General features: G+C 37.7%; 4 protein-coding genes and 1 non-coding gene across 12 annotated transcripts; 3 read left to right on the forward strand and 2 right to left on the reverse strand.

Annotated features, from left to right (window-relative positions):
• The first annotated feature begins 464 nt into the window (after positions 1 to 464).
• LOC104596494 (glycoside hydrolase family 2 protein) lies at positions 465 to 65,256 on the forward strand. Of its 2 annotated transcripts, XM_088895228.1 has the most exons (12): positions 465 to 556; positions 738 to 1,232; positions 2,351 to 2,489; positions 3,540 to 3,767; positions 18,246 to 18,304; positions 18,960 to 19,008; positions 21,006 to 21,236; positions 27,757 to 27,926; positions 28,022 to 28,226; positions 63,107 to 63,775; positions 63,865 to 64,092; positions 64,187 to 65,256. In XM_088895228.1, exons 2-12 carry the CDS (start codon positions 1,087 to 1,089, stop codon positions 64,982 to 64,984), a joined length of 2,922 nt encoding a protein of 973 aa, XP_088751354.1. In that variant the 5' UTR covers positions 465 to 556; positions 738 to 1,086; the 3' UTR covers positions 64,985 to 65,256. The 2 variants fall into 2 exon arrangements, with proteins under 2 accessions (XP_088751354.1, XP_010255983.1); XM_010257681.3 differs by lacking the exon at positions 465 to 556 and having other exon boundaries at positions 646 to 1,232.
• Positions 45,891 to 46,078, reverse strand: LOC148804153 (U2 spliceosomal RNA). The gene has a single exon (XR_016081502.1). It is a non-coding gene; the product is annotated as a U2 spliceosomal RNA (small nuclear RNA).
• Positions 65,257 to 68,192: 2,936 nt separating the features above from the next.
• On the reverse strand, positions 68,193 to 79,490 carry LOC104596492 (cyclin-T1-4-like). Of its 7 annotated transcripts, XM_088895231.1 has the most exons (9): positions 79,252 to 79,392; positions 79,006 to 79,090; positions 78,466 to 78,665; positions 78,122 to 78,238; positions 77,274 to 77,355; positions 76,401 to 76,535; positions 76,107 to 76,282; positions 69,530 to 69,675; positions 68,193 to 68,420 (listed from the first exon to the last, which is right to left on the reverse strand). In XM_088895231.1, exons 3-9 carry the CDS (start codon positions 78,561 to 78,563, stop codon positions 68,389 to 68,391), a joined length of 786 nt encoding a protein of 261 aa, XP_088751357.1. In that variant the 5' UTR covers positions 78,564 to 78,665; positions 79,006 to 79,090; positions 79,252 to 79,392; the 3' UTR covers positions 68,193 to 68,388. The 7 variants fall into 7 exon arrangements, 4 of the variants coding, with proteins under 4 accessions (XP_088751357.1, XP_088751356.1, XP_088751355.1 ...); XR_016080636.1 differs by lacking the exon at positions 79,006 to 79,090 and adding an exon at positions 69,933 to 72,873 and having other exon boundaries at positions 78,122 to 78,665; positions 79,252 to 79,490; XR_016080638.1 differs by lacking the exon at positions 79,006 to 79,090 and adding an exon at positions 69,933 to 74,290 and having other exon boundaries at positions 78,122 to 78,665; positions 79,252 to 79,490.
• A 21,309-nt stretch (positions 79,491 to 100,799) lies between these two features.
• Positions 100,800 to 102,594, forward strand: LOC104596491 (putative membrane-associated kinase regulator 1). Its single transcript, XM_010257677.3, has one exon. It carries the CDS (start codon positions 101,463 to 101,465, stop codon positions 102,489 to 102,491), a length of 1,029 nt encoding a protein of 342 aa, XP_010255979.1. The 5' UTR covers positions 100,800 to 101,462; the 3' UTR covers positions 102,492 to 102,594.
• Positions 102,595 to 128,905: 26,311 nt separating this feature from the next.
• On the forward strand, positions 128,906 to 130,384 carry LOC104596490 (uncharacterized). The gene has a single exon (XM_010257676.3). The coding sequence runs from the start codon at positions 129,283 to 129,285 to the stop codon at positions 130,126 to 130,128; it is 846 nt and encodes a 281-aa protein (XP_010255978.1). The 5' UTR covers positions 128,906 to 129,282; the 3' UTR covers positions 130,129 to 130,384.
• Positions 130,385 to 133,907: the final 3,523 nt, after the last annotated feature.

Raw genomic sequence — 133,907 nt, forward strand, 5'->3', positions numbered from 1 at the left:
AGATATGAGCTTGGGTTTAGGAGAGGAAAGGAGAAAGAAACCATGATAGGTTTCCTATAGCTCTATGTTGGTTGGTTTTGGGAAGTTGCCTTCTTTTATTACAATTGTGAAAATGATGGCCTTGATGACATGGCTAATGGAAATGGGTTAGAGTCCTGATGATGTGTCTCAATAGAAAGCCTGAGTTAGAGATAGGAAGAAATTAGAGAGAGTTAGGAAGAATCGGGATTTTCTCATCATAGAGTGCATCTCACACCGACCTCACAACCACATCCGACTGTATATTGGCCTATTGGGAACATTTACCCATAAATAACAATAGGAAGTATGGGAGATGTTCTCAATGTGCGGCTGAGATGCATTGTGAGGTTTTGTGCGAGGAACAGATCCGGGCTTACTAAGGAATGGGTAAGGGAGAAGAGAGAGAGAGTAAAAATGAGAAATCATAAGAGGGAGAATGGAACTGGTGTGGACATGGTATGGATGGAGAGAGAGCTATTTAACTAGAATATGAGAGAGACTTTAGAGTCGAGGCTTTTTAGGAGATGAAAATAGAGTAGGTTTAAAATCTGTTAACTAAAACATGCAAATAAATATTTGCTAGTTGCTACGCATTAAATCGTTTTTAATCAATCACTTTAGTTAGATTGTCTGCTCTTGTACATTTTCACTATTTCGATTTTCACGTCAGTGGTTCACGTTTTGCTTTGTTTTCTTAATTTTTTTTACGGTGCCAGTTCACTCACCATAGATTAAAAATCACCGTCGTTGCCGCAGACGTGAATTGGTAAGTGGTAGTGTGATAACAATCTCCTACCCGCAATTTTTGGCGGGTGCAAGAAATTGATGCGACCATGGTCGTAGTAGATGCGGATGCGGAGTCCACCTGAATTTGCAGGCAAATAGACACGTAAGCTGATTATCATACGCGTAATCACAATTATCCTGACACCACGAAAGGACACCCTGCTGTCTATTTCCTCTTCACCGGAGACCTTCACGTTTCACAGTCCGAGCTTGAGAAAATAAAACAAAGCCTACTCTTAGTCGTCTCTGGTTTAGGGTTTAAAGATAAATCCGTAATAGATGGCTGTAATCGGCAAGACGAGGCTCGATTCAGGATGGCTTGCTGCAAGATCCACAGAAGTTAATCTCACAGGAGTTCAGCTCACCACAACTCACCCACCGACAGGGCCTTCGTCGCCTTGGATGCAGGCTGCTGTTCCTGGAACGTAATTGCATTGCACCTCTCTTATTTCTCAATCGGTTTGTTTAGTTGATTTGGTCTTAATTAGGTATTTGTAGTGAAATTGAGTTCCTCCGCTGCTACTGGTGAACTTAACTTGCTTCTCAATTCAAGGCATGTTGTTTTGTGTATGTGTTTTATCAATGCGAATATGTTACCATTTACTCATCTAGTGATCTTCAATGCAATTATGAAATTAAATATGGGTGTATACTTATTTAAGAAAATTTGATGTATTTATGAAGGACAAACAAGTGAATTACCTCAGAAGCTTCAATTTAAAATGGAGAAGATCAATTCTAGTACAATGTGAAAGAATGCAGATTATAAAGAGGTTATTCTTGCAATCATATCAGAGGAGCCCAACTGATCATACATCATGTGATTATAAGCAGAAGTTGTTTGTTAGTGTGCTTTCTTTGCAACTAAAGTAATCAATTTCCTCAAGCAATCTTTGGAACTTAAAAGTTGACAGTTGTATCTATTGTTTCGGGCCCCTATTTTCAGTTGGTGCTTGTCATCTCAGCAACCTTAAATTTTGTGCAATAATCATCCCCCCTCATCAGTCATACATTTGAAAGATTGCTTTCTGAGAGGGCTCAAGTATTGGTATGATTTGATTCAAAATGAACAATAAATAGCAACCCGACTATTGACCTAGTTGGAGATATTCTATAACATGATTGCTTCAATATAAACATAAAACTTTTGCTGGTATAAATATCTAATCAAAGGCTTGGAGCATGTGATCTATTGGATTATGGTTCTATAAGCCTGAATACACGTTTTTAGCAAGTAAACATGATCTCATCTGATTGCACTCTTTGGTTAACTAAGATAATGATACCAAAGATAGACCGATAGAGTGACATGTTGGGTTTCACAATAAGCATCATGTCGGCAAGATAATAGTGTTATGAGATAGTATGGCAGCTTTCTAGAAGTACTTCTCCCATGATTAATGCTTCTGATCTCTCTTCTGTTGCATGTGCATGACTTCTGCAATAAACAAATTGCACGTAAGGAATATAATAGTTTGCTTGATACTACTTTGTTGGAGTTTATTGCTTTCTGTATCCAGACTGATGGTGATTTGATTCACAGTGTTCTAGGAACCCTGTTAAAGAACAACCTTGTGCCGGATCCATTTTATGGGTTGGAGAATGAAGCTATCATAGATATTGCTGATTCTGGGAGGGAGTATTACACATTCTGGTTTTTTACAACATTTCAGTGTAAACTGGTAAACAATCCTTTGACATGAATTGTCTTTTGGAAGTTCAATATGCCATGAAAACTTTTTTCTCTCTCTTTCTCTTTTTCTTTGTATTGTCTCTTGACCTGATGGGCCATTACTTGTTGTAATGGTAAAATCTCGGGCTGGCAAGCATGAAAATGTGGGTTTGAATCTGAGAGCGGTCACACACACACACATACACAAACACACACACACACACGCACACACACACACACAAAAAAAAAAAAAAAAAGATTAGGACCATATCCAGTCTACCCCTCCCAAGACCCCAGCTAGCTGGGACCAGCAATGGGTAATGACCTTGTCTTTTTATCTCGAACATATTATTCCCCCTTCATCTTCACAATATAGGCAAGTGCTTACTGGGGGTTATCAAATCAAGGTTGCTGCAGAGGTTCCTCATTAATTACATGTTTATGCTGGCAGCTGTCTGGATATGTTAAAGATATTAGTTAGAGATTTAACTCATTTAGAGGCTGACTATCTGGGGCTGTTGCTTGGTGCAATGGTAAAACCTTAGGCTAACAAACATGAGAACCATGGATTTGATCCTGAGTGCTGCACTTTGTGCAAAAGTGCTGAAGGTTAGGTCCATATCCAATCCACCTCCAAGACCTTGGATATGCAAGAGAAACATTGGGTAATGGGTCTTACTGTTTAGAGGTCAACTGTTTATCCCCCTAAGAAGTTGAAATTGGTATGCCAAGTTTGCATTCCAGAATCTTGCTGATATGGATACTGGATTACTGGGGCAATCAATTTTGTTTGTTTTTTCTTTTCTCCTTTTGTTTTTCTAATATCATTATCTATAGTTTCAGTTTTAGATGTTGAAGACGCAAATAAAAGCTATTTGTTATTGTTCTATTACCTTACAGAGTGTTTAGTAGGAAATTAGGTAAAAAGCTAGGTTTTGGATTTCTGAATTCTCATGACAGGGTTACAAGTGGTTATGTAGTTTGAATGGTTCTTTGTGGAGGAACTTCTTTCTTTTTAATGTGTGTATATACTGACAGGTTTCATCTTTATTTTTTGTAGTCAGGGAGTGAACATGTGGATCTCAATTTCCGTGCAATTAATTACTCTGCAGAAGTGTATTTGAATGGTCACAAAAATGTCCTGCCTAAGGGGATGTTTAGAAGACACTCCCTTGATGTTACTGATATTCTGCATCCCAATGGTCAAAATATGCTAGCGGTCCTTGTTCATCCTCCTGACCACCCTGGAAAAATTCCTCCAGAGGGGGGGCAAGGTGGTGATCATGAGGTATGCATATCCATTTTTCCAGCATGTTATGATTACTTGTAATTTGTCGCTTACACATGATTTGAAGTTAGATGTCCATTTGTAACATGGGAGATTATTACTTATGTCATGGAAAGGTTGACTATTTAAAAAATAAGAAATCTAACAGAACAGAACAGAACAGAACAGAACAGAAGTGAAAGAAGAGTAGGGAGAGAAGAAAGAAGAAGTGCGAGGGAATAAAAGAAGAATAATAGATCTGTTTGGTGGAGATTTCTAACTTATCTCTCATCTATCAGGCAGCTGGATATAAATAGATTACTAGTAAGTTTCCAATTACATCAATAAATCTGTTAAGGAAAAATAAGGACTGAAGCGTATTTATTGCTTAATAATTCAAGAGAAATGTCCAAACTACCCTGCTGTCCATAACTATGTTAGTTACATATGTTTTTAACTAAAGTAACATGAGACCACACTAACTAAACACTCCAACATAAATATTAATCTACGAAAATATATATTAATTGATGTGGACAGAAAGACAAATTACATGCAGTACCTCAAGTATACAACAATACGCACAAGAAATATCAAGCTGAAAACATCAAAATAAGTTGGATCTTTAGGGATTTCAGACCTGAACCTGAAGTAAAACTCCTCTTGGAACAGTTATGCTACAGTAACAATGGCAGCAAGCTGGCCTCCCGTGTGGACGCGCAGCGATGGAGGGATTGGAAGGTGCCAAAATGGGTCGACTCATCAAAACCCAAGCTCCCAATGCTTGAAAACCCTAGCTGGGGCTGAGCTACAGCTCAAACAAGAGAGAAAGAACCAAAAAAGACCCCTCCAGAAACAACCCCCTTCTCTTTTATAAGACTCACTGGCTTGCTGGACAAGCTAGTTAAAATATTTACACATAAGCCCCTAGAATGTTTCCCTCTCACCATCAACTCCTTAGGAACAAAACTAACGCCAAATGAACACCTAAAAGATAACTTTTGTTACTAAAAGACCCAAGAAACCGAAACCCAACAAAAATGCACCCAACTGCCCTGACCAGAAACCTGACTTATAAAATGACAAAAATACCCCTGGTCCCAAACTGTCAACAAAGCTACCCAAAGACAACAAATTGGGATCCCACTACAAAAAAAATGCAAAACAGAATTTATTCACACAATTTTTTTTCACTTTTTTTTGCCTCATCACATCATTCCCGCCGGGTTAAAAAGAGTTCGACCCCATGCGAGCAACAACTTTAGCAGCCTTGCACATGTTTCCATCTTGCTTCATAAACTTCTCTTCACTAATCCAAGAGTTCTCAACTGATGGTTTCCCTTTCCACTTGACCAAGAACCTAAAATAGGCCCCATTTCGAGTGTTGGTAACTCGAACATCTTCTACACCCTTTACTTGTTCAAACTCATTAGAACTACTGGCCCTTTGTGCTAGTCCTCGTCCATCCTTTGTTGCTGGTTCTTAATCCCCATGGTAATCAATCAAAGAGGTCTGCTACATTAAAAATGGGTGAAATGGACAAATCAGCTGGTATCTCAATTTCATATGCATTGTCACCAAAGTGTCTCAGCACTTGACACAGACCAATTTTTTTCTGCTTCAACTTATGGTAGTAGGTCCTAATGGGAAACCTCTCAGGCCACAAATAAACCATGACTAGATTGCCCTCATGAAACTCTTTCATCTGACGATGCTTATCCTTAGCTTCTTTATACCTTTAGTTGCTTTCTTCCATCTTTTGTCGTACATTCTCTTGAATCTCTCGAATGGATTTAGCTAAAACTTCAACATCATCACTCACTCGCCGCAACCCTGTTATAGGAGTTAGATCAACAACACTTTTAGGTGATCGACTGTACACAACTTCAAAATGAGTCTTCCCTATAGATCTATTAACTGAATCATTGAAGGCAAATTCAGCTTGTGGTAGGATAAGATCCCATTGCTTTAAGTAGTCTCCAACTAGGCTCCTCAACAAGTTGCCTAAGCTTTGGTTAACCACTTCAGTTTGTCGATTTGTTTGTGGGTGAAATGTACTGCTATATTGTAGGGTAGTACCCATGCGCTTCCATAAAGTTCTTCAAAAATGGCTAAGGAATCTTGTGCCACGATTTGATGTGATAGATCTTGGCAATCCATGCAACTGAACAACTTCTTTGAAAAAAAGTTAGCTACATGAGAAGCATCAGAAGTCTTTTGGCAACCAATAAAGGGGGTCATTTTAGAGAAACGATCAACCACAACAAAAATAGAGTTATTACCCCTAGCTGTTCTTAGCAACCCCAACACAAAATCCATAGTAATATCAGTCCATGGTGCTTCTGGTATGGGTAAGGGAAGATACAAACCTGTATTTTGATGCTACCCCTTAGATGTTTGGCACTTGTGACATCTATCAACATAATAGAACACATCCTTTTGTAGTTTTGGCCAAAAGTACCTTTTGGAGACCATTTCAAGTGTCTTTTTGTGACCAAAATGTCCCTTGCAATGCAAATTAGATATGAGTAATGCCCTCAAGGATCCTGATGGAATACATAACCTATTGCCCATTAATAAGTAACCATTATTCCACACAAACTTGGCTCGAATATCCTTGTCACCTGTTGTATAGCTTCTACAATAGGGCCAAAATAAGGGTCATCTTGGTATTGGTCTTTGATGGAGCTGAATCCCACAACATTAGTAGACATTGTTGACATCAAGTGAACTCTCCTACTAAGAGCATCAACTACCCGGTTTTTCTGTCCAGCCTTATGCTTCAAAACAAAATTATATTCTTGTAGAAAGTCAACCCATTTAGCATGTCTTCCTTTTATTTTCTGTTGGGAGTTAAGGTGCTTCAATGCTTCATGGTCTGAATACAACATAAACTCCCATTGGATAAGATAATGCCTCCAAAACTTCAGCGCTTGCACAATGGCATAAAACTCAACATCATAAGTGGAATACCTCCTTCTAGCATCATTGAGTTTCTCACTAAAGTAAGCAACTGGGCGACCTTCTTGGCTAAGGACAACTTCAATCCCAACATGGGATGCATCACATTCAACTTTAAAGAGCTTGTTAAAATCAGGTAAAGCCAATACCGGAGCCTTCATCATCTTCATCTTTAACTTTTGGAAGCTTTTCTCAGCTGCAGGAGTCCAAGTAAACTCACCTCCTTTCAAGCATTCAGTAATGGGTGCCACAATAGTGCTGAAATTCTTTATAAACTGACGATAAAATATTGCTAGCCCATGGAAACTACGAAATTCAGTTAAGGTCTTTGGTGTTGGCCACTCTTGAATAGCTTGAACTTTTTCTTGATCCACCTCAATACCCTTGGCTGAAACAACATACCCCAAAAACACCAACCGATCTGTCATAAAATTACACTTCTTCAAATTTATATATAGCTGATTTTGTCTCAAGACTTCTAGGATCGCTCTCAAGTTTCCTAAGTGGCTGTCATGATCTTTGTTGTGGATGAATATGTCATCAAAATAAACTACCACAAACTTCCCCATGAACGGCCTTAAAACTTGGCTCATGAATCTCATAAAGGTGCTAGGAGCATTAGACAACCCAAATGGCATAACTAGCCATTCATAAAGACCTTCCTTAGTCTTGAATGCAGTCTTCCACTCATCCCCCTCTCGGATACGAATTTGATGGTATCCACTCTTCAGATCTATCTTTAAAAGGACTTGTGAGCTGGCCAATGTGTCTAACATGTCATTAAGGTGGGGTATGGGAAGCCTGCATTTAACTGTAATCTTGTTAATGGCATGACTGTCAACACACATACGCCAACTATAGGTGTGAGCAATGTAGAGACAGTGAAATCTAGCTGTAGGGCTATTTTTGTACTTTTACTTTTCTTTTCTGTATATCTCTCTTTGTATAATATCTCTCATGTATATTAAGGGCAGATCTGTCCTTTTACAACTTAATATAAATATTTGTTTTAGGGTGTTGACTGAGACAAGTTGTCACACCCACCATTCCACTGTGTTGTCTCTCTCTCTTTCTCTTTCTCAGTTTTTGATCTGACTCTGACATGGTTTCAGAGCAGGTCACGATCTGATTTGCGAGTGACTACTTCCTCCCTAACAATATTTGGGAGGCTCTTGAGTGTTCTTAAATCCGATTTCTGAAGCTGCTTTTAATTAGAACTCGACAAACTCTGTTCCTGGACTACTGTGCCACCAGATTTCTCTTTTGGATTGGATCTCCCTCTAGAAGCATCGGATCAGGCTGAAACTTTAGATCTAGTGTCACCCAGGGCAGATTTACTATTTCCAATTGGTTTGGTTTGAATCGGATTTGATCTAGAAGGGTTTTGAGCCACTTTAGAGTTCGACAGACCCTTACAATTTCCTTTTCTGGACATTGACTGAAAGGTACTTTATTATTCTATTGTTTTGAACACTTCTCTCTGTGGTTTTTCTTGCTCTTGTGATTCAATGGCATCAGAAAGAATGGAATTTCTCCCCATCAAGTTTAATGGTACGAACTATGCACTTTGGAAATTCAATTTCCAATTTCATGTGGAGGCGAAAGGTCTCTGAGGATATTTGGATGGATCAGTAGTTAAACCTGATGATTCGGACATCAAGAGTCTTAATCAGTGGATAATTGATAATGCAAAAAATTGCATCTTGGATCTTAGGATCCATTGAAATTGATATTGCAATTCCTATGAGAGGATACAAGACTGCTTGTGAGATGTATGAGTATCTCGAAGAGTATATCAGCAATCAAACACCTCAAGACAGTACTGGATAGAGGTTGACTTCTTCTCCTATTATCAAGGGAAAGAAAGGTCCAAGAGTACTATGCTGGGTTTATTAACCTTTGGACCGAATATGAGCTTGTTCACATGGGGAATGATTATTCAGAATGTTGTGTTTATTATATGAAGGAACATTTCGATAGAAGAAAGATTATAAACTTCCTAATGCATCTCAGACCTGAATTCGAAGTTGTTAGATCAAATATCCTGAGTCGAGGAACACTTCCTGACTTGGATACTATTCTCGGTGAAATTCTGAGGGCCGAAACCAGATTTGCCACACAGACTACTCTGGATGGAAGGAAAGAGTCTAACATTGATACGATCTTTCTAGCAACAAAACCGAAAGGGAAGAATGACTTCTCTAAAATACAGTGCTATGAATGTAAGGAGTTCGGACATGTTGTTTCTCACTACAAGAAAAAGAATACATGCACCTGCCGTAAGCAGGTTGGCCATATTATCACTGAATGCCCCACTCGGCTTTAGAAAAGCAGTGGATCAAATCAGAAGAAAGGAAGCTACAAGGCTTATCAGGCAGGTGTAGATGGATCAGATGCAACATCCTCCATTACTTCTGTGACTGGGCAAATGACACCTCAGGTAGCATGTCTAAAGAATGAATTCAAAAACTCGTCCTCTATTATCTCTTCAGCCTTCTCTGCTATGGGCTTGTCTGGTAAGTCTCCTACCTACTATCCCTCACCGAACCATCTATGGTACATTGACTCAGGAGCCTCTAACTATATGACAGGGGCCACTCTTGGTCAATGTCCTAAACCCCATCTCCCCAATAAACACATTGTTACCGCTAATGGTGAGAAATTAGATATACTTGGATGTGATGGTTTATATTTATTTACTTTTAAGTCATCTCCATTTCATTTGTCCAAAATTCTATTTGTACCTAAGCTTACCACCAATTTAATTTATGTTGGCCAATTTGCAGAGGAAGGTAGCAATGTCTCATTTACTTCTGATGGTTGTTTGGTACAGGACCGACAAACTGGGGAGGTGAAGGGGAAGGGGCGTAGACTGGGAAGGTAAACTATCTTAATTTCCCAACATAAAAATGGCAACAAAATACTAAAAATGTGCCCAAAACAAAGAATCCTTAGCCACCCATTGCTTTGCTAACCCATCAGCCATTGAGTTAGCACTTATCTTCACCCAACTGTATTGCACCTCTAAGTCCTTACACAACCAATTCAATTTTTTTCTTCTCATTGTTGTAGCTCCACAAGCCACTGATATCTCCTTTCACTTGGGCCTATTTTCTTCGAAAGAAATTTGAAGTGTACTCCGTATTTCAGCACTTTCACACCTATGTTGCCACTCAGTTTGATGCCTGAAATTGTGTGCTACGATCGGATTCAGGGGGTGAGTATATTGATGGATATTTCCAAAACTACTACAACAACATGGAATTCAAACCCAAAAGTCTTGTCCAGGCAACCCACAACAAAATTGGGTTGCAGAAAGGAAAAATGGGCATATCTTGAGTGTAGTCAGAACCCTTTTATAGGATTCCCACGTACCCTCTTGGTTTTGGGTGGAGGCGGCTAGCACTGCTGTGTATCTCATAAATCATCTTCCGTCATTAGTTTTGAACAACTCATCTCCTTTTCAATCCTTCTTCCACAAATCCCCAGACCTATCCATGCTCAGAGTATTCAGATGTGCTTATTTTGTCCACCTTGCACCCCATGAATGCACGAAGTTAACTACACAAGCAACTTTGTGCACCTTTATGGGGTATAGCTCTGAACATAAAGGGTATCTCTGCTATGACCCTTTGGTTCATCGTCTTCGAATTTCTTGTAATGTAGTTTTTCTTGAAAGTGTCATTTTTTGAACATATTGTGAAGTTCCTAGCTCCTTCTGTTTCCTTGTTGCATAGTTTTGATTCTACAGGTACATCGGATACTCCATTGTCACCTCCGCAACAACTTGACACCTACTTCAGGAAGCAACGACATTCTTCAGTCTCCACCCCCCCTCTGCTCTGCCTCTAGTTGTTGATCCGATCACTCTAGCTACCTCAATAAGTGTTCAAGACCTTCCGTTTGAACCTATTGCTCCTACTTTACGCCGTTCCTCTAAAATTTCTCGTCCATCTAACCGTTATGGTTATTCACCAGACCATAGCTCTTTTTCTGCCATTTTATCTACTACAAACATTCCCAGATCTTATCAGCAGACTGTAGCAGAATCACACTGGAAAGATGTAATGGATTATGAGATTTGAGCTCTTCTAGAGAATGACACTTGGAACCTAGTCAAAGCTTCACCTGTGACATCTCTCATAGGAAGCCGATGGGTCTATTTTGTGAAACTAAAATCTGATGGAAGCCTAGACAGATACAAAGCTAGGCTTGTTGCACAGGGTTACAAACAGGAATATGGGATAGACTATGAGACTTTTTCTCCTGTAGCTAAGATGACCATTGTACAACTTTTGATGGCTGTGTCTACAGTCAAACAATGGGCAATTCATCAGATGGATGTCAAGAATGCTTTTTTCCATGGGGAATTGAAAGAGACAGTTTACATGAAGCCTCCTCCTGGATATTGTACAGATCTGCAGCTTGTTTGTCATATGAAGAAGTCACTTTATGGCCTGAAGCAAGCTCCTAGGGCCTGGTTTGAGAAGTTCAGATCTGTCATCACTGATGCTGGCTTTATTCAGAGTTCTTCTGATTATTCCTTGTTCACCTTAAGGCGGAAGCAAGGATTAACGATATTACTTCTTTATGTTGATGATATACTCATTATAGGGGATGACATAAAAGGAATTTCTAGACTACAATAGTTACTTAGTGAATCCTTCAAGATGAAGGACTTGGGACCGTTGACATATTTCTTGGGCCTTGAGGTGAGCAGAAATTCTTGAGGCTACTTTGGCAACATAAGTATGCGGTTGATCTGGTTAAACTGGCAAATCTTAGTGATTCTAAGATTGTGGACACTCCGCTAGAACTAAATTTGAAACTCAGCAAAGATGATGGGTCTCCCCTTGAAGATCCTACCCTATCGTCAGCTAGTGGGCAATTTAATCTATTTCACCATGATTCGGCCGAACATAGCTTATGTAGTTCAGATAGTAAGTCAGTTTGTGTCTTCTACGAGACAACCACATTTATCTGCAGTTCATCGGATTGTAAGATATGTACGGGGCACACTGTCACATGGGATATTCTTCTCTTCATCATCTCTCATTCATCTTATGGCCTATGCAGATGCTGATTGGGCTGGATGCCCTGACACCCAAAGGTCCACAACTGGCTGGTGTGTCTTCCTAGGCAACTCCCTAATCTCATGGAAGTGCAAGAAACAAGCTATTGTGTCCAAATCTTCCACTGAAGCTGAATACAGGGCTATGCCTTTTGTGTGTAGTGAGATCATATGGCTTTAGGCTTGTTAGAATGCTCGAGTCAGGGGTATTTTGGTCATTCTGGTGTATCTTATTGAAAGTGAAATGTCTATTGTATCTGAGTTTAAGTTATGTGTCCCATCTTCTATGAGGGACAACATTGTCTTTCTTGTAACTTAAGTTTTATGAATAAAAGTCAAGTGGGTCGGCTAGGTGAGAGGGATTTTTCATTTTTCTCTCTTTTAGTCTGGCCGAACATTCTTCTCCTTCTTTCTCTTTTCTTTCTTCTTCCTTCTTTTCTGCTTTAACCTAGAATGAACTAGGGTTTATTCACAGTTAAGCATCTTCCTGATGGTAGTGTGGAACGATTGAAAGCACGGTTGGTGGCCAAGGGCTATTCTCAGTTATATGGTGTGGACTATATGGAGACATTATCTCCTGTGGCTAAAATTGGTTCAGTTCGGGTGTTGATCTCATTGGCTACTATGTATGATTGGCCTCTCCTACAACTTGACATAAAAAATGCCTTTCTACATGGTGATCTTGTTGAGGAGGTGTATATGGAGCAACCACCAGGGTTTGTTGCTCAGGGAGAGGTTGGTAAGGTGTGCAGGCTCAAAAAGGCAATCTATGGACTGAAACAATCTCCTCGTGCATGGTTCGGCAGGTTCAGTGAAGTGGTGAAGGCCTTTGGGATGAAACAGTGTCAGGTTGATCATTCCGTATTCAGCTATAACTCAAAAGATGGAAAAATCTTGCTAGTCGTGTATGTGGATGATATTGTCATAACTGGAAGTGACAGCAATGGAATTGACAGACTGAAAAAATTCTTACAGGATCACTTCAATACGAAAGATTTGGGGAAGCTAAAGTACTTCTTAGGAATAGAAGTTGTGAGGTCAAAACAGGGGATCAACCTATGTCAGAGGAAATATGTTCTTGATCTACTTAAAGAAACAGGGTTGTTAGGTGCTAAACCAGCAGAGACTTCTATGGAACTCAATGCCAAGCTAAGTGTGGATGCAGGTGAAGAGTTTGATGATCCTGGAAGATACAAAAGGTTGGTGGGAAAGTTGAACTATCTGACCATTACCCGACCAGATATATCATTTGCTGTGAGTGTGGTGAGTCAGTTTATGCAACATCCTCGGGTTCCTCACTGGGAAGCTGTTCTGAGAATTGTTAGATACCTAAAGGGTGCTCCAGGTCGTGGCTTGTTATACCAAAAGGGAGGAACTCTTGAGATAGTAGGGTACACAGATGCTGATTGGGCTGGCTCCATATCAGACAGGAGGTCAACCATAGGGTATTGTACCTTCCTGGGTGGCAATCTTGTAACATGGAAGAGCAAGAAGCAAACAGTGGTGGCAAGAAGTAGTGCGGAAGTAGAATACAGGGCTATGGCCCATATCACATGTGAACTAGTATGGCTGAAGAACCTACTACAGGAGATGGGTTTCTCAATTGACAAACCCATGAAACTATACTGTGATAATCAAGCTGCTGTTCACATCTCATCCAATCCTGTCTTCCATAAAAGAACTAAACATATTGAGGTGGATTGTCACTTTGTGAGAGAGAAAGTGATAAGTGGGGTAATAACTACATCTCATGTGAGCTCAGGAAATCTATGGGCAGATCTCTTCACAAAGGATTGTCTCGGGGAAGAATAGATTACATTTGTAACAAGCTGGGACTATATGATATATACTCTCCAGCTTGAGGGGGAGTGTTAGAATGCTCGAGTCAGGGGTATTTTGGTCATTCTGGTGTATCTTATTGAAAGTGAAATGTCTATTGTATCTGAGTTTAAGTTATGTGTCCCATCTTCTATGAGGGACAACATTGTCTTTCTTGTAACTTAAGTTTTATGAATAAAAGTCAAGTGGGTCGGCTAGGTGAGAGGGATTTTTCATTTTTCTCTCTTCTAGTCTGGCCGAACATTCTTCTCCTTCTTTCTCTCTTCTTTCTTCTTCCTTCTTCTCTACTTTAACCTAGAATGAACTAGGGTTTATTCACAAGGCTCTTCTATTTGAAATACTAAGTGAGCCACCATTGTCTGTTCCTCTTTATGTAGACAACATCAGTGCAATCAAAATTGCATCCAATCCCGTCTTCCATGAGTGCACCAAACACATAAAAGTTGATTGCCACTTCATACGCAATCTCTTTCTTAAGGGTACCATATCTCTTCCTCATGTCTCCTCCGAGCTTCAACTGGCAGACTTGTTAACTAAAGCAATGACACGGGCTCAGCATCTATTTCTCATGGACAAACTGACGCTTATTCCTAGGCATCAGTTTGAGGGGGAATGTAGAGACAGTGAAATCTAGCTGTAGGGCTATTTTTTTACCTTTACTTTTCTTTTCTATATATCTCTCTTTGTATTATATCTCTCATGTATATTAAGGGCAGATTTGTCCTTTTACAACTTAATATAAATATTTCTTTTAGGGTGTCAACTGACACAAGTTTTCACATCCACCATTCAACTGCGTTGTCTCTCTCTCTTTTTCTTTCTCAGTTTTTCGATATGACTCTGACAAGCAAAGCTGGTACAACACATGGGCTTAAGCTCTCACGGATCAACCCCTTCTTCAACAACTCTGTTACCTGTCTTTGGAGCTCCTCATGCTCCTTAGGACTCATTCTATAAGGGGGTAGGTTAGGCAATGCTGCTCCTGGCATTAAATCTATATGATGTTGTACATCTCTTAGGGGAGAAAGGCCATCGGGTAATTCTTCAGGCATCACATCAACATACTCATGAAGTAGCTTCTTCACCAACTCTGGGACAGGTGTTTCTTTGCTAACTTCTTTTGTAACCAGCACGTAAACAACATCCAAATTCCCATATTCTTGAGCCAACTTATTTGAGGTGAAGGGAGTAGTGGTTGGCTTTGTTTCCTTATTTGGAAATGAATCAAGTTGCATTGGTTTAAGAGTTATCTTCTTATTGTCTTTCACAAAGCTGTATGTGTTCTTGTCCCCATAATGAGTAGTCTTACGGTCATATTGCCATGGGTGACCCAAGAGAATATGACATGCATCCATTGGGACATCACACCATACCGTTTCTTCAAATGTATTACCAATAGAAAAATTAACTAGGCATTTAGAAGAAACTCTTACCTCATTTCCTTTGTTGACCCACAGAATATGATATGGTCGGGGGTGTTGAACAATCTTGAGCTGTAATTTATCCACCATCTCTTGAGAAACAAGATTCTCACTACTCCCACTGTTAATAATCATGTTACACAACTTCCCACTAGCTGTACAACGTGTTCTAAAGATATTCTTTCTCAACCAGTCCCCTGGTAGTGGTTCTTGAGGTGCAATTATAGAGTGCCGTATCACTAGAGCCTCACCCTCAATATCCTCATCCAAGTTTTCTTCCTCTAAAGCATTAGCTCCAACAGCTTCAGCCACTTGCCCATCCTCAACATGGCCTATATCATCTTGTTGTTCATCAGTGACTTCATCAACCAGATGTGTTTGCCCTTCAATCATTCTCTTAGGACATTCATTTGAATGATGTCCCAACTCCATACACCTAAAAAATCTAATAGTAGGCTGCCCTTGACTGCTCTTTGTTGCATTTGAAGTCCCTTGGACTGTAGGGTGTGTTTGGTTGATCACACAACCCCTACCAGCCCGAACACTTCGACTTACTGATGAAGATGTACCTTGGACAACACTTAGCCTCCACCCTGCGCTCTGACTCAATTGAGCTTCAACCTTTAGAGCTAGCTGATATGCACCCTTTATCTTATATAGGCAATGTAGGTTGACTTGATCTTGTATTGGCAACCTCAAACCATTGATATATCTACTAACTTTTTGCTGTTCAGTTTCTAACATATTACTCCAAAGAGTTAATCTATTAAACTCTTTTGTGTACTCCGTCACACACTTTTCCCATTGCCTTAAATTCTGCACCCTTTGATAAAGAGTTTGCTCATAGTCTGGTGGTAAGAATTGGGATTTCAGCTTCTCTTTCATTCTTCCCCAGGAACTAACCTTTCTTTTCCCCTTCCTTTCTCTGTCTCTTTGGTAATTTTTCCACCAATCTAAGGATGTCCCATGCATCTTGGCTGTTACAAGCTTCACTTTTCTTTCTTCATTTATTTCTTTCCAATCAAAATAATTTTCAATACTGTTCAACCAATCTAGAAGCTCTTTAGGTTCCAACTCACCATCAAACTCGGAAATATGAAGTTGAACACCATGACCTCGATTGTATTGTAAAGCTTGCACTATTCAGTCTTTCCATCGCTGGTTGTTATTCCTTCCATGCTGATCACCTTCAGGTTGCTTAAAACTCGGAAATATGAAGTTGAACACCATGACCTCGATTGTATTGTAAAGCTTGCACTATTCAGTCTTTCCATCGCTGGTTGTTATTCCTTCCATGCTGATCACCTTCAGGTTGCTTAATGTCTTTACTTGATTCTTCACTAATAATGTCAATGAGTTGATCATCAACTCTAGGAGCTTGTCTTTTTCTTCCTAGTCCCAAATCATTTGTTACATCACCATCCTAGTAGCATTTTGAGCTACAAGTTGAGAAAGATGTTCAATCTATTCTTGCAGTCCTCTTATAGCCCCTTGGAAAACCTTTACGGTGACATGTTATGGTCTTCTACCACCCCTACCACGTCCACCCCTTGCAGCCATGATAATATAGAAAACACAAGAAGGAGATGAAGTTTGAAGCAAACCCAAGGAAATAACTTGCTCTGATACCACTTGATGTGGATAGAAAGACAAATTACATGCAGTACCTCAAGTATACAGCAATACGCACAAGAAATACCAAGCTGAAAACAGCAAAATAAGTTGGATCTTTAGGGATTTCAGACCTGAACCTGAAGTAAAACTCCTCCTGGAACAGTTCTGCTACAGTAACGATGGCAGCATGCTGGCCTCCCGTGCGGACGTGCAGCGATAGAGGGATTGGAAGGTGCCAAAATGGGTCGACTCTTCAAAACCCAAGCTCCCAATGCTTGAAAACCCTAGCTGGGGCTAAGCTACAGCTCAAACAAGAGAGAAAGAACCAAAAAAGATCCCTACAACAGCCCCCTTCTCTTCTATAAGATTCACTGGCTTGCTGGATAAGCTAGTTAAAATATTTACACATAAGCCCCTAGAATGTTTCTCTCTCACCAACAACTCCTTAGGAACAAAACTAACTTCAAATGAACACCTAAAAGATAACTTTTGTTACAAAAAGACCCAAGAGACCAAAACCCAACAAAAATGCACCCAATTGCCCCTGACAAAAAATCTGACTTATAAAATGACGAAAATACCCTGGTCCCAAACTGTCAACAAAGCTACCCAAAGACAACAATTTGGGATCCCACTACAAAAAACATGCAAAACAGAATACATTCACATATTTTTTTTCACTTTTTTTTTGCCTCATCACATCATTAATATTTTAAAAAATATAAAAGGACATGCTCTTATAGATAATTATATCATTATAAGGTGATAAATTGATGCTTATAAAGTGATTACACCATTTTAAGATGGTATCTTTGTCAACTTAGAATAAATTTAAGGGATTAAAAATATTATATATTATCCATTTTTGATATTTTAATTATAAGAACTATTTTGTTATGTTTTATCTAATACAAAAGTTATGCCTTACATAAAGACATATGACTATGCTTCCTATGCTATTATAATGCTTATCTTCTTGTAAAAGTTGTCAAGGCATCACAAAGGGGATTAGGTGCCCTTGGCTGGGCACCTCGCCTAAATGCCTCGAATTATAGCAACAAGGCACCTGTCAAGGCAACAAAAATGACAAGGTGGGTGCCTTATTATAATATAACTCATATTGTTTTTCTTACTAATATTTCTGTTAAAACATTCTATTATATACTAATATTTGTTTTAAAGTTTTACTATTGAAATTTAAAAGATCAAAGGATTTTGAGAAGAGAGAAAGAAAGAAAGAATAGAAACATAAAATGGTTTTTTCCACTCTATTGTGCATATGAAGTCCTGAAAATTGTAAATATGAAATTTATACAACTATGATCCTGTCTGATATGTAATTGTATGATTGTATCAAACCACAGATGCTCTATGACTCCTATTATGCTAACAAGTCCACAAATATAATTTCTTTTTTGTACTTTGTATATGTTCTGCTTTGTGGAACCATATATTGTGAATATGAAGTAGTATAGAGATGAACATAGGTGGTTATATGAATGTGTTGATATCTATATCCATGAATGTATTTTTGTGCATGCATACATGGATATTGTTTGATTGCTTCCTGAAATTATCTCCTTTACATGTTAGATTGGAAAGGATGTTGCTGCACAATATGTTGAGGGCTGGGACTGGATGGCTCCTATTAGGTAGAAACTCCATATTCTGGTCAGAGTATGTTTGTTTGGTTTTCCTCATTTCACTTGCTCTTATTTCCATTAAATTTGTACCCTTGAAATTCCTATATAAGATTTACTTGAATAATTGGAACTTTAATTACTTTTGATAGAATAGTTGTTAGATGACTCTTTGTAACCCACCCTTTTTAAACAGGCAGGGTGGTTGATCGTTATTGTTCTGCTCATTTTTCTCTCCTTTAGAATAATGCTTGTTATCTCGCTTTGAAAATTTAGAGGGTAAATTGCTTAAGTCCTGGAGGGAGTTTTTTTGCCACGTTTAAAACATAGGGGAGGCTAAAGCAATTGTCAGAAAACATAGGGGAGGCTAAAGCAATTTACCCTAAAACTTATCCTATATTTAAGATGTAGTGTACAAAGGTACATATCAATGTTATTAACTGCACCAGCCTGAGAATGAGTGAGTAGAAATAGGTCCTTTATGGCTGTGGCTGAAGAACTTCAAATATGGTATCTTGATGATAACACAAGATTATATATATATATATATATAGTGATCAGTATGATAAAACAAGACTATATGTGCATATTATCAGTGTGTCCTTAAGATTTTTCTTCTCTTAGATTCTTCCTACTTTAGTAGTATTTAATTTAGTATTATTTTCAGGGATAGGAATACTGGCATCTGGGATGAAGTATCATTGTCTGTTACAGGGGTAAGCTTTCATCTGGAATTCTTAATTTCCTTTAGATATTGTTATAGAATTGATAATTTTCTGATTCCTTATTTATAACAAAAGTTCCTCCTTGGGTGCAACTTGGATCGGAGTGGGTCGGGTTGAGGTAAATCCTAGCTCAATTCAATGTGTTTAACTCTGAATTTTAATCCTGAATTCCTAACCTAGTCAGGTTTTCAACTTGATGTTCCTAACCCCAATCAGAACTGATGAAGGGTTGGTCTAGTAGGTATCAGGTTGGGACCTTGGTAACTGAGTTCACACATATATGCAGAAACATACATTACGTGCATGGACATTTTGCATACACATATAATGCATGGAACTCATATAATAATATTTTACAGAGTCACCACTTGTCGTCCTTATCTTTGCTTTGGATAAATACTTTTATGTATGTGTTGGGTTTAGGGTGCTGAAGGCCTCAACCCCTAACCAAACCCAATTTATCTGTTGCAATTTTCAAACCTTGATCCTAGGCTAGCTTTCTACCCATTGCAACCAAATCTTTTTTTTTTTTTTTCCAATTGGCAGCAATACAACTTTGTGAAAAAAATATTTTTTTTTATCACTTGGAGAAGACTTAGGATACAAGAAAAATACAAATCAAAATTTAAAGTTACATGTCCATAAAAGAAAAGATATATGAAACAGAGCATGGGGCAGCTATTGCAAAGTGACCATTTTGTTTCTTGTTTGTTGTCAATTAACAGAAAATCCAGTCCTTCAGTAGATTGTATTTGTACATATTTTTCTTGAAGCATTTATTTGTTGAATTGTTCAGTATATTGCATAGATAATTGAAGAACTAAAAAGTGCCAGAAAGATATTTGTTTATTTTTTCAATTATTGTTCCCCATGTTACCGTGTATTGCCATTAGAATCTAAACATATGACACAAAGTTCTTAATTGGATAAAAAACAATATGCCTCTCAATTTAAGCTTGAACAAGATATTGAAGGAAAGAAGTTTCAGACAGGTTGAAACACTGAAGCAACAATATATATATATATATATATATATATATATATATATATATATATATATATTACATTACCGATTTATGTGCCTTGCACCCCATATTATTTCTATGTACCTCAGATTGCCAATCTGTCATCCAAATGGTTAGCTGACCTTGGAATCCGACTAAGTTGAGCTTCAGTTTTTGAAGATAATTTTGAGATTTCTGTCAGCATATTCCTGTACTTGCAGGGCCCCACAGCATTGTTCTTCACTGAAGCAATTTCAACTTTGAAATCTCCTTCAACCTGTAGTCCTTTGTATTTGAGTGACTTGACAAGCCTAGGATGGTAGGACCATGTAGCACTCTGCCCATAATTCTGCTCTAACTGATCTCAGCCCTAGTAAACCATGTATAGGTGCAATTTTACCTTGATAAAGGAACACACTAATCTTTTTAGACATGGGCTGACCAATCTCGGGTAATGGATCCCGAATCAATCTTCTAAATTCATGCCAGAGCATTAGTATGTTGACCTTGATGAGGTGGAATGGAAGAACAGGCTTAAATTAGCTGATCCCTTGTGGTTGGGATAAGATTTTGTTGAGTTGAATTTGAGCATGATCTACCTTAGATCACTAATCTGGAGTTCTTGAGTGATTGAAGGTTTTCCGGATTGAGATTAGACAACATGTCAACACAAATAACTTAATATTTTTTTTAAAACTTCTATTGCTATTATTGTTATTACTATTTTTATTTTTAAAATATTTAGTAGAACATAGATTTAGGTTTAACTACTTAGTGGGGATAATTATATGTCGTGTCTCCTGCCTCACACATCAATGGATTGACAGAACCTTCTTCTCTCACACATTCAGTTTTCATTACACAATAAAGGGTGGTATTTATAATACTACCATTTTCCTACTTAGGTGCCATAAATTATGTCATATTATTTGATAGACTATCGTTTCCTTGGTGATATATGACCATTTGGTACAATGGGTGCAGCCAGTTAAAATATCTGATCCTCACCTGGTATCGTCATTCTTTGACAATTATAAGAGGGCATATCTGCATACAACTACTGAGTTGGAAAATAGAAGTGCATGGGTTGCTGAATGTTTATTGAATATCCAAGTGACAACGGAACTGGAAGGAAGAATTTGCTTAGTTGAGCATCTACATACTCAAAACTTGTCAATTCCTCCTGGGGCACATGTTCAATATACATTTCCTCCGGTCAGTAGTATGTCATTTTTATTTTGTTTGTTGGAGTTCATAAAGTAAACCAATATGCTTCAGCTTATATACCATTGAAGATTATCGATTATCCTTACTTAGTAGGATGAATAGTTTTTTGATTGGATCTCTGTTCTATATCATTCTGATATTTATTTTATGACATTCTTGAACTCTATGAATGACTTGATTCTTTTTTTTTTTTTTATGGTAAAGTAAACATCTTGTTAAAAAAGGAAATAACAGTATAACATAATCTATGACTTTATTCTTTTCTTTATGGTAGTATAAAAAGGGAAGCCCTGTGCACGAGGGACAGATGTACGCGGCTTTACCCCTGAACTACAAGTTCAGGCAATTACTGATTTCCTTCCCCTACAGACAATGTGGGATCTATGAAACGGCATCTGACTTTATTTTGTATGTGCCTTTTAATGGGTCTCAACATGTCTGTAAGGTGGTGTATCCAAGAGTCACATAACATCATTGTTCATTGCCAATTCCTACAATAACATGTTACCTTTCTCAGTGAAAAGAATGGGAGAGATGTCTAGTCTTACCTGTAAGACCATGAAAAGGTGTACAAATTCTTTATAGTTTCTTTCCATGGGTCCCATCATCTATGCAAGGTGATGTTTCCAAGAGTTGCATAAACTCATGGTTTACTAGCAATTCCTTTGTAATAACATTTACCTTTTCTGATGTAAAGAATGAAGAAAGATGGGTGGAAGTGGATATATCCAGCCTTACCTGTTACAGTTCTAAGTGGCCACCATTAAACTGTTTATTTGCTAAAACAGGTTCATAGACAACCATTATGCAAATTGCATCAATAGCATTAATCAAGGTGCATTTTATGTCAATCTATGAGAAAGTGAAGAGACAAGAGGAAAGCCAATAGAAAGTATTTATATTAATAAAATGTGAATGGACAAGATTGTCCTTACAAAAGAATTAAAAAAGTTGTACACTAATGTATGCACCTACTAATGTACAAGAAAGAAAAGTAAACTTACATAACTACCCTCCATCTTCTCTACATTCCCCCTCAAACTGATGTTGGGGAATAAGCATCAGTTTGTCCACAAGAAAATTATGTCGGGCTTTGGTGAAAAGGTTTGCAAACTGTAGGCCCGAGGAAACATGTGGGAGAGAGATGTGATCCACGTGGAGAAGGTCATGAATGAAGTGGCAATCCACCTCAATATGTTTAGTGTGCTCATGAAATATGGGGTTGGATGCAATCTTGTTCACACTCATGTTATCAACAAATGGGGGAATGGCAGATGAGTGGTCGATGTCCATGTCATGAAGTAAAGCCTTAAGCCAAACTATTTCATTGCATACCGAGGACATTGCTCTATACTCTGCTTTAGTGGATGACTTGCAAATGGTTTGTTGTTTCTTGCATTTTCAAGAAATCAGAGAGTCACCAAGAAATATACACTAGCCAGTAGTAGAGTGACAGGTGTTAGGACAACTTGCCCAATCTGCATCTGCATAAGCTCAAATCTGAGTGGAGGAGGATGAGAAAAATAATCCATAAGACAATGTGCCCTTGGCATAACGAATAATCTGGAGAACTGCAGAAAAGTGGGGCTAACGTGGAGCAGATATAAACTGACTCACGAGCTGGGCTGCATAGGAAATGTCCGGTCAAGTCATAGTTAGGTAGATAAGACTACCTACAAGCTACCGATATAAAGTAGCATAAGGGAGGAGCTCACCCTCATCCTTACTTAGCTTGCGGTTAAGATGCAGAGGTGTATCCACTTGTTTAGAATCAGTCAAGCGAGCAAGTGTCACCAAATTAGAGGTATATTTCTGTTGGTTGGCAAAATAACCTTGAGGACATTACTGAATTTCAAGCCCAAGAAAATAGGTGATTGACCCAAGATCTTTCATTTTGAAGGAGTTGTTGAGAAGGAGCTTCAAGTTGTTAATGCCGTCTTCATCATCTCCGATGATAAGGATATCATCAACATATACCAAAAGAAGAGTCAACCCCTATGCTTGCTTGAGAGTAAAAAGGGAGTAATCTGAAGCGCTTTGCTGTAAACCAGCCTCCAACACCATTGTACGGAATGGTCAAACCACGCTCGTGGAGCTCGCTTAAGACCATATAAAGATTTCTTTAGTTTACACAACAAAAGAGGATTACCATAGTAGCCTGTAGGTGGTTTCATGTAAACTGCTTCTTGTAAATGCCCATGGAGAAAGTCATTCTTGACATCCATCTAATGAACTGTCCATTGTCTAAGAGTAGTAATGGCCAAGAGTAAATGGACTGTTGTCATTTTAGCCATTGGAGCAAAAGTTTCATCATAGTCGGTTCCATATTCTTATTTGTAGCCTTAAGCAACCAAACGGGCCTTATATCTATCTAGAGTACCATTTGATTTGAGTTTCACTGTGTAAACCCATTGACTACCAATGATGGAGGCATCTGGGGGAGGAGAGATAGGCTTCTAGGTATCATTCTTCAGTAAGGCCTGAACCTCTAAATCCATAACATCTTTCCAATGCTTAACTGCTATGGCCTGGTTGTAAGACTTGGGAATATCTGTGGATGACAAAACAACTAAGAAGGGGCTATGACTAGAAAAGAAACCATAGCGGTTAGGTGAACGAGAAATATGAGATGATCGACACAAAGGAATAGATGAAGGCAAATCCACAAGACGAGAAGAGGAACTTACAGTAGTGATGGATGAAGAGGAATAATCACTGGTGCTGGAGGTGGAGGAGGCATAGGCAATGGGTGAGCTGGATATTTCTTGGAATAAACCTGAAGTGTCCGAGATGTAGGAAGAGGATCACCTGCAGAGCCAAAATGATGTAGAATAGAAAAGATGGTGCAAGCAATTTACTAATGTGTTCAAAGAATGAAAGGTTCTCAAGAAAAATGACATTACGAGAAATGTGCAGTCTACGGACTTTGGGATCATAACGGAGAAATCCCTTGTGCTCCATACTATATCCCATGAATGAACACAACTGATTGAGCTGTTAACTTAGTGTGTTCATGGGGAGGAAGATGGACAAAATAGACACAACCAAAGACATGAAGCATGGATTGATTTGGTGGATGATGAAGCAAGGATTGATGGGGAGAAGAATTTCCAAGGATAGAAGTTGGAAGAATGTTAATGAGGTAAACAGCAGTGCTGGTCGCCTCCACCCAGAAGGTAATGGGAACATGGGAATCTTGTAACAAGGATGTCACCATAAATAGCAATGTGGTAATTCTTGCGCCTAGATACCCCATTCTGTTGAGGTGTACTTGGGCAAGATCTCTGGGACTGAATGCCATGTTGTTTGAGATAGGTTTGAAACTCACCATCCTCACCATCATAGCACTCTCCCCCTAAATCTGACCTCAAAATGCTTATAGTGCTTTTAAACTGGGTCATGACCATAGCATGAAAGTTCTTAAAAGTAGGAAAAACCTTTGATTTCCTTCAAAGAAAATAAACCCATGTGTATCGAGTACAATCATCAATAAACAACACAAAATATTTATAGCTCAAGTGTGAAATAACTGGAGATGACCACACATCACTATGAAAAGGTGTAGAAACATGTTCAATAGAAGATGGAAAAGGAAAAATATGACTTTTACTATAGCAGCAAGTTAAACAAGATTTGTCAACATTCTTAAATGAAGTAACAATCATAGGAAAACAACCAAAAGAAAATAAATAATCCAAGTTTTTAGCATGAGCGTGACCCAAACGTCTATGCCATAAGTGCCACACATTATTACAGGAGGTAGAAGAAAAACTAGAAGTAATAGATATCAAAGAAGAGTCTGGTGAAGTTCTGTTATTCTCAAATTCCAGAACAAATAGTCTTCCAAGCCTACGCCCCTTCCCCTTTAGCTCCCCAGTGTGCTGCTCCTGGATAAAACAACCCTCATGAGTAAACAAAACATTATTACCATCATCAACAAGTTGTCCAACAGAAGTAAGGCTAGTAGTCAACTTAGGCACAAAGAAGGTTTTGGGAAGATGTAAGGGTGTAGACTCAGAAGTGAACAAAAATAAATCATCACACCCACATACAGGAAGAGAGTCGCTATTAGCAGTAATAATGTGGTTGACAGAGGTGTAAGGTTTAGAAGACTGACTAAAGGAGGCCCCAGTCATGTGGTTTGAGGCCCCAAAGTCAATGATCCACATGTGTGAAGGAGAACACAAATAAGCAGACTTACCAACTAGTCCAATAGCAGAGGACATGAGCTCACGAATCTTATCTTCAGTCAAATTTCCTTGTGCATCAGGTTTGTGAGTTGATGAGGAGGAGGCAGTATCAGTAGGAGTCAGTTCATCCGAGGCTTGATAAGCCTTATGTTGTCCTTTCATGGGGGCTTGGTTAGGCAATCCACTATAATGTGTCCCTGCTATTTGCAGTAGGTGCAGAAAATTTTCTTCTTAAAGTGGGATGCCACATGTCCGAATTCCTTGCATTCATAGCATTGCATCTTCGAGAAGTCCTTCTTCCCTTTCTATTTGGTAGCCAAGAAGACAGTATCTATTCCATGTTCCTTTTTCTGATCAAGTGCAAACTGGGCGAGGAGACGTTTTTCCTCTCTTAACAACTCTCCAAGTATTATGTCAAGATCAGGTACAGGCTCTCTGTTGAGTATACTAGAGCGAAGAGTCTCATAATCAGATCTAAGATGCATAAAAAATGCATAGTCTTTCTCTTACTAAGATGTTTCTTCATAGTTTTCACACAGGAGTCTGTAGAGAGACCCCCAAAGTGAGCCAATTCATATTCAACCTAAAGGTTCACAAACCCAGCATAATATTCCTGAATCTGCTTCTCCCCTTGAATATAAGAAAAAATATCAACTTCAATCTGATATTGCCTAGACATATTCGATTGTTGATATTATCTTTCCAAGGTATTCGAACATGTCATGGGCAGATTTGAGTCCCCTCATCGGAATACTGACATCCATTGTGACAGAACCAAGAATCCATGAAACAACTTGTGCATTCTCAGTTTTCCTCTGTTTCAGTCCTTTGACATCATCAGCATTGGGTATGGGTGTGGAACCATCAATATAACCCCACATACCCTTCCCTTCAACAAAGTACTGGAAATGGAACTTCCACAGAGCATAGTTGCTCCCATCAAACTTGACAGAAATAATTTCACTCTTTTCCAGACCCATGTTGAGTAAGAACACAAAGGAAAACTAGTCGAAACAAGCAATATAAGCTGAGAACTAATCCAAGAGAGTCAAGATATAAGAGAAGAAGCCTCTTACAGTCAAAAGAGAGTGTCCAAGGTACAACAATAGATGAAATCTGAGAACACAGTCCAGAAAAGGAAAGACTGACTGCTGCCGCCCAGAAGAGATGTATATATCTCTTCTGGAATCTGAGAACACTGTGTTCGTGGAACACAGTCCACAAACAGATGTTTTTCGAGAGAGATCCAATGAAATCTCTCTTGTTGATTGCACAAAAACACAGAAAACTGGTTCCTGGAATGATCAAAACAGTCCAGAACCAATCGATGAAGAGAATAGCCCTCATACAGTTTAAAAAAAAGAGAGTAATGGATCAAAGAACAGCCCACTCTGATACCCTGTCAATCTATGAGAAAGTGAAGAGACGAGAGGAAAGCCAATAGTTCAGATCTGTTAGGGTTGATCAATCTGATTGAACCAACCCAAAGAGAGTGTTTATATTAATAAAATGTGAATGGACAAGATTGTCCTTACAAAAGAATTATAAGAGTTGTACACTAATGTACAAGAAAGAAAGGTAAAATTACAAAACTACCCTCCGTCTTCTCTACGTTTTAAGGTATTCCATTGGCATCATTTTTGATCAATATTCTTGGCTGGTTATGACAGATCTTTCACTCTCAGTGTTTTGCTTTTGTGCTGCATAGGGATCTGTATGTCACTAGTACATAAGCCTTAAAAAGTTATTTTCATTGTGTAAAATAGAAACTGTATTAGAATAATTATTGATTTCTCACTCTCTCTTGATTGGTTAAGTATACATTTAATCAATAACATAATAATAAGGAGAGGACACAAGTTGTTGCATGCCCAACATGCCATTTAGATGTTGCAGATTCTAAAAGAAAAGGGAGTTTGTCATCATATCGTATTGAACTTAACACTTCCTCTTGTATTTTCTTTTTGATAATTCTGTAAATATTTATGTTAATATATATCAGGAGGGGATAAAGTCTAGGATGAAATAATATTTTTACATTGTTCATAAGAAGCCTGTACACCATATACAAATCAACAAGAAAATTTCATCTAATTTCTCTTTTGTGGTGCCATTAGGTAAGGTCCATAGTATCATGACTGTTCTCTAGACAAATCCCTTAGGGGAGATGACTTGTTTCTTCTATTGAGATTTTAAAGAATCGTTTAGAAGGATTAGAAGATAATTAAATGTCTAGGTCATCCATATGTGCTATATTACTTCTATTGCATAAGTACACAATCCTCTGTTTCAATGGCTAACTGAGAATGAGTTGCCAGCTTTTCTTCTACAAGCCCAATCTGTGGTGGCCAAATGGCATGGGGAAACAGTCCCTGTACAACGTGGAGATCACAGTTGAAGTAAAGGGATTTGGAGAGTCTGATTCATGGAGTCATTTATTTGGATTCCGCAAAATTGAGAGCTATATAGATAATGCCACTGGTGGAAGGTATATTTCTTTTCCCAAATTCTATATTTGTGGCCTCTTTTTATTAGGTGGTAAATTTTCTCAAACATTTTTAATCAACACTTTCTGCCTTGTAGGCTTTTCAAGGTTAATGGGCATCCTGTTTTCATCCGTGGTGGTAATTGGATATTATCAGATGGATTACTACGACTATCTAAGAAACGATACAAAACAGACATCAAGTTTCACGCAGATATGAACTTCAACATGCTCCGTTGTTGGGGTGGTGGAATAGCTGAGAGGCCAGAATTCTATCATTACTGTGATATTTATGGGTTGCTGGTGAGCTTGTTAGTTTTTTAAGACTCTGCAACCTCAGGGTTTCCTTCATGAGCGTTAAGCTTTGTTGGTAGTTCTTTTCTGTCCTATGGATTTTCCACATATCTTTTTGGTTGATTCATCATACATGGGATTATATAAATATCATCATCACCATCATCGTCGTTTATGCCATATCCCAACCATATGGGGTTGGCTACATGAATCCTATTTTACCAGTTCGTTCTGTTTAATGCCATATCCATTGTTAAATTATTGGCACTTAAATCATTTCTTGTTACTTCTACTCATGTCCTTTTTGCTCTACCCCTTTCCCTTTTAGCCCCTTCAACTTGTAACTAATCACTTCTTATGGGTGCTGTTGATGGTGTTCTATGCACATGACCAAACCATGTTAGTCTACTTTCTCTGACTTTATCACTATTGGAGCTACTCCTAAGTCCTTATGAATGACTTCATTTTTTATCCTATCTTTTCTACTTTTTCCACTCATCCATCTCAGCATACACATTTCTGCCATACTCATTTTCTAGACATGTTGTTTCTTGACTATCCAACACCCTACTCCATACAACATATGCTGGCCTTAAAACTGTTTTATAGAAATTTCCTTTTAATCTAAGTGGTATTTTCCTATCACATAAGACTCCAAAAGCACTCGCCCATCATACTCTAATTCTATAGGTGTCATCCTTCTCAATCTCTCCCTTTTTATGAATTATAAGTGTGTACGTGCTTTGCATGTGGTGGCAATTCTAAATGATGATAATTATAATAATAATATATCCGAAATGTTCTATAAACTTTATTTATTTTTTATTTTTTGTTTTTTATTATTAATTAGATGCAGATTGCAAAATCCAAATCTGATTACATAAACACCTCATCCAAATATATGATAATCAGATTGAATTGTAAAGTTTCAAGTATCATTGACAGGCTATTCTGCTTGGCTCAACTTTTCTTTTGCAGTGTTTTATCTTTTTGGTGTATCTTTTTTCTTTTGTTCATTTATCAAAAAAAATGTAAGATTTAAATAGAGGGAATTGAATGAAGTGAAAAGTAGTATTTTAATTTACAATTTAAACCTTACAATTAAATAGGGACTAAATTCAAAAATGAGTATTTTAGTTAATGTTGTAAAAAATGGACCAAATCAAATGGTCAAACTATTTATCCCAGGAATCGGTCAGGTCACTAGTTCCATTTTGGCTCTGAACCGCTATTTTACAAAAAAATTGAAATGGTAAGAGAACCACTGACTTGGACGGTTTAATCGTTAAAATGTTTGACCCGGTTAACGGTTCTTGAGTTGCTTTCAAACTAATTCCAATTTTTTTATTTATTTTAAAATAGAAATTAAAAAATAAAAAAATTGAAAAAAAAACTTTCATATGTCATAATCTTGTTTGACTATTCCCAATGAGGCAAGCGATTTGGGATTTAAGAGAGATTTAGAGAGATAAGAAAGATGCAAGAAGAGGGCAAACAATGCTATGGCTGTGATGGATGAACATGGAGATAACTGCCACCAACGGTTTTGCAAGGCAAAACTATTACTACTTCTTCTTCTTCTTCTTCTACTACTACTACTACTACTACTACTACTACTACTATTACTACTTCTCCTCAAGGCAAAACGGTTCTGCAACAACAACCAGTGAACATGGTGACAATCACCTTCGGCAATTCTTCCCTCTCTTCTTCTTCTTTCTCAGCATTAACCAACCGCCTCCTCAAAGTCTCATTGGGTTGGTTACTAAAACCTTGATTTTAGTCAAAAGAAAGTTCCACAATCTCATTCATATTTTTAATAGTAGTGTAAATATAGCATTATAAACGTGTCCAATTTTTTCTTTAATTTTTTTTTTATATTTTTGTGTGTAAAAATAATTCTGATATGTTATACTTACTTTTAGTTTAATATGATAAGTGCATGATATTATACATGTGCCCAAATGCTTTTTTTTTTGCAAATTTTATGTATTTTTTTCATTTTTTGTATTTGTATAGTTTATTAATTTTTATTATTTATGACATTAAAGGTTAACACATTTAACCCAAAAGTTGAACTGTTTATTGTTAATTTTTATATTTCATTTTTGGTCAGTTTTAAATTATGTATTCTATTTTCATTAACAATAAAAATAATTCTTGTTTATTACACTTATTTTATAATTTGATTAATAAAAATATCATAAATGTGTCTAATTTTTTCTATATTTTTTGTAAATTTCTGTATTTATTTCTATTTTAAAAATTTTATTACATAACTATGACTTCATAGGTTGATCAAATTGATTCAGATGGTTGAATTGCTTAGCCGCCAATTGGATAAAGAATGGTTTTGTTTTTGAGTCAATTTTAAAATATATGGGTTTATATTGTTAAAAAAATCAACATAGATCTAAGTAGTAGCATTTATTAGTGAAAAATAAATTAAAAATATAGGATTTAATAAGAGAAAATGAGATTTAATACCTTAAGTATAAGACTTAATGAGAGGGGATTAAATGAGGTGGAAAGTAATAATTGAAGATACATTTTCAACCCTTATAATTAGAGATGTATTAAATACACAAATATGACCATTATAGTAGCCATTAAAGCTAGCACTAAAGCTATAATAAAATGACTTTTATTCCTTTTCTCAAACAAAGAAATAGAGGGTAATTTTAGTCCAAAAAAGTCTCACACTGCATTCACACTTTTATATATAGTATAGATTATTGAACCAAGGTATTGAAAACGGTCACATTGAGTTATTTCTTGGTCTCCAATCCTAAGTGTACCCTGATTTTCACTCTCATTGTTATTAAATTTACATGCCATGTATTTTCTTTTAGTCCTATTTACTTTAAAACCTCTTGTTTCTAAAGCATTTATCCATAAGCTTAATTTTGCATTTAATCCTTTGTTAGTTTTATCAATTAAAGCGATGTCATCAGCAAACAACATGCACCATGGGACCTCATGAATATGTTTAATTCATCTCATCCATGATTGGTGCAACTAAATAAGGGCTAAGTGTTGAACCCTGGTGAAGGCCCATTGTAATTATAAAATTTGATGTCACTCCCACATATGTTCTAACATTGGTTGTTGCACCATAATACATATCCTTAATTAGATCAATGAATATCATATGGAGATTTCTCCCTTCCTATTTAAACTATTCTATCAATCTTTTTAAAAGAAATATAGCTTCCATGGTTGATCTCCCTGGAGTAAAGCCAAATTGGTTTTCTGATACACTTGTTCCAAGTCATAATCCTTGTTCAATTATTCTCTCCCAAAGTTTCATAATGTGGATCATGTGCTTAATTTCTTGAAAGTTATTACAACTTTGCATATCACCTTTTTACTTAAACATAGGCACTGTACTACTATTTTTCCAATCATCAGGTATCTTGTTTTCTTTCATGATTTTATGGAAAAATTCAGTTATCCATAATAAGTCTACCTCTCCCATACCTTTTTGAATCCCCATTTGCATCCTAATGCTTTTCCCTTCATCTTATTTAGTGCTTCTTTCACTCTAGTAGTTATAATTTCATCAAGGCATATGTTATTTTTAAGACAATTTATAATTTTGTATTACTAGTCTCTCCTCCATTAGCATCCTCTACATATTGTTTGTTTAATATCTTTTAAAAATAGTGTGGAAAAATAAAGAGGAAGAGAAGAAGAAATGAAGAGGGAGAGAAAAAGAAATACTTCTGTATTGATAATGTGTTGATAAAACATGTTGAGCATACAACTTAAATAAGAAAAGATAGGAGAGACAAAACTCCTAGGATTTCTCTCAATTACACCTAGAATCTCCCTCAATTAGGGATTGATTAAATCTTTCCCTTAATCCTAGGATATGACTTTCCTAATTTTATTCAAATCTAATCTTTCCTAAATTTATTCAAATTTGTAATCAATCAAATCAAATCTTTCTAAATTTGCAGCAAATCATATCTTTCTTAATTTTCCACAAATCATATCTTGTTGACACTCCCCCTCAAGTTGGTGCAAAGATATCTATCATGCCCAACTTGCTAACTTGAAGTTCAAATGGCTGTCTCAACAAGTACTGATTGGTTGTGAGGGCTGTTTTCACTGATTTTGTATTTTCTGCCTTACTTTCTTTTGGTGACTGGTTGTGAGGAACATCATTATGGACAATTTCAAACATTAAATTAGAACCAACTAAAAGATCATCTTCACTAGTGTTGCTCTACCCCTAAAGATGGGAGTGTCTGTAGTAGGAGGTTCCTTCAAAGAATGTGACATCCATAGTTACAAACATCCTTTTCAAAACTGGATCAAAGCATTTGTAATCTCTTTGATTAGTGGGATAGCCTACAAAAATACATTTATGTGCTTTTGGATCAAGTTTTGAACGTTTAGGATCATGGTTATGAACAAAGGCCACACTTCCAAAAATTTTTAAGGGAATGTTTGTCACTAGCCGAGAGTTTGGAAAACAGTCAGTGAAAAGCTGTATGGGTGTTTTAAAATCCAAAATTCATGTAGGCAGTCTGTTAATCAAATAAGTGGCTGTTAAAACGGATTCTCCCCAAAGATACTTAGGAACATTAGTTTGAAAACTTAGGGCTCTAGCAACTTCAAAGAGATGTTTGTTTTTCTTTTCAGCCACCCCATTTTGTTGAGGTGTATTATTACATGAAATTTGGTGTACAATTCCTTTCTCAGCAAAAGAATTCCCTAACACATTGTTAAAAAATTCCTTTCCATTATCACTTCGAAAAATTTTAATCTGAGTCTGAAATTGTGTTTGAACCATGTTATAGAAAGTTTTAAACACAGTTTCAACATCTGATTTCTCTTTTAAAAGGAAAACCCAAGTGACCCTAGTATGATCATCAATAAAAGTAATGAACCAACGCTTTCCAAAAAGAGTTGTTACTCTAGAAGGACCCCAAACATCACTGTGAATCATGATAAATGGTTTTGATTTTTTATATGGTTGGGACGGAAAAACAGCACGATGATGTTTTGCTAATTCACAAGATTCACACTTAAAACATGAATGATTTTTATTCATGAATAACTTGGGAAATAGATGCTTTAAATATTGAAAGCTAGGATGTCCTAACCGATAATGCCATAACAAAACTTCACTATCACTAGAAACCGAGATAGAGCTGAAACAAGTCTGTCGGTCTTGCCTTCCAAAGGTTGATCCTTTATTAAAGAGGTAGAGGCCACCATCCAGTTTAGCACCCCCAATCATCTTCCCCGAGGTTAAATCTTGAAATTCACAACAAGAAGACCAAAAATTAACCCGACAATTATGATCAAGGGTTACTTTGCTGACAGATAAGAGATTGTATGATAGGTTAAGAACATGTAGAACATCTTTAAGATTTAGAGAAGGAGAAATAGACACAGTTCCTTTCCCAGCAACAGTAGCAAAGGAACCATCTGCAATTTTAACCTTTTGATTCCCTGCACAAGGTGTATATGAAGAGAAGAATTGTGAAGTGCCGGTCATATGATTAGTGGCACTTGAATCTAATATCCAGGAGCCATTAGATTTGGTACAAGCAATGGCTGCAGTGAAAAAATTACCTGACTGGGCTAGAGAGCAGGATGGGTTAGAGTTTCTTAACGATTGAGATTGAAACATTTTATATAAGTGCTCTATTTGTTCTCTTGTGAAAGGAAGAGACTCTGAGGATGATTGCTGCCCTGGATCCGAATTGCTTACTTGAACCGTATGGACATCTCCCCCTGACTTGTTGTCACTGTCTGATTTTTTCTTCCAACCTGCTGGTTTCCCGTGCAGTTTCCAACAGGTTTCTCGAGTATGCCATGGCTTTTTACAATGATCACACCTCGGGCCACAAGAGCGGACCCTTCATTCTCAGTTTTTGTTTCATTAACATTCTTCAACATCACTTGCCGCCGTGCTTCTTCTCTACGCACTTCTGGAAAAACTTCTCTTATAGTAGGCAAGGGCTTTCACCCTAAGATACGTCCCCGAACCTCATCGAGTTCTTTATTCAAACCAGCCAAGAAGACAAAGACCCGACCTCTTTCTATCTTCTTTTTGTACCGAGCATTGTCACTCGGACTTTCCCATTTTTCTTCTTCAAATAAATCCAACTCCTGCCAAACAGCCATCATCTCATTATAATAAGCAGTTACGTCACGCTTACCTTGCTGCATCTTCCATATTCGGGTATTCAGTTCGAACAGTTGTGAATGATTGTCCATATCTGAATAGGTTTCCCTAACAGCTTCCCACACATCACGAGCAGTCGGCAGGAGCATGAATGGTTTTCCAACCACAGGATCCATAGATTTGATCAGCTAGGCGGTAACTATAGAATTTTCAGAACGCCACTGCCTGTACTTTGGATCATCAGTGGCTTGCGGTTTTACTTCGCCATTCAAATAGCCGAGTTTCCCTTTGCCGTCGATCACCCACTGCACGGACTGAGACCACTCAAGATAATTCTTTCCATTCAATTTGTGAATGGTAATCTGAAGAGAATTCTCAGAGAGAGAGATGGCCGCTGACTGAATACCTCCCTCCAAAGATGTCACACCACTGGTAGCATCCGAAGAGGCTGAACCAGAGCGAACCATGGCGGCCTTAAAATTCATGATCGGACCCTAAAGCTCTGATACCATGTGGAAAAATAAAGAGGAAGAGAAGAAGAAATGAAGAGGGAGAGAAAAAGAAATATTTCTGTAACTTAAATAAGAAAAGATAGGAGAGACAAACTCCTAGGATCTCTCTCAATTACTCCTAGAATCTCTCTCAATTAGGGATTGATTAAATCTTTCCCTTAATCCTAGGATTTGACTTTCCTAATTTTATTCAAATCTAATCTTTCCTAAATTTATTCAAATCTGTAATCAATCAAATAAAATATTTCTAAATTTGCAGCAAATCATATATTTCTTAATTTGCCGCAAATCATATCTTGTCGACAAATAGTTTTACCATTTTTGCTTGATTTTCTCATCTTTATCAATATTCTTTGATCTTCCTCTTTAATGCACCTAACACGGTGTAAATTGTTGTCTTTCCCTTTTCTCATCTTTGCTAATTAATGGATTCATTTTCCACTTTGTTAGTGCCTAATTTATGATAAAACTCATCATATTCCCCAAATTTAACTTCATGTTCTTTTTAACTTCCTTTTTTATGATTATATGAAACAACATTACTTAAAATACTAATTTTTTCGCAAGGAAAAAACTACTGAAGACAAATCTCAAATTCTTGTTGAATAGCATTTTTCTTTTGATCAGTAATTACTACTTACAATTTAACACATTCAAATACATACTTCCTGTAAGCCATGGGACATTGAGGCTACAATCTGTAGAATCTGATGAAGCACAATAAAGAGAAGTAAGAAAAGTAGTAGCATAATTGACATGATTAGCCAGAAAAGTCTGTTGAGGAGGTGCTTGAAGTTCGGATGTTTACTTTCCCTCTTATGTCCAAGAGATGTTTCTAATGAGCTTCATTGGTGTCCAGTGTTAGGGTGGTGCAGCTTGTCCTTGGGTTTTTGGGGTTTTGTTGTATTTTCTAGCACTGGGTTTGGTGCCAGTCTTGTGGGTCCTTAAACTCTTTTTTTTTTCTACCTTTGATCATTGATATAACTTTCTGTTACTAATAAAAAAATCAGGGTTACAAAGCATTTATAATAAACTGGTCTACAAGGCAATATAAACATCTGATTGGGGAATCTTGTACCTGAGCATATGGGATAGCATTTAGGTTGTATAGTATAACATGCAGTGATAGTAAACCAATACCTGAAGTCGGGAGTGGAAGATTTTGGAAACCATCTAATTATATAGTATGGCTTGTCCCTGAGATACCTATTTTTTATGTTTAGTCTATTTTATTCATAGGTTCAGGATGCATCTACAGACCTGACTTTTGCTTTGCTGCATAACTTCATCCTTGACGTGGCTTCTTTGTTGTAGTGTTGTTCCAAAAGTAGATTAATTTATATTGTTAAGGATATGGCTTGAAGATGTAATAACTAGTGTGGGAACTCAGGAAGGGGAGATGAGAGAATTTCCAAATGAAACGGCTTTAACTAGAGGTCGACACTTAGTCCATATCTTTTTGCATTAGTTATGGATGAACTAAATAACATTTACTAGAGGAGGTTTCATAGAGTATGCTATTTTCTGAAAATATGGTATTGATTAAGATCGTTGAATGAATATCTGGAACAATGAAAAGATGCTTTAGAATCAAGAGGTTTCAAGATAAGGTTGGACTAAGACATAATACATATATTGCAATCATGGTTCAAAGTATTGATACACCCTGATACAAACAAATGTGCATATTGGGGGTTTGACCCACACACTTCCTTTTTTTTTAGTTTTTTTTTTCAAAATTTTACAGGGGGCCAGTCTTAGCAAGGCCTACCCCCTGAAAATATTAAAAAACATAAAATAATTAATATTTAGTCTATTAGGAAATACCCCAAACCAATCACATCTGATACCTTGGAACAATCATATGCATAATGGAGGAGAAATTAAGATTTGTCCATAGAATTAGAGCATGGTAGTTGAAGTGGGGATGCGCTTCTGGTGTGCTGTGTCTAGTGTATACCAATGAGACTAAATGTATAATTTTATAAGACAATTATATGGGACTGGGTGCTGGACAATCAACAAACAATATGCTAAAAAATGAGTTTAGCTGGATGTTGAGATGGATGTGGCAAGACTAGAAAGGGAAGAATCATAAATGAACACATTGGATAGGATGTAACTAGATTAGGGAAAATTGGGGTTTATGCGCATAGGATGACCAATGATTTCACACTGCAGGAGTGAAGAAATTTGTGCAAGCAGAAGGTTGCAAAAGAGCAAGCATAAGACCAAAGAAAACATGGTCTGAAGTGGTAAAAATGATCCAAGGATTTAACAATTTGATAGAAAAAATGGCTCTTGATAGAGTATAATGGCAGGATAGAATTTGGTAGTTGACCCAAATAGTAGTGATAAGGCTGAGTTGAAGAAAGAAACTAAAGTCACAATAGGGAAATAAACCTCACAAAGAACATGGCTAGCTCAAACCAACATATGCAATTGCATACTTTAGATCTTTCCATCATACCCCCTGCTCTCAAGTAAGCTCCTAATATAACTTGATGCTTTCAGCTGCTTCAGCTTGTTAGAGAATCTGTTAGAGGGTTTACAGATCTTTGGACTAACCTAAATGAGATGTTCATGGTGTTTCTAACAGAGATAATACATCCAAGGACATATTAAGTATCTTTGGTTTTTCTTCTGTGACTTAACTTCATATGGGATTAACAGTAGGACGTACAAGTTCTTTTTGAAAGTAAAAATAAAACATGTTTAAAAACAAAAGAAGTTACAAAGAATGGTGATGAAATTACCAATAGAGATAACAGCCCCACTAAAATCAACCCTACTGCAGGCACCCACATACTACCAATTGCCAAAACAAACTCAGACCCTTCATCCACCCTACCCTTACCACAATACCCCACCCTTGGCATGAACAGATAATACACAAATAACCTACCTAAATCCCAAAAGTTCAAGAACCCCAAATTACACCAAAAGGAAATCCCCACAATCGAGAAGCACCAATCCATATCCAGACCACATGTACATAGCAGCCTCACTTCATATCTTTAGTTTCTTGAGTGCAGTCTTCTTTACTTCTTTTGAATGACCTTTTGGATTTTTTCACCACCTTGTTACTTAGGCCTACACCAAACAGGCCCCCTTTTACCCTGATGAATACCTTCAAAATCTGGATCTGATGCTGATTCTTTTGACTTTAAAAATGCCTAACTGCATTAGGACCTTTGTTCACTTCCTTCATCCTCCCAGAACCAACCTCTCCCCTCTTTGACACCGAATCCTTCTTTACCTTCTCTTCCCCCTCCTCCACATTATCTCCGTCAACTCCCTCTGAGACTGCCATTTCACTGGATTGTCAAAAATAAGATCATGCACTGGATTATTCATTTTCTCTATCCCTACTCTATTCCTCCTTTTTATTATGAGTAACTGAAAGAGATTTTATTAGTCTGAAATGACCAGTAAAGTATTACAGACAGCCCTTGGGTAGAGGAGCGATTACTACCCTTCCCTGTTGATAAAAAGAAACAGACCAAGAAACATATTAGAAGCAAGCCCAATACATCTGGTTTATAGAGATTCCTTGTTTAGCCAAAGTATTAGCCAATCCATTTGCATGCCCAAGGACCCAGCTGAACCTTATGTTGCTGTTCTGTAGCAAATATTTGATCTGTCTTGATTCATTTCTAAAACCCCACACTGCATTCTCATATTCTCTTCCGCCACAAAAATGGTTCCCTTGCGGATTCTTTCCCACCTACAAAATATTAGCCTAAAATTTTACTTATTTCCACTTCCATATTTATTACTTTTTCAATATCATTCATCTTCTCAACTGGGTGAATCTCATCAATGTAAACCTCTTCCCGACTGTATACCCCACCCCTAACTCTGACTCAAGACTCCTTGGCCTCCTCAGTTCTACTCTCCTTAAGGGGATGTGTTCTGTATTTTTTCCACTTATATGCTCTAACATCATCCCATTATGAACTGTGCTGATTATAAAAAAAGTTTGTCAGTCTTTACTACTACAGGCACTTAATCATAGTTAGGGTAAGAATAGGAAAGTTTATGGAGAGAAATTTAAGTACTTATGATGTTGTGAATGGTTATGAATAGTATCTATTGGATCTTTTCTTCAATCAATTTATTTATTTCTCTTTGCACTTTATGCCCTACAATGATTTCTAAAATGCTACTATGTTTTGTGATTCCCCCCTCTCCATTTTCTGGGTATTGTTTTAGGCAGTAATAGATCCTAGTCCAATCAATGGTTACTGTGGATAAATGGCTGCACAGGGCAATGACAAAAATTCCAATACTCTAGCTACTTCTTGTCAACTAACATAAAATAGAATAACAAATCAAGAAGAAAATAAGAAGAGAAATGGAGAAAACTCCAAAATTTAACATGGTTCGGCTCGGTAGCCTACATCCACGAGAAGAGGGAATAATACCCACTATGAGAACAAGAGATACATGGCTGACTTCTCTACAGACTCGCAACAAAATATCCACTCTCACTTAACCCTAATCCCACACAAGCAATGGCTTAAATAAGCAAAAGGCCAAATTATGCTAGAATTTCACACAAGGCCCTCCTCCTCCCATAAATGCATACAAGTCCCCAAAAGTAATCAGCATTACAAATATATACCTGTAACCTCCAAAAACCCAAATACAATATATCTCTCGACACCCTCCCTCAAACTAAAGGTGGGGAAAGGTGATGCTAGCCATCCAAAGGATTTCCGACCCATTAGTCTAGTGACTAGTGTTTACAAGATAATTGCTAGTCCTATCATTGAGGATCAAAGGACAAATAGTTAATCAAATTCTAATAGCCAATGAATGTGTAGAGGAGATGAAGAGATCTAGGAGGGAAGGTTTTGTGTGCAAATTGGACTTAGAAAAGGCCTACGATATGGTGGATTGGGGTTTTTTGAAATAAGTTTTGCATCAACGGGGGTTTGGGGAGAGATGGTGCAATTGGATGCTTGGGTCTATACGATCTTGTCATTTTTCTATCCTTGTTAATGGAGTGGTAAAAGACTTCTTCCCAGCTTGCAGAGGGTTAAGGCAAGGTGATCCTCTATCATCCTTCCTTTTTACTTTAGTGGTAGATGTCTTCAGTAGACTTCTCTCTAAGGCAGACAGAGAAGATGAATTTAGGGGTTGGAGAGTGGGTAGAGACAATGTCCCACTTACTCTTCTCCAATTTGCAGATGATATCATTATTTTTTGTGAAGGAGGACACATTTGGAAAGTTGGGAGATTGAAAAATCTAATCAAGAAGTTTGAAAAAGTGTCAAATTTGAATATCAATTTGGACAAGAGTTGCATAGAAGGGATTAATATGGAGGGGATGGTCCTACATAGGATAGCAGATTGCTTAGAATGTCATATCACCCCATGGACTCTGACCTACCTAGGGCTTCCCCTAGGTGCAAACTCGAAGGAAAGTAGGTTTTGGAACCCAGTTATAGAAAGATGTAAAAAAAGATTGGCTGCTTGGAAGAGAAGTTACATCTCTTTGGGAGGTGGGATCATTCTGATAAAATCTACTCTGGCTAACCTACCCATCTACTTGAAGGGATGAGAGATCCATCATATGGATAGCCAAACCCTGCAAGTAGGTAGGGCGAAATTTCAAAAATTTCTCTCTCCCATGTGGGAATCACATTCCCTGTTTTAGAAAAGCTGCATTTTCAAGGATCAATCCTAAACCAAGAACCGGACCAGATCTGAAACCAAAAGGTAGGAGAGGGATATACCTGATACAGAGTAGCAGTAACTCCCAATGAAGGTGTTCACGCCCAAAGAAATCTCCAAAGATTGCTCCCACTGAAGATGACACAGTGTAGGGTGGAGCAGAATCAACAGTGTTCTTCCCAAGAATCGAACCCTTCAGCAAGAATTCAATGGAGGCTGTGAGCACGACTTCAGATCAGCCTTTCTTCAAAGACTGATATCAAGAACTATTCTTGATCGCTCCTACAAGAATGGAGATCGAACTAGCAATTGGCGGCAACTGGAGGAGAACGCAGGGAGAAGATGGCGCAGTCACACTATTGTTGTCTTCTCTCTGTGTGATCTAAGATCTGATGTCTGGGGCTTTGAGAGGTTCTGAATGGTTTGCCCCCTCCTCCTTTTATAGACTTAAAGAGATCAGCTCCTAATCCCATTACGAGTTTCCTGATTCAAATCCTTATTTGAATCTGGACTCTCTTTAAGTGGTAAGGATAGATGATCTTATCTACATATTAGATCAGCTCTCCTAATCTCATTAGGAGGTTTCCAGATCCAAATCTCTATTTGGATCTAGACTCTTTGAGTGGATAGGGATAACTCCCTATCCTATCCACTGATCCAAATCCCAGATCCACCCTTGCTTTAACTAATCAAATTAGACCAGTTCGAAATGGGCTTTAGGCCCAATAAGTCCATGTGCTCAGTAACCTTCCAAACTGTTGCCCAGTTGGGCTTCTTTGTATGGCGTGGGACTCAAACATTGATCTACACATCAGCCACATGGGTTCAGCCTAGCCTTTTGTTACAAGGCCTGGCCGAATACCCTATTATGGACAATGAACCCCTGAGCCCATCACCATGGGCTCTTAATGGGCCCAACACTTACACTAAGTGGTCCTTGGGCCAAGCCACCTTATAAAAACCCAGGGACTGTGGGCAGATGCAAGATTAGCCCATCAGGTATTACCCTCAATGGTCTTACACTTAACCTCTCAGCCCATAATGATCAAACACTGCCCGACAAGAGAGGACCTCTCCCTCGGCTGCAAGGAACAGTGTTGCACTCTCTACTCACATGGATCCCGGGAATTAAAAACCTTTTGCAAACATTTTGAAACCATAATATATATATGTAGTATATAAATATATTTTGCAAAAAAAATTTCAACGATTGAAATCGGCTGCTGGTAGTCTTGGTTTCTATCAGAAAGAGTGCATCCCCAATCATTACTTTTGTCCAACAAAGGGGCTGATCCTATCACTATGATCACCCACTCAGATGAATTCTCAGATTGTCCCAACATACCCAGGTTTTGACCCCCTCTAAGGATCTCACTGATTGGCATATCAAAGACAGTCCAATCCGACACCTAGTGCAGTATCATAATCAAGTCTAGGGGTCAGGTGTAACATTCCAGTTTTGCCCATCAATCTCCAAGGTCCAGGGAAATACTGGAAATATGGTCCGGTTCAGGGTTTCAAGTAAACCTACACTGCATGTACCTCGCGTCTCACCCTGGCAGTTGAGACAGGCTACCCCAACCAACTTGGCGGCACATCAGTGTCAGCCTTGGCAGGATAAATCTCCCCAGACTTATCCAACGGCTGTGAACATTCTAAACTAACACGAGTCTCATATGTGTCCAGTTTAAGGGTATTACACAGAAACATACCACAATAACATGAATCAAATATGTACTTTATTCATTTACAATAAATGTCATAATGTACATCATTCTGATTGGAGCTAAGGGCATACACTGTCTAACACTACTTTCTCTCTGTCTTTAGGATTCCACCAAGAGAAGAAAAGAAATTAGAAAAAATTATGAGGGATTTCCTTTGGGAGCCGAGAGAGACTAGAAAGGACCACTTAATAAAATGGGAGGTTGTGTGTAAAAGAAAGGAAGAAGGTGGTTTAGGTCTAGGGAATGTAAGGAAGAAGAATACAAGTCAATTAGGGAAATGGTTATGGAGATGGCCTCTTGAGAGAGAAAATTTGTGTGTTGAAGTAGTAGCAAGTATACATGGTAGATTGGGGAATGGCTGGGACGCTGGTGTATCGCGTAGGGGTACCTTGACAGCAACTTGGAAAGAAATTCATAGCCTCCTCCCTTAGTTTCTCAAGTACATCAGGTATGATGTTGGCTCAGGGAATTTAATTCGATTCTGGGAAGACACTTGGTTTGGTGACTAGCCTTTGTGTATTGCGTAGGGGTACCTTGGCAGCACCTTGGAAAGCAATTCATAGCCTCCTCCCTTAGTTTCTCAAGTACATCAGGTATGATGTTGGCTCAGGGAATTTAATTCGATTATGGGAAGACACTTGGTTTGGTGACCGGCCTTTAAAGGAGGTTTTTCCTTCTTTGTATTCTATTTCGTTGTATAAAAATAAGGTCATTTCAAATTTTTTGGTTCTTCCTTCTTTGGCTTTGAGTCTTAATTGGGATCTCGAATTTCGTAGGGATTTGAGGGATGAGGAAGCAACTTGTCTGTCAGAGCTTCCTCCTCCTTGATAGTGTTTGCTTAGAGCTTTCTTGTCTAGATAGAAGAATTTGGTTCCCTAGCTCTAAAGGTTCCTTTTCTTGTGCCTCCTTTTTTAAAGCTCTTTGTCAGTCCTCTTCCTCTTTGTCCTTTCCTTGGAAAGAAGTGTGGTTTCCGTTGATTCCCCCTAAAATTCAGGCCTTTTGTTGGGAAGTGGCTCTTGGGAAAACTAACACACTGGATTATTTGCAAAAGAAGAGGCCTTTTCTGTGTTTTCCCCAAATTGGTGCACTCTATTCAAATCTGACGGTGAATCTTGTTACCATTTACTAATTTCCTATTCATTTGCTATAGATATACGGGATTGGTTTTTCTCTTTGTTTGGGTGCAGGTGGAATATGCCAAGGGAGATAAAAATGCTGTTTGACCCATCTACCTTTGTGTTACCGAAGAAGAGGGGAAGAGTAATATGGAGGTACACTAGAGCAACAATGGTTTGGACCTTGTGTGAAGAAAGAAATGCCAGAATTTTCCAAGAGAAAGAAAGGAGCAAGCGACAAATTGTGGAGTGTGTAATGACTAGGGTTATACACTGGCTACAAACAGTGGAACTATTAAAAAATTTCACATTTGATGATATTTGGAGGAATTGGCCATTAGTGGCTTCTAGCTCAATGCAGAAGGTTAAGGCAAGGCTGGTTTGGGCTCCTCCCATTGAAGGATTTCTGAAACTAAACTTCGATGGGAGTAGTCAAGGCAACCCAGGCCCAACTAGAATAGGAGGGGTCATCAAAGACAAGGAAGGAAAATTAAGAGCACTCTTCTCAGGACCAGTGGGGAATGGAGACTCCTTAAAGGAAAAATTGTACGCAGCCCTACAAGGTGTACAGATTGCAAGAGAGTTAGGATTGGAAATTTTGGTGATAGAAGGGGACTCCGAGGTGGTGGTGGGTTGGCTAGAAAACCCAGATTCAGTGATATGGGCTTACAGAAATGAATTGAAGAAATTCAAATGGTTAACTCAGCAGATGGAGGTAACTATACAATGGGTGGGGAGGGAGGCAAATGCTTTTTCTGATTCACTAGCTAAACAAGGGGTAACTAGGGAACAGTTGTACTGGGCCCAATTGTAAATTTGTGATGTTTCTGTATCAATGAGTGAGGCTGCACCTCGCGCCTCATTTTGGGATGCTTGTAACAAATTATTTATCATTTTCTTCTAATGAAATCAATTGAATTTTATCTATACAAAAAAAGAAGGATATTGAAGCAATCTCCATGAAAATAGGTGTATTGTTGAAGCAACAACCATGAAACTTGAGATGTTGAAGGGACCTCTTAGAAACTAAAGTTGGATGTTAGAAAGCTGAATGAACTCGTGTCAAAAAGCCAAAATAGAGCCAAGTGATGATCTAGTAATCACTAAACTTAAGCTAATCAACGGAAAGCCAACACATATCATGCCAAAGAATTAAATTTAGCCATCAAAAGGCCAATCACAATCTCTAAACTGAAGAACCAACCATGTCAAACAACTAGATCATCAGAAATGCCAACAAAATTACCAAAATAGACTTGGCTAGCGGAAAGCCAACTATGCTGAACTCCATAAACCCGAGCAAACATCCATAGTTGATCAACAGAAAGCCAACTATGAACTCCATAAACCAAATTGAGGAATCGGAGTTGGCCAGTTGGAAAGCCAACTTGATAAAGTAAGTCAAAACCCCATGTCACTGAAGGAGATCAAAACTCCAAGGATTTCTTCAACAATAGCTCAAAACTGATGAGCATAATAAAGGATCATTGTTGAAACATTTCGTCAAACATCTTCCATGCAAAACATGTACGAGGTAAACAAACCAGATATTGACTAATGATGATAGATCCATCATTCACCAAAATAGTCCAAATAGTAAACCAAGACACAAACAAGATCAGATCAGAACCGATCATAACAATGGAGAACCATTGTAGAAATTTGCACCATCGAGACATTTTCTCGAACACCAAATAGTCACCTTGAGCTCCAGTATCACATGTTGATATTGATAGTCATAAATAGACCAGAGAAGTTGTAGAGCTTCTATAATACTTCTTCAAAAAATTAGATCTAGTACAACAAACACCAATGCAATTAGTAGGGATTAATTGGATTCTCAATTCCAAGTAGTTGATACTAAGGCTGCATTTGGAGACGATGCAAATATGTAGAGTGTAAAACGATTCATATAAATTGCAAAGTTGGGTTAGTTTTGCACTGACAAATTTACCTTCTTCCCAAACAGACTTTTAACTGTAATGGATGCAAACATGAATTTCAATAAAGCATATGCTTTTTTTTATCAAAAGCCCACTTGAATGCAAATTTACTTCTTTTTTTATTGATGTACTTTTACATCTTATTATCAATGTAAATATGCATTGGTCAGTCATTTGTCAATGCATAAATGCAATGTTGCCAAACACAGGAAAAAGTGAACCAGAGTAAATTTACCCTGAACTGGGATTTACACTCCATTTGCATCGTTTCCAAACGCAGCCTAAAGTTCAAATCATGAAAAAAATTGCATAATGAATTTTTCTCAAAGAGATAATTTGATTATAATCCATATGTAATGAAGTCATGAAGGCTTGATGAGTTTGAAGAGAAATGACATGAAAATATTGGTTTGCTGGTTTTGGTAGCAAGAATATTATAATTGCATTGGAAACTTACAAGGAGGAAAATTTGTGGTCCAATAAGTTCCAAGTACATTATAATCTGGAAGAAAAGTTTAGTAATTAATGTAGGAAGCTTATTTTTTGGGTAGGGAAGCGGCAGACCTGTGTGGTAATTCAATGCATGGGCAATATATGAGAATCCAATAGCAAGCTATTGTGGTGGACCCTTCCCCAAGAGAAATTAATTTAATATCATTATCAGTCCACATATCAGATATTAAACTCATAAGAACGAATACTACATTTGATCTTAGCCAAAAGGCCAAGAAAGGTATTTTTTTATGTTGGAAGCTATTCTTGTTCATTGCCAAGAGAAAGGCTATAAGGCACTTGTTGCGAAATATAGAGGGAGAAAAGAAGAAGATTTTCTTTATTGATAATTCAAAAAATATTGAGCATACACCTTAAATAAGAAAAGATAGGAAAGACAAACCCCTAGAATTTCTCTCAATCAGGGATTGACTAAATCTTTCCCTTAATCCTAGGATCTGACTTTCCTAAATTTATTCAAATCTAATCTTTCCTAAATTTATTCAAATCTCAAATCATATATTTCTTAATTTGCCGCAAATCCTGTCTTTTTTAATTTTCCGATACTCCCCCTCAAGTTGGTGCAAAGATATCTATCATGCCCAACTTGCTAACTTGAAGTTCAAACGGTTGTCTCAACAAGCCCTTAGTTAAAATATCTGCAACTTGCTGTGTGGTTGGTACAAACGGAGTGCAGATTATTCCTTCTTCAAGCTTCTCCTTTATAAAGTGTTTGTCAATCTCAACATGTTTAGTCCTGTCATGTAGAACCGGATTATAAGCAATGCTGATAGCTGCCTTGTTATCACAATACAGTTTCATAGGAAAGCTCATTGGTATCTTGAGATCTGCTAGCACCCTCTTTAGCCAAAGAACCTCACACACTCCTTGAGCCATTGATCTGAATTCAGCCTCAGCACTACTTCTAGCAACTACACTTTGCTTCTTGCTTCTCCAAGTAACTAAATTTCCCCAAAGAAATGTGCAGTACCTCGAAGTTGACCTTCTATCAGTGATCGAGCCTGCCCAGTCCGCATCTGTATACACCTCAACCCCTCTCTTCTCATTTTTCTTGAAGAAGAGTCATTTTCCTGGTGTGCCTTTTAGGTACTTAAGAATTCGATACACAACGATGTTCTTCGTACGGGGAGTGCATAAATTGACTTACCATGCTCACGGCGAAGGCAATATCAGGACGTGTATGTGACAAGTAAATCAATCTTCCTACCAGCCTTTGGTATCTTCCTGTATCTACTGGAACCCCATCTTTAACTTCTCCAAGTTTAGTATTAACTTCTATCGAAGTGTCTGAAGGTTTGCATCCACTCATTCCAGTTTCTTTCAAGAGATCTAAAATATATTTTCGTTGCGAAACCACAATGCCCTTCTTTGATCTTGCTACTTCCATTCCAAGAAAGTACCTTAGCTGGCCTAAGTCTTTAATCTCGAATTCCTTGGCTAGGCTCTGCTTTAGTCTGCTCATCTCTTCAATATCATCTCCAGTTAAGATTATGTCATCAACATAGACAATCAGAACCGAAACCTTGTCTTTGTTGGATCTTTTTGTGAAAAGAGTATGATCAGATTGTCCTTGACTATATCCTTGACTTTTAACGAACCTTGTGAATCTTTCAAACCAGGCTCTGGGAGACTGTTTAAGTCCATATAAAGATTTTTTTAGCTTGCATACCTTAGTTCCAAACTTCTCAGTGAAACCAGGTGGATATACTTCTTCTTCCAAGTCTCCATTCAAAAAGGCATTCTTCACATCCAGCTGATTCAGTGGCCAAACAAGATTAGTTGCAACAGATAAGAGTACTCGAACTGTATTTAGCTTCGCCACTAGAGAAAAGGTCTTAGAGTAGTCTACTCCATATGTGTGAGTAAAGCCTTTAGCTACTAGGCGAGCCTTGTATCTCTCCAAGGATCCATCTGAGTTGTACTTCAGAGTGAACACCCATTTACAACCAACAACTGTCTTTCCATCCGGAAGTTCCACTTTCTCCCAAGTAGCATTCTTTTCCAAAGCTCTCATCTCCTCAAAAACAGTTTCTTTCCACTCAGGAACATTTAGAGCCTCCTGGATACTGTTAGGAATGGATACATTAGACACTTGTGAAATAAAGGTACAATATGAAGGTGAAATATTTTTGTAAGATACAAAATTTGACCGAGGATGTTTTGTACAAGACCTAACACCCTTCCTCAAGCTGACTGGAAGAATTAGAATTACCTGGAGGAATATTTTCAGGGATTTTTGGAGAATTATCATGGGTTTCATGATCCAACCTTAGAATAGATTCTTGTTGATGCTGCGGAATAGTGCCTCTCCTTTTCTGTGCTAGATATTCCCTTGAATATACAAGGCCTTTATACTGTTTCACACGCATCTCTGTTGTTTCAGCTTTTTCATTTTGAGATGGCATCACCAAAGGTTGTTCATTTTCAATATTTAATTCATTTGTTTCCACTAATTTTGTATTTTCTGCCTCGCTTTCTTTCGGTGACTGGTTGTGAGGAACATCATTATGGACAAATTCAAACATTAAATCAGAACCATCTAAAAAACCATCTTCACTAGTGTTGCTCTCCCCCTGAAGATGGGAGTTGCTATAGTACGAGGTTCCTTCAAAGAATGTGACATCCATAGTTACAAACATCCTTTTCAAAACTGGATCAAAGCATTTGTACCCTCTCTAATTAGTGGGATAGCCTACAAAAATACATTTATGTGCTTTTGGATCAAGTTTTGAACGTTTAGGATCATGGTTATAAACAAAGGCCACACTTCCAAAAATATTTAAGGGAATGTTTGTCACTAGCCGAGAGTTTGGAAAACAGTCAATGAAAACCTGTATGGGTGTTTTAAAATCCAAAATCCGTGTAGGCAGTCTATTAATCAAATAAGTGGGTATTAAAACGGCTTCTCCCCAAAGATACTTAGGAACCTTAGTTTGAAAACTTAGGGCTCTAGCAACTTCAAGGAGTTGTTTGTTTTTCCTTTCAGCCACCCCATTTTGTTGAGGTGTATTATTACACGAACTTTGGTGTACAATTCCTTTCTCAGCAAAAAAATTCCCGAACGCATTGTTAAAAAATTCCTTTCCATTATTACTTCGAAAATTTTTATCTGAGTCTGAAATTGTGTTCGAACCATGTTATAGAAATTTTTGAACACAATTCCAGCATCAGATTTCTCTTTTAAAAGGAAAACTCAAGTTACCCTAGTATGATCATCAATAAAAGTAATGAACCAACGTTTTCCAGAAAGAGTTGTTACTCTAGAAGGGCCCCAAACATCACTATGAACCATGGTAAATGGTTTTGATTTTTTATATGATTGAGACTGAAAAACAACACGATGATGTTTTGCTAATTCACAAGATTCACACTTGAAAACTGAATGATTTTTATTCATGAATAACTTGGGAAATAGATTTTTTAAATATTGAAAGCTAGGATGACCTAATCGATAATGCCATAACAAAACTTCACTGTCACTAGAAACAGAGATAGAGCTGAAACAAGTCTGTCGGTCTTGCCTTCTAAAGGTAGATCCTTTATTAAAGAGGTAGAGACCACCATCCTGTTTAGCACCCCCAATCATCTTCCCCGAGGTTAAATCCTGAAATTCACAACAAAAAGACCAAAAATTAACTCGACAATTATGATCAAGGGTAAGTTTGCTGACTGATAAGAGATTGTATGATAAGTTAGGAACATGCAAAACATCTTTGAGGTTTAGAGGAGAAATAGGCACAGTTCCTTTCCCAACAACAGTAGCAAAGGAACCATATGCAATCTTAACCTTTTGATTCCTTGCACAGGGTGTATATGAAGAAAAGAATTGCGAAGTGCCGGTCATATGATCAGTGGCACCTGAATCTAGTATCCAGGAGCCATTAGATTGGGTACAAGCAATGGCTGCAGTGAAGAAATTACCTAACTGAGCTAGAGAACAGGATGGGTTAGAGTTTCTTAATGATTGAGATTGAAACATTTTATATAAGTGCTCTATTTGTTCCTTTGTGAAAGGAAGAGACTCTGAGGATGACTGCTGCCTTGGATCCGAGTTGCTTACTTGAAGTGCGCGGACATCTCCCCCTAACTTGTTGTCACTGCCTGATTTTTTCTTCCAACCCGCCGGTTTCTCGTGCAGCTTCCAGCAGGTTTCCTGAGTATGCCATGGCTCTCTACAATGATCACACCAAGGCCTCTACTTTCCTCCTCGTTTATCTCCGTCTAAGTCTACACCTCGGGCCACAAGAACAGACCCTTCATTCTTTGTTTTTGTTTCACTAACATTCTTTAACATCACTTGCCGCCGTGCTTCTTCTCTACGCACTTCTGAAAAAACCTCTCTTATAGTAGGCAAGGGCTTTCGTCCTAAGATACATCCCCAAACCTCATCGAGTTCTTTATTCAAACCAGCCAAGAAGACAAAAACCCTACCTCTTTCTATCTTCTTTTTGTACTGAGCACTGTCACTGGGACTTTCCCATTCTTCTTCAAATAAATCCAACTCCTGCCAAACAGCCATCATCTCATTATAATAGGTTGTACTTCACGTTCACCTTGCTACATTTTCCACATTCGGGTATTCAGTTCGAACAGTTGTGAATGATTGTCCAAATCTGAATAGGTTTCCCTAACAGCTTCCCACACATTGCGAGCCGTCAGCAGAAACATGAAAGGTTTTCCAACCGCCAGATCCATAGAGTTGATCAACCAGGCGGTAACCATAGAATTTTCATAACGCCACTACTTGTACTTTGGATCATCAGTGACTGGTGGTTTCACTTCGCCATTCAAGTAGCCGAGTTTCCCCTTTGCCGTCAATCACCAACCGCACGGACTGAGACCACTCAAGATAATTTTTTCCATTCAATTTGTGAATGGTAATTTGAAAGGAATTCTCAGAAAGAGAAATAGCCACAGGCTGAATACCTCCCTCCGAAGGCGTCACACCACTAGTAGCATCCGAAGATGCTGAACCTGAGCCAACCATGGCAGCCTTGAAATTCATGATCGAACCCTAAGGCTCTGATACCATGTTGCGAAATATAGAGGGAGAAAATAAGAAGATTTTCTTTATTGATAATTCAAAACATATTGAGCATACTCCTTAAATAAGAAAAGATAGGAAAGACAAACCCCTAGAATTTCTCTCAATCAGGGATTGACTAAATCTTTCCCTTAATCCTAGGATCTGACTTTCCTAAATTTATTCAAATCTAATCGTTCCTAAATTTATTCAAATCTCAAATCATATCTTTCTTAATTTGCCGCAAATCCTGTCTTTCTTAATTTGCCAACAGCACTGAATGACTAAAGCACATCCAAATCCATGTAAAAGTTGCATTTTGATGTTACACACCTGTCACGCAAACACCAAAAGTCCTAGGACTGATGGAATGCATCAAGCCAAGCTGTTTAACATTTAAGAAAGTCTTATGCCACCAAGATCCACAACTGGCGCCCCAATGGCTCTTACTCTGGTCAGCTTTCACACTGGAATAAGTAGCTCTTTCCACAATAGTTCTTACTCGGGTGGCAAGTGGCCATTTCCTTTGTGGATCACTAGTGGTTTCTGTGATTGTGATGGTTTTCAGTTTTCCCTCTACTCTACCTAGCCTTTTCATGATGGTTTTAATTCTTATTAGTAGAGAAAGAATAGAAGAAATAGGAAGAAGAAGAGAGGAGAGAGAGAAGAGAAATGGGAGAAGAGAAGACCCTTATGCCCCTAAGTACTTATAGTACATAAACAAGATAAAACTGAACTATTTTAACATAGTAAACAGAAAATAAACTAAACAGAATAACAAACTAAACTATTCCAACACTCCCCCTCAAGTTGGGACATAGATGTCAATTGTCAATCATGCCCAATTGTCACATAGTTCATTGTGCCGCATATGATGAAGACCCTTGGTGAAAATGTCTGCAAGTTGTTCTTCTAAGCTGACATAGGGAGTTCACCCCTCTCCACTCGCAAGTTTTTCCCTAATAAAATGCTTGTCCACTTCAATATGTTTTGTTCTATCATGGAGAATTAGGTTGGCTACAATGTTGATAACAGCTTTATTGTCACATAGGATTGTTGACTGCAAAACCCAATTCACCTAATAGGTTCTTTATCTACATGATTTCAACAACTTCATGAGACATAGCTTTGTATTCTTCTTTTGCACTAGACCTAGTCACCACACTTTATTTCTTACTTCTCCAAGTGACTAAGTTTCCTCCCATAAAGGTACAATACCCATTGGTAGACTTTCTGTCATCGACTGCCCTTGCCCAATCAGTATCTGTATACACTTCAACTTTCAAATGCCCATGTTTCTGGAAAAACAAACCAGCCCCTGGGAACTTCTTGACGCATCGAATGATCCTTTCTGTAGCTTCAAAGTGGGAAGTCTTAGGACTATGTATGAATTGACGAAGGACACCCACTACATGGGAAATGTCAGGTTTGGTCATAGACAAGTATAAGAATCTTTCTACAAGTCTTTGAAACTTCTTTGCATCTTTCAGAACCTCCCCCTGATTGTCACCCAGTTGATTATTAGGTTCAATGGGTGAATCAATTGGCTTCACTCCTAACTTGCCTGTGTCCTCTAACAAATCTAGTACATATTTCCTTTGAGAAATAAAGATGTCCTTTTGAGAGTGGGCAACTTCAATCCCAAGGAAATAGCATAGGGGGCCTAGATCTTTTACTTCGAACTTAGTGGCTAAGAATTTTTTCAACTTCTGTATTTCAGTCTTCCAATCTCTCGTGACCACTATGTCATCAACATACATAATTAGAGTTGTAATTTTCCCTTCGCCTTTCTTCACAAACAGAGTATGATTTGACAGACATTGTTTGAAGCCCACTTGTTGTACAACTAAGTGAAACTTACTAAACTAGGCCCGAGGTGACTGTTTCAACCCATATAATGATTATTTTAACCTGTACACCTTCTGCTCACTACCTTTGGCACAAAAACCTAAAGGTTGAGTCATGTACACCTCCTTTTCTAGGTCACCATTCAAGAATGCATTTTTAATATCCAATTGGTGAAGTTCTCAGTCAAGATTAACTGCCAGTGAGAGGAGAATTCTGATAGAGTTCATCTTAGCTACTAGGGCAAAGGTCTCTGCATAGTCTACTCCATACATTTGAGTAAATCCCTTTGCCACCAATCTGGCTTTGTACCTTTCTACAGTACCATTAGCCTTATGCTTTACAGTGAACACCCACTTGGACCCCACTGGTTCTTTTCCTTTAGGAAGATCCACCATCTCCCAAGTGCCATTTTTGTGCAAGGCATTAATTTCTTCTTTCATTGCATCTGTCCATTCAGGTTTGGATAAAGATTTTTCTACACTCGTAGAAATAGAAATTCTATCAATGGAGGAAAGGAACATTCGATATAAATGTGAGATATGATCATAAGACATAAAGTGAGAGATATGATGAATAGTAATACAAGATCTAACACCTTTTCTCTTAGCAATAGGAACATCAAGATCATTAATAATAGGAGGATCAATATCAAGAGGATCAAGTATATCAATGGGAACAAGTGCACTTGGTTGATGAGGATCTGCCTCTAGAAAGTTTGATGATGTTGGCCACATAGTTTCAGCTTCCTCGGCTCTTGAACTTTTTTGGTTCTTGTGGCGACGAAGGAAGACACGGAATGGATGAGGGTCAGGGAGAGAAGGTAATAGAGCTTGAATTTGTTTCTTCTCAACCCTACTCTCCCCTTGAGGAGAAATTGAGAAAAAATGTCGACTCCCAAAGAATGATATATCCATGGAGACATAGTGCTTACGTGAAGTAGGATCATAGCATCGGTAGCCCTTTTGAGATAGAGGGTAACTGAGAAAAACACAAGGGATAGCATGAGGATCAAGCTTACCACGAGTAGGGGACAAGTCTTGAACAAAGCAACGACATCCAAAGGCACGCATTGGAATAGAGGACAAAGGAGCCTTAGGAAATAGCAGTTGATGTGGGGCCTTATACTCTAGCAATGGAGACGGTATACTGTTAATGATATATGCAGCACACATAACAACATCCATCCAGAAGCGTTTCGGAACATGCATATGGAGTAATAATTCATGAGCAACTTTAAGAAGATAGACGATTTTTTCCCTCAGCAACACCGTTTTGTTGATGTGTCTTAGCACAAGAGCTCCAATGAAGGGAACCACATGAAGCAAAAAACTCCGTAAGATCACTATGAAAATATTCCTTTGTGTTGTCCAACTGGAAAATATGTATCTTAGTCTGGAATTCCGTAAAAATCATGCGTTGAAAATTTTTCATAATCTTTGGCACTTCATCTCTAGAACGCATAGGATAAATCCAAGTGTATCTGGAGTAGTCATAAATTAAAGTAATGAAGTACTAATGTCTAATCTCAGAAGGTAGAGTAATAGGGCCCCAAACATCAGAATAAACAATGTGAAAAGGAAATTCAGATCTTTTATTTCTTGAAGGAAAAGAACTTTTACAATGTTTACTCAATTAACATGTATGACACTATTACTCATTCAATGACAGAATTTAACTCTAGAAACATAAGCTTTAACGACTCAAAAGACGATGTTGAGTTGGGCCGATTTCTAGTTATTGGGCCCAGTTGTTTTTGTTCTTATTTTAAGTTGTTAAGTTAGGAAGTTGTTGGGCTTTAGGCTCATTAGCTTATGTTTTTTAAGTTGTGACTGTTCAGCTACTTTAGTAGCCGCCCTACTAAGGGCATTCTTGTAATCTTTCATTATTTTAAGTTAAGTATAAAATATAATGAGGGGTTGGCAGCCAGAACTAATTCAATTCTGGTTAACATCCCACTCTTCCTTTCCTCTCTTTTCTTCTCTACTGCTGAAACTCTTCATCTTCTTTTTTCTTTCTCTTCACAATGAAATCATCCTGATTTACAAACAGTGATTTCTACTTGGTATCAGAGCAAGGCCGAAGGTTCCTTGAGCTTTTTTCTCATGCAGCCCTAAATCAGCTGACTGCATGGTGATTTAAGAGGCTAATCAAAGATCTCAAGTAAGCCCAGTTTTTGGATTTTTTGGTGAAGTTGTTTTGCCCTGTAGCTGGTCTAGGGTTTCTCATCAAAATCAAGAAAAACTAGAGAAAGGGGGAGAGTCCTGTTTCTGTTGGACTCTTCAATTTTGACCTAGGAAGTGGCGCCCTAATTTTTTAGGTTTCCTTGGAGTTTTCTGTAGAGTGCGGTTCAAGTTCTGCTTGATTTGGAGGTTTATGGAGAGAGCGGCTGCCTCTTCTCTCTCTTCTCCCGTCCCGCATATTACAGTAATTTTCATCTAATCTTCTTGCATCTTACAGTAATTTCCTTTGCACCTTTTGAGAAGTATGGATGGTCACGGAGTTGAAAACAAGCCCGTGAGTGAAATGGGACCAGTGAGAGGAGGTGCTGGAGACCTTTCTGGGGCTGGGACCATTACTACAATTAAGTTGGATGGTTCAAATTACTTAGAATGGTCACAATCTGCAAAGATGGCCATTGGTGCTCGTGGGAAGTTAGGGTATATCGCTGGTGAAGAAGTGAAACCTGAAACTAACAGCTCCCGGTGGGTACAAGAACTGTATAATGATGACTTGGCTGTGTAATTTCATGCTGCCCCATATAAGTAAAAACTTTTTATGGACAAATACAACTAAGGAAATATGGGATGGGGTTGTAGAAATCTATTCACAGAGGGAGAATGTTGCTAGGACTTATCAATTGAGAAATCAAATTATTGCTATAAGGCAGAGAGATAGACCTATTGCAGTTTACTTTTCAGCCCTTAAAACCCTGTGGCAGGAGATTGACCATCTGGAGACAGTTCCTAGAAAAGTATAGGGTTTTTGAATTTCTTGTTGACCTTAATCCCAAGTATGATATTGCAAGACAGTACATTCTTTCCAGGGACAGTGTTACCCTCTCCAAGGTATATGCTTTTGTATAAGGGGAGGAGAGCAGGAGAAATGTGATGATGAAAATTTCTGGTTTTGATTAGTCGCCATGGTTAGCACTGTGAGACCTAAACAAGGTGGAGACTGGGGTGGTAGTGAAATCAAGAAGGTAAACAAAAAAAGATTTGATTTGTGACTACTGTAAGAAGCCTAAACACACAAGAGATGCTTGTTGTAAGCTTCATCCACATCTTGTGCCGAATAGACTAAAAAATAAGAAGGAAAATGCTCACATGGCAGTCACTAGTGACATTCCGGCCCCTCCTACTACAACTGCTCTGGAGTCTATTGCAGCTATTGCAGTAAGGGCCGAACTTGAGAGGTATGGGCAGTTTCTGAACCAGCGGGGTACAACCAGTTCTAGTTCAGCAATAGGTGGACAGCAAGGTACAAGTGGTTCTAGTGGAGTTCATTCTACTTCCTTTGCTCAAATAGATAATTCACATGCCACTACAAATTATGTTTCTACTTCAGGTAAGGAGGGACCCCCTTGGATTATAGATTTTGGAGCCTCATAACACATGACCCATAGCTCCACTATTTTTTCCTCTTACTAGCTCTGTTTTGGCAGAGACAGGGCCTCCGCAGCTAATGCATCTCATGTTCCTATTGCTGGGAAGGGATCTGTCAAGCTTAGTGATTCCATTTCTCTTCCCTTTGTCCTTCATGTTCCCAGATTGAGCACTAATTTGTTATCTATTAGTAGTTTGATTAAAAACCTGAACTGTTCAGTAATTTTTTCTCCTGGTCATTGTATCTTGCAAGATCTAGATTCAAAGATGACGATTGGGAGTGGTCGTGAAGTGAATGGAATCTACCTCCTGGATGTGCTTCCTTCTCATCAGACTCATCATGTCAGCAAGGACAGTAAGTCAGGGTCTGTGGGTCGGATTATGCCTTGGTATAATTGTTTAGGTCATTTTCCCTTTTCTTCTTTGAATCTATTAGTTTGTGAAGTTTGGAGTGTGAAGGTTGTCAACTTGGAAAGCATTGTAGACATTTCTTTAAAGCCATTAATAAAAGGTGTTCTTCTTTTGATGTTATTCATTCTAATGTGTGGGGACCTTATCATGTTCCTTCTATGGGTGGTTACCGATATTTTCTCTTATTTGTGGATGATTTCTCTCGATATTCTTGGGTTTACTTGATGAGATCTTGAGATGAGGTACCATCCTTGGTAAGGCAATTTCATCAGATGGTGCTAACACAGTTTGGAACACGAATAAAGGTATTTAGATCCGACAATGCCAGGGAATATTTTGAAAAACACCTTTCTTCATATCTGTCAGAATATGGTGTTGTCCATCAGAGCAATTGTTCCTACAGCCCACAATAGAATGGTGTTGCAGAAAGGAAGAATAGACACATTGTTGAGATTTTAAGAAGCATGATGATCACATCTACAGTTCCAGTTCGATTTTGGGGTGATGCAGTTCTTACAGCAGTATATTTGATTAACAATGTGCCTTCTCGTATACTTGGATTCAGCACCCCATTCAGTCTTCTTTTTCCTGAGGGGGAGATGTTTCATATTCCTCTCAGGGTGTTTGGGTGTGTTTGCTTTGCACATATCCTTGGCCCTCACCGCTCGGAACTTGACCCGAAGGCAAAGAAGTGTGTCTTCCTTGGATATGCAAAAAATCAGAAAGGTACTGCTGCTATGATCCAGTCTCTGGGAATCGGTATGTTACTATGGATGTCGCTTTTTTTGAGTCCACATACTTCTTCTCGAAGAATCATTCTCAGGGGGAGTGTTTTAGGGAAGTGAGTGAGCAGTCTATCCCTCTCCCAATTCCAGTCCCTGTGTCCACTCCTGTGTCACCTACCTTATCACCTCCCTTGTGTCCTGCTTCTCAACGTTACTCACGACAGAGACTTCACAGGGAGGTTGATTCCACTGAAGTAGAACTCACATCATTTCCTATTGGTTCCTTGGAGACTCCAGATTCAGCTAACACAGATTCAGGTATTCCTCTTGATCCCTCTACTCCCATTGATTCTACTAATCCTGTTACAGATAACCTGGACCTTCCTATTGCCCTCAGAAAAGGGAAGAAAAAGCGTATTGCTCATTGTATTTTACAGTACTTGTCCTACAGTGGACTTTCTCCTTTCTATCGTGCTTTTCTTTCCTGTCTTGACTCTGTGTCTATACCCAAGGGTGTTAGTGAGGCTCTCTCCAATCCAAACCTGAGTGGAAGGCAACTATGCAGGAAGAGATGGAAGCTTTAATTAAAAATCAAACATGAGAGATTGTGGACCTACCAAAGGGCAAGGAGACTGTTGGATGCAGATAGGTTTACACAGTAAAATATAAGGCAGATGGAAGTATAGAAAGGTACAAGGCCCGACTTGCTGCAAAAGGATACACACAGACCTATGGTACTGATTACTTAGAGACCTTTGCACCCGTTGCAAAGATGAACTTTGTTCGGATACTTCTTTCTCTTGTTGCCACATACTCTTGGCCCCTGTTTCAACTTGATGTGAAGAATGCTTTCCTAAATGGGGATCTACAAGAGGAAGTGTATATGGATCTTCCTACTGGCTTCTATAGTGATGCTGAAAAGGGAAAGGTATGTAGGCTTAAGAAGTCACTTTATGTCTTGAAACAATCACCCAGAGCATGGTTTGACAGGTTCAGGAAGGCCTTGGTTGCTTTTGGCTACACTCAGACTCAATCCAATCATACCTTGTTTGTGAAACGAAGGGGATCCTTGGTGTTAGTCCTAATTGTTTATGTGGATGATATTGTTGTCACAAGGAATGACCTAAGTGAGATTGATTGTTTGAAGAAGAATCTCCAACAAAGAATTTGAAATTAAGGATCTTGGAGAACTTAGATACTTCTTAGGCATTGAAGTTGCAAGATCAAAACATGGAATTTTTATCTCTCAGAGGAAGTATGTCTTGGATCTTCTTCAAGAAACAGGGAAGCTTGGAACAAAGGCCTTCAATACTCCTATTGATCAGAATCACAGAATTAATGCATCAGAAGGTGAGCCAGTAAAGGACATTGGGAGATATCAGAGACTTGTGGGGCGGTTGCTATACTTGTGTATGACAAGACCGGACATTTCCTATGCAGTAAGTGTGGTAAGGCAATACATGCATGCTCCACAAGTCCAGCATTGGGAGGTTGTTGACAGATGAAGATTGGGCAGGATGCCTTGATGACAGGAGATCTACTTCAGGAGTATGCACCCTTGTTGGGGGTAACCTTGTCTCTTGGAAGAGTAAGAAACAGACAGTGGTGGTAATCTGGATCCATTCCCTATTGGGAGAAATTGGTATACAGGCAGAAGAACTTATGATGTTGTACTGTGATAATCAGGCAGCAATTAACATTGCCCATAACCCAGTTCAGCATGACCGGACTAAGCACATTGAAGTGGATAGACATTTCACCAGAGAGAGGGTGACTTCTGGGGAAGTTTGTCTCCCATACATTGCTTCTGATCTGCAACTTGCTGATGTTCTTACAAAAGGTGTTGCAAGGAACAAGCTGGAGCATGATCTACGCAAGTTGGGAATGTGTGACATTTACTCCCAACTTGAGGGGGAGTGTTGAGTTGGGCCGATTTCTTGTTATTGGGCCCAATTGTTTTTGTTCTTATTTTAAGTTGTTAGGCTTTAGGCCCATTAGCTTATATTTTTTAAGTTGTGATTGTTCAGCTACTTTAGTAGCCGCCCTACTAAGGGCATTCTTGTAATCTTTCATTCTTTTAAGTTAATTATAAAATATAATGAGGGGTTGGCGGCCATAACCAATTCAATTCTGGTTAACATCCCACTCTTCCTTTCCTCTCTTTTCTTCTCTACTGTTGAAACTCTTCATCTTCTTTTTCTTTCTCTTCACAAGGAAATCATCCTGATTTACAACAGTGATTTTTCTACTACGACTATGCCATAAGTAGGCATGACTCTCACTAGACGAACTCAAAGACTCTATAGCCACAAGACCATCTTTATTCTCCAATGCGTAGAGGCCATCTACCACCCTTCCTCTACCAATTATCCTCCTCAAGGTCAAATCCTGAAACACACAAGAAGGAAAGAAGGTTAGTGAACAATTCAAAGAGTGAATGATACTACTAATGGAAAGTAAATTAATAGGCAATTTTGGAACATGCAACACATAAGAGAGGGTAAGACCAAGGGGAAGGGAGATGGTTCTTTGACCAGCTATGATGGAGAATGACACATCAGCCAGCCTCACCTTATCTCTCCCAGAGAGGAGGTTATATGCCTAAAATAACCTCCAACTTACCAGTCATGTGATTTGAAGCTCTAGAGTCAATTATCCAGGGAGAATCAGATGTATGAGATGACACATGGAATGTAGTGGCAGAGTTACTTGATGTAGATGCAAAGGAGGTAGAAGGAGTAGGGCCAGAATCCATCTGGCAAAGTGTCCTACCATATAACTCCAGATGGTCACGAAAAGAATTGATGATCTCTTCCTTAGGACCGAAACCAAAGTGACGCTCTTGAGGTACCATGGGACTAGTCTCTTGAGATGCCACATTTGTTGAGTTATACTATTTCTGATTATGTTGAGCTGGCTTCTTACTATCAGATGCTGATTTCTTACTTAATTCCTGAGCCCACTTAGGCTTCCCATGGAGATCCCAACATGTGTCTCCAGTGTGCCTAGACTTCTGACAGTGAGTGCATCAAAGTTTGTCTTTGTCATCTACCCTCTTTTGTAAATCACCCTTCTTAAAAGAGCCCCCGCCATTTGCACTTGTACTCCCCTGTACTGCCAATGCAACTGGCTCCCCCTCTACACAATTCATCACACTTCTTCTAATCTCTTCAGACTAAACTAAGGCATAAACCTCCTGGACTGAAGGTAAGTCTTTACTGCCCAAGATTTGTACTCAAATAGACTCATACATTTGGTTCATCCCCAAAAGAAAAGCAAATACTCGTTGTTGGGAGACAAGTGACTTGTAGGCCTTTGCGTCTTCATCACATTTCCAATCCACACTTTGATAATGATCCAGTTCCTTCCAAATTGATGTCAAGTCTGATTAATACATTGAGAAACTTCTCTCCCTCTGCTTGCAAGTAGAGGATTCAGCTTGCAATTGGTATATCTTTGCATAATGCCTCTACTCCAAATAGGTAGATTTTGCTTTCTCCCATTTTTCACAAGTTGTTTCATCCCACATAAATGTCTTCCTTACTTGTGGCAATATGGAAACTAAGAGCCATGACATCATCATACTATTCTCTTGGTTCCACCTGTCATGTTCAGCACCTTTAGTCTTTGGTTCCTTCACTTTACCATTAACATACTCTTATCTTCCCCCTAGTAGTATTATAGAGTTTAGTTCCCCTGGACCATTCAAGGTAATTTAGTCCATCAAAGGAAATTACAGCCATGGGGAAACTCATATCCAGCCCCCACTCATTCCGTTTTGACCTCCAGGAATCCCAAAAGTTGCAGAATTCTCAGAAGACATGTTTAGTTCACTATTCGGCCTCAACACACACCCTAAGACCCCTCCTGATACCAAAAAGCAGTCCTAGAAACACACCAGAGATACAGCCCACATGCACACACTGCAATCTGGACACAGTCTGAATACAGACCAGCTTTAATTCTCCAAAAAGGATTTTTTTTATGTTGATTTCAGTGCTGTACAGCCTTAACAGTTACAATCCACCAAACTTTCATATCATCTAAACACACCAACTACCAGGAGGGGTCATTAAACAGTGCCGTCACACCAAAAAGGTTAAAAAATAGGTCATCCATGATCTACAGGTGTTCCATTTTCAGGTACAGGATCACACGATCCATAGAAAAGAGGTTAGAACCTCACAACTTCTCTGATAGCACTCAGCAGTCTTGATTCATTGTTTTTTTTTTCCTTGGTACACAACCAAGAGAAAAGGAGAAGAATTAAATTTTGTATCAGTCGTAGGTTGCCTTTTCTTACTCCAGTCTGGAGAAGACAGCAAGATGGAGAAGAAAAGACTTGTTCGGTCTGCTCTCACACCCAGTAGAACCGCTCTGATACCATAGTAGCAGAGAAAGAATAAAAGAAATAGGAAGAAGAGGAGAGAGAGAGAAGAGAGATGGGAGAAGAGAAGAGAGTTTTTGGAGAGACTATCAGTTCTGGCAGCGCCAGAATATTTTATTATATATAGGGCGTCACTTAAAAGAAGGGAAAAAGACTCTTATGCCCCTATGGTACTTACAGTACATAAACAAGATAAAACCGAACTATTTTAACATAGTAAACAGAAAATAAACTAAACAGAATAACAAACTAAACTATTCCAACAATTCTATTCTAGGTAACCCTTCTCCCATGTGACTCCTATGATTTGAACCTGGGGTTGGGGGGTAGGCTCTGATACCAAATGTTACATATCCAACTAATATGGCACAAACCCTGGAACTAACGGGACATTTCAAGCCAATCTGTAAACCTTTAGGATAGTAACAATTAAAGAACATAGAAGAGTTTGACAAAGGGAAGAAAGAGGTCAACATAAAGTAATGATGTTCGGTTTCCTTTCATATTGTCCAAATTCTGTCATGTTTAGTTCTGTTACCTGCTGTACTCTTTCAAATAAGCTAGTAATTTGATCAAGAGACCTTTTAACTTGGTGATCAAAATACCTAAATCTTTCTAAGGAATGTCAAGGAATTAGACTGACACCCTTGAGGCCTTGATGGTAGTACAGCAGGTAACAGAACTAAACATGACAAAATTTGGACAATAGGAAAGGAAACCGAACATCATTACTTTATGTTTACCTCTTTCTTCCCATTGTCAAACTCTTCTATGTTCTTTAATTGTTACTGTTCTTTAATTATGCATAAGTTGCTCACTTATGCATCATCTTTTTTAAACTATTTATTTAGATGTTTCTCTGAGTCCTTGCCATACATCTATTATGACCTATTTACCTATAGTGCTTTCCCTAAAAATTATTACTTTTATTTTAGATAAGCATTTTTATAGCAACACTAGCTTGAAATTTTAACTTTAAGGATGGATAATTGAGGTTTACAGTTTACTATTTCTTATTTTCTATATCTCTTGTCAATTACCTTTGCAAATTTACTTAAAAGTAAATTGACATCATTTTTTTTTATCAGTGAAGTAAATTGGCATCATGTATTCTCCTGTTTTGCCTGTGAAATAAATTTTGTACTCAAAGTGGTTTTAATTTTTTATCAACGTTTGTTATAATGTTAACCCTACATGAATTAAATGGTACGCATTATACTTCTACAATTGTGTCTATAGCTGATCCAAACTTGCAGGTGTGGCAAGAATTCTGGATCACAGGAGATTGTGATGGACGAGGTATCCCTGTATCAAACCCAAATGGTCCACTGGACCATGACCTTTTCATGTTATGTTCCAGGGACACCATCAAGCTCCTGAGGAATCATCCCAGTCTTGCTCTTTGGGTTGGTGGGAATGAACAAACTCCCCCAGATGATATTAACACAGCATTGAAAAATGACCTGAAGCTTCATCCATATTTTCAAAGCTTAAGTGAAACAAGAAATGCCTTAGAAGATTTACCTATGACATCTGAAGATCCTAGTCAATATCTTGATGGTACTCGTATTTACATTCAAGGATCTATGTGGGACGGCTTTGCAGATGGAAAGGGAGATTTCACTGATGGGCCTTATGAAATTCAGAATCCTGAAGATTTCTTCAAGGACAGTTTCTACAATTATGGGTTCAACCCGGAGGTTGGTTCCGTGGGCATGCCCGTTGCAGCTACCATAAGAGCAACAATGCCTCCAGAAGGGTGGCAAATTCCATTGCTGAAAAAGCTATCTAATGGTTATACAGAAGAAATCTCAAACCCTATATGGGAATATCATAAATATATTCCCTATTCAAAGCCATCACTGGTTCATGATCAGATTGAATTGTATGGCTCCCCAAAGGATCTTGATGATTTCTGTGAAAAGGTAACAAAGAAAAGAATATTATCTCTACGTGCAGATTACACATTTGCCTCCTGTTTCCAGTTCTTATTGACTTGCATAATTATGATCAGGCACAACTTGTTAACTACATCCAATATAGAGCTTTACTGGAGGGCTGGACTTCTCGTATGTGGACCAAATACACAGGTGTTCTAATTTGGAAAACTCAGAATCCTTGGACAGGTCTGCGAGGTCAATTTTATGATCATCTCCATGACCAAACAGCAGGTTTCTATGGCTGTCGGTGTGCTGCAGAACCGATTCATGTCCAGCTCAATCTAGCAACATATTTTATAGAGGTAACTTGTATGTGGCTGCTATTTTAATAAAGTAACAGGCTCAAAACCCTTGTTAGGTTTGAAGAGTGTTAATTGTAGTTTCTTCCTTAAGCAGGTTGTGAACACCACCTCGGATGAATTATCCGATGTAGCAGTAGAAGCTTCAGTGTGGGATCTAGAAGGAACATGTCCATACTACAAGGTTACTGAGAAACTTTCAGTTCCGCCTAAGAGAACTTTACCCATAATTGAGATGAAGTATCCAAAATCCAAAAATCCTAAGCCAGTCTATTTTCTTCTTCTCAAGCTATTTAACGCATCAGACTATGGCATTCTTTCTAGGAACTTTTATTGGTTGCATCTGCCTGGTGGAGACTATAAATTGTTGGAGCCATATAGGAAAAAGAAAATACCCCTCAAGATAACATCAAAAGTCCTCATCAAGGGGTCTACTTACGAGATTCAAATGAACGTGGAGAACACGTCTAAGAAGCCAACCAACAAAAGTCTAATATACAAGAGTAATGTGGCAGATGAACAAATTGGTAATGATTATGAAATGCATATGATGGAACCATTACAAGGATGGTCAGAGGAGAGACGTGAAGTTGGATTTTTGCAGAGGATCTATAGACATTTCTCAAGGGCAGATGATGGTTTGAGAGTTGTGGAAATGAATGGGAATGACTCGGGTGTTGCTTTCTTCCTCCATTTCTCTGTCCATGCTGCACGGAAGGAAGGAAAAGAAGGGGAAGACACGAGAATTCTCCCAGTCCATTATTCTGATAACTATTTCTCATTGGTGCCAGGTGAGACTATGCCCATCACTATTTCTTTCGAGGTACCACCAGGGGTGACTCCCCGTGTCACCCTTCGAGGCTGGAATTACCATAATGAGCACTCTGTCTGTTGATTCCTTTTGGGTCATGGCCAATTGCAGTTGCAAATTTCACTAGAAAGATATCGTTTTCTTTACAAGCTAGACTATTGCTTGGGATGGTTCAAATGTTACTAGTCAGAAGAAAATTCTTCTCCTGGAGACTTCTTTTTTGTTTTAAGGATGCCATTCTGTAATGAACAATCATTAACTATTGGGAAATAAAGATATTGCTGTCAATTTGTGAGAACCTTACTTTCTCTGTATTATTTTCTGTTAATTAATAAAGATAATGGTCTGTTCATCTATGATGCGACTTTCCCTTTTCTTCTCTGTTTTTCATATTTTTTTGAGAACCCCTGCCAATTTTTTTTATCCCCGTGACCAGAGGTGAGCTACTAACGTTCAATCATCACTCCCCTACGATTACGAATGCATCTAAAATATTTTGAGTATCAAGCAACGTAAGACATTGCATATTGCATAATCGTCTTTAGTTTTAAATTTGGGTAAATTACAAGGACCCCCTTGTACTATGGGCTTAGTGATAAAGACCTTCCTATACTTTAATTTGCAATAAAGACCCCCATGAACTTTAGCCATTAGACAAAGACCCTCTCTATTAACGTTCCATCAGTTAACTTCGAAAAAGATTCTGAATCATGTATAAAATATTTTAAATGTTCGAATTACCCTAATCTAATTTATCTTTTTCTTTAATTTTTAATTTATCAAATCATCTTACTTTTATTTACACTTTGTACTATTCTTACTTGAATGTTTGCCCCGAAACCAAAGTGACGACGATGGTTTACAACGCAACATTTTGCCCCAGTTGCCATTAAACCCATTGAAATGGTAATAACCGATTGCATAGTTTTGGGCTCACAGAACAAACATCATCGTGTAAGCCTTATCCTAACTCAAAGGAATCGGCTACATCAATTTTGTGTCAAAATCCTAGGTTTGGGATACAGGACCATTAACCTGTCTAAGGCTTACAAATTAAAAAAAAAAAAAAAAGAGATGAGGACAAAAAATAGTTCCCCAATAGAGGTCTAATAGGCTAAAACTTGAAGTAACGAATTGGGTGTTGGGACTTGGAAGCACTCTCCGGTCTCCACCAGATTGAAAAAATATTCTGTATATGCAATACTACACGAATCAAATGATATATAGATCATGGCTTCAAAAATCCGAATTTCTGGATTATCAAGAAAGTACTTCTTGAATTCTGAACAAGTTGAATGGGTAAGAAAAATAACATAAATCAAAACCGATTAGCAACACGCCCAAAATCTTTTGAACTTCTTTCATTTCAACATTTGGGTATTGGAGTTAATCTAATATATAATATATCAAGATGATCTCAAGACAACCCATCTTCTTGAGATGGGTGCCACCATCTTCTTGAGACAACCCATCTTCTTGAGATGGGTGCCACCATCTTCTTGAGACAACCCATCTTTTAGACCGGTGGTGCAACAAGGACATGACCTGCAACTTTCTTGGATTTGATTGGACAGATGCCACCATTGTTGGGTCTGACGGTTTGTTTGTACATTCTGAACGTTCAAAAGGTGTCACTAGGCCTTGCTGGAGGGGTTGAAGCTGAAGCACTGTGTCTCAGTCTAAAAGTCTTGTCGCCACAAGCGTCTGGAAAACTGAAAGCCAGATGATGAGAACGGTAGCAATTTTGAGGAGAACTTCTACGAAAACCCATATGCAAGGTTCAAAGTATCGATGCAGTTACCGGCGTATTGACCAGTATTGGCGTTTTTTTTATTTTTTTCAAATCTAGTTCAAAGGGGTCAGTTTAAGGCCCGATTACCCTTTGAACCATGGCCTGATCCGAAGCACCCCCCCTAAAACACTCCGTGTAGAGACATATCGAAAAGGCCACGATACAATACATATCGACCGATACAGGCTGATACATAACAATATTTTGAACCTTGGCCAAATGTTTTCTGAACAAATAAGCCATGTCTTCTGTTGTTTGTAATGTGGTAATTTGGATAAAAGAATGGGGTTCAATGTCTGGAATGATAAAACAACAGTTATATATATATACATATGTGCGTAGAGATTTTACAACGGCAAAAAAAATAAAGTAGAGAAAATTTAGTGGGGGTATTTTAGAATTTTAACATCTTCCATCATCACACTTAACAGTCAAGGGGATATTTGTCGCACTGTAAAAGTTCAGGGGGGTCTTTCTTGCAAATTAAAATATAAGGGGGTCTTTGTCACTGAACCCATAATACAAGGGGTCCTAGGTGGGTAAATAACTTTGCCACTTTGAGGAAAAGTTATCAACACTTGAAAGGGAGAAAAATACCTCTTATAATAATGGATTTTTATGGATAAAATGATTCTTGCATTATTTACATGAAAAATAAAAAAACATGAATACATACACTTACCCGAATAAATCTTTTCTCAGAAACAATTACCTGGATAAATGCATTTACCTGGATAAATAACTTACTGAAATGTTAACGGGGCCTAAATGTTTTATCATGGAAAAATGGACTGAAATGCTGGTACGTTTTGGGGGAAAAAAAAAGGATTCGTAATACCGGAAGGAAAACCCACTGGTTACCACTTTTATAATATCGGTTGATTGGTCACAAATTTTTCCGGTATCATATCCTTTTGGCATCGTAGACGAACCCAATAAAATTACATTCAAACGGTCATCAGCTTAAGCCTTAGGGTATTTAAACATTTTCATCACTACAATCATCGTTGTTAAATTTGGAGAACGGTCCGAGTGAACATGGGAGTGGCTGGCAGGCACTCCCCTAAGAAAAATTGAAATTCAAAATAACCTTGGGCCACTTTAATGCGTGGACAAGACGAGAAAACAAACGACTTCGAAAGTAGTGTAGTTGAAGGAAATTGAATGGAAATTAGAGTGCCTTTCAGCACAAGTGCACAACTTAGAGTCCGTTTGGTTCACAGTCGAAATCAGAATTGTAATGGTCCATTCCCATAGTCTGTTTGGAATTGAGATGAACAGGAATAAGATTTCATTCCCAAGGGAATGGGAATTCCATCAGGAATGGGAATAGGATTCCGATTCCACCCAACCAAACAGTTGGAATCGAAATAACCCATTCCAATTCCAATTCCAGACCCCTATTCCCACTATTCCCACGAACCAAACAGGGCCTTAATGTAATTCAATAAACTGATTACTACTTGTGCAAGAGCCATTGTCCCACCTCTAACAGACTCCTTTGGTGTGTAACAGTTAAAGCCAGTGCAATCAATAATAATGCTTCATCTCTACATACACATTCTCATACGTAACTTTGTGAAAAAGAAAACCTATCTATTGTCATTGATTCTGAAGGTGTATAATCTTAATTTAATAAAACAATGGATGCTTATCTTACACTAATTATCATGTATTTTAAGTATAATTGTCTGTTCTAGAAAAGCTCCATTAATTGCTGGACCACATCTGCATTACAAAGAATAGACAAGTTAAAAATGATTGAACAGGCAACCTCTGAAAATTTTCTTAACAAAAATATCACTGGATGTATAGAAAGGTGAAAATATAAAGAACATTCCAGATGCAAATAGAATTTCAAGAGGACGAGAAATTATTTTTGCCATGTTGACAAAAATTTTCAATGAAGTTGTACTGTTCTCCTATAATGTCAATACCCTGTGGCTTCCAATAACCAATTTCTTAACTTTTTACTTGATTGATAACTACCCAAACAGGGATTTCCAAATAAGCAGCGAATAGGGCTCTTTATGGAGCCAATATTGAGGAGAAGATGATTCTTAACCGGAGATCAATTTGAGAAACTCATCATGGAAGGTCTGTCCAATTTTCATTTTATTTTTTTAATAAGCAAATGGGCTACACAATGGGGGTAGCCTTCCCCCAAACCCATAAAAGTCATACCCCCCCCCCACCACCACCAAAAAAAAAACCCTGGAGAAGGCAAAGATTTGATCTGGTCTTTGCTAAAACAAGCTGGAGTCTACAGCAAGTTAGTTGGCACCTTTGAAGAGCCAAAGCAATTCGGTAGACTTACAAATGTGGTGAAGCCCCTACATAGGGTAGAGAGGGAAGTTGGCAGGATAGCCTACAATGAGGTGTAGGGCACATGGCTCTGGTACTTTTTTTTTTTTGGATCAGCAAAAGGATTCCACTTATAAATTAAAAAGCATAATACAAACTGTTGGAAAATTCCAACACCCTCAGTCACATGGGTTCACAACTTTGCTCAGAACAAGTTCTTCTCGTTTGCAGTTGACAGACCTATCTCGTTTGCAGTTCTTCTCACATGGCTCTTGTACGTTATTCATACATTTAAGCTATCTAATAAAAATCCTGATTGTTACTGATCAAAGAAAGAACATATATAGACACACTCCAATACCCCAGTAAACCCATATAGTATGGTCCGTGATCATTCCAGAGAAATCTCAGACCATACAAAAATGGTAGTTAATGTAAGTAAAAGCAAGACAAAAGGTGTCGGAATATAAAAATGGTAGTTAATGCAAGTAAAAGCAAGACAAAGGGTGTCGGAATATAAACAAAAAAAATACCTTGAAGAATAGAGGGAGTAGTTTGGAACTCCTGCCACATATTTCGTTGAGAAGAAAGATCAAAATTGAGGAATTTAGCAGCAAGATATGCAGCTCCAGCTGCAATATGATGTGGCTTAAATTGAAGCCAGAGTGAACTTCTAAGCCTGCCAAAAAATACATTTCCATTGGACTCCATACATTCAATTGCATTAGAAGATCACACAGATGGAAATAAAAAGTAAAATCAATAGCCAAACCAACAGTCTGCAGCAACACTAGAAACGAACAAGCAATATCTTGTACAAGGTATTTCCACATGAACACAATCAGTATCAGTTTCAGAAAAATAAATAAATCTAAATAATGAAATACAGATTTCTTGTAAGCAAAGCAAAAACTTCTCAAGCAATCTTTTCCTTACCAACTAAAATTGCAGCAACCAGGTTGAACAATTTCCAAAGAAACCTTCTGCAGAAACGCTGGCAAAGTGCCAAAACTACAGCAAATATGTGTACCATTTGGAATAATGCATCAGCTCCAGGTGTATTCCCTCTCCAGCAAGCCGCACACAATTCATTGGGAAAGGTAACAGGATATTGCGATTCATAACAAGTACACAAACTTCATGAAATGGATGCTGGGAATCTTCTGCCCAACGATATGATATAAAGAGGCATGCCAACATGCATGCTTTCAAGCTCATTGCAATCATTATGCAGGTTACTTTTGGGGATAAATTCATATATTAAAATCTGCATTGCCATATACTGGGGAAAACCCTAAAATGCAAGTGAGTTTCACATGTTCATATATTCCAGAAAGACAAGAGCCAAAAGCAAAAACTGACTGGAACTAAAAACTGACTCATCCCAGTCACACTACGCGAATGCGATATCTCACAAGTCAGGCAAACATGAAAACCAAAACTGCAGTAATGCCCATACTTCTATTGTCCTCCTTAAAATGTAAGAGCCTTCAAAAAAATGTGCGCAATCATTTCCTTGCTTGTAGAACAACAACTAATATGTGGCAAATGGAAGGAATCCATTAATTATCCTACACCTTGGTCTCGAATCTATCCAAGGTCAAATTCCAACAACCTCACTAACTTTCAGAAACACCATATCAAAACCCAAATGAAACCAATGAAGTGGTTTCATGCACCCAAAGAGGCAATGAATGAGAAGATGGTTTACTGGCTCCATGCTTTCCAGCAAAGGAAACACATGCTGGTCATATCTTCTTTCTGGAAGAAAGTGGCTGACCATCAGGATCAAATATGCTGTACAAAAAGCAAAAAACATAAAGCTATCTTTGTGGGAACAAGGGTATGCCATACAAGGAAGCTGAGGAAACTGACCATACATGAGAGGGGTTGAATACACATGTATGACAGTGAACACATGGGTTTACAAATATAGAACTCCCCCTTAATCCAGAAGTCACTAAAAATACAAACACACATCCCTTTCAACCAGGAAAACATTACCAAAATAAATAACGTTCTGAGAGTTAACACAGCTTTTTTTTTAACAAAGCATCATTCTTAGCTGTTTGTTAGACAAACTGGGTCACTGTGTGTGTGTGTGTTTATGTGTGTGCATATTTTAGTTGGAGTAAGCACCACCTTGAAATAAATGATTAACAAAAAAACTTTGCCTTTGAAAAGACTTGCATGATGTGGTGATACCCTCAAGATAAAAGCATCTTTATTAATTGTGACGTGTAAATAATGGCCAAAGATTTTACTAAAATGAAATATAAGTAAAATAATATTATTATTTAATATATTCCAATAGTAAAGAAACCTTTTCTTTTCAAGCTTTTTAATATTTTAAATAATGTCCAAGGCTTGCAGAAGCAAATTTTATGGCCAAATGACTGAATTTCCCAAACAAGCATTTTTTATGGACCTGTATGCATAGTAATTGGCTGTCAAAACTTGTCATACTTGTACAATTAGAAGATATAAATGGTCTGTAAAAATGCACCAGTTCATTCAAGTACATCTTCAACATAACATGTCACATCAAGTGTCGGAATCAGCATGCCTATGAATTATGGGACTCAGTGAGGCTCAAAAAATGAGGTTCTTGATCTTAGAGAATATATTTTATTTTCTTGATAAACATAATTCAAATTAAGGATATCATGGGAATTATATGGCGAGAACTCAATTTATATGTCAAGGCCATACTCTAAAAGTAATACACCAACCATGGGGCTGCTTGATGTTAGAATTTAGCCTTTTAGGACAATCCCTGTGACACATTTCGAAGTTCTTCTGGTGATTACCCAGAAAAAGTACCCATGCTTCTATCTAAACATATAATGTACCTATGTACCTTCCATACGAGAGAGACAAAGGGAAAGGATATCCTTGGCTTCAAGGCATCTCTGTTCTTGATAATAAACTTTGACATTACCAGCATCATTCAAAAACACCAGCATATCCATATTGTCATAACATGGATGAGATACAGAATTAGTGTTCAATGCAAAAGCTAAAATATAAACAGAAAGAAGGCACACAATTCTAGTGTGAGAAAGCTATTATAATATTATCTATATATTTATCAAAAAAAAATAATGTTATCTATATAGCTATTCCCTATTGCCCTAAACTATTATAATATTAACCATATAGTTGTGTCCTGGCACCCTAATCTATGAGATTTAAAAGTCTGAATCTTAAACAAATAAACCACATCCATGTGCACACTTGGGTGCAATGTAGACCTAGATTAAGGAAACATAAAAGGGCAAATTGAAGAGTTCATGGAACTCTTGTAAGCAATTGACCATGTTCCATAAACATGGACATTGTACATCCATGTTAGACTAAAAAGGAAGAAAAAGACTTCATAAATGTGAACTTCCAGAAAGTCAATATGCTAACAGGTCTAAAAAAATTAATTTGAAAAAGTTGGGAAAAAAACAGCTACAGAAATAAACCTTTTTGTTGTTCTGCTTCTTAATTAAGTTATTAAAAGTGTTTTTTATGGGTTCTCAACTTCTTTTTCTTCTACTTGTAAAAAGTAGGACAACCGAAAACAACAGTGGATATTAACTAGGAATAAGATCTCCACATATACGGTCTAGTGCAGCCAACTCCATATAAGAAATGGAAATGTGATTCACATTTCCAGTTCAAGGAAAATGGGTCAGCAAAATGTCCAGTTGCATGCTTGAGATAAATCTGCAAGGCTCCAAGTGCCTGGTTGCCTTCTTGGACACCAAAATATCAAATTGAAAGAGTTGCATTCTTCCAATAAGAACTGAGTAGAATGGTGAATATTAAAACCTTCCAGTAATTCCTTCATTCCTCTAGAACTTCTTGATCCTCCCCCATACATATAAAGCTGAAAACAAGAAGAAAATAGATATATTAAAAATTTCCAACCAATAGTGTTAACCTTTGCCTGCCATGTCAATTTTCAGAAGAAAGTGAAAAACTAAAAAGAAGTCTCCTCCCCTAGTTTCAACTCTTTTTTTTCTTGTGCTTTTAAGAAAGTAGGAAAAGGATCTCAGTTATATGGTCCGGTAATATCCATGCCCTCTACATATCCTATAACCTTCTTAAACACACAAAAATTGCAGTATGCTCTTCTGCCAAGTGCCAATTTAAAGCCAAGCAGAAATGCAGAATAGCCAACAAAGTTTCAAAAACCCTTTGCAATCACTTTCTAAAATCATTCTTAAAAGAACCTGTGTCACTGGGTGGAGCTTCCACCAAAGTTCTCTTGCCCAGGTTCAAATTTCATAAAAAAAAAAAAAGCTGTAGACAGAACTTTACCATGACTTCAATATTAAGGTATAAAATTTTGAGTCAAGTTGACCTTTCCTGAAACTATTGAAAAAGGCCGCAGTACAGAGGAAACAAAAATTAAATATTTTTCAGAAAGCACTTTAAAGAATAAAGATGGAAGCTTGGAAAAGGAGAAGAGATAAGAACCTGCATAATATTACACTTATGTAAAATGCACAAACCATGGGAAAGGGACTATGTAAAACATTAAAGGAAAGTCTGTCTGTATGTAAAAATAACTTTTGAAACTAAAAATAGGCCTTATCCAGAACTAATAATGATGCATAACTGCCACTGATCTGGAGCCTCTAATTATGGGTCACTTCTTGAATGGGTTAGACCGGGTATGTTTATCTATAAAAATAATTCTATCCACCCAATCATCTCGCTGTTTCCACAAAAATAATAATAATAATAATAGTAATAGTAATAGTAATAGTAATAGTAATAGTAATAGTAATAACAACAACCAAATGGTTAGGATTGGTTAGGGCATCTTAACAATTACTTTTATTATGGACAATCCTGGGGATAACTTGTCTGGTTGAGATCACCAGACTGGTGCACTTGCTGACAGGTTACAAATTTTATACACAGCAATTTTCAAGGATTTCAGAGGACCAATCCAAAAAATAAATAAATAATGGTAATACTGATGATGCTGATGACAATAGTAGTGGTGGTGGTGGAAGTAGTAGTAGTAGTAGTAGTAGTAGCAGTAGTAGTAATTATAATTATAAAAAAAAAGTAGCAATAATATAGAAGTACGTAAATAAGAAAACCGGTCCTTAGGGTTCTGAGGTTATCACCAATAACCAGTGACCAAGTTGGTAAAAGATTTTCAAGGTAAAAGACATCCACAACATATCAGCAGTTCAACTTCAGATGTAAAACAAAACTTTCCATGGACAGCATATCAATCCGCCAGCTAAGAATATCATATAGGTGAGCACGCTATTGTTGTGAAGACCCTGCAATTAATATGCCATGCCAAAAAATCAATATGCGACACCAGAAAAACTAGGTAAACTAGTTACTTTCAGGGGAAATTAGTACTAAGCCAATAGCTCAAAAAAAGTAAGTTTGAAGATGCAAAAGGAAGAGGAAAAAAGGCACTTGCCACTGCGTACAAGTAATTGCCGTTAAAACCTCAATTTATCTGTATTTCATAATTAAAATTTGAACAAGTTGCCAAAGTTATTTTTATTATTATTATTATTATTTTTTTTTTTTTTTGAGAGTGGATTGATCACCAATGCATAATCACCCCAGCAATGATAATCCCTAATCAACATTTTGTAATAGGGTATTCATATGGCATAGAAACCATACTCTAATAAATCCCTTTCAAAATTTTAAAATTTTAACTGAAGAACCAACAGGGACACAAGCATTAGAAAAATCATTGAACCCAGATTTACGTCGCACTGAAGAGTCTTTGAGAATCAGGTGAAGTACGGCAACACTTGGAGACACAATCAGGTCAAGGTAGCGTGTGTACTTAATTCCATATTTTGGCAAAATCCCCCAAACTGAAACGTTCTCCCGTTGAACAGCTTTTTTAGTTGTTATACACTGATTTAGATTGTCCATCTACCACACAATTGATTGCTTTTAGCATAGCTAAAGTAATTGAAGAATTTTCTTCGTTTCTCTTAGAGATAAAATAACAGTGGACTTCCATTTTAAAAGCTGAACACTTAAAAGATACTAGGAAACATCATAAGAGTACTCCAAGCAGGAATTAGTAAAGTCCTAACTAAATAAAAGGCCGTTTCAACTAAATATCAATCTCCAAGAAGAAAATGCCCATTTTGGTTCATTAAAGACAAAGAACAAGAAAAGAAAAGAAAACAACTAGAGATCATGAAACCATCATGACTTGCAGAGAAAACAGAAAGTTTTCATATAAAAGAAAAGGACCATGGAAATACTATTCAAACTATCTTCCCCAATGACCAAAACATTGACAAGAAAAATTCATAGATAGCTACAGTAATGTGAAGTCTTTCAGTCTGAACCATAGAGAGGTAAAAAGAGAACCCATTTACTTGCAACACACTTAAGGACCTGAGCCACAAAAAAAAAAAGACAAAAAAAAGGACTTTTCCTCTTTTAATGATTAGACTTGTAACCATAGAAAACCTATGTCTTCTAAAAGAAGACTAAAGTCTTGAAGCTTTACAGATTTACAAGGATATCAAACAAAACAAATATACAGCCTGCCCATAGGGCAATATGCAGCCATAGATTTAAATCAGATCCAAGTAATCTATAATAACGAAAGTGGCAGAGCAATAGCAGAAAGCTTAATGTGGAAGTGGACAGAGAAAATATTATCAGAACAGTTCCAATATTGAAATGCTACATAGTAATATTATAGACTTCCAGACCGATTCAATGCTCACAGTTTCTTCTCCACATCTATGAATGACTGCAAAGCAGGATTAGAACCACATGCAACTGCCATACACATTGTCCAGACTCCAGTTCATAAGCATTCTCATAACCCATGACCTATTTTGCATGAGACTAAGCACAGCATGGAACTATAGCTCAAGAAAAATGCATTAATAGACCAACTTGACAAAATTGCTTAAATGGCCACTATCTTGGTACCCTGAGAATCATTCACCTTGGTTAAGTCAGGAAGACCTAGCCAAGATTTTAAACATTGACATGAATCATGATCAATCATGTTAAGCGAAGACAAGAAAACTTATTAGCATCTAGTGCAAGAAAAAGAGAAAGATAAAACACAAAAAAGATTTTTTGTAACAAACTTACCCTTCGCTCACCAAGTTGAGCGCCAGATTCACCAAAACAGTTTGTGAAAACCCTAATTTGTTAAGCACTGATGTAAGAGGAACATATGGATGCTGCACATCGAGCTCAAAATCTAAAGTTGTCAGTATCATTTGCTCAGCCTCAATCACCCTTTCTCGATACTGCTCAAACCAGCCCTGCTCAATAAGAGATATTAAAAAAGAGTGAGAAATGGCTGGATAGAATTTTCCTTAAGGTTCATGCTGATGAAACTAAATTATTGGAACAAAAGCACTAATGTCTTTATATACTTACAACAGGGAGCAGATAAGAAAAGGATGAAAATTCTTGCTTATAGCCAATTTCACAAGATGCTTTCAGAACATTGTTCAAAGGGCAAGGTGTCTCCTCAGACTTTGCAGCAAGGAATATAGCTGCTGTTGCAATTAACTGCACATGAAATGAGAACCACACTGATTAAAATTTATAAAATAAGCTCTAAGAAATAAAATCAAGTCAAGAACCAAGAACTATAAGAAGAGATGCGGAGAGTAGTGAAATCATCAGAAAATAAGAAAGACAAAAGACATTATTAAAATAACTAACAATTTTTATTAAATGAAGAACTAATCAATGATAAAACCTATAAGTTATAGACCAATTATTATTTATAAAAAATATGTAATGTAGAACATAGATGGAAGGAAAGGAGAAAAAAAAGAACTTTTTGTCTATAAGAAGAGATGGAAGGAAAGGGGAAAAAAGAATTATAAGAAGAGATGCAATGCCAAAAAATGATGTGGAAATATAACTTGCCAAGAAATAAAATCCCTCTTATTCATAAGAAAAAAAAAAGATGCATACATAAGTTTCCTTTTGCTGAAACATAACTTGTGAACCTAAGGAAAGAAAGAAGCATACAAACAAAGAATTTAAGCTATTAAAAAGACTTCCTAAGTTTTGAGATTTGTAGAAACCTCTCTGTAATAGAGAGGTCCAGCTAAGGACATTTTTCTTGCAATATGCAAGTAACCCTAACAAGCTTATAAAAGAGACGTTTCTTCTAGAATGAAACTTAATTAGGAAGAAAAGTCACTAGCATTATGTGTCTTGATGAACATAAAATAATATATGCCCTCAAAACACCCTTTGAGAGAAAGAGAAAAGCATAAGGAACTGGAAGCTCACAAATCTATCATGACAAGCATGAGATCGTCGAACAAAAAAGCGGTGGCAAAGGACCATTGCAGTTCCAATAGTAGTCTGTGGCCTGTAAAATACGAAAAGCAATTATCTATTTGAGTAAACATATCATACAATATTAAGAAACAAAAAGGAAAATTAAGGGGTTTTTGCAAGTATGTATGATTTCATTTTTCAAATAAAAAAGGACTACCACACGCAAAAGCAATATAATTTTGCTGAAGTGGCAGTTATTTATGTTTTTTTTAAAGATGATGATTTCATTAATTCTGAAGAGAAACAAAGGAAAGGTTCCCAATACAACCACAATGGCTGAAACAAAACAAAAAAATGAGCAACACATTAAATATTACAGAGCAAAGTTTTCATCCCAAATGATTCCTATCCCAATTACTATGGAAATGACTGAACTTAAAGCCCCAGAATAGCTGTGAATGGAGGTCTAATTCATCAGAATTATCTCAACTTTGCCGCATATTTTCTAAACTGGCATAGCCTGATTCTGAAAGGTTCTATCATTCCTCTCTTTCCAAACTGACCAGCATATTGCTCTTTGTCCATTCTCCAAATCACCTTTCCCGGAGAACTTTTGGTTAGGAAAAACAAAAGCATACATGTTGGTGAACACCCCCTCTAAAGAACTTTTGGTTGAACATAAAAGAAATACATAGGATGAAGAAAACAAAAATCAAAGCAAAGAACCTTGACTTAAACCATTCCATAAGAACTTAAGTCATGGAAAGACAAACCAGTGAAGGTTCAAAAAACCTAACCAGAGACTTTTAAGAAAATAGTTGCTTAGTTAATACATATATGCAAGATAGAAAGCTTACAGTTCTAGTCGTGTTCCAAGATTCTGAAGAAATGCACAATATGAGTATCTTAGATGTGTTTCACGTAATGAATCAATACCATCCTTTCTTGATGGGGAACATCTCTCAATCTCATCCCTAGACATAAAGACCACTTCGTTATCCAATTTCAACTGATCATTTTTACAAGCTGTAAATGTACGAGCATGCATATCAGGTAGGGCATGATATGAACTATTGCTGGTTGAAGGGTCATTGCCAATTTTGTTGGGATGCCTATAATGTCTCGTGCTGTCTTCCCAAGTAAGAGTTGAAATTTTTCTCTTCTTCATGTAAGGAGCAACACAGGGTTCATCACTGCTGACCTTATAAATGTGGTCTCTGAATTTCCTTGAGAAGTCACGATGGTTGCTATAACTGTTGTTGTAATCGTTGTTTCTATAAAATGATGATCGATGTTCATTTCGAAAATTGCCTCCTTGGCCCCGATATGTCCGTGAGAAAGACATATTCTGCTAAGCTATAGAGACCACCGTCTGAAATAGAAGCATTAACCAAGAAATTCCTGCGAACATGTTGACAATCAATGTCAATTCGATGTCATATATTTATATTGAAATTAAGAACATAAGGATGAAAATCAATATCCCATATTTCCTTCAAATTATAAAACAGAACATATATAAACAATCCAGACAACCAAAAAACAAATCAAATAAAGAAAATGGTAGGAGAGTGTGAACAGATAATGTCTTCGGAAAAGAGACTAAAAAATCACTGTTCCCGTCGAGGACAACTTACGTGACTTCAGAATAAAGGTGCCAATATTAAAAAAAAAATCATAAATTTGAGAAATTAGTAATCTACTTAATCCAGATGTAAAACGAAAAAAGAAGGGGGAATACTCAAAGCGTTCCTCCGCAGAAGAACAAAATTGACGCTTTAACAAGCAGTTAATCCATGTATCGACGAAAGACCGAGCAAAGAACCCTATACACGATTTATTCGATGATCAATCAACGAATTTTAAACATTTGTTTTGCATCTCTTCAATTGAAGAATTCAGAAAGGCAGATGAATCAGACGAAAATATATGCCTTAACAAAATGATCCACATAATAAAGCAAAAAAAAAAATCGAGAACGAAATACCCTTTTTGGCAAGAGAAGAAGGATCGGAAACTCCCCTCAGTTTCTACCTAATCTGTAAGATCTGATTTGATGAATTGAGATTGAATTTATAAGATTGGAATAGGGAAGGAACTAAGATAGGGTTTGCTCTTCTGTGATCACCTAATCGCCTATGGTAAAGATAAAAAGAGAATGGCGAAACGTTTTCCACAAGGCAACTAACCAACAAAAGAAGTCTCGTCTGAAAGGTGTGTCAACCTAAATAAATATCATCATCATCCATTGCTAATTTCAAGGTTTCTTCTTTCTCTGGTTTCTTTTTAGGTTTGTTCGCGGACCAAAAACGATTTGGGAGCGGTCCACTCACCAAATGAAGCGAACCGGAGGTGGATCGTGGATGCCGCGACAGCTTATATGTTTGACCGTTAATCTTTCACGCGTGTAGAAGTGTACTGTAGAGGGCGTGTTGTGAAATTCGGATTTAAGACCGGATCTGCGCCTCACACGCACATACCATCATGCATTGGAAACATCTTGTACTGTTATTTTTCACGAGAGATGCTCCCAATGCACGGTGGATGTGCATGTGCGGCGCTCAAGTGTGAGGAGCATATCCCGTTCTTTCGGATTTGTTCTGACTTCTGAGGGTAGGTGTTTAAAGTCTCTCAGTTCCCGATCAGAGCACGTGTCAAATTTGTTGGATTTGGTAATAAGAGAAAAGTTTAATTGTGAAAAAAAAAAAAAACTTGGGATAGTAGACCAATCTGCTTCTCACACGCACATCCTACATGCATTGGAAATATCTCCCGTACTTATAAGTTATATTTCACGGGAAATTTTCTCAATGCACAATGGATGTGCATGTGAGGAGACCAGATCTCCTCCTCACACCTGGCGCCTCACACGCACATTTTATCACACATTGAGAACATCTCTCGTACTTATTGGTTATTATTCACGGAAGATGTTCCTAATGCATGGTGGATGTGCCTGTGAGGCGCCCATTTGTGAAGAGCAGATCCCATCACGCATGTGAGGCACCCAAGTGTGAGGAGCAGATCCCGTTTTGTTTTAAAGCTTCTTGTGTATGACATGCTAGCATGTATGCGGGGTGAAAAAGTAAATATATAAATATTTTTAATTAAAAATAGGTCATTTACTAAAACCCTTTTATAGTTTCATAGATTTATGAAAACCTCCCCTATAATTTGCATTTTACTAAAACTAGTGAATGACCTCGTACTAAGTACGAAATTAATATATATATATATGAAAAAATATAAATGATTTTTATTATTGTTTATAAACTACCATTTTTTAAGATACTCATACAGTCTACGGGTCCACATAAATTGACCCTTATATGTCAAATCCATAAAATTATACTGGTCATTAAATTCAACTTGAAACGTTTATTACTTTAATTTAACCATTATTATTATTATTATTATTATTATTATTATTAATTTATTTTAGTATTTAATTTAAAATTTTTGTTATTTAATAATAATATTTACTAAAATTTTAATTATTTAAATATTTACTTAGAATATTTTTTCCAATCGAGTATAATTATTATATAATAGATTTGTTAATTCACATTTTGCATTTAAGAATAAACATTAATGATTTGGCTTAACAATTTTAATGACTATTAATAAATATTGATTCTTATTTAAGGTTTAATTATGGGGGCATGCTTTGAATAAACATTAATGATAACTGATGATTGTTATTTCATTTTTTATTATTTACTTAAATAAGTACTTGATAATTGTTATTATTATTAATTATTTCTATAAATAATTGATTGTTATTATTATTTACTTAATTCAGTAATTTTGAGTAAGTAATTATTTGATTTAATCTGAATTATTTCATTTTTTAATTATTTATAATAGACATTTAGGGTAGGCTCTTTATTTGATTTAAGAGACCTACCATGTTTTTTATCTAGGACCTCATACTAAGGGGCAACTACAATATCATTTAATTTGAAATTTACTATTTAACAATAAAAAATCAATGTCCTATTGAACAACCCGCCCCCAAAACAGTATCAATAACTTTGAAATCATTAATCTATTTATAAAATAGTAAACTTAGATGGGTGTTTATAACAATATCACCAATACTGCTTGATATTTAGAGACATATGAATGGATAAAAAGCGTTTATGACATCCATTCAAAGAGGCAAAGAAGGAAGAAAATCATTCAAAGAGCTGCTAAGAAAAACAATCCATGCCAAACAACATTTGCAGATGCATCAATCCTGTAAAGTAAGAGTTGAAAAATATATGACTACAATCAAATTATCATCATGTATGGCTACAATCAACTGATAATATAATTAGGACTCCGAAACCCATCCAACAGAGGAAACATGAAAGAAAGGAGAATAATGAGACTATCCTAAGTATGGAAGTCACCTCCAAGTTAGGTGGCAATGCTTCTTTTGGTCGGTCATGGTTATGGATTTTAAGTTTAAGCTCTCCACAATGCACGTAGACTGGCTAAAATTTATCTTTAGGAAAAGATAGGGAAACTTGTACATAACCTAATGGTATATTTGGATTATGGGAATTGGGAGATAGAAATAGAAAATGTAGGTTGAAATTATAATTTTGGGCATGTCATGTGACGAATTCAAGTCAATTAGAATACTCATAGATTTTTAGTTCATTCATTTAGTGGTAATTTAAATATTTTTTATTCCATGTCTTTATTGAGTAATATAGATTAATAATTATGAAGTCAATTACTAATAATATATTCTTAATATGTGTGTATTGATTTTGAAATCAGTAATATTAAATTATTATTATTATAAAGTAATTAATTTGTTATAATTACGATTTTTAGTTAATTCCTGAAATAATAATTGCTTTTATAATTCTTTTAGTTGCTCTAAACTCCTACCTAAGCAAGGAAAATCTGATTAAGACGGGAATGGTGCTGGATAATGTATGTGCCCTTTGTCCAATGAAACTTGAGAAGGTGCAAAGCAATTCTTCATCCATTGCAAGATATTAAATACAAATTGCATCTGGGTTGAAAATATCTTTTGCGAAGTAGGTTGTAAGCCTAGAACAATGGAAGAATTTATTAGGAGTTGGAAAGTGCAAATTGCTCTTTTTTAGCTTTTAGGATTATTTGGAGCGGAAAGAATTCAAGGGTTTTGGACAACAAATATGAGACAAAATTTTCTTTGGTGGGTGTGCAGTGCATGGCAGGGTAAATAGGATATCATCATATGATATATAGTTTTGGATAAAAGGAATTATGAATTCATAAGTGTTGTAATGTAAGTGTACATTCCCTTTCCCTTGTACAGTCCCTTTGTTTATATGAAGTGTTTGTATGGTTTTGTTTTGTTTAATGGATAAAATACTTAACCTTCTTCAATACACATACACAAACAGGTGTCAAATGCATATTTTAATATTCAAATCCAAAATAATTGGAATTGATTTGGGTGTCAAATCCACAACTAATCTGATTGTTAAAAAAGATGCATATTTCACTATTCAAATCTAAAATAATTAGATTCATGTTTTGGACTTTTGGAGTCCATTGACAACCCTAAGCAAAACTGATGCATTGTGGTCAAAATAGTCACATATCAATTGATAATAATTAGCCATAGGTCCATGGAGGTTCTGTTTGGAGACCCAAGGAGAATAAATGTCGAAATAACTGCTACAAAGGACTGCTTGTGTACAAGGTATCCTATCAAAATCATGAGCCTTTTGTTTCAATTAACCTCTCATGTTGCAATGAAGCGCTACTTAGAGCAACTTGGATGCCTTCAAAACTGGAGGCACAAAGCTTGGGCATTTTTACAATGGACAAAACTGTAAAAATTCTTCACACCTTAGGATAGCATTATACCTAGGTTGCTTGGAATGTAATAATTTCATATTGGTAGCAGTAGTTCAGACTTTCTGTCAAATAAATCAACTTGAAGACTTTAGCATGATGCCAACTATATGGATCATATCAGCTTGATTACAGTAATTTGGGTTGTGCAGAAACTAATTAAAACCCTTAAAGACTCTGGAACAAATTTCCATGGTTCTCTGCTTAAGCAGCCTATTTGTACCTCTAATTTTATCCATATATTATAATTCAATAACGATTTCTGATTTCTTGAATAATAACTTATCCATTTATCTATTTAGATTTCTACATAATTATTGAGATCATTGGTCAAATTGTTGAGCTTCTTGAAGTCTGGATGAGGACTAGAAAATCCAGATACTCCATGCAATCACTAAAGATTTTCTTGTGACATGCATGGATCAGTTCATCTTTTCTTGCCTTGTTATGTTTCTAGATTGTTTTTTCAATAAAGATTTTTGGTTTGTATCCTATTTTATCTATATGTTATAATTCAATAAAGATTTCTGATATCTTGAATGATAACATATCCATGATTCAAATATCCCATGCATCGCACAGGCCATTCGACTAGTTAAAATAAAAAACAACAAAAAAACCATTGTCCAAGTCAACGGGTCAACAATAACCACCCAGATCAATGAATCACTGACCAAGTCAACGGTTTTTGGCCCATGAATGGTTTTAGGATGAAACGGAACCGATTACTTGACCGGTTCCTAAATCAACCGGTCCAGTCCTGTTTTCAAAACCATGATTTCAAGGTGAGATTAGTGCTAACATCATATTTGCTCTATAACTTGGAAATGATATAGGGAAACTTATGAGTCAGTATTTGGAGATTTATTATATAAGTGGGTGTTTGTTTGGTATAAATTGTTGTGTTGCCGCATAAGGTTTGGATGGTGGCACATCAGTGTCATATTCACATCTAGACCTCAATGATGAAAAAATGTGTTTGGTATGGTGGAAGCTGCACACACAATATCTCGAGTTATGTCAATATGCCTATTTGAGGAAGCTAATTTATTTTAACTTCCTGATAAAACCGTGCATTTGAGAAGTTATGTGAGATGTATCAATCAATTTATATTTTGAAATACCCCCACTTTGATTTCGGGGAAAAAAACAATGAAGAAACAGCCCCATTAGCAATTTTTACAACCAAACAGTACAATAAGTTTATGGTTGCCAACAGAAACACAATGGTGGAGTGCTGTATAGACTTTTCGAGGTTGTATATATTGTATGGTAAAGATGAACAAAATTAATTTAAATAAACCTTTTTTTTTTCATGGGACTACACAAATATGGGGGTAGTGTGTTCCCTACTAGGGGTGATTATTTCAACCCGTGTCTGTTATTTTATATATGTAATTTGATATTATATTTTATAATATTTTAATATGATACCTATAATACTTATTATATATAATACACAAAATAAATTTTAAACATATATTACATGAGATGTAATATAAAATAGTAAATATACACACAAAAGATATTGGCCCAGAATCAAGCCCAGAGCGGCCCATGAATCACCTCTATACCCATCAACCCTGATAACTGTGGGATTTGATCCCATTTCCACCACAACCAACTAAACACTTGACCAACTGATAACTGTGTTTGGTTGCAATGCAAATAAATTTATACTGATGCGAAGCTGTGGCAGTGCAAATGATTTGAGTGTAAATTCTGACTTATTTGTATTTTAAATTTTAACTAATTTTGTTTGATTGCATTACAAATGAAGTAAATTAAGACATGAAACAGAATAAAGTAAAACCAAAAACAAAATTTTAGCTTATTTGCACTCCCATACATTTGTACTAGCACAAATAAAATTACACTGCAACCAAACACAGCCTTAGCAAATATTCAACCAATTTTACAATAAATACATTATAAATTTATTGTAAATACAATAATAGATATAATCCAAGAGATGCTAATTAAATATCCAATTATCAGAAGATCAAATTGAAGAGCTATACCGATTCCAAGCTGCAACTCTCTAATTAGTTCTATCTGGAATGAATTTGAAGTCGACGCACAAACCGCGACGAATCTTCTATTGTTGATACATTTGAACCACCGGGGTGCATTAGAAACCTAATAGTATAGATTGCAGAAGGCCAGAACTCAAAAGCCTTTCATGTCGCCTTGATTGGGTATCGGTTTCCCATGTTTCTATAAGCTCCAATATTGCTGCTACCGTAGCAATATTGGCTACTAGTTGTATCCATTCTCTGGTTTGGAGTATCACTACCTAATGTCTATTTGGTATCATCAGGCGGGAGATGTAAACCCATATTTTTTTAATGGAATCAGCCTTAAGGCTTTCAAGATGGGTTGCCAAATTAGTGGGGTTTCTGGCTGTTCCTTGTGTATCGATCATAACTACCCTTTACAGTGTTCCTCACACCAATCTCATAGTTAGACGGACTTGTTCATGGGCTGGGCCGGGCCAGGTTCAGGTTGGGCTTTGTCTTTATATTAATAGAATGCATTTAGGCTTGAGTTCAAACCCAACCCAATCATCAGACGTAAGTGTTGAGTCCGAATCCAACCCTCATATAAAGTTCAAAGCTCAGGCCTGAATCCAAAGTGTGACAAAAAATTTGAGTCAACGAAAACAATTTTATTTGTCTTAGAAGACTCAAAATCCAAAAATAATGAAAAAATCTCACTATGATTCGAAAAAAGAAGATAAACAAACAAAAAAAAAAGATGGACCTGGTGTTTTAGACCAGAGTCCAAGCCTGACTTAAGATAGGCTGAGTCGGACTTGCCCGTCAGACTACCCAACCCATGAACAGATCTACTCATAGTAAATGACGAGAGATATTCCTAATGTATTATTGCAAATGATGTGAAGCCGATGTGAGGAGCAGATATGGATTCAGTTGTATTGTCCTACAACGCCATCAGGGCATGAACCAAAATAAAAATGAATAAACTACATTGGGCTTAGGTTAGGGTTTAGGTTCATTGAAAAATTAACAATTTGCGAACCCAACCCAAGTTGCCCTCTTACATAACCAGTTATATCTAATTATATGGGTTTTAGTAAAGTACCAAATATGTTGGGTTAGTGAAAATCTTAAACTTTTTATAATATAACATGGGTAATGGTATAATGCAACGCTAAAAGGAGTTATCCCTCTTCCTCTTCTTTTCTTTTCTTTTGGTTTTCATGAAGATAATGTCAATAAAACCAGAAAAATGGACAAACAGCAACAGAAAAAGAACCAGGAAAAACACATACAGACCCAGACACACAAACAAAGAGAAATCAGAGGCGAAGTTAACTCAAACAGAGGAGTAAGCCCACTTTTATATAAGGAGTAAAAGTGAAATGGGACGGGTCAGGTCAGCCCGAAATATTGCCCTGCCTCGTACTCGGATAAGAAAAGATCCACATTTTAAAATGGACCTAACATGAATCTGGATTTCTGGCATGAGCGATCTGACCAAATTTTGCATAGGTATGCATCTCATCATATGTCATATATATGTACATCTCCTTTAGGATCTGACCTACAATCCATCTCAATGTATAAATGAATCAGCTGAAGATCCACCCTATGATATCCTAATTTAGAATCCAAACCCATTTCCTATCCAGATATGGATCTAGCTAGATTTGCCTGGGTTTGCTCGATCCAACTCAATTAATGCCTCAGGAAACGCCAAGTGCTTATTTTCTCAAAGGGATGCCATCTGGGCACATCTCAACTTTGATATTTGGGACTCATCGTCCACCATACATGTTTTAAGTCACATAGCGCTACCCCACATTTAAGAATTTTTATTGAGGACCACCAATGGTTGGATCAACCGAAAAGCCCAAACTGATCCGACCCAATAATAGAGTCAGAACTGATTCTATCTCTCTATCTGTGTATCCACTTAATTTGTTTTATTTTGTTTGGCGGAACCAAAGTAAAGGGCTTGTCTGGGTGTCCATATGCAGAATTTGTCTAAATTTAGGGCCACTCAAATCCTTGCCCACCTTCTACCGGCCCCAAAAGGTTGTGGTGTAGCAAGAGAGAGTGAAAGGAGTGCCTCAGACATGTCTTCTTTAGGGCTCAGTTGGGAGTGGGATAAGCCCGACATCGCACTCACCAATTTGTTTCATGTGTCAACTGCTGTTCTTCGCGACCATTCCTCGTAGGGCATATTCCACAACTAAGGTCTTCCAGCCGTGTCATGCAGCAACCGCCCTTCAGTACTACATGTCCATGATTCTTTGGAGCAATGTTTGGTTGAATGCGATCCATACCTATTATAGTGGGGTTCATGAATTTATTACTGACAGAGAATTTTATTATTGGTTTTACAGTCCGTCGAACAGTCATTTCGTTCAGCTAATCCGAATTCGATTCCTTGTGTGGGGCATGGCTCTACAGAACAGCTTTCTTGTCTACCTACACTAATAAGGGTCTCATTTTGTTTGTGAAAATAAGGAATTGGAATGTCCCATTTTGATTTCAGCTATTTGATTGGGTGGAATGGATTTCAATTCCTAACATTCTCCCATTTGAGTTAGTGATCATTCTGGCCTCCTCCCTTGGGAATGGAAATATCATTCTATTTGACCCAAAAAGAAAAAGAAAAAACAAGAATAACCATCCTCGGGAGTCCTGTATATCTTATAGAATCTGATTCTGATTTTAATTTGAATCAAATAAGCGAAGGGGTAAACGATTCTGATTTTGATTCCAATTCCAATTTCAATTAAAAACCATGGACCCTAATTTTACTTGTTTCAACTCCATTAGGGGTACTAAGTTGAATAATGAATTTAAAAAATTTACATTGCATCAGACCCTGACTTCTAAATTGGATCGATTCAAATTTTAACAAAATCGCAATTTGACTTGGTCCAAATTGTATCCCAAGACTCCATCAATCACCTTTTCTCTTAGTGGGATAATGGATCATTCATCCTTCGTTTGGATGGTTGGATTGTTGTTACATACTTGCACAGCTATAGGGTATGTAGATTATAGATATGGATTGCATCCGGTTTAGTGATGCAACTTGGGCAGCCTCCTGTTAGACTTTTGTCAAAATTTGAATGGAACAACTCAAAATAATGTAAAACATGGTTTTTAAAATTGGATCGGAACGGAAGATAGAATCAGAAAAATGGGAAATCGATCATTTAATCGGTTCTATTTTACCCCAGAATTGTCTTTTTAGCCAAAAACCGTTGATTTGGTCAGCAAATCACTGACCCGGGTGGTCGAAGCGTTCAAATCATTCAAACCGTCCAAGGGTTTTTAACCGTTTTTTTTTTTTATTTCTTTTGTCAGAGCAGACCATCCATTCGGTTCAAACGGTCGAACCATTCAACCCAAGAACCGAACCCCTAAACTGTTCGTTGTCCGGTTCAGTTTTAAAAACCTTGATGTAAAATATAAAATGTTAATTCGGATCAATCTGTGTTGCACCCCTACCCCTAGTCGGCCGGCCGGGTCGGCTCAGCTTAGTAACTCCCCAGACCAAACATTTAGAAGAGAGAGCAAATTTTAATTTTATAACATGGTTGTTGGGTTGGAAATTTCCCATAGCTTGCGCTACCCATAGATATCTAGATGGTAGCCTTGTAATCACTAATCAGTGGTCTTCACGGGAAAGCAAAAGCTCCCATTAGCGTTAGCTGTAAATTGAGCTAAGAAGCCGATTTTGTTTCCGCGTTTCTGTCATGCCAACCCAACTCGGAGTTGGTGGTCCTTACCCACATCTTTCAACAGGTTTCATGAATCCTATGCAGTTATAAAAAAAAAGGGAGCTATAAATGAAGCGTCATCTGATCAATATCTATCACCGATTTAAATATTTCATTATATATGCGTCTTTTGAGTTTTGACAGCTAACCTGTTAATTCTCCCATCTCCAGACTCCAATCTGCATCTTCTCTCTCTCTTAAACAGAGAAGACATTACGTACATCCTGACATACATATAGTACAGAAGTAGGTGCCTTATCAATTCAATTAGCCTTAGACCAGTCTAATTGAGAGATCCATCACCAGAAAAAAAAATACATGTATCTCATGGTTGGGATCATCCATCCAAAGTATTGTTTTTTGCTGCACCATCCAACGTTTTGTTTAGAAATGATTCCTGAAACGATCGATTTAGCTCATTTAATTAAGATTATATATATATATATATATATATATGTATGTAGGGACTAGTTATCCAATATATATATAGCTACTATACCAAAACCCAAGCGTTTGTCATTCTACTCTTTAAAATAAAAAAGCACAAGACTAAAACATAACATGAGCTCTACTGTCAGAAATGTTTATACGACACCTAATCATGATCATTATTTTATATCCGACCATTTGGACTCTCTCTCTCTCTATAGTTGGTGAGTTAAAAGGAAGGAGGATCATCATCATATATATTCGATCCACAGTGGTCCATGGGATTCCCAGCTGACTTGGGGCTTGAGACCACCCACGAGGCACCATGTGAAGACCTCCAAGTGTTCGACCAATTCACGTAGGCCGGTACATAACTACATATTTCCTGATTTCAACCTTTCCGCCAAATGAGTGAACGACTCAACCCAACACATCTATCTGATCAATACACATTGCGCATATGTCGCGCATATCACGGGACGGGCTGCTGGCTGGCCGCTGGCCTCGTGTCATTGGGCAGTGGTGGCCATCTCCGGCTCCTTCACCTCACAATCCGACCCTGATTCTTGCCCGACACATGCATGTGCCATGCGTCACGGTACAATATTATCATTCTTATTGCTTAAACAATCCATAAAGAAAGATGCGAGTTGAGAGAGAAGGGGAGGACTGTAGCAGTTTCCCATGCACCATCAATACTAGAGCTTTCTATGGTCTCTATTATCCATCCTTGGAAACCTTGTCGGCTACAGTACTGGGATTTTTTATTCCTTGGTTTAATTTCTTGCTAGCTTCTTTAATTATTTAACAACAAAAGTACTTCTACATCATCATGTGCTAATAATGATCATATTCTGTACCTAGCCTGGTTTCACATGATCATCCTCTCAATACATATATAATTATATATATGCTAGCTCAGTCCACAACAAGTTTATTCAGGCCGGTTTTTCACTAAAATCCCACTGTATGTGTTGCCTTTCTCCATGCATATGTAATCATTTAATTTAGTGTAGTAGCAATGTATTAGAGGATAAAAATTTATTCAGGGATATCATCTAACAACTCAAGTTTTTAAGGTATATGGAACTGTTTGGTTCGCGGGAATAGGTTTGGAATCGGAATCGGAATGGGCTATTTCGATTCCAACTATTTGGTTGGGTGAAATCAAAATCCCATTCCCATTCCTACCGGGATGGCATTCCCTATTTGAGGGAATGCCCATTTCCTGCCCCTCCTTTGGGATGAAATCGTATTTCTGATGATTCCAATTTCCATTCCCATTTCCATTTCCATTCTGTTCTAAATCAAACATGCTATGGGAATGGACCATTCCGATTCCAATTTCGAAGGATTTCGATTCCAATTCCGATTCCGATTCCGATTCTGACTACGAATCAAACGGACCCTAAGTTTTTTTAAATGGTATTAGAGCATGTTTGACCAACCCAATGGTTAAGTATTTCAGCACAAGGTATGAATTGTCTTGATGGGCTTATGCTTGTTCATGCTTAAAGCCCGATGAATGTTTGCGTGGGGGAGGGGGCTTTAGGTTGAATTAATGGTTTTTTAAGAATTTTTCTACCAAATATGAGGCCGAGGGAAACAACGTGATTTCGCTAGCGTCCAAGGCCGATAGGTTCAATCTGTAAATAGGAGAAGAGCACACGTCAGAAGCCCCAACTGTTATCCCAGGGGCGGAGACTCCAACGATCAAGTTAGCCAAGTGCTTAAGGAGGGGACAGACCAGGCAAGAGACGAGAGCTCAGAGCTTAGTCCTTAACAACCAAGAATGGTTCTTAGTGCCCTTACCTTGAGGTGAGTGCCCCCTTTTATAACTAATCTTGCCTTAGGAGTGATTGGCAGCAACTAGTGATGTGCGGCCAGAATTTGATATGGCCGACGCCACGTAGCACGATCTGAGACCACCAAGTATCCCTACATCAAGAATGACACACGTATTTAGGGTTGGTTGGTTGAATTAGTAGTTTAATCACATGAACTATGTCTCTGTAAGAGAGTTTATTAATCTTGATCACGTATTTTAATCCTTTAATTAATCATTTTTAGCAACTTTCCTATCATCTCTCCCACAACAAATGTGCTACGTTGGAAGGGTGCTCACAAGTCACAAACAAATTAAGATGAGGAAGCTACAACCTACAGTTGTGGGAAGTAAAAGCTTATTCATTAACTATTTGAGCTGCAGTACTGCTTTGTTTTCGCTGAAAAATGAGAGAAATCATGTAGCTTAAGTATGTCATAGTGTGTAAGCGAGATAATGTTTATCCTCACCATAACCCAAATTTGTGATAGACTCAGTCCCATGTATTCTACTCTATCTAGAACTCTTGTATCTTATTTTTTATCTCTTATCTCTTGTAACCTATTTATCCCTTATCCCTATTGTAATCCATATCAACATACATATATAAATACTTGAATTGGGTATCACACCATCATTGTGTGTTGAACCCATTCTTTCATATTCTTGCATTTTAGTTTCATGGTATTAGAATCTGAAATGGCTTCCAGTGGTCAGATGATGTCTCCATCTCTCTCAACAGAAATAGAGACCACAGATGCCTTTAACAATGGTCTACCAGTCTCCCTCACCTATTCAATAGTTGATATGCCCAATGTAACTCACTACCTGCCCATCAAGTTAACTGCCGACAATTATAGTATCTGGCAAGCCCAGTTTTTTCCTATCTTCAACACTCATGATTCATTATGACTTTTTGATGGAACGATGATGTGTCCCCCCAACCAAGATTCCTGATCCTAATGATCCTACGAGAAAGGTCAACAAACCGTTAACTATAACCTGGAGGCGTTTTGATCAACTCGTGTTGAGTTGGATCATCTCATCCCTCTTCGGAAGTATGATACCCCAAGTTGTTGGGCTGCCCACTACTGCAACAGTCTAGCGTGCTCTAGCCCGCATATATCTCGAGCATGAATTCTCCAACTATGTCTGCAACTCCAAACAATGAAAAAATGTGCAAGTTCTATTCATTAATATATTCAAAAAGCTAAAGGTTATGCTGATTGTCTTGCTATAGTTTCTGAACCTGTCTTCGATACAAACATGGTTCTTTATATTTTTGCTGGTCTAGGACCAGAATATGAGTCATTTGTTACTTCTCTTACTACATGGATGGATAATGATATCCTTATCGTTGAAGACCTTTAAGGCCTTCTCTTAAGCCATGAGATTTGGCTTAAGCAACATACCTTTCAGTCTGCTGCTACAGATATTGCTTCTCCGACTAATAATATGGCTTGAGTTGGTAACCAACCCCGCTCTAATAATTACAATGGTCGATGCTCCAATAACAGCAATGGTGGATGAGGATCCAACCATCATAATAACAGAGGGGGACGTGGCGATTGCGGCTCTGGTGGTTGAGGTCGCAGACAAAACATGTTTCATAGTGGTTCCAACAACAGTAACAATAATAATGGACTGATTTGTCAACTTTGCAATCGTCCTAGACACATGGTTCTCACATGCTGGAAGTGCTTTGATATCTCTTATCATGGTGAACAGATGAATAGTCCCATGCAAGCTTATCATGCCAACACCAATTCTGGTTGTTGATATGTAAATTTTGGGCCCAATATGAAATTGAATGAAAATGAGCTATTGGCCCACTAAGAAAAGGATAATAGAATTTGGGGCCCAAAAAAGATGTTGGATAGGGCCTACTACAAATCAAAGTGAATAGTAATGAGCACCTACCACGTGGAGGCTTGAATTTTGAGACAAATCCCACTGTTGAGTGGCAATTACAGAGATTTTCTTAAACTCTCAAATCTTGTTAGAGAGATCCCCTCTAATCAACTTGGTGGGACCCACATTTAAGTGGCAATTAATATGAAAGAAGGATGCCCAAGATATATTTCTTTGTAAGTGGATTTAACCCCTTGGCATGCCAACCCCATATGGTAAAGCTACACATGGTGCACAATCACCCAATTGCCATTCCAAACCCCGACCTTTAGGTGGTAGCAAAATGGCAAATCAGTGAGAAATCTTCTTAAACTCATGTGGCAGGTTTGGATTAAATTGTATTGACATTTAAAGGTTCTTAAGTGACAAAATAAAAGGAGAAATGACAGTTGGCTAATTGATATGATATGAAGAATCACTAACTGGATAATTGATATGGTATTTCCTTTTATCTTATGTGGGCCCTCTACCAAATCATAAAAAAATTGATCCTATGGCTTAACTTGTGGGGACCAATTAGATCTTAGTAAGATGTTCCCATTAATAGATTGTCGATGATTGATTAGGATTGATAAGAGAGAATCACGTTAATAGCTGGAGGATCTAGTGGGACCCATTTAATGGAGATTAATGTGCAATATTGCCTAATTGATGAGTTGGTAAGAGAAAATTAAGGTTGGATAACAAATCTCTTGAAGATCACTAATGGCATTCCCTTTTATAACGAGAACTTCAAAATTGAAATAGGGAGGGCTTTTCAAACGTAGACATCTACTATAAAATGGAGAGGAGAGCAAGGAAACTCCCCCTGAGAGAGGTGACCGAGAGGATGAAGAGAGCTGGTTCATCTATAGAAAAGAGAAGATAAAAAAAATAATAAGAGAAGGAAGGGAGAAGACAAAAGAATTTGGAAGAAGTCTACCTCATGAGCCGATGATGAACTGTTGAAGTTTCGAATTAAATGCTGCTAGCCGTGTGCATATTGAGAGATTTTCAACTGAAACCATTCTCTCCTCTTCGGCTCTCTCCAACAATTCCCAACCAGAAATTCGGCTTCTCAACTGTTGAAGCTTCAAAACTACTGCAGTCCCATGTCATGCAAATCGAAGAATTTGGTCCTTTGAGTTGCTATACTCAACGAAAGCTCCCGCCAAATTACTGCAAACAAGAAATCTTCTATTAAATTGTTGTAGTCAAGAAGATCTTCATTGAATCATTACAAGGGACCTCCTACCATTAAAGTCGTCAAGCTTTACGGGTCGTGTCCGTGACAAGCTACAAATGCAAGTTCAATCGTGTTCGTGACAAGAGAATTAGAGGGTATTCTTCAAAGAAAAAAAAAAGAGTTTGTATCCCACTTAAATTTCTGCAACAAAAAAAATTAAATTAAATTTCTTTGAATTTGTTCGCATTAAGTTTTTGTGCTCCAAATCTACGCACGAAATTTGTGTTGACACTGTTTTACAAGTTTTTTATCCAAACTGGTATCCTGATTCAGGAGCTACAAATCATATGACACCAGACATCAACAATCTGCAATCTCCGGTGGATTATAGTGGTACAGGTCAAGTACAAGTCGACAATGGTTCAGGTTTGGTTATTAGTCATGTTGTGCACTCTAATATCACACACAACAATCGTTCTTTCCATCTCAATAATTTGCTTCATGTTCCTTCTTTTTCTAAGAGTCTTTTATCTGTTTCTCAATTCACTAGAGACAATAACTTATTCTTTGAATTCCATTCTTCTCATTTTGTTGTCAAGGATTCTATCACGGGGAAGGAAGTGCTTCGTAGCCCTAATATCAATGGCCTCTATTGTTTTCCTCAATCTTTGCAAGTTCCAACCTCGGGTACCCACATGTTGTCTCCTTTTGCTTTCAGCAGTGCTTGTGTTAGTTCTTCTCAATGGCATGCTCGCCTGGGGCATATAGCTTTACAGGTAGTTTAGTAGGTTCTTACTTCAATAGGTGTTAATGCCAATAGTGATGCACATCGCTCTCTTTGTTACTCCTGTCAGCATGCGAAGAGTCATCAGTTACAGTTTTCCCTTTCTACTTTTAAATCTTCTTCTCCTCTTGAATTAGTTATGTTTGATGTATGGGGTCCTTCCCCTTATCTTTCTAATAATGGGTAACGATATTATGTCATTTTTATTGATCATTTTCCTGTTTCACATGGCTATATCCTCTTACTTACAAAAAGGATGTGTTTTCTGCCTTTCTTCATTTTTAACGCCATGCTGAAAATCTTTTTGAACACAAAATCAAATTTTTTTGGAGTGACTGGGGGAGGGGGGAGAGTTTAGGCGGCTGCCTAAGCATCTTGATGAGTGTGGTATTTCTCACTTAATTTCTTGTCCATGCACACATCAACAAAATGGTACTGCTGAATGCAAGCACCTCCATATAATAGAATCCGCCTTGGCTCTCCTCAATCATGCTTCCCTTCCAATTCGTTTTTGGGATGACATAGTTCATTGTGCTGTGTTTCCAATCAATTGCCTTCGTTCTACTGTTTTCCATGGTCTTTCCCCGTATGAGGTGTTATTTGGGCGCCCACCTGACTATTCCATGCTGCGAACCTTTGGTTGTGCTTGTTACCCTCTGTTAAGGCCCTATAATCAACACAAATTTCAATATCATTCTAACCAGTTTGTGTTCCTTGGTTACAGTGCTATGCATAAGGGATATGCTGCTACTTCCCCTCTATAGGTCAGATTGTTGTCTCACGCCATGTACAGTTTGATGAGACTCACTTCCCATATGCTACTGTCTCTCCAACAATTGATTCTTCACCACCCAATACTGGTGTTACAATCACAATTCCTACTTCTAGGACTCACACACAGTCTCACAATCTTTAGCCCCCTTCAGTAGTAAGGAACGACAACCATCTCTCATCTGGGCTCACTACCCCAGCAGCTAACCTGCCATTGGCTTCGTCTCAGCAAGGTATACCGTCCAATGATTCTGGACTCTCATCTCCAATAGCGTTTTAGCCTACCATGCCGTCCGCTGATTCTGGACTTTCATCCCCAGTAGTTGTACTAGCCGATATTGGGCCCTCTCAGTCATCTTCTAGGCCCATAGACTCTCACAATGATGAATTCCCACCTCGCAAGGTTTTGCCACTCTCTGATATTCTCCAACGGGCTGCAGTTGTCTCTCTAAAAGCCGATCCTCCCCCTCGGCCTCCCCCTCGGAACTCCTGTCACCACCTTCACGAAGCTCACCTCTTTGAAGCTGCTCCTATTGAACCCACCTCCTACATAGTCGTAAAGAAATATCCTTAATGGCAATTAGCAATGCAAGTTGAATATGATGCCTTGATGAAGAATGACACTTGGTTGTTGGTACCGGCTCCCTCTCATGTTAATATTGTGGACTTAAATGGATTCTCAAGGTGAAAAAGAACTCAGATGGCTCCCTTGCCCGCTACAAGGCCCGCTTGGTGGCCAGAGGCTTCACTCAGCAATATGGGCTTGATTACACAGACACTTTTAGTCCAGTTATAAAGCCAGTGATTATACAGACTGTTTTGTCTATTGCCATCTCAAACAATTGGCCCATTAGGCAACTAGATGTTCACAATGCTTTCCTTCATGGCGTTTTGACTAAAGATATTTACATGGCACAACCACCCAGTTTTGTTGATAGACGTCATCCCAACTATGTGTGTAAACTCCGTAAGGTTTTATATGGGCTTAAACAGGCCCCCAGAGCCTGGTTCTTTCGATTATGCTCTCACCTATTTCAGTTGGGCCTTCAAGGGTCTTCTTGTGATCCTTCTTTGTTTTTGTTTCACTCTAATAGGCTCACTCTTTATGTGCTTGTGTATGTCAATGACATCATTGTCATAGGTGACCAGCCCTCAACGGTCCAAAAACTTATTAATGATCTCTCACATAGCTTTGCTATTAAAGATCTTGGGGACCTTCATTACTTCCTGGGTATTCAATTTCAGCGCACTCCATCTGACTTGTTCCTCTCACAACACCAATACATCCTAGATCTCCTTCAGAAGGCACATCTTACCAAGGCCAAACCTATGCCCACTCCTTTGGCTTTCAACTGCAAACTCCCCAAGAATGATGGTGCTCCACTACCTGATCCAACAGACTACAAGAGTATAGTTGGGTCCCTCCAATATGCTACTATTACACGGCCTGATGTGGCCTATGCAGTTAATAAGATCTGCCATCTTAGCTCCCACCACTACTCACTAGAGTGCTGCCAAACACATCTTACGTTATCTAAAAGGGACTCTTGACTATGGCTTATGTTTGAAGCCTTCACAATCATCTCAGCTGCAAACCTATACCAACGCCGATTAGGCCGGGTGCCCGGATGATCATAGATCCACTAATGGGTTTGCTCTCTTCCTTGGAACCAACCTCATCTTATGGAGTGCCAAGAAGCAACACACCGTTGCACGTCCTAGAACGAAAGTTGAACTTCGTGCCCTTGCCACTGCAGTTACGGAAGTGATTTGGATTTAGCACCTTCTAAAAGAGCTTCACATCTCGTTGGGTTCCCTTCTTGTTGTCTGGTGTGATAATGCTGAGGCACTCTGCCACAGTGCCAACCTGATGTTTAAGGCCATACCAAACGTGTGGAAGTTGACTTCCACTTCGTCCGTGATCTGGTACTACAGTGTGCACTCTCCCTTCGATATATGCCAACAGAAACTCAGCTTGCAAATGTATTCACCAAGAATGTACCTCACTCCCGTTTTAGTTTTTTTTGAGACAAGCTGAACATGTGTGCCCCAGTTCAACTTGAGGGGGCATGCAAGCAAGATAATGTTTATCCTCACCATAACCCAGATTTGTGATAGACTCAGTCCCATGTATTCTAGTCTATCTAGAACTCTTGTATCTTATCATTTATCTCTTATCTCTTGTAACCTACTTATCCCTTATCCCTACTGTAATCCATATCAACATACATATATAAATACTTGACTTGGGTATCACACCAGCATTGTATGTTGAACCCGTTCTTTCATATTTTTGCATTTTAGTTTCATAGTGAAAATATTTCATCCCCTACTGTGTTGAAACTTGAAGCTGTCCAATTCAGCCTATATATGGTCGGTCCAAGATCCGATAATGTGGCGTGTTTGGGTCCAAATCTTCTGTTAGTTTTGAGATTTTAATGGATGATAAAAAACAGAAGCATCTACCATAGATGCTACATTTGGATTCAATAAAATGTGTGTGGTTGGACTGAAGCGACCATATATATTACAGTACCATGCTCAATTCTGAATGAAAGAAAACAAACATGTGGACCAACCAAATCTTCTACATTTCTAACCTTATAGATACACACCTAGAGAATTTGTGTGCATGGCGCACAACGAGATCGACTAGAACTCTTCATAAATTCTACTTTTAATACTAATCAGCCGGCCGGAGCTGGCCCATGTACATTCACTTGATGAATGGCTCTGCCTGCTATAAGCTGTGTTTGTTTCTCCCTAATATTTTCTAATTTGTTTTGATGTAAATGGCCAGGAAAACAAAAGTTATTGTAACAACAAACGAAATATGGATCAAATATCTCATCTGAAAAAATTTCCATCCACAGCTTTATTTATTCCTCTGTTATTGATACTTTCCGTCAAGATGATTTTCATGTTGAGCTATCAGTTAAAGGAAAAATCTTGTCGGCTAGGTGCTATGAATGGGTTTAGGGTAGGGTTGCAAACAGTATCTGAATTCGATCTCATTAGGGTGATTTGAATTCGATCTGTTTATGATTAGATCAAATATGGATCCGCCCATATCCGATTCCATTCAATTTAATCTCTTATATACTTAAAGTTTGTATTATATATTTTAGTAAATATGTTTAAGTTTTGTATTTTAAGTTTTAACTAAATTGTCTTGAGTTGAAGTTTCATACAAATAATTTTCAATTCATTTTCTTCATGAAATACAACTTCCAAGGTATTTTTAGTTCATTTTATTAATGATATGGAAACATCTGATATTTTAATCATTTTTAGTTCAATTTATTTATACTATTCAATATCTAATTAAAATTTGAATTCGATTAGAGGCTGATATAAATTCTGTGAATAAGATCTGATTCGAATTTAAATACAAATGAACCAAATTTGGATGTATATCTAATATCCCATTCAATTCAATTCGCTTTGCAGCCCTAGCTTGTGGAGTCCGGATCTCCTGCCCACGAGAACTCTGCCTACGTTTATTGCAGTCACATATGAAGAATATCTCACCTTCTTCATAGTATTATGCTGGGGGAGATGTTCCCAATTCACAGGGGATAGTGTATTGTGGGTAGGCGTGGGCAGAGCTCTCATGAACAGGAGATCCGGACTTGCTTCGAGGGCCTTCCTAACATGGCATGCGTCCAATCTCCAATAAATCAGGACCCACCGCTAAATGTGTGATGCCACTTCTTAGGCATTGTTTGGCACCGAGGCATTGTGTGCCCTTTTCGAGTCCACGTAGGTACCACATAGGATATTCTGCTTCAACGGTCAAAAAACCTATTTGGTTAGACCTTTTTTAGTGAAAAACAAGCAGAATCAGAAACGCCTAGAAATCCACATAATTTACAACCGCTCACAACACCAAAAAGGTGTTTTGAGCAAGTGGCTAGTGTTTCTTGCAATGATCATGTGACGTGGCAGCAACATTGCAGACATGACCTTTTTAACATACATGGTGTTTGAAAGCGTGGGTGCTTTTTGGGATTGATTTTTAAGAAAAAGCGCCCATGCTTCCAAAACTTGTTTTTCACAAAAAAAAAAAAAAAAACTTCTGCCACGTAGGCTGTGAGCAACACTATGCTGTTTGGTAAGTTGAATTTCATCACCATTTTTCATGTATGTGCTGACAGGTAAGCACCACATAGGATACACATCAGTCAACCATTGGGAGAGACGGTTCACCGATGCATGAAACACCAAATTTAACGTTTCATGCATCAATGAGGTCCCGATTTTTTAGGCATACCCGATTTTTTAATAATCGACTGAACCAAACAATGAGATACATGGGCATTTGTTGAAACACCTATATGGATCCGACGTGACACCATTTTTTGAAGAACGGCCATGGTTCCAAACATCCCCATAGGTGAAATCATTGCATGTTATCCTATATGGCAGCAACATTGCCAAACCGTTTGATGGCCGTTTCTAGTGAGGTGTTGCACTGCTGTTTCCAGTAGAAAACACCTCACTGAAGACAATCAAGGTACCAAACACCTACAAATTCAATAAAAACCAACATCATATATCCTTGCTATTTTCTAATCATGCTGATCATGAGTCATGACATTAGAAAGTAGAACATCTTAAATGGGCCTAAATCACTTCAATGCTGAATTCGTATGCTTTAAGTGGGCTACTTAATAAACCCAACCACGTCAATCACCTTAAAATAGCTACTAGAACTAAATTCGCTTTTATAAAAGGGAATTCCAAATCCACCCTAATCCAAATGCAACTAGAACTATAACTAGCTAGGGCTGGGATTTCTGTTAGTACCTTGCCTAGCGGCTACCACCCACCCTATACCCGAAACCTAATCGCCAATAAGAATCCAACAGTTTTGTACTTTTGGCCTTACAAAGGACAACCTCGGAGGAAACAAGTGGGAATCTTCAACGGCCGGTTATCTCTCCTCTCCACCATCAAACGAGAGTCGAGAGTCGAGAGAGTCGAGAGAGTCGAGAGAGTCGAGAGGGAGAGGATCCCGCTCAGCCTCTCTCTCACTCTCCGCTGGATTTCCACAAGGAAAGATATTCTCACAAATCACAACCTTTTGTTGTCTGAATCTGCCATCCAATGAGTGATGAACACACAGTAGCAGATATCTCGGGTCTCTTTCTTGAGCCAATTGCCAATTTGCCACCATACCAATAGAGAGCGGATGCCTCGAACTCGAATAAAGAGACTGAGGCCATTGAGGACCACACACAGGGCACGTGACCCTCAGCCTTATATATATACATACGACACGTGACCGTTGCAGTATGACAGTATCCCAGTATCACGCATGAAAGACTGGGGTGGGGAGAACACAATTACATCCACAAGTTTCAAACTCCCATAGTCACAGATGTGACTATGTGAGATTGTGAGTGATGAGTGATCCCGGCTCTCTCCAACCAAATTTACGCTCCACCATCCTTCATCGTTCATTCCAACAAATTAACTAACTACCTCTCTCTCTCTCTGACCCGGCTCATTTACATCTCTGACTCTGAGACTGAGTTCACTTGAAAGAAATGTAGCAATTAACTCTGGCCCTGACTCTGGAGATCTCTCTCTCTCTCTCTCTCTCTCTCTCTCTCTCGCTCTCGCTCTCGCTCTCTCCCTCCCTCTCCAAGCTCCTCTGTGTTTTTTCTGATTCTCGATAACAATGTAGTGTAAAGAAGATGGGTAGGAGAAGAGAAAAAGACCCCAAATCTCTCACTCTTCCTTCATCTCCTGCTCACTCTTTCTCTTCTTCATCTTCATCAGACTTCGAGTTCACCATCTCTTTATCTCCCCGCAAGGCCTCTTCCAATCTTTGCCCAGCTGATGAGCTCTTCTACAAGGGCCAGCTCCTCCCTCTCCAGCTCTCTCCCCGCCTCTCCATGGTTCGAACTCTCCTGCTCGCCTCCTCCAGCTCCTCCTCTTGCTCCGACACCACTACCACCGCTTCTCGAGACTCCACCGGTAGCTCCAACGACTCCAACTCCTCGTTCTCCAGTGATCTTGTCTTACTCGCCGAGTGTGACTCGTCTCGGCCGAGTTCGGTGACTGAGGAAGACGAGTTTAAGCGTCTCAACCATAGTTATCACCATCAGAGCCCACAGGTCAAGAAACCCAAGTACTTCTCTCTGGCCAGATTCTCTTCCGTGTTTCGCAAAGACAACAACAGCAACAACAACAACAAGCATAGAGATCAGGAGAACGTATCGGCTTCTTCCTCTGTGAAGCGGATGAGCGCATCAGCCAAGGACGTCCTTAGGAAGTATTTGAAAAAGGTGAAGCCTTTATACGAAAAGTTATCACAGAAGCAACAGCAACAACACCATCAGCAACAGAAGACGGCGACGACGGCGACGGTGGCTTCTTTGGCCCTGAAGACTGATCAGGGGTCCGGGAAAATTAGATTAGTCTCTGCTCCAAATACAAGGAAAGAAAGCACCGGCGTGTTCTCTCATTCTTTCTCGGGAAATCTGAGATACCCACGAAGGAGAAGATGTGTTTCGAGTTGCCCATCTTCGATGCGGTCGTCGCCGAGTCATTCTGGTGTCCTCTGTCGAGGCAGTATTATTAGTGGGAAGAGCGTAATGGGAAGCATGTACCATGCAGATTCATCATCAATGGAGGAGCTGCAGAGTGCGATTCAAGGAGCCATTACATATTGCAAGAACTCTATGATCCAGGACAAGACATTGGTGAGTAAAGAGATCTGAAAGCTTATATTGTTAATTTTTGTCTGAGAGAAAATATAATCCATGTCAAGTTCTGTTTTACTTTTTGTTTTCGTTTTTTTCTTCTGCTTCCCACTAATCTCAAGAACCGAACCAGATGTCTCTTTCTCTCATGTAGAACAGCAAAAGATGTTTTTTCTTTCTCTTTTATCAAACGAATAGTTACTACAATAAACCCATCTCGATTTTCAATTAACCTAGCACTTTAGATTGATAATTCACGTCTACGGATCTTGGAGTGTGAGTTCATTTGGCCGATATGGGTGTTTGTTTCTGCTGATGGTAAAATAAAAAAATAAAAGCTTTCTTCTCTTTCTTAATTATCTCTATTTCCAGTTCTAATTCTTAAATCATTTCCATCTCCATCTCTTTCTGTTGAATTTTTCTTCTCAAATTTGGCTGTATTTTGAGTAAATTATTCACGAGGGTCGGAGGGGGGGGGGGGGGGTCGTAGCCTCGTAGCCATGAACTGAACTGCACTCTCTAGTTTGAAGCAAGATTCTCGTTACTTGTGATCTCTAGTTATAATGAAATAATAAAATAATATAAATAGACAGCTTATATATTTATGTAGATCTTTGATAGAGTAGTATTCACCTACGATTATATGATGGATGTCATACTGTATTCAGTATTCCGTTGGTTTTGTTTGTTGTTTATGTCGGCTCTGAGATCCGAAAAAGCGGATGGAATAGAATAAACGGAGAGGTTTTTTTGAAATTAGTCAAATTACGGTGGACCCCACAACGGTGTAGGTGCAGCTTGGCTTCAGGACAAGTCCATGGAATAGCTGACAAACAAACCGAAATAGGCAAAATTGCCATGGAAGAGAAAATAAATGGTGGAAGCTGTGTCCATCTTCAGCAATGTATCTGCATAGTGTACCGTACATCTGGCACATCATTGTCTGATCAATTCTGCCAAATTCATTTAGGGGGCTAGCTCTGCTGCTACAACACAGCTTTCCTGTACAGCGGAACCGGGAGTAGCCGGTATAAATAACAAAAACGGATGAAACCAGCTGGTAGCCTGGTATTGGGTATTAGTCCTTGTGCAGCGCCATTTCAAACACTCAAAAATCTCAAATATAGGAGTGTAACTTTTTATCAAAAAAAACTAGGGGTGTAACTCGGATTGGTTGGATTAAAAAGAAACTCGGACGGGTTGGATCGTGTTGAAGGTCAATTCAGGCCCAATTTGAGGTTAACCCAACACAATTTAAACTGGGTTCTAGCTCGGGCTGGTCCAAACCAGATTGGTTTGGTTTGAAAAAACTTATGTATATATTTGTTATGGATTTGACTATGGTTTCAAAAAGACATCATATTTTTTTTTTCAAAAATAAAAAAGAAAGACATTATACGGAAAAAACTTATAACCAATCAATCAACCAGCATTGTAAAAGTTGTAAGCAATGACATAGGTTTTCATCAAAATTCACTACGTGCTTTGATTGGTAAAAGGCTTCTTTTTAGCATCATATATCTTTTCTATTTTTATAAGGTCATTTTTATTAGGTTGGTCTCCGCTCGGGCTACTCAAGACTTCAAGTCAGGTTTAGGTTGGACTCAAAGTTGGACCCACCCAAATTATACACCTAACTCAAACACTGGGTCCCATCCAATTCACCAAATCATGATTTTCAAAATTGGACCGGACCAGAAAATCGGTAATCGTTCAGCCCCCTAGGTCCAGTTATACTATAAATCGGTAAAACCCCAAAACATGTTGAAAAAGTCAAAAAACCACTGATCTGGGAGGTCAAACCGTTAAACCATTCGACCCAGGCAGCGGTTTATGGGTTACAAATTTTATTTTTGCTGATATAAATAAAATAATAAAAACAAAACTAAAATGACTAATATCCTCGACCTCCCTCTTACAAATGTTTAGGGTTAGAACCCTTCCCTCATCTCAGTCCTCACACTCAACCGATCAGCGATCACCTATGGCGGCCACGACCTACGACATCCGACGGTGATACACAGCGACTAACGACGATTGGCAACGGTGGCTGAGCAGTTGGCTGAGCAATTGGTGGCTGTAAAATGACCCATATCCCCGATTTTGTAGTTAGTGATTGAGCAGGCAGTGGACAGTGGCGGCCGCCGATTTTGTAGCGGTGGGATACGGAATACCTAGGCTCCGGAGGCGGCAACACTTGGTGGCTAAGTAGGTGGTGGACAACAACGGCTGACGATTTTGCAGCGGTGGGATACGGGATACCCAGGCTCCAGAGGCGACAACAGTTGGTGGCTGAACAGGCAATGGACAGTGGCGGCCTGCGGTTTTGCAGCGATGGGATACGGGATACCCAGGCTTCGGAGGCAGCAACAGTTGGTGGCTGAGCAAGCAGTGGACTTTGGACGGTTATGTTGCCACCAACACGTTGATCCAGTGGAGATTGGTGAGTCGACATTCCTGCAGACACGTGCATCTTCATCTTTAGAGTACAAATACACTGTGCTGGTGAGTGTTGACTGCTATCCACCGGCACTCCAAAGTCCAGATGCTAGACATATGTGATACGGGTCCAACAGTAACCTCTATGTATTTTTCTTTTTTTTTTACAATTTTTTGTGTTTTTTTGTAATTTTTTGGATTTTTTTTGTATTTTCCACATATGTATGAGTATGATTAGATACATTCTAATTTATTTTTATTTTTTAGTGTTTTTTTTTCTGTATTTTTTAGAATGTTTTTATACTTTTTTGTATTTTCTATTTGCTATGTATTTTGTTATTTTTGTATTTATATAGTTTTGTTTTAATGTTTTTTCTGTATTTTTTTACAATTTTTCTGTATTTTATTTTTATATTTTTTGGTAAGAGTATTTTATTTTTATATTTTCTGTGTTTTGTACTGTATTATTTTTATATTTAGATAGTTTTATTATTTGTATTTTTCTGTATTTGTTTCTGTTTTTTATTTAATTTTATGCTATTTTTATTATTTATAAATATATTTTTTATTTTTTATATATTTATGACATCACGGGTCGAACCATTCAACCCAGACGATTGAACCGCTTAACCGGAAACCGGTACCAACTCTATTTCCGGTTCGTTTTTAAAAACCTTGCACCAAATTGAAATGGTGCCCACTGCCCAGTATTCACGGCGAAAATCACACTCAACCAAACCATTGGGCCATGAAAAAATCAAGGCTTATTTGGCATTTGGGAGGCTTCAACTTTGATTAAATTGTTTTCATTGAACTGCTTTGGAGAAACTATTAAAACTACTAAAAAAAGTAGTTTATAACCTATTTGGGAGGGCCGAAGGGCTTCTGCTTCAATTGAGCTGCCTTGACTAAACTGTTTTAAACAAGTCAATAAAATTAACTTCACCAAAAAATTGATTTCTTAACTAAAATAATATATATTTTAGCTTTTCACCCAACATATATAGCTTCAAGGTTTTCCTTATGGGGCCACCTTACAAAGCCACAACCAAGAATTATTAAGCCAATCTTGAAACAGGTAAAAGAATTAATATAATACTACTTAGATCAGTACCCTGGTTGATGGAGGTTCATCACAAGGCCCATCTCATCCCTAGGGGCGGCAGTTCCTAGGATAAGGATAAGTTAACTAAGATCCAAGAATTCAAGATAAGCAAGGGATCCAAGAATCCAAGATTAGCAAGACTCTTCCAAGATTAGCAAGATAATGCAAGACTCTTCCAAGATAGAACAAGACTCTTCCAAAATTATCAAGAAAGACTCCAAGAAGCATCAAGATTAGCAAGATAATCCAAGATCCATGCACCTAGGGAGATCGGACGGAGGAGATCAAACCAAGGAGAGTTCGATCCTATCAAATTAAATGTTTAGATCTATCCTAACTATTATTTCCTAGTTCTTTTACAATTTCCAAATGTATTATAAATACTACTATTTTCTCAAGGGAGGAGGAAGGCAGTTCTTTTACATAGATCCAGTGACTGCCCCAGGAGGAAGGCAGTTAACATGATAAAAAGGGAGGAGGAAGAAGGTATTGAGGAAGAAGTATATTGTGAGCCTGATGGGGAGGATGAAGAGGGTCCATATGAACATGAGGAGTATACTTGTGTGGTAAGAAAATTAATGTTGTCCCAGAAAAATAAGGATACTTCTCAAAGGCATAGATTATTTCGTACCAGATGTACTGTCAAGGGAAAATTATTTAATTTAATTATTGACAGTGGTAGTCAGGAAAATATTATTTGCAGGGATGTCATTCAACAATTACAGTTGATTCCTGAAAAACAACCCAACCCATACACAATTGGGTGGATCAAGGAAGGAGGCGGCGTACGAGTGGAAGAATGTTGCAAGGTACCTTTTTCAATTGGTAAGTACCATGATGAAGCATATTGTGATATTGTAGATATGGATGCTTGCCATATTTTGTTAGGGAGGCCTTGGCAATTTGATACAGATGCAAGGCACATGGGTAGGAAGAATACCTACCAATTTGAAAAAGAAGGTACACGTTATACTTTGTTACCCATAACAGAAAAAAGTATTACAAATACTCCAAAGGCACATGAAAAGAATTTCCTTACCATCACCCATCATCATGCTGAATTTGTTAAAGAATGTACGGATACTCATGAGATACATTTGTTAGTAGTAAAAGGAGAAGATGTTAATGATGAAAATACAATTCTAGCTGAAATACAGGGACTACTGGATGAATTTAATGATGTAGTTCCAGAGGAGTTACCAAATGAACTCCTTCCCGTGAATTTAATGATGTAGTCCCTGAAATACAGGGACTATATGGACTCCGGCTTCGTGGTGGTTGATAGATTCTCAAAAATGGCTCACTTCCTCCCATGCAAGAAAACAGCAGATGCATCCGCAATAGCCAAATTATTTTTCAAGGAGATTGTTCGCTTACTTGGGGTACCCAAGACCATCACTTCAGATCGTGACACACGGTTCCTCAGTCACTTTTGGATGACCCTGTGGAGAATGTTTGATTCATCACTTAATTTCAGCAGTACAACCCATCCACAGACAGATGGACAAATAGAAGTGGTAAACCGGACCTTAGGGAATTTAATCCGCAGCATATGCCGGGCAAGGCCAAAACAGTGGGACTTCGCCTATAACAATGCAGTGCACAGTTCTACAGGCAAATCCCCATTCTCCATCGTATACATGAAGGTCCCTAACCATGCACTGGACTTAGTGAAGCTACCCAGAGTACCCAGCGCAAATATCTCAGCAGAACAGATGGCATAACAAATCCAGTCCGTCCAAGAAGCCGTGAAGAAGTTGAAGCCTCGGAAGTATGGTCCATATAAGATCGTGAAGAAGATTAATGACAATGCCTATGTAGTAGATCTACCAGATCATATGAGTATGTCCAGGACCTTCAACGTTGTTGACCTTCATCGGTACCTGCCGGAAATAACACTCGCCTAACCTAGTCACGACTCGGGGTCGAGTTCTCTCCAAGTAGGGGAGAATGATGGAGGCCCATCACAAGGCCCATCTCATCCCTAGGGGCGGCAGCTCCTAGGATAAGGATAAGTTAACTAAGATCCAAGAATTCAAGATAAGCAAGGGATCAAAGAATCCAGGATTAGCAAGACTCTTCCAAGATTAGCAAGATAATGCAAGACTCTTCCAAGATAGAACAAGACTCTTCCAAAATTATCAAGAAAGACTCCAAGAAGCATCAAGATTAGCAAGATAATCCAAGATGCATGCACCTAGGGAGATCGGACAGAGGAGATCAAACCAAGGAGAGTTCGATCCTATCAAATTAGATGTTTAGATCTATCCTAGTTATTATTTCCTAGTTCTTTTACAATTTCCAAATGTATTATAAATACTACTATTTTCCCAAAGTTATTAATCAATTCATACTTCAGATTTTCAGATTTTCTTGAGTTCTCTTCTTTGAGTTTTCGCCACCTTTTCTCTCTCCTAGAGAAATCGGTGTTATTCGCTAGGTGCTAGCGAGCACCCGGTGCTTGCATAGCCAGCTCCGGTTCTCATTGCTTCCACGCTGCATCACTGGTTGACAAGAGAGTCAGTAGGTCTATTGAATTCTCTATACACATGAATAATAGTCATATCCATGATTCATCTGCACAACGAAGAAGAAACCTCCTGCTTTTGATAAATAAGCAGCCCAGGGAGTATGTCTGTCAATGTTTATAATTAAGATCTACCAAAATGCTGTTGTCACACTCAACCATGAGTACAATTTGACTCAAGGCAGAGCGATAATCATCACTGAGGGCACAAACTTCCCTTGAATGGATGTGCAAAAAGCCAAACGAGCAAGGAAAATTAAAAGCCCCTCAACCATTGACAGTAGTATTTGGGAGTGGTGGGTAGTTTGAATGGGACCAAGTCAGTATTAAGAACCAAATTCTTGAAAAGAATGCTTTCATTCTGTGGTCAATCTAGAAGAACAGAAATCAGAAAATGTTTTGCAACTCTTCCAGCCCTCCCCCTTTGATCATCGACAGAACTTTGGCGCTTTTTTTTAGAATTCTGGGACAGCATCTTGAGTAAGTAAAGTGGAATTATAACAAGTCATGGAGAGAAGCTTTTCGGAAATGCCCCAAGAATGGATTTATATTAAAATAAATTTCAATGCCTCTTGCGTGGGAGGCGGATGTTCTGTTGCATGTATCGCCCAAGACCATTTAGATAATGTTTTGAACATTTAGGCCTCGTTCCTTTTTTCGGTAAGTTATTTATTCGGGTAAATGTAATTATTTGGGTAAGTTTTTTTTTAAAAAACACTTATCTGGGTAAGTGCATTTATCCATGTTCTTTTATTTCCCAATTAACTAAGGCATGCAATGACCATTTTAGCCATAGAAATCCATTACTAAAAGTGGCATTTTTGTCCCACTCAAGTATTGACAACTTTCCCCCTATGTGAAAAAATTATTTACCCAACTACGAGATGGGTACAGTGATACCCAGGAAAATAAACTTTCCCTAATCCCTATATAAAACTGAAAAAAGAACATGGGATTCTTAGTCAATGGGAACCAAAATCCAATTGATCAACTTTCCCCCTCTCAAAATCCAAAAAAAAGAACACCCCCTAAAGGGTATAAAACTAGGTCTCACCACCATCAATGTGGCTGAAGCATGGATGGCCAGTTATCTCTTGCCTTCAGCAAACTACAATCCCTCTGTGGGGGTTAAAGAGTTTAGTTTCAAGCTGTCTGGAGCTCGTGAAGTCTTTCAATCTGAGGATCTTGTATTGGTACGTCTATAGTCTATCGCAAAGCAAATCAAGCAACGGACCTTCTTAAGCATGCAGCTCTGGAGAATAATTTTGACTCTCTTTCTTTGGATCCTGTAACCTCCCTTCAAATCTTTTTCTAACATGTCTTGCTCTGATTCTTGGGGTCATGCTACCCCCCCCCCCTGCCTTGCGTAACACATTCCGGGTTTCATAAAAAAAAAGCAAGGAAACCTACCCTCATTTTCTCTTATTGGCTTAAAAAGTGTTTTAGCTTTTTGGATTATAATGTTTTTAGGTTTCATAAAAAAAACAAGGAAAAATATGGTTTCGAAAGAGTTTTGACCAATCAAAACCCACCCATGAATTTTGATAAATAACACCTAATTGGCTACCACGTTTATGATACCAGCTGATTGGTCAAAAAATTTTCAGATATCATATCTTTTCCATATCATAGTTGAACCCAACAAGGGAAAATTTATGATTGGTCAAAACTCTTCCGATACCATATTTATCCTGCATCATAGATTTTCTCATGTTTTTAAAGCGAATCTTATAAAACGTTCAAAATACATTTTTGGTTCAATTTTTCTTTTATCAAAAAATGTGTATTACTTTTAAATAAAATAAATACGATAACAAGGTATTTGTTCATTAAAGATTCCCTATTTGCAATCTACGAGGCCCATAATTTGCCACCTATTCATTGGTCAAGATCGCCCATTTAATATTGTTTCCTAATAATCCTCTAAATAAAGGACATGTGGCAAGTTATGGGTCCACTGTGGTGACTATTGTCTACCCTAGAAGAAATACTCTCCACTACTAACATTTTGAACCCTTCACTCTGTGGTTATGCACCACCATTTCAATGGGTAAGCTCAGCTGCTCATCATGATACTAACAAATGTTCATATGTTTTGTATGTGGCAATTTTAGCTGATGATGATGATGATAATAATTGCTCAAATTTTTCTGCAATTTTTTTATATTTTTATGTGTATAAAAAATTCTCCTTTATCACACTTATTTTTGTTTAATACGAAGAATATATAGTAGTAGAGATTTATAAAATTTATGTATTCTTTTGTAGTTTTTTTGTTTTAAATTATCCTTTTTAAAATTTTCATGTTTAATTGAAACATCATGAATTAACCCATTTGACCTAGATGGTTGAATTGCATATCTACAACCTATATAGAAGAATGGTTTCTTTTTTGTGTTAGTTTAAAACATTGGGCTTTATATTGTTAACAGTATTGGATACTGATCTAATTAATTCAGTTTATTGGTGAAAACTACCTTAAATATAGGACTTAGTGACAAAGAATGGAACTTAATTCCATATATCTATAAAAGGGAATTGAATCAGGTGAAAAGTTGTAGTTCAAATTACATTTTACAACCCTCACAATTAAATATGACTAAATTCCAAAAATAGTGGTATTTTAGTATAGAAAATTCCACAAAGCCCATTCATACTTTTAATTGTAGTATGGATATGGATGTGTTTAAGTCTACATTTTTTTATATTTCTATGTATAAAAATAATTCCTATTTATCACACTTATTTTTTGTTTAATATAATCAATATACAATATAAGTGAAATTCCCAAATGTCTTATCCAAAATTTATGTATTTTTTTTCATATTTTTTGTAGATTTATATTTTTTAATTTTATTATTTAGTTGTATCAATGGATGACACAATTGACCTAAAAGTTGAACTATTGACCCACCACAAAACAATAAAACAATTTTTTATTGGTTTTAACTTATTTTTATTTAATATGGTTGATATAAAATATAGAGATGTGCCCAAGTTTTTCTACAATTTTTTTGTAATTTGTACCTTTATTTCTATTTTAAAAATTTTATTATTTAACTAAGGCATCATGAGTTGATCCATTTGACCTAGATGATTGAATTATGTACTTGCCACATGAACAAAAGAAAGGTTTTGTTTTTAAGTAGATTTTAAAAAACATGAGTTATATATCGTTAAAAGTATTGTATATAGATCTAATTAGTAGAATTTATTGGTGAGAAGTAATACCTTAAATATAGGATTTAATGAAATAGAATGAGAGTTAATGTCTTAAATATAAGACTTAATGAGTAGGAACTAAAATACTAAGTGAGGTGAAAGTAGCAATTCAAATTATATTTCCAGGCTTCACAATTAGAGAGGGATTAAATTCAAAAGTAAAAGTATTGGATATAGATATAATTAGTAGAATTTATTAATTAGAAAAAATATATTCAATATAGGATTTAATGAAAGAGAATTGAAGCTTATATCTTAAATATAAGACTTAATGAGAATGAATTAAATGGGTGAAAAGTATCAGTTCAAATTACATTTTCAGCACTCACAATTTAAGAGCGTCTAGATCCAAAAGTAGGAGTATTTCAGTCGAAAGTTCCACACCCTCATTTGTACTTTTAAAAGTAATTATATATATATATAAAGAGAGAGAGAGAGAGAGAGATTTGATTTTCTCATTTGAAAATGATCTTCAAAGGAGACTTGCTCTCATGAGCTTCAAATTTAATTTAGGCTACATTTGATATCGACAGGCCTGGCGAAGGTCAAAAATCCCTATTTGAAATGATCAATCAAAAAATTAAAAAAAAAAATGAAACCCTTCTCTTCTACTCTTAACAAAAAAGAAAAGAATCTTTGAGAGAAATTCTCACCTCTGTCTTCATCCTTCATCTCCTTCTTCTGAGCAAAAATTGGTTCTCTCGGATTCATAGAAGCACTTAGGCTGCATTTGGTATTCCTTATTTTAAGGACTCATCTCCTTTTTATAGTAAAAATGTCCCTATGAATACTAAATTTTTAAGAGCAAAAAGAAGATAAATCCTTAAAATAAAGAATGCCAAATGCAACCTTAAAGGGTGAGTTTTGATTTGATTCAGGCTTCATGGTAAAATTGTTGAAGTGAGTATTGACAACTATAGTTAAAACAAAGTTTCCTAGAGCTTAATAAGAATATCAGTCTTTTTTTATTTGATTTTTTTTTCCTTATTCTTTTATGTGTTTCATTTCATTCACTCTACAATGTGAATTTAATGCTATTCGATCCGCTAAGGCATAGCACATTAAAAGCGTAGGGGAGAGTTACATCGAATCTCCTATACTTTTTTCCTCCATTTTTCTTAAACTTCCGTTCAAACTGTAATTAGACATGTAAACACCCAGACAATGAGAATACCTAAGCAACAAGACACCTGTCACAGGCCGATTGGAAGTACATGAAAAAAATTTAAGTTGTCCAACTCCCTACGAGCCAATACTTTTTTTTCTTTTTTTTTTATCCCCAAACTTTACTCCAGGTGGAAGGGCGACCACCTCAAATTTTATTAACCATTATCAAATGGAAAATCAGAATATATAAGGGAGGACATAACCCGCCTTGCCCCATGCCCAATACAAAAAGTACTCATCACCACCCTCTCAAAACCCACCCCAACAAAGAAATTAAAAAATGCAATCAGATTTAACCAATTCTCAGAATGGGAAGATTAACATAATCCTCATGCAACAGTCTTTTAAGCTTTGGTGGGGTATGAAGTACGGAATTAAAAGTTGCATTACTTTTCAAATTCACACCCACATTTGCAAGGTAATCTACACACCTATTTCCTTCTCTCAACGAGTGACCAATAGAATACCTCATGTTACCAAGTATTCGTTTGGTCTTTATATAAGTGTAGGCAATTGACCATGGGTGAGATGTTGTCCCGTTAATAAAGCCAACTAACACCTCATTGTCACTCTCTATTTCTAATTCAGTGATTCCAAATTGGAGACAAAAGTCTAACCCATCGAGAAGAGCCAAAAACTCGGCTTGAATGGAGGAAGTATAGCCATAGAAAATTGTAGAAAGCAAAGCAAAAACCTCCCAAGGAATCCCTAATAATTCCACCCCCACCACTGTCACCTGGGTTCCCCCTACTAGCACCATCTATATTTAATTTGTAATGATAATGGATTGGAAATTTCCACGCGACCCATCTAATTTTCCTTCGCCTAACATCCTTGGTTGTAAAATTAAGGGTTTGGAGCACAAGGTTGTTAGAGCTAGCATTGAGAGGGGGGGTTTTTGGATGGCATTAATATCAATCAACCACTTCTTCACTCTTGAAATCAGCTCATTAGATGTTGAGGCTTTTCCTTCAAAGACTCTTTTACATCTCTCCTTCCAAATAATCCAAAGAATGAGACATGGGGCGATAGCTTTTAAATTGTCAACTTGAGAGTCAGATTTGCACTGGCACCACCATGCTCTCACCCACCCGATCTCCAATATGTTGTGAGGGATTAATGTGTATGTCAAATAAGCAAGAGAAGAAATTCCAAACTTTTTGAGCCATAACTCCGCCTGCAAACAAGTGATGAAAGGATTCAGCTCTATGACTACCACAACAACATTTTGAAACCAAATTAACCCCATGCTTCATGACTTTGTCATCAGTTGGAAGAGCACAATGCATAAAACACCACATAAAAATAGAGATTTTAGTAGGCATGCCTTTTTTCCAAACAAAGCCTTCCCAATCAATTATAGGATCACGGCTTCTAACTAGCTCACATGCGGAATTAAGAGAGAAGTGGTCATTCATATTACAGTTCCAAATTAGCCAATCATCCTCATCTTCAATGAAGCATTTAGCTTCCTTAATTTGATTCATGATACAAGGAGGATATTTTGACTTGTATTAAAGCTCCATGACCCATCACAATTAACAACTTGTTTGAGAGTAAAATCTTCAATCTCTTCCACCCCCATATTATTTATTAAGGGGCCCGGACCCAACCAATTATCATGCCAAAATGATACTTCTCCTCTTCCCACAATCCATTGGTAGTGAGATAATACAATTTGCTTCAGACCTATCATCTCTTTCCAGACTCTAGTACAAGTTCTTGGCAAAGAAAGAAGTGAGAGAGTAGTGTTTTTTATGTATTTTGATTGAATGAAGTGGGCCCAAATATTGTCATTTGATATTAATCTATACCAAGCTTTAATTTGAAAGGCCTTTATTATGTTAAAAATTTCTCTTAAACCAAGGCCACCTTCATTTGTAGGCTTGCCACCTTACTCCAACTTATCCACTGCATCCTAGATTCAAAATCTGAAGTCCCAAAAGAAAAACTAGCAAACAACTGATTTATCCGTTTAATGACAGTTTTAGTGGGCAAGCAAGCACTAAGAATGTGCATGGGTAAACTTTGTAAAACATGGCTTTCCATCCTTCAATTTTTCTTTTGATTTTTCGCACAAGCTCATCAAAGTCTCTAGATCTTGGGTTCCTTTTACCAACTGGAGCACCCAAATAGATGAAAGGGAGATGCTTTTGAGTAAAACTCGTGACTTGTTTAATCATATTAACAGAAGCATCTCCTATCCTATGGTTCACTATAAAACATGATTTCTCCTTGTTAACCAACTGTTCTGAGGCCTTTTGATAAACATCAATGAACTGCATTAAATTCTTAAACCTCTTCTATTGCACCTTGAGAAAATAATAGTGTCATCAGCGAACATAATGTGTGATACCACATTGCATCCTCTTGGCAATGCATAGTAGGGGACGTGCCCATTTTGAAATATCATTTTCAACCCTCTACTGATTACTGAGAGCCAACAATTACAGATGTAGAGCCGAATTAAATCAATCCAAATACTATTAAATCCAAAGCTTTGAAGGGCTTTGAAAACAAACCCCCAATTCATTCTATCATAAGCCTTAGCCATGTCCAACTTGAAGATCACATTACTATGCCTGACCCGATGTTGTCACCAATACTTCCCCCCTTGACAAAAGCACCTTGTTCCGAAGATATTAATTTCGGGAGAATAGTATCCAATCTCTGAGATAGGATTTTTGCATAAATTTTATAACTGAAATTACATAATCTTATTGGTCGAAAGTCTACAAAAGTTCTAGGTGCTTCTTTCTTTGGGACAAGAACAATGAATGTGGATGTATAGTACCTTGGGAGAGACTTGGTATAGAAAACTTCTCTAATTGCATTACACACATCATTGCCAACAATTTCCCAACATTTAGTAAAAAATATACCATCAAACCCCTCTGGACCAGGGGCACTTTCTAATTTGATAGAGAAGACAGTGTCCTTAATTTCTTCGCTACTTGGAACCCTACAAGCCAATACTTGTCACATGGAAATTAAAATCCAGACGCTAGGGAGTAGGTTGTGAAATCAATAATAAAATCTCATACCACAAATAACAAATATACATTTTTTTATTTGATAAACTGCCAACCATAACATACATGGGTGATGGGATTCACATCATTCAATCTCTCACTTGTGGGTTCTATATATGTATCTCAGGAATGGCATAGGGCATTCTTATTGGTTTCATAGCTTCTTAAACAGCCATGAGCCATCACATTCAGCTAATCCTAGTATAGCTAAGGATGGAGTTTTACGAGGGTGGAGGTAGAGTTAGTGAATGTGGAATCTAGAAGCCCTAAGAGGGTGAAAATATCGATTGCACATTTTGTAAGGGGTGTTTTGAATATTTATTGTTTTATTAGGTTCCGTTTGTTTTCAATACAAATGTCAAACCAAGGCATTTATGTACCGTGGTTCGTATTAGCAAGCGTTTGTTTGACATGTAAAAAAGTAATGATTATCGGATCAAAAATGTATTTTTTGACATTTTTGTACTTTGAAAAAAGAGCATTACTCTATCTATTTTTTTGATACAATTTTGTATTCTTTTGATAATTGACTTTTTAACCAATGTTAAGGCATTGGAGCATTTAATGATGAGCCAACACTTAGTACCGATTTCAAACAAACAAGACGAATGCAAAAAAAGGATAAATTTGAACCATATTTACATTCATGAACCAAAAAAAGGATAAATATTCAGTATACATATTTGTACTTGCATTACAACCAAAGGCAGCTAATCCCAATTTGGTGTACCGATTTCAAACAAACAAACAAGACGAATGCAAAAACGATTTAAAATTTGAACCATATTTACATTCATGAACCAAAAAAAGGATAAATATTCAGTATACATATTTGTACTTGCATTACAACCAAAGGCAGCTAATCCCAATTTGGAAAGAATACAAATACATATAAAAAAGGGTAAATTACAAAGACCCCCCTTGTACTATGGGGTCTGTGACAAAGACCCCCTATACTTTGTTCTGCGACAAAGATCCCCTGTACTATGACTGTGAGACAAAGACTCCCTTCCATTAGCTTTTTGTTGAAATCCGTCATTACAGTATTTTTTAATCCCCATACTATCCTTGTAATAACTATTCATTGGGAGAAAAATACTATTCATCTTCCCCAACTTCACGATACACAAACAGCAGCGGTGGTAACTGTTGCAGCAGCGACGGACTTCTGTTGAAGTCCTCCCTCTCTCTTTCTCTCTCCCCCGATCTCTCTTCTTCCCCTTCCCCTTTCTCTCCTCCCCTTTCTTCTTTCTGATTTCCTCTGTTTTCCGTTCCTTGCAGATGGAGAATAGACAGTAGAAGGATGGAGAACACAGTAATTTGGTGTTTGCTTACATCATTCCTCCATTTCTCTCTTTATCTCCCTATTTCTCATCCTTACCAAAAGTACAACTACTGCTACTCACTTTCTCTCTTCTCTTTTTCTTTCTCACCGCATTGGCTTGTTTTCTAATTAAAAGACCTAAACAAAGTAAAGCCTTTCTCTGAAAATTGGTGCTGTAAACATCTGCCATGAACAGCGGTTTGAACAGGGAGATTCCAGATACTTTGGTTGTGATGATTGCAGAGAAGCAGATAATGAGAGTTGGGGGAAGGCAAGGGATACCAGGAAGAGATAGGAGAGAGAAAGAGATGGGCCCTCCAAAGCCTGCAACAGAAATGAGTGGCGCTGCACCCAGAGTAATGTTTTTCCTTATCTGCTTGTTTTTACACTCTTTTATGGCTCTTCTTCTCTCTATCTTAATAATAAATCCATGGATCTCTACTTCTCTTCTCAAGACTCTTTTGGCTTTTTAACTCTTTCGTTTTAATGGTTCTTCTGAGATGGAATTCTTTTGTCCGCAAGACCCATTGATGCATCGAGCTTAACATTTTGTTGGTTGTCTGAGAGAGAGATGATCATATGTGGTTTTGGGTTCCGGGGGCATAATCCATTTTCTATTTAATCAATCGTCAATAGCAAGTATGGCAACAGGCAAGTAAGTAAAATGGCATAATCCATTTTCGATTTCTAGTTAGATTTCACGCTTCTCTTTCTCCTTCATCCATCGTCCAACAGCCAATTAAGTATGGCAACAGGAGAAGACGTGGTGGTATCTTCACTTGTTCAGGCATTGCTTGACAAGTTGTGCTCCAATTTGTTGATTGATTTTGGGTTGAATTGGGGCGTTGAAGATGAACTGAGAGACCTCTGCAAAATACTCCAACTGATTTATCAAATAGCTTGTGTTGCAGAGGAGATGCAAATGAAAGATACATGCTTGAAGATTTTCCTTGGAGAAATCAGGAATGTGGTTTATAGAACCACTTATACCATGGACGAGTTCATTTATGAATCTCACCGACAGTGTCTCGAAGATGAGAGCAATCTAAACATTTCTAGGACTGGGTTGGTGATGGAGACCCATACCCCTAGGGGCGGCAGCTCCTAGGATAAGGTTAAGATAAGAAGAACTTCCAAAATTATCAAGATAAGGCAAGACTCTTCCAAGATTATCAAGATAAAGCAAGACTCTTCCAAGATTATCAAGAAATCAAGATCAACAAGACTCCAAGAAGCATCAAGATTAGCAAGACTACCCACATTCATGCATAAGGAGAGCCAAGGAGATCGGACGGTGGAAGATCAAGCCCAAGAATTCCAAGGAGGTTCGACCTTATCAAGACAACCCAAGAGGATCAAGATCAAGATCAAGAAAGCCCAAGATTCATGTTCTTTCCTAGTTCCTTTACAATTTCCAAATGTATTATAAATACTGCTATTTTCCCAGAATTATTTATCAATTCATACTTCATATTTCAGAATTTTTTTCAAGATTTCTTCTTTGAGTTTCGCCACCTTTTCTCTCTCCTAGAGAATTCGGTGTTCTTCGCTAGGCGCTAGCGATCGCCCGGTGCTTGCATAGTCAGCTCCGGTTTCCATTGCTTCCACGCTGCGTCAGTCGGGGAGAAAGGTACGCGAATATATCAACTTTTCTTTCAACAAGCAACAAATATTGCATAAATATGACCCAGAAACGCTGGCAAGTAGATCTTGTCTGTTCTCCATCCTTCTGCTGTCTATTCTCCATTTGCAAGGAACGAAAAATAGAGGAAAAAAGAAGAGAGACGGGGGAGAGAGAGAGAGAGGGAGGGAGGACTTCAACGGAAGTCCACTGTTGCCGCAACAGCTACCACCGCTGCTGTTCGTGTATAGTAAGGTTAGGGGAAGATGAATAGTATTTTTCTCCCAATTAATAGTTATTATAAGGGTGGAATGGGGATTAAAAAATATTGCAACGGCAGATTTTAATGGAAAGCTAATGGAAGGAGGTCTTTGTCTCACAGTCATAGTACAGGGGGGTATTTGTCACAAAACGAAGTGTAGGGGGTCTTTATCACATACTCCATACTATAAGGGGGGTCTTTGTAATTTACCCTATAAAAAATACAAAATACAAGGTTTTACACTCTTTAAATTTATATTCATACTCCTTCCAAACTGAGATTTAGGGGTTAAATTAGGATATATGAGAGAATTGTTTTTAATCTTTTTGGAATTAATAAAACTGTTGAAGAAGCAAAGGTTGTAATTCCAGTTGAAATTATACACTATTTTCCAGGGAATTCATCCATGAATGTAACCAACCAAGGCCAAAGGCCAAAACCACATTGTGTACATTGTGAGTGTGTATATTTGCTTTCTTAACTCAGATTCACAAAACAAGGCCAAAATATTTACTCTAATTTGTCACTTGGGTGGGCTAGGTTTGGTTTAAAGTGGGGGTGGCTGGAAGGATAGTGAGTGAGTTGACACATGTACTTATCCATGGTAAAGTACACACAAAAATACAAAGGAAGATGGCCAAATAGTTGGTAGTCATGAAAACCTATGAAGGCCCCAATAAATGGTAGAATGCAAATTAAACCAATATAGACATGCTAACATTCCCAAACTCTTGTGTCTGCCAAGAGTGAAGACAAGCTCTGAGTAGCTCTACTAGCTAGCTTCAAGGCCTTAGGGTGTTTAGCTTCTCTTTGTTTTTTCTATGGTTTGCATTTTAAATAATTTGCCACCGTGGTGTTTTAGCATAAACGCCAATTAAGAATCATGTTTGGTCATCCCTGCCACATGCAAAAATGTCTATGCTAGTACTACGCCCATACCTAAAATTTCATGGAGGAGGAGAGAGGATCCATCATGGAAACACCATTTTAACATTTATATATTATTTATTATTATTATTTTTTTTTGGGGGGGGAGGGGGGGAGGATTGCAGCTTTGTCCCCTATATATTATGCATGGGGTACAATTATTCTGAGTTATCAAATTAGCATGTCCCAAACAGGATTTAGGCTATAACACCAAGAATATATACCCAAAAACCCATCCTTCTCTTTGAGAAGTAACATATTTTGTTCTCTCTAATATGTATGATTTTGCTTTTGAAAATGAAAAACAACTATTACATATACACAAAAACCATATGGTTTTGTTTATGTCACAGTTGCTTTTGTTTAGAAAAATAAAATCATACATATTGACAAACATCCCCATGATTATTCAACCTATGTGACCTTCCAGTTTTAATTTCTCTCTTTTTCTCTTTACCCTGTACAACAGATGGATGTAATTTAACCCAAGCAACCCTGGTGATGGTAAGATTTGATCCGAAGTCTCCACTATAACCAGTCTAAGACCTTATCAATTAAAAATAAAATGAAATCACGTGTATTAGTGAATACCCTTTATTGCTCCCCCCACCCAAAAATAAACTACAAAAAAGGCAAAGGAAAGACCAGAAATACTTTGTTTTAGCCAGAAAGAGTTGTTACATTTTTTGTCCAGTATTGGTTCACAAGTTGTGTAATCCATATACTTGTGAAGAATGTCACATGGCATGATTCCATGCATGAAGAGGGGGAAATAAAAGGAAAATTGCAATAAAATTATACAGACAATAATGAAAGAAAATAGTTGAAGCAGCATTGTAGTACAAGGAGAAAATTTTTTATTTGTAGAAGAACTGGATTACTGGGTACAAGAACCCATTAAGGCCATGTTTGTTTCAATACAAAATAAGACAAAATAAAAACGGAAAATTGAGGGAAAGTTTTCAAGAAATACTATAGAATTTCTATAGGGGCTGCATTTGATTGCACTCCTATTTGATATAAAATTTCTACTTTTTATCTCATCTGCACTCTTATAAATTTTACATCTTAAAAGTTGATGCAAAATTTGCACCACTTTCCACTTACCTCAATTCTCTCTCATATAAAATAAGATTACATTATTTTACTTCCAGGCCAACGTTTTACAAACAAATAAGACAAGGTCAAATATGAAACAAAAATAAATCAAAACTTACACACTGCACAGACTATTTGTACTCTCATGCATTTACGCTAGTGCAAATTCCCCCCAACCTTCTATTATTTTCTATCAAACCAAGCACATCCCTTATAGTCATTCAAAAGCTAAGCCTAACAGGATGGTAAATTGCCCTGTTCCATTCTCGCTGCTGCTGCTGCTGTGGATCGCTCAGAACACAAATAATTAACTGGCCATAACCCTGAAGAGCTATTGGTTTTTTTTTTTTTTTTTTGATAGTCAAAGAGCTATTGGTTCGACATATGGTATTGGAATAGTTGTTCAGAGTCTTCATTTGACATCAACCCGTCCAGACGTGTACCAATAAAATAAAAAGTTTCTCCATTCAATGCACAGTACTACTGCCAGTATCCTAATGGACAGAATTAACCAAAACGCCAGATTATTCCATCTGCTCTGCCCCCTCTAATGAGTCCAGTAGATTGTTCTCCTAATTGGGTTGGTCCAAATGTGGCCCACCTAAAAATTGGCTTTTGTTCCATAATTACACTCCATGGGGGGGGAAGAAGTTCTGTTGTATTTTATGCTGAGAAAGGACAGATGATGAATTGCTTAAATAAATGCATAATAAATCCCCATGCAATGCAAAACCCAACTTTTATAACATTACAGTGGTACAGTAGTTGATATTAACTAGGACAAAAATGCTTTCGAAATTGTCCATTTCCATTACATTTTCCTTACTCAGACGAAATCATTAAGAGCAATTCATCATATAGGCGCTTGCAATTTACCCCACCATTGGTGCAATAATATTACAGCATTATAAAGTTATGTTGCAACATTTATAGCTCGGTGTGTTTGTACTCTGCGGCACTTGTACTGCAGCAATAAAATGCATCGGTACCACATTAATGCATTTATCACAAAATTGATGAAAGCGAAATGGCATGGGTAATAACTAATAAGCAAATTCGAATTCAACCTCAATGTAGATAGTCTCCTCCTGTCTCTTTGTGGGAGGGAAGGAGATTTTTGTCTTGGCTCCTTTCATGCTGCCTTCATTAAAAGCTAAGTCTTTCAACCTCAAGATTCAGGCTATGTCCGGAATGTCCTTAATTGTGCATGATTGTACGGATTAGTGATTTAAATTGTAATTGACTTATATACAAAAATTAGACACCACCTTTAATCTAAAAGTTTAAACTATTAGATTATTAATTAAGTTTCATATATTAATCATTTTCTTTTTTTTCTTTTAAGATAGTCCTTGGTGCAATGGTTAAATTACTCCATTACAACCTGGGTGACCAGGGTTCGGATTTTGAAAATAACCCTTTTTTTTCTGTATATGTAGGAATAAGACTACATACATCTGTCCCTCCCGAGACCCTACATTGGCAAAAATTTAGTGCAATGGAGCTTCCCTTTAGTCCTTTTCTTCTCTCTTGGGGTCTAAGATAATGGTACCTCACCAAGTACATGTGGTATTTGAGGTACATTGCACATCATATGGGACAATCTGCATTGTATTCTCCAAAAAAAAAAAAAAAGAAAAAACCTAATTGGGTGATAAAACTAGATTGTGAAGTAAGATTTGTATTCATGAACAATGAAATTTTACAGGGTGTTCATCCATGAATGCCAACACAAATCACCAAATCACATTATGGGGATGTTTTTCAAAACAAAAATGAATAATAATAATAATAATAATAATAAACCCAACCCTCTAAAATCTTATGCATTCTATTTCATATTTGCTTGGTTTCTAGCACAACAGTTCTTTTTAGAGTGGTGAAGAGAAAATAGTTCTTTTATTTTTGTAGTTTGGTTTAAACAGATATGTAAAATCATACTCAATGTAAATAGTTTTGTATATTATTAACACTGTTTTTTGAATTTCTTACCATAGCTTTAAGCTGTTAGCTAGTCAATCTCCTTTTTTTTTCCCTCCTGGAAAACTTCATTTTGTAGATAAACTCTACTATTATAATCATCATGTTTGGGTACTTGTTCAGAAGTCTTTATTTCTTCAACTCATAATTATTATTTACTGGATTATTATTTACTGGTTGAGACTTGAGAGCAGCCACAAGAAGGATAGTTGATCTCTATCCAATATGTAAGTTAAACCTCTCATGTAACATAAAAAATGTTCCCGTTTTATCAATGCAAATGCAAATGCAAATGGGAGAGAGATATGTATTGTCACATCACATATTAGAGACACTTAGCTAGAATGAATAGATTTCACGTCTTAACAATAAACACCAATTTAATGTTTCAATTATAAAAATCGATGATTATGATTAATCGGGATTTGTTCCTCACAGAATGCACCTCACAACCCTGTCCCATCACGTATTGAGAACATCTCCCTATGAATAATAATACAAAATATGGGGGATGTTGCTGATATAGGGATGAAAGGCATCCGCATTTTAGAGGTATACCTCTATTAATTCAATACCGCATTTTAGAGGTATACCTCTTCAACTAGTACAACCTCAAATAATGGTTATATGCCAATTTGTATTAATTGATCAACCCAAAATGTTTCAGCTATAGTACTGATGAGGTTTCAAAAGCCACTTATAAAAACGGTTAATAGAAATAATATTGAGGAGATCAATTGTCTGGTTTCAGATGTGATAGATCAAGAGAGATGTGGTGGAAAGAACAAAAGATTCTCTCGGTTTTTGGCAGCAAATAAAACCAATTTTTGTGTCTATGGTGAAGGATAATGTTATATGGGGTAGCAATCCTAAAGGCAATTTCACCATAAAGTCATCCTATATGTTAAAGTGTGCTTTGTTGAATAAAGAAGAAAATTCAGCCAAATGGCTCTCAAACATTTGGAATATAAACTGCCCCCCGAAACTGGAAACCTTTTTATAAACAATAGATTTCCCACTATAAACCTTCTTAGGAAAAGGGGAGCAAATATTAATGGGGATTGTGAATTTTGTGGAGAGGAAGATGATACACCACATGTTTTTAGGGAGTGTTCCTTTACTAAGCAAATATGGCAAGTGATAGAAATCAGACAGTGTTCAAGAAAGTGGCTGCCCCATCTCAATTAGTTATTTACAAGGCCCTTAGTCTGTTTAGGGAATACAATGAAAGGCATGTTGAGACCAATATTGACAAAGTGGACAAATATTAGAAGACAATTATTTGGAAATCTCCCAATATCCATCATATCAAGATCAACTTTGGTGTATGTAGGAATGGGGGGGGACACCATGTGTGTATATGTATGTATGTATAATAAAAATGATTTATTTAATAATAGGCACATGAGTTTCACGGGTTTAATTTCATTGGGTTCGAGCTTAGCTCGATTAGCAAACGAGCCTATATATCGAACTCGAATTTGATTTAAAACTTGATTTAAACCAAGCCAAGTCGAACTTAAATAGCTCGTGAAAGGCTCAACTCATGATCACCCCCACCGATAGGCTAATGATAGCATACGCCACAAGTCCTGAGCAAGATAGGGACACATGGTGAATGCCAGATGAACCCGAGCAACCACCTGTAATGGCTTGAATGGTGGCACCTCGGAATCTAACACGTCCCATAAACGCGGAAGACACTCCTTGGAACTTATATAAGAGCACACTGCCCAAAGTAAAACTTTCCTCTGTCACTACCAGAACTTCTCTAAGCTTTCTAGCTCTTTAAGCTCTTCGGTTCATTCCGCTATAGTCTAACTCGTTTTAACCAGCTTCTCATAACTAATCACAATCTCATTCTTACTAACTTAAACATCTGAGTGCTCTTCCCTAAAAATCCTCCTCGAGACCTGAAGGTGTGCACAAGTTATCACATCATCCATCTCAGCTACATCATCAGTTACCAAAAACAACCTAAATGAAAAGGAAACCATGCACCGATTATGATTTATTGATCTAAGATACGAATGAACATGAGAAACCCAGAGCAGCTGGCAGTGGCAGTGACAGTGGGATTCGTCATCGCATTCCTGTTGCAGAAATGATCACTGAACCCAACTGCACCGTAACAATCCGGGAATGAGGGTTTTGTCATTCTCAGCCAAACTCTTTCTCCATCTAGCTTGCTAGCAAACAAACAAATATAATTATAATCAAAGGGGTTTGGTTTTCACGGCCATGTTTCTGCATCAAAACCAGACATCAATCCATGTGCAACCCCCCCTCAATCTCAATCAATCTCTCTGCCAATGCCCAACTCAGTTTAGTCTCTCTCTCAAAGTGGTCCCCTCCCCCGTGCGCAACTTAGCCATGCACAGTTATTGCCTTGGAGTCTTTCCCGGGTCAATCGGACCTCTTAAACCGTGCCCCTTCGCCCAGTACGCTCGATTATCTTTTCGATCAGTAAACGGAATTCATTGTTGACGCTCCCAAGATATTCTCTTTGGTTTTTTTTTTCCATTATAATTCGTGAGGAAGGATGGCTCTCAGCCTCTGTCGTCCTCTGTTTGCCACTATTTTTCTACAGAGCATGCCTCGTTTGTGTTCACCAAAATATCCCTTCCGGTTAAGTCTTGTCAAACGAGGTTATAACTTATATAACCCCAAACCGTCTGAGGCTGAGCTGGCTAATAAAAAGAAAGAAAATTTAGTGGCAACTCATGAATTCTTGCTTCTGGGATTGGGAGTTGCAGAGCTGCTTTCGCCGCTCTTCCTGTCCTTTTCCCGTTTAGCTGCTCTCTGCCCATGTCTTTTCCCCTCTAGACTCTAGAGGGGTGCCCAACTGCCAAGGAATGGAATGGGGTCAACGCATCAAATAGAGCATTGATGAACTTGTTAAAGGTCGTAGCCCATGCCCTTAGGGCATGGAATGGAATTGAGTGCCTTGACCCGGCCGAGTGTCCGACCCATTTCATGCCCTATTAATACTGAGTTCATATCTCCGCCCCACAGCACATCCCGCCGTGTATTGTAAACATCTCCTGATGATAGTATTAATCCCGATGACATCATCATCGGGAAATGTTCACAATACATGGAGGGATGTTCTGTGAGGCGTTTGTGGGGTAGCTTCTTGTGGGGCGGAGATGTGATTTCACTAATACTAACCCTGCCTACCCCTCCATTATGTGACAGGGGACTGGGGGAGGAGGGGGACAAATTCTTGGAGAACTCTCTAATCTGCTAATCTTGACCAATAAATGTTAAGAGTCGATTATCTTACAGCAATTTTGGATGTAATGTTTATGGGAATGTTCCATCTTAATTCTCATGTGATGAGATTAGTACAAGAATTAGTTCCCACATTAACGAAGATAATGGAAATGAATTGATTTTCAAAATCCAGAAATTAATGACCAAAAAGGCACCACTTCTTGTGGTGATCAAGCAATCAAACGTGCAATAGCAAACCACAATTAAGTCATATTTAATACCTCATTGCATCCAAGCATATTTTCCTAAGGCTGTGTTTGGTTGTAGTGCAAATTTATTTGCACTTTTATGAGAGTGCAAATGTTAAAAATGCAAATTCTTGTTTAATTTGGTTTTGGATTTTACTTTATTCTGCTTCATGTCTTAATTTACTTCATTTGTATTGCAATCAAATAAAATAAGCTAAAATTTGAAACAAAAATAGGTCAGAATTTATGCTCAAATCATTTGCACTTTCATGATTTTGCATCAGTACAAATTTATTTACATTGCAACCAAACACAGCCTAAAACAAAAAACACAAACAGCACATTTTTGGTTGTATAGTTTTTTTTTAATGGAAAATCTAGAAAATGCATTTCTGATTTCAAAACATGATTTCTTCTAGTGGTTTGATGTAATGTTTAATAGAGTATATAATATTCATACAGATATTTTGATCCAATGGATATGTATCCATATTATTATTTTTTATACCCAAGTCCATTTAAATGGGAGCTTTAAAACTGCACTTTCTTGGTTTCAGAAATAAGGTTCTTTTTCCAAATCAGACTAAAAATATTGAAAAACCATGTCAGCTGACTGGAGAAGACCCCCCTTACTGAGGTCAAATGTTGTTTGCTAATGAATGACCCATTGGAGCTAAAAAGGAGTTACTTTTCTATTTCACATGAACATAAAAAATGCTCCATTTAATTTGAATATTACCAAACACCACCTTAATATCCATAAACCCCATGCTTGAACACTCATATTATGTTGGTACAAACCTTAGGAAAAGATTCTTGGTTACTTCATTTGAAATTGGATTAAAAACAGAAAAGGTACAAATGCTGGGATGAACAAAGTCCATTCTGGATGATTGGGACATAAAATTGTCTGATCACCCTGAATATCTGTACATGACCCAGGAGAGAAACAAGTGCCCAAACAACACAAATGAATGATAATGATTTATGAACCCCACATGGCATTATATAACCCTAAGTTGAGGATTCCCTGCTCTCACGACAAATTGTTTAAGACAAGAGTTACTCAATAATCAGGAATTCCCCCCCCCCCCCAATTCTTAATTTTGTGGTAATAAACTAATTGTATTGTAAAATAGGATTTGGTGTTAGAATGATAAAGGGTCTACTGGTCTACTGAACCAGAGTGAACAGTAGAAAATGGAAAGAGAGGAAGGGAAATATAAACAGCTCCTCCCAAGATCTTCATCAACTTTGAGTATCATAGCCCATGATTATGGTCTACTTAATTAAAAGCTTGAGGATGTACTTTGTTGATGGAAAAGTTGTAAAGATAAGATAGTTAATGGGCCTAATGCAGATATCTCATGGATGATAGATCTAGTATGAGAGGAAGTGAGTCTTCTGTCCACCAATTCATCAGCACACAAAGCAGACATCCAGGCTGATGATAGAACTGAGGACCCAATATTCCATGGATAAATGTCTAGAAGATACCCTTAGACCAAAATTTAGCCGAGAGTCTGACTATAAGAACTGTCCTCCTATTGGAAGTCTAAGGACCATTAATTTCCATGGGCTTCTGGCAACTATCCAATTAAAACAATGGTTGAGATCATAAGGTCATGCTGACTTTGACCTGGAAGATCATTTGATGGAAGCCCATGAATGGTGGAGATCGATTTCTTGTATGTGTGCCACGTGTCCTACAATGTGCTTTGGGGAGCTTCACACTTCACTTATATAAATATAATACCCTATATGGTTTCCCCCTAAGTTTATTAGCTGTTTAGAAATGCCAAAATCTTAATAATGGAGGTGTATCTACCACTTGTGATCTGTCCCAAGAGACAAAAGCACCCCTTTCCTAATAGCAATTTTGAAAGAATTAGGACACACAAATCAAACATTCAAAGGGCATTTTGATCCTTTAATAGATAACTTTGATACCTTTGATCTAGTTGGGGATTGAGCCATCACATGCCAAGAAATTTCCCTCATGTGACCACATGCTCTGGGACCAATACAATGTTATAATCTTGTAAGCAAGGTAATCAGCTTTATCACTTTGACTAACCATATTAAATGTCTATGCTCAAAAGGTATAAAAAAATAAATCCACTTTCAAATCTTAGCTTTCTAATAATTTGGAACCCACAAAACAAAAGATTTCTCTTCAATTCAATTCAGCCAATTAATTTTTTTTTTTTTCAGTTTTCAGAATTTTCTTAAAACCTGCAGCCTGCATTAATGACAACCCAAATGCCAATAATCAGAAAGTACAACAAATTAAGGAAGAGGCAATGAAAGGAAAAAGGGAAAGGAACAAGAGGGAAGGGAAGGGATGCTCAATTGCTGATGCTGTGAATTTGGAAACTATTATTGCATGAAAAATCAGAGATGTTGAAGTTGAACTGTTAGAAATTGAGAGAAGCTTTTAGCCTTTGTCTCTTACTTGGCTGAGGTGCCATGTGCTGTTCCCATATTATAAACACAGTCTTAGCTCACTTGTTTCAGCTTCACCAGACCATTTAGTTTAATATAATCACACCATCCCAACATGTACTAACCAAAGGAGAGAAATAAAATAATAGAAGAACAGAAGCAGCAGCAGCAGCAACCCTTTATTAATCACACACTCATGCAATCTCTAGAGAAACACACACCACCCTTCTCTGATCGATCAACTCCTGTCATGGACATGGAGGTCTCCCTAGAAAATACTGATGATCAGGCAACCTCCAGATCCATGGAGCCAACATCGAGCCCGCGGATCTCTTTCTCCGTGGATTTTCTCGACGACAACGACTTCATCTCTATAAGCCCACACTCTGAATCTCCAAACAGACAGGAGACAGAAAAGGAAAAGGCGCGCTTCAATGTAGACTTCGAGTTTCTCTCTGCTGCCAACTCTACCGGTAACACGATGTTGACGGCCGACGAGCTCTTCTTTGAAGGCAGGTTGCTTCCCTCTTGGCAAATGCAGCATTCCGAGAAGCTCAACAAGCTCAGCCTCAAGCCAAAGGGGACGGAGAAGGAGGAGGAGGGAAGGGGGAATAATAAGGAGATGATGATCAACAAGGATCAGCAGGATAGTAGAGTAAGCAGCTGGTTCATCGACGATGACCCATCTCCTCGCCCACCCAAGTGCACTGTCCTCTGGAAGGAGCTGCTGAGGCTGAAGAAGCAGCGAGCATCTACATTGTCGCCATCAGCGTCGTCGTCGTCCTCCTCATCTTTGTCGTCGACGGCCTCGGCTTCATCAGATGTGTGCCCCATGGATGAAGAGAAGGATCCCAAGGAAGGCAATAAGGAAAGGTTGTGGAACAGAGAGAAGCATATTAAGAGGATAAAGAAAGGGTTGGAGAGGACAAGATCAGCCAGCGTTAGAATAAGGCCTGTCGTCCATGTGCCCATCTGCACCCAAACCAAGATAAGTGCTTTTCCGCCATTATTTCATCTTAAGAAGCCAAATTTAGACAGGTGATCAGAGGCTGTCGAGGCTCATCGCTCATCAGAGATCAATGTAGTTAGTTTCTTCTGTAGTATGTTTATGACTACTTCTTTCATGCTTTCCCTTTTTTTTCTCTTCTTTTTTATTAGTTGAATTTTCTTTGATGGTGGCTCTGATGCATTTCATGTAAACGTAACTTCTCTTTATTTTTTTATCTTAACTATTTGATTACTTTAACAATGTTAACCTTTTTTTTTTAATTTTTCCCCTTAATTTCTTACTATCACTAGATCTGGTATGATGAATTGATAATTGGACTTTTGTCTGTAAATGATCAAAATTATCTGATTATCTTTGTTGGCTAGGTTTGATTTATATAGAAATCCCCCAGATATTAAGAGTTCTAGAGATCAGAAGGTTGTGATTACCTGAAATTTTGATTTGATTTAAAAGAGAGAAAAAAAAGATCTCCAATGTAGGAGTAGGACCCATGTAAATTGGCCATCAGATAGGAATAATTAAGTGGATTTTTACCATCCTTCATCCTAATATGAGGATGCCCAACCTCAACCTCATCAAATCAAGACTGTTTTTAATTATCCGAACTTTGTTTTTGATTATATAACCGGATTCTTGGGGAATGGGGAGAGGCCGGTTGGTCTAGCTAACAGACCCCAACCCAAACAGTTTGGGATTGATGAGGTCTGAATAGACATAGTTGATGAGTTGAGTAGATGCTAGCTTGGTAGTGGTAGAATTTACAAAGGAATTAAGGTGGAGTAGCACAAGCAGAAGCAGTAGCACCTCTCTGAGACGGTACTCGCCAATGCACGTGGACAAAGGACAACTCAGCAGAGGCACTTGATCGATATGGGAAGGGACTGGTGTTTGTCCTTTTCTCCTTGTGTTGGGGCGTTGCACAGAGGTGAGGTGCAGAAGTTTTCTACTTTTCCCTCTTCTACTTCTAGCATCTTCTTCACAATTACATACGCATTACAGTACATACATCATCTACATACCAAGACGTGCAGAGCCTTCTACTACTTGATAACAGCTGAAGTGGCTGAACTGAATCAAATGTTTATTGTTTTGTCTTTTAGTGAATTAGTAAGATTTTTAAGGAGGTCAAAGGTTCCTTTTTAAGACTAACTGAAGTTGGATAAGTTACTATACTCGTGGATATTTTATCAAATGAGTGTGAAAGAGTCATCCATTTCAACAACTTCAACTGTTATCAAATGGCTCCTAACATCTTGAGAATGAAAGTTCAAGTATGAGGGTTGTCACTTTAAGGTTTCAAAACCATGGTTGACCCGGAAAATTGGACCATCTGGCTCAGAAATTGGCTAGGGTACGTATCGGTTCTATTTCAGCCCCAAATCGTTATTTTCTCAAAAACTGTTGAATTAGTCGACCACCTATTGATGCAGATGGATAAATTGTCAACCCATTTAATGCAGACAATGGTTTTCAGACCTTTTTTTTATTTTTAAGTCATCATCAGCTGATTCATTTAGACTAGATGGTTGAACTATTGACCTAAAAACCGGTGGCCAAAGCAATTCCAGTTCTAGGTTGATTTTTAAAACATTACAAAAAAAATGCACACATACAGAATCACATTTACTCCACCCTAGATAGCTGGGATCAAAAATTGCCCTAAGCATAGGATAACATCATTTTTACCTACATGGGTGTGGAATTTATTACTCCCTCCCTTAAAATCTCATCAAGATGACAAGTTTGAAAATGCAGTTCAAGCATGAGGGCTGCCACTTTTTACAAACATGCTCACACGCAGTTGGGACCAAATTCACTCTACCCTCCCAACTTTAGGTAGCTAGGACCAACAATCATTCACATTTAAAAATTTGTGTCATCTCTCCTCTTGGATAATAACTAAAAAAAATAAGAAGTTTCGCTTACTACATCTCATCTCATTCATGGAGTCGCAGTCAATTTTTCAAAAACATTTGTTTTCTCTAACCATTTATGCCCCATTCGTTTTTCAGTAAGTCACTTACCTGGGTAAATGCACTTACCTGGGTAAGTGTTTCCTAAGTAAGTGCATTTACCCATGTTCTTTTATTTCCAACGTAAATAAGGCAATGGCCATCTTAGCCATAAAAATTCCATTATTAAAAGGGATATTTTTGTCCCATCCAAGTATTGGCAACTTTCCCCTAGATGGAAAAGTTAATTTACCCACCTAGGAGATAGGTACCACTTATCTAGGTAAGTGATACCTAGGAAAATAAACTTTTCACTGGTCCACACATAAATCTGAAAAATGAACATGGGTTTTTTGGTCAATGGGATCAAAATCCAAAAATAGAATGCCCCCTTAATGCTCAACCAAACACGTACCATAAAAAAATAATAAAATAGCAAGTTTCAAGAAATCATTTTACTTGTAACCAAACGTAGGGGGTCCAAACTCCGAACCAAAGAAATCAACTTCTAATATAAAGCATATCATCATAGGTCTTTTAACGCACTCTTTTCTGTAAACGAACAAACTGAACGATGATGGCAATGCAAAATGAAGAATAACAAACAATAAAGAAAGAGAGAAAGAACAGAGAGTCACATGGACAAAAGATTTAGATGATCCATCATGCAGGTAAAAAAATGTACAAAGTACAGAAGAATGACCCTAAAAATCTGCAAGTTTGGCCACCATAAAAAATAAAAGCTTAGTAAAGGTCTGCAATGCAGTGGAACCCCTCCAGATGAGTCACCAATAAAATAAGATATTTGTCACAATAATGTTGTACAACCAAAACTACTGTAATATTATCATATGTAAGCATACTGCAGTATAGACAAATATATAAACTACATACTAAAAACAACATATGAGTTTGAAGGCTAACATAACATCTTGGCAATAATAAACAAATGATCAAATTGTAACAAGGGTCCTAGAGGAGATCAAGTTCATAACTTCATCCACTTAAATAAACCAAACAAATACCAGTCAATGATCAAATAGTGGTCTAAAGTTGAATGTTCTAAAAGCTGAACCAACCTCAGCATCTGCAAACAGCAAGTGTCAGGTGTGGTGGAGCAGATTCCAAATATGCATTATAATGTGATCCATACCCACAAACTAAATCGACAATAGCCCGAGATACCAAATTATTTTATTACAAATGTATTATTTCGGACCACAGTTTTCTAGTGCCCTTTTGGAACAGCTTATAAGCAATGTATGTTTGGTGAAAAAGCATGGAAAGCACAGATTTGGCTGTATTTCAGTCAACAAATTAAAGAAAGGCTTTTCTCATGAAGTTTCTTTTAGTGGCTTTTCCAAAGCAGCTCAAGGAAAACAACTCAACCAAAGCTTCATTCCTCCCAACGGGCCCTAAATGATTGAAATTGATTAAAAGCCATAAGCCATTGCCATATCCAAGCTAGCTTGGGGGTTTACCTGCATACCATATTTATCAGGGAGAGAAAGTAGATTAGCTGAATTTGATGGCTGTGGGACCAAATACCAATAATATTGCCTCACTCCTGCTATAAGGTGCAAATGGCTCAGAACCACTCAATGCACCGTACTGTTCAATGAGTGGTTGTGGTTTATCTTGGGGCTTATTATATCCGATTCTCTACATGAATATTAGATATGCATAGACCTCAGGCTGGGCCAGGCTCGGGTCTGAGGTCCAGTCCTTAGGGCTGGCTTTAAACCCGACAAACCCACCTAAGTTCGATCTTGCATATCTCAGCCAATTAGGACAAACCATAACCATGCACAAAGGCCTTTACATTACTTTCCAATCAAGCACAAAAGCATATGATATATC

The sequence above is a fragment of the Nelumbo nucifera genome, chromosome 1 (assembly GCF_055504915.1).
Source record: "Nelumbo nucifera cultivar China Antique chromosome 1, China Antique-T2T, whole genome shotgun sequence".
Classification (NCBI taxonomy): domain Eukaryota; kingdom Viridiplantae; phylum Streptophyta; class Magnoliopsida; order Proteales; family Nelumbonaceae; genus Nelumbo; species Nelumbo nucifera.

Bases quoted from the DNA above. Each gene is read 5' to 3' on its own strand.
- LOC104596494 (XM_088895228.1), top strand. From the start codon at position 1,087: ATGGCTGTAATCGGCAAGACGAGGCTCGATTCAGGATGGCTTGCTGCA. The intron at 28,227-63,106 runs GTGAGCTTGTTA...CCAAACTTGCAG, and splicing joins GTGATATTTATGGGTTGCTG to GTGTGGCAAGAATTCTGGAT. The intron at 64,093-64,186 runs GTAACTTGTATG...TTCCTTAAGCAG, and splicing joins TAGCAACATATTTTATAGAG to GTTGTGAACACCACCTCGGA.
- LOC104596492 (XM_010257678.3), bottom strand. From the start codon at position 78,609: ATGTCTTTCTCACGGACATATCGGGGCCAAGGAGGCAATTTTCGAAAT. The intron at 77,356-78,121 runs GTAAGCTTTCTA...CGTATTTTACAG, and splicing joins CTTGGAACACGACTAGAACT to GCCACAGACTACTATTGGAA. The intron at 76,536-77,273 runs GTGAGCTTCCAG...TTTCATGTGCAG, and splicing joins ATGCTTGTCATGATAGATTT to TTAATTGCAACAGCAGCTAT.
- LOC104596491 (XM_010257677.3), top strand. From the start codon at position 101,463: ATGGGTAGGAGAAGAGAAAAAGACCCCAAATCTCTCACTCTTCCTTCA.
- LOC104596490 (XM_010257676.3), top strand. From the start codon at position 129,283: ATGCAATCTCTAGAGAAACACACACCACCCTTCTCTGATCGATCAACT.